Below are 115,255 nucleotides of genomic sequence, written 5' to 3' on the forward strand. Positions count from 1 at the left end.
AAGAACCTACTATGTCCCAGATACTGTACTAAGCACTGGGGTTACAAAGAAAGGCAAAAGCCAGTCCTTGCCCTCAAGGAGCTTACAATCTAATGGCTAGTCTATTCTGTTCTATGCATTTGAAAACAGAGTTCTGACAAGGGGTCCAAAGACTCTGATTGTCCAGGTGGTCCAAGACGCACAGAGAAGGGTTTAGAGCCCCCGATCAAGTCCATCTTTTTCTGGATTGTGCACCATGTCCTATAGCGTATGAATGCTCAAGAGTCAGGGGAAAACACACAGTGTGTCAGTAAGATGTCTGGCTCTGTTGTTACACCATACACAACAATGAACTCATTATTAAACGGTCTATGACCATCGAGGGGATGGCACGGCTTGAGTGTTGCAACTTCTTCATTTGACTGTATGAAAAAACAACATGAGTTATGAGTAGTTTATCTCTTTAAGGCCAAAAATACCAAGTCTATAAAAAGAATCCTGAACAAAATGAGTTGGTGCTAATCATTCTTCAGCTGTAACACAATGTTCTCCTAAATTATTTTGTGGTTTATTTGAAGAAAAAGGGCTATTTTTTCCCCCTGGGCTACAATGTTGTATTCTTGAGGGCAGAGAAGGACTTGGTTTTGCCTTAGTATTCCCAGTACTGAGCATTATGCCTGGCACACAGGAGGTGCTTACTAAAACCTTGTTGATTGATTCTATGTGCATACACAGGGCTTCTTAAACTTTTTCCACTCGTGACCCCTTCAGCGCTTCTTAAACTGTGGGTTGTAGATAATGTGAAGACCCAGGTTCGAATCCTACCCTCAGTTCTTTTCTGGTTGGGTGATCATGGGCACATCCCTCACTTTTCCATTTCAGTTTCTCCATTCACAAAATAAGACAAAGGAAAAGGGTCCATGGCCCCCTGCAGTTGTGGGGAAAGTTCATTATAAGACTTAGAGCAATGTAGAAATTCGAGTTTTTAACAATAATAATGAACACATAGACATGTTCTTCCAAGTAATTTGTCTCTTTTTTTTTTTTTGGAGAGGCAATCAGGCTTAAGTGACTTGCCCAGTCTCACAGCTAGTGAGTATCAGGTGTCTTGAGGCCGCATTTGAACTCAGGTCCTTCTGACTCCAGGGCTGGTACTTTATCCACTGGCCACCTAGCTGCCCCTTTTCCAAGGGATTTGAAATTCATCCCTTCTAAGGCTTTTTGTAGCAAGCCGCTTTCCTTAGGCCTCCCGAGAAAGCTTCTGTTCCCATTGGTTGCCTCTAGCACCCAGTCTCGAATTTCTACTGTGGGGATTTGGCAAGGTCCGTGATGGTTTCAGCCATTTAGCACATTTTTAGAAAATATATCTATTTCTATTGATCAGTTTGGCTGAACAACTTTTGTTCCCATGTTCTTTCAAAATCTTTGTCAGGAGAAAGGGCTAGAGGATATGTTCAGAAATGAAGGTGGACAGGGGACTGGACCTGGAGTCAGGAGGGCCTTAATTCAAATCCCACATGAGACGCTTAACAGCTATGTGACCTTGGGCAAGTCACTTCACCTGTCTGCCTCAGTTTCCTTATCTGTAAAATGGAAATAATAATAGCAACTTCTCTCAGTAGTTATGAAGATCAATATTTGCAAAACTCTTTGCAAACCTGAAAGTGCTAAAAGAATGTCAGTTATTATAAACAAAATAAGATAATTAAAAAGAAAAAACCCCAACATCGAGTCCAGGGAGGTGGGAAACCTGTGGCTGTGGCCTCAACTGCGGCCCTTTGACCAATCCAAACGATTTGTTCTGTGAAGTTTGGATTCGGTCAAAGGGCCACACCTGAGAACCTTAGAGGGCCACATGGGGCCTGGAGGCCACAGGTTCCCTGCCCCTGATCTAGTCCTTTAGAATGTCCAGGTGTTTGGACTCAATTTATTTATTTATTTGGTGATGCAATCAGGGTTAAGTGACTAGCCCAAGGTCACACAGCTAGTAAGTGTCGAGTGTCTGAAGCCAGATTTGAATTCAGGTCCTCCTGACTCCGAGGCTGGAGCTCTATCCACCGTGCCACTTAGCTGCCCCTTTTGGACTCAATTTAACACCAATTTGTATTGAATACCAATCATATGCCAGGCACCATGCCAGGTGCTGGGGACTCAAGGACAAAAATCACATCACTCTGGGCCCTCAAGAAGCTTACATGCTAATGGTATGCTTTGAGTAGGTGACAGCAAACTCCCAGATAATGAAATACAAGGTCGTGCAATGTCATTTCAAGAAGGACAGAGAAATGACAACGGGGGGAGATCAGGTGAGCCCTCCTGTGGGCTGTGCAAGGTACCTGACTGGTGCTTTGAAGAAAGCTGGGCTTCTAAACAGATACAATGAACACAACATTAATAATAAATAATATAATAATAATAGTAATAAATGAATGAATGAATAAATGAGTGAATGAATTAATAAATAAATAAGCAAACAAACAAATGAACAAACAAATGAACAAACAAATAAATAAATAAATGAAGAGTCCAAGGTATATTTGCTAAAAACCTCATGGCCTAAGAAAGGAAGATGAAGAGAAAAAAATGCCCTCTCAAAGCCTTAAATAGAAAAGATTCTGCCCTCAATCTTCTCCAAGTGACTCATTTTCTGGTTGGCTTTATAGCAGAGAGACAGGAAGAACTGGCATTTTGCAAGACTCCCTAATTTTATGTAATAATAGGGTGACAGGGCTTACTCTACTGTTAAGCAAGATTTGCTCTTACCATACATTTCTCATTGATCTCATGACAGATTGGAGGGCAATTTTGATAGAGTGATGGTCTTCTGACTTGCTGATGCACATACCCTGTGGGCTTATCTTTATCTTTCTTACTAGTAAAATGACTAAAGGCTGTATGTACAGAAAGGGATCACTGAATCTGAGGTTTAGGAGTGACCTCAGAGGCGGCCTCGTCCAACCCAAACATCTCTAACATTGTTAACAATTACACACTTATTCTACCTTTGCCTAAAAAGGAGGGATTCATTCATCCTGCTTCTAGATAACTCTGATTGTTTGCAACTTTATTCCTTGCATCATTGAGCCCAAGCCTGCATCCGTTGCTTCTAAGTTTCACATTCTAGGGCCAAGGAGAACATGCCTTCCACATGATGGCCCTTTACATGCTTGAAGGGGAAGAGGGAAGGGGATGAGTGACCCCATTTGGGGTTTTCTTGGCAAAGATACTGGAGTGATTTGCCATTTCCTTCTCCAACTCATTTTACATACGAGGAACTGAGGCAAATGGTGAAGTGACTTGCCCAGGGTCACACAGCTAACAAGTGCCTGAGGTCAGATTTGAACTCAGGGGGACTCATCTTCCTGATTCCAAACCCAGGGCTCCCTCCATTGCCTCACTGAGCTCCCTTTATTAAGCACCTACTATGTGCTAAACACTCTACAAAGATCATCTCCTTTGATGACAGAAGGGAACGAGCTCCTATTAAGCACTGACTGGGTGCAAAGCACTTCACAAATATTATCTCCTTTGACGGAAGCTCTCATATCCCTCCTAAGGTTTCTCTTCTCCAAGCTAAACAACTGTCACTTCTTTAACCAATTCTTGTCTGGTTGAAGATGGTGATCTCCACGATCTCAAGGCCCTTCACCAATCTGATCGCTCTCCTCTGGACCCCCTGCAGATTGCATAAATGTGAGAAAAATTACCATTATTATAGAATTATAGACTCAAGAGTCAGAAGGGTCCTCAGGAGCCACCTAGTTTTGAGCAAGAGTCCCTTCTGTAATGTTGCAGCTTAGAGTAGTGGAAAGAATGCCGGATTTGCAGTTAGAGGTCCTGGGTTCAAATCCCAGCTCAGCCACTTCTTCCCAGGGAATGTTCGAGCAGAGACTGGACGACCATTTACGAGGAATCATAGATTTGGAACAGGAAGGGACCTCGGAGTTCACTGACCCCCAGCTCTGCCATTTTACAGGTGAAAAATCAGGCCCATGAAGAGTTTTAAGTGACTTGTTCAAAGCCATGCTGGGAATAAGTGGCATGCTTCTAGGCTTCATTTACTGATCCAAAGGTCAGAGTGTCAGAGACCAAGGAAGGAGTTCTTTAATGGATTTATGCAAGGAAGAATAACAGAATCATAGGTTAACAGAGGTCAACCTTTTAAAGATAAAGGGAGGGGTCAAGAGGTGGTCCAAGGTCCCACAGGTTCCAAGTGGCAGAGCTGGGACTCTGGCTTAGGACCTTTTCCCCACCTACTGGGAGAAACTGCTCTAATGTAGCTCAAAGCTTCTAACAACCAGGAAACTATTTTTACTTTTTCCTTCTCTCTCCAGCTCTTAGGACAGTGCCCTGAACACAGTAGGCACTTAATAAATGCTTGTCAGTTGATGGGCTGATTAAATGGCAAGTCAAATCCTCAAAAAGATTTAACCGTTTCTAAGTTGGGAGGGTCTATTGCGGATGCAATTACCCTCTGCTCAAGTCTTGAGCTGAACCTGAGCAGCTTCTAGTACAAAGCAGCACTTAGCCGTGATAGTAAAATTAGCTAAAATCATGAAAATTAGACAGGGTACACTTATTTACTTTGACTGTAGGTAATCAAGTAAAGCAGGTGCTATCATTTGCTCATTAAATAAGGAAGCATTTAAAATATTCATTTCCCTCTGGAACCTGTGGGGGGATATGCTAAAAAGAAACATTATGGCTAAAGTATCCACTTTATCTTCTTATTAAGCAAATGCTGAAGATAAATTTGTATCCTAAAAGACCTCTAGTCCACAAATGGGTGGGGGCTTAGCTATCAGGAATGGATGCTGGGCAATGAAATCAAGGTTAAGTTCCTTTTCAGCTCTTGGGAATCACTTGGCCAAACCCCAGGGATTCGTTTCCATTTGTTAAATTCTAGTGCCCCCACATGAGCCTTTCCTTCCCTAGCATCTATACCCAAGAAGAGGGCTGTGTAACCTTAAGAAATTTCAGCTTCAGAACTCCTGTTTTCTTTGTTGGTTTGGGGGTGAGTTCTCATAACTAAAATGCTTTCTAATTTTCCATTAATTAATATTACAATCCACTTAATTTCAAAAACTTGATGTTATTGTCTCTACGTATTACTCCAACAGGCAAAATACTTCTCAGTAACAGGCCTAGAAGGGACCTCAGAAATTATCTAGTCCAATACCTTCATTTTACGGCTGGAGAAACTGAGACCCAGAAAGATTATGTGACTTGCCCACAGCACAGGAAGATAATGTAGAGAACCCTTGTCCTATATAAAGCTTCACTCTCCCCTACTGCACCCCACAGTTAGACTACCAGGGTTGGGGAAACTGCAGCCTCAAGGCCACATGTGGCCTGCTAGGTCCTCAAGGGCCACCCTTGAAAGTTTGGATTCAATCAAAGGGTGGCCCTTGAGGACCTAGCGCCTCAAGGCTGCAGGTTCCCCACCCCTGAACTAAATCCCTGAAGGAATGAGATGCTTTGGGGGGCTTTCAGAATAATTTTAAATTTTTATTGATCTTCTTTCACATCACCTTCATTTTCAAATACATCGTTCCCTTAATCAGTCAGCCATCCTTTGTAACAGAGAAGAAAAGGAAGAGAAGCAAAGCAATTCTGCCAAATTAACCAAGAGGCGAATGGAGTTTGACAACCACCTCTGCAAAGAAGAGAAGACCCGTATTTTCTCATTTTTCCCTCACAGGCCGAGCTTGGTCATTATGATCACACAACTGAACGAGCCCCTCAATGTGCAAGCCCAATGGGGCTAGGGAACAGGCCTTGATTTCCTCAGTGTGGGGAGCTTTGGGGAAGAGCTCTCTCTACCAGTGCAGGCTGCCACCTTCTCTGAAACTTGTCATCTCAGAGAGTTGCTCAGAACCCTAACAGGTCAGATGGCCCACCAGGGTGAACGCGTGTCTTCCTGGCTCTGATGCCGGTTCTAGATCACCTACGTCAGCGGTTCTTCACTTTTGTTGTGTCCTGGAGCCCTTGCCCACCTGAAGGCTATGGAGCCCTTCCAGAATGTTTTTAAATGTATAACATACCCAGGCTAACAAAGGAAGACAATTATACTAAGACTAGGCCATGCTGCCTCTCACAGAAGAGCAAAATGCCACCAGATAATTGTCGAGCCTGTCCCTGATTCTCCTTTATAGCCTCGTACCTGGATTACGGCCCTCACTTCCAAACTGAAGGTAGTGTCTCCCCTGGCTGCATGTCCTGCTCCCCTCTGGCTGGTTATTCTGCCCAAATACTGTTCTTGTCACATTCCCCGGCCTCCAAACGTTCCACATTGCCTGGGAGCCCATTAGGATTTCCTGGCATCCCCCTCCCACTGCTGACTCACAGTGGGCTCCCTTTCAGGTCCCAGCTTTTACACAAAGCAGGGCTGCAGTCTATGCAGGTCTCCCTCACCTCCCGCTTGTACTTCTTGCACTCTGCAAGCCACCCGTGTTTTCCAGCCCAGCCACCAAGAAGGGAGGAAAGAAGGGCAGAACCATGGACGGCTCCGAGACCACCGAGGCCAAAGGTGACACCCATTCCTTGTACCTCTCTGGGTTCCTTGGTTTCTGGGCCCTTGACTTATTTTTCTTCCTGACTGTTGGCTTCAAGTATCAACCATACTGCAGGGATCGCTGTTATTCTAAGAGTATTAGCTTTAAGAGATGCAGATTAAGAAAGTAACATCATTCATAGCTAGCATTTGGTTTTCAGGTTTACAAAGGGCTTTACACGCTATCTCATTTGACCCTCACAACCCTAAGACATAGATTCTCTAATTATCCCCATCTTACAGATAAGGAAAGGAAAGCTGAGAAAGATTAAGTGTCTAGGGTTCGCACAGCTACTAAGGCTCTGGCACAGCATTTGAACTCGGGTCCACCTGACTCCAAGTCAGGCTTGCCATCTCTATCTCCTACTTCACTTTGGGAAACTGAGTAAAGCTCCTGATAAGTAGCTTTGATTTAATTCCATTCTCCCTCCTTTTCTTTTTAGTGGCAGTAAGAGTTTCCCAGGCAGAAGTTATCAGTTATAAAGAGGTTCATTTAAAATACAGGTCAAAGCCTGCGATCCATGAAATTCTCTGCACCACAAGCGTGATCCCTCCCCTCACTTGCCTGGAGCAGTATTAAGGAAGTTAGGTTGGATTATTTTTTTACATGCTTTGCATGCACCTTTTTAAACCTGTGATTTCAGTGGCATGGGGAACTTGCAGAAAGGAAACCATCTCTATCAATGCAGAGAGGCCCTGCTCTGCTACTTTCAGCCTCCAGCATCTCTGGGGGTGGGCCCTGAGCGCTCAAGGGAAGAGAAGTATTGATCTAATGGACAACTCTAGAGGCCCAGCGGGCACTCGGAAAGGACACTCAGAGGCTAGAACACAGGTGTCTGAGGCTCTGAGGCCAGCTTGCAGGGCCATTTCTAGTCGTACCAATCTGTATCTGGCCGTTGGAGGCTGGTGACCCTGCACAACCCTGCCTCGCTTCAATCCGATGCACCTGGACGTCAAGACATCCCCTCTCTGATGTCAAGGTCCTCTTCCAGACCAAAGGCCAAACGACATTTGATCACAGCCTGCTGCCTCCTTCTCTGCACTGAATTCGGAACAAGGGGAAAAATCGGCAAAGAACGTGGGAGCAGGGGGTCATGTGATTTGGTCTTTAATGTCAAATTGAGTCAGGGATGACTTCTCAGTGGTCAGAACAAAACTAAATGACAGTCTAACAGTTTAGTCACATGACTAATCACAAATGTCTTAGGCTACAAACAGAGAAAAACAAATACGGCGTCTAAGTTTTATACTAGGGACAGTGTTATTTCTCCAATCACCTTCCACAAAACTAACATATTCAGGATAACAAAGCATGTTATGGATGCATGAACTAATTTAACACAGAGCAGCCATTCTGAGGATGGCTCCTTGCTCCCCTTTCCTTGAAACAAAAGGGAAGAGAATTCTCGTGTTGATCCGATGGCCAAGCATCTGTGATGCGCGTGTGGAGCCTCCAGCAAGTCTGTGGCCTTTGAGCCTCGGGCTGCTCAGAGGCCAGAGCGCGCTTGGACTCACCGGGACGGTCCATCTCACTTGACAAGTACCCACATTTTCTATTGCACAGTAAATGCTGAAGCGCAGCGATGACTATCAGCACTGAATGTCGAGTTCAAAGCCCCACTTGTCTGGAAGGAGGCACAAGGTTTGTGACCATTACTTTGATTCATTTAGAAACATCTGAAGGGAGACAAAGGAGACAGAGTAAATAATCAGGAGTCTGATTTCTTAATAATTTTTTTTTACAAGAAAAAAATTTTGCAACTTCAAGCATCATTTAAAAAGTGAACTGGATAGGGCAGCTAGGTGGTGCAGTGGATAGGGCTCTGGCCTTGGAGTCAGGAGGAACTGAGTTCAAATCTGGCCTCAGACACATGATACTCACTAGCTGTGTGACCCTGGGCAAGTCACTTAACTCCGATTGCCTCAAAACAAAACAAACAGCCAAAAAAACCCCAAACTGAATTGGATTACTGAAATGCACACACAAAGCAGTTCATCTGACCCTTGGGCGTTAGGCAAGACAAAGGAAAGGCTGAAACACAACCTCCAGCCGCACAAGCAATTTTTTCCTACTTCCTAATTTTATTTTCTAAGTTTCTCTATTGAATCAACTTTCCCTTTCTTGAGGAAAAGTCGTCTTGCACCATCAGTACAAGTGTGTTTGGTCTGATCTGAAATGAAGAATAAAAAAGGGACCAAAGAAATTTTAATAAAGCTTCATTTACACCACATTCTAAACAAAAACTTCAGCTTATGCTTGAGGTATACAATTGGATTTAAAGGCACTGGCACATTGGGAACTGAAGATTTTGACTCCAGAGTTCGATACCCGTGTGACTCTGGGGAAGCCCCTTATGCTCCCCGAGCCTCAGTTTCCTCACCTGTAAAATGAGGGGCTGGACCAGATGGCCTGAACTAGAGGTCCCTTCCAGCTTCAGAACCAAGATCCTACGTTCCACCCTCCTCCAACACAAACTGATGCCCGCCTCCAACAGCCAGAGAGGCAGCCGCGATCACTGCTAAGTGCCAGAGTCCATGGGCAGACGCCTCTGCCCATCACCCCCCAGTGCCTCCACGTCATCAGACTGCAATCTGTCAGAGGCATTATCATTCTTGTTGTTTACTTATCAATACGACACCTGTTGTTCTATTGAAGATGTAGTTCCATGAGCAATCAGAGCTGAAAGAGACTTAGGGACCACCTGAGCCCACAGCCAGGGAGAGGCGAAGCTAGGCGAGGAGTCGAGGCTTAATCTTCTGACTCCAGACTCACCAGGACACTCTTCCCAACAGACCACACTGCTAAAAATCTATATTTCAAAGACTCACTGAAAATATAAGCAAATTCTGAAGTACACGCAGCCAAAAAGATTGTAAACACACCCATAATCTTTTTTTTTTTTGTGAGGCAATTGGGGTTAAGTGACTTGCCCAGGATCACACAGCTAGGAAGTGTCAACTGTCTGAGGCCAAATTTGAACTCATGTCCTCCTGACTCCAAGGCTGGATCTCTATCCACTGCGCCACCTAGCTGCCCCTAACCCACAATCTTAATAAAAAAAAAACCATCCACTTTAGGACGCCAGGAATGTGTATTTTGGAAGTGAAGGGCACTTCCTATGGTTACAGATGCTCTCCTTACCTTCACAATGTCACAAGGAGCTGCGTCTGGGGGCACAGGGTTCCCACACTGTTTTAAGTATTCCGTTATTAGGGCTGAGGCTTCTTCCAAACTATGCAATAGAAAAAGTGATCTCATTAATGCTTCAGAGGTTATGTGGTTGCAATACAAATAACATGGACCTACCACCAACTATAGTCACACTGGAGAAGAGCTGTAGGAAATGGTTTGACTAGTCATGGCTAAAACTGCAAGCTGGGCCTCAGCATCCAAACAAAATCCTGGCAAATCCTACTCCGGAAAGGGACAGTGCTCCTGTGGCAGGACCCTATGGGTCACTGATGTACAATAATTGATTCAAATATCACTTCTTTCCTGGAATGAGTCTAAAACTTAAGGAATTTCAACCCCATCCAGTTGTCTCTGTCTTGTTTCTTGCTTCAGACATAGAAAGAGACATCCTAGGATGCATCCTTCTGGGCGAACATAACATAACCTACCTGTCATTGTGGACAAGATAGTTCACCAACTCCTTGACCTTCTGGGTACTTATCACTTGTGATTTCAACAGTGGAAAGTATTTTGTGTTTGCCAGCATCCCAAACTGTCTCTTGTTTATGATGTGATTCAGAATAAAATTCCTCACCTGTGAAATGATAAGACTTCCTCCATTTGAATTGCAGCACCGACCCCAAGCCATCACCCTAAGCTAAGGCATTTTTGATAACTGTACACAGGACACCACAGTAAACCCCTTTCCCGGGGGGAGGCGGAGGGCTAAATCTTTTGTAGTACATGATATGACAGTAAAGACTCAACAGTGTCTGTTACTGTTGTGTATTTCATAGGGAAAAATCTGTTTAAATAGATATAATAGCTTGAGATGCACACTGTGAATACATGACTGTGCTAAGGAATGCCCTAAACGGTGGTGATTTTGTCAGCACAGAGGAGGCCTCCTTCACTGATCTCATCAGTCTGAGGCCCAGAAAAGTGAAATAAAGAAGTCCCCCACCCACCCCAGGTCAGAAGGGTCAGCGGTGGGAGCTCAACCAGGGCTTCCTGATAAACTCGGGTTCGGCATCTTCTCCCTCTACACCGGCCCGCCCTTTGGCAATCTGGAAGTGAGAATGCCCTAGTCCCCAGTCAGGGCCAGCTGTCACCCACTAAGATAAAGTCTGCGATGTCAAAAGGAAACTCACTTGACAGGCAAACCCTGCTAGGCGCCCAGTGTTCATATGTTCATCTACTTGTTGTAAAACAGTCTCAGCATTACACCAGCCCAAGAAATTCTGTGGGGAAAAATGGAGTAGAAAAAATCAACAGTGGAGATTCGAAAGTGATGAAAAGAAAGCTGCATCCTCGTTAATAAGTTAAGTCGCGCTTGGAGCATTTCCACTTGAAAACTGCCGATAAGGAAAATCAGATGGAGAGGAGATGATGGAGCCATCACAGGATCATAGTCGAGTTGCTTTTACTGGGCAAGGCAGTGGGGATACAAAGATAAAACACGGTCCGGCAAAGGGGGAGATCAAACACATATAAACAAACACAAGATACTTTTGAAGAGGAAGGGTACGCCAATGCATGGGGGAGGAGGGAAGGCCCTCTACAGGAAGTGGCCCCTGGGTTAAGCCTTGAAGGACAGAGGGATTCTAAAGGAAGGAAGGGAAGGACAGAAGGAAAGGTGGAAGGAAGGAAGGAAGGAAGGAAGGAAGGAAGGAAGGAAGGAAGGAAGGAAGGAAGGAAGGAAGGAAGGAGGGAGGGAGGGAGGGAGGGAGGGAAGGAAGGAAGGAGGGAGGAAGGGAGGAAGGGAGGGAAGGAAGGAGGGAAGAAGGAAGGAAGACATTCCAGGCTCAGGGACAGCCTGTGCAGAAGTACAGAGGTGGCAGGGGGAGCCAGCTTGGATAGAAGTCACTACAGCTTGTGAGGGGAGGTCTATGCAACAGTCCTGGACAGATAGGCTGCAGCCAGGTGGTGGTAAGGGGCTTTAAATGTCAAGGTGAGGAACTGAAATTTTATCCTCAAAGCCAAAGGGAGCCAAGGAAGCATCGGGAGCAGGGGAGTGACTTGGTCGCACATATGGTGACCCAGGAAGGGTATTCTGGCAGCTGTTTCTGGAGCCACTGCTGAGCCCTCCAGGAGGACCATGTGCAGACCACATGCGCTCTTCTTCAACCTGGTCTGACTTGAGCATGTGCAATGCCATCCTTCTGGCCCCCGACCTTCCACTTCTCGCCTGGGAACTGTAATCAACCCAGCCACTGCTCCTGGAAAGGGCCTTTGTATCTTTGTGAGTTCCCAGACCTGGTCACCCACTTCCTGCATGTATTTTCTCAGGGACTAGTTTCCTTGTTTTTGTATCACAGGAAAGCAGCATAGAACCTGGCCCACAGAATTGGCTTTTTCATTCATTCCTATGTAGAAGATGGATGGGAGTGACAGAGAGACTTGAATCAGGGAGGCCAGTTAGGAGGCTGTTACAACCATGTAGGGGAGAGGTAACAGGGCCCCGGCCAAAGGAGCGGAGAGAAAGGGTGTACATGAGAGACGTCGGGGGGCCACTGACCACAGCGAGAGAGACAACTGAGACATGCCATCGGGGCGTCTGCAGGACAGGGGATGATCTCACATCCTGTTAACTGTTTCATGCTCAGCTGCCCTTCTCCTCTCATGCCTCCCTCACTAAACCATGAGGGTGTTTTTTCCATAAAGGTCTCCCCGGCCACATGTTCCACTTCCTGCTCTTGCACAGGTGATATTGTGAAGCCAAGTGCTAGCCCTGGTCTTGGTCACCTTCTCTCTCATCAGCTTGAGAACATGCTCCAGTCTGGTGAGCTCCTCAGCGCCAGAAACCTTCTTCCCTCTTAAAATGCTGTTTGGAAATGACCAACCTGGGTCCTGGAACAGAGATGTTTTACAAAACCCTGCCCAACTACTTCAGCTTGAGTTTATTCATTCAATGAACCTCTATTAAGTTCCCAGGATAGGCAACATTCGGTGCTGGACATGGACGTGGAGACACGAAGGAGGAATGGGAAACTCCTGTTCTCTTGGACACAAAGAGGCTAGAAATACACACCCCTTCCAGCTGTGCACAGCTGGGAGACCGTGCGTGCGCGACACTGCGCATGGTGGATGATACGTCATCATCATAACTAACATTTACACAGAGCTTACTTTGTGCCACGCACGGTGCCAAGTGTTTTCCAACCGGGACCCTGGGAGGGAGGTGAGAAGGAAACCGAGGCAGATAAGTGGTTTGGTGACTTGCCCAAGGTCACAGAGCTAGTGAGGATCTGAGGCTACACTCGAACTCAAGTCTTTGTGACCCCAGGCCCAGTGCTCTATGCACTACACCACTTCACTGTCCAAACACAACTGATAGGTTGATTGGTTTCGTTTTTTGGTGTTTTTTTATTTTTTATTTTTTTTATTTTTAGGCAATTGGGGTTAAGTGGCTTGCCCAGGGTCACACAGCTAGTAAGTGTCAAGTGTCTGGTCTGAGGCCGGATTTGAACTCAGGTCCTCCTGACTTCAGGGCCGGTGCTCTATCCACTGTGCCACCTAGCTGCCCCTGTTTTTTGGTGTTTTAAATTCTATTATAAGAAATGCTTCCTAGGTAGAGAACGGAAAAGGATATGGTCAGAAATGAAGGTGTTGTAAAAAACAAAGATATCGACAACATCCCCCCTAAAAAAAGGTATAGCCCTTATCCCCTAAGGGGATTTATAATCTAGTAAAAGAGATAAAACAGAGACACAAATAACCGTTATAAAACATGGGACCCTTTCTGGTGCCAAATTGTTTGTGTTGAAATAGTATCTTGTTCTGACCCCCTGACCACCCCACCATGAAAAGTTAGTATAGTAAGTTTATAAGTAGCTAGTAAAGGTAACAATAGTCAGATTGCAAAAGGGGAACATAGAAGTCACTTACAACTCTTCCACAAATTAAAGATGTATAATAGTTCCTTGAAAACTGTCTCATAAATTTACAGAAACATAAGAGGCACCAGCAACTATCTCATACACTCACTGAAGCCACATCCTGAGATGGTGTGCTAAATTAGGGGAAGGCAGCTAGAGCATCTCCATCTGTAAGCTACAGACAAGCCCCAGACGTGTGCAGTAAAACCAGGAACACATTATGCAACCAAACTAACCCTAAGACAGTGTTGATAACTTGGAGATGTGGATGTGTTAAGGGACGAAGCCTAAGGTGGTATGGATAAGTCAGTCACTCCCACCACCAAATATAAAATGGGGACCCCAAACGCCTGTCCCTGGAGCACACCTCTTGCTGCCCACGTGCTTCCAACTCCAATTCACTTATGTAAATGACTCTTTGTGCCCCAAGACCTCCTCGATCCCTTCCCCCACACTGCCCAGCTTCCTCCACCGCCCCCTCCCTGGTCCCCAGGCCACCAGCCTCTGTACTCTCTGGGCCTCGCCAGGGCACCTGAAGCACTAACCCCCACTCGCTGCCTTGTGGGTTTTCCCTGTAAGTCCAAACAACTGCTCTGCTTGCTGCCAAACGTCTTTAAATTCCCAATGTGCAGCACGATGCCTGGCACACAGTAGGTGTTTAATAAATGTTTACTGATTTGATGAAACACATGTGGAATGTACACATCCTAAAAGAGGCACAAAGTGCTATGAAAGGTTTGAGAACAGAAAGAACACTTCACCTAGAGAAATCAGTGAAGGCTTCAGGGAGGAGGTGGTATCTGAGCAGAGGCTTGAAGGACAGAGGACATCGGGGAGCTAAAGCTGGGAAGAGGGAGAGCAGCTCCTAGGGGAGCAGGACGGTGTGAACAAAGGCACGGGGCAGAGGCAAGTTTGGGACAAGTTCTGGGAGTGGCAAAGAATCCAATTTCCCAGAAACGCAGAGTGTGTGAAGAGAGGAAACGAGAGAGGAGCGGAAAGACAGGTTTGATAGAGACTGTCACAGATCTTCAGTGTTCAGTTATGGAGGAATCCTGCCTTCATCTGAGCTCTTCTTAACAGCTGTAATACTTGTACTGCTACGTAACATCTCTTTTGTAGTCTTGAGCTACTAATTAAATCCTGTAGGGCTTTAATTTTCACCTGTTTATATAGTTGCTCAAACTGGACTGTGAGTAATAAAGTCCACCTTTGTAAGAAAAACTGACGCGTTTCTTTGAATCTTGCTTCAGATGACATTTCTTTTCCTAGCAAAGACTACACAGCTCTTAGTTTGATTAATTTTTTTAAAAACTTTAAAGAAAGAAAAATATAGTTGTCTGAGCGGATTTTTCTGGTCCTTCAGACACCACTCCCCACAGAAGAAGATGGACAGCTGGGGTCAGTGCTTTTAAAGACAAAGCAACGCTCATCTGGGGCAGAGCTCTGAATCGTAGGCAGCCACAGACCCTTCCAACAGAGATTCTTCCTTTGGTGCATCTTGGACCCTTTGGGCACGTCTGCTGAAGCCTAGGGACCCCTGCTCAGAATCGTGTTCTTAAATGCATCCAAAAAATGTAGATTACAAAGGAAATTAATTATAATGAAATAGTTATCAAAATATTACAAAAAGAAGTTGCTGGGCAGCAGGTTAAGAGCCTCTGCTTTAAAGGAACGACCCAGATGAGGCTCATGGGCTCACAGCATTTAGATTTGGAAGAGGCCTTGAAGGTGGTCAAGTTTAGCTCCACTTTACATAAGAGCAAACTGAGGCCAAGAGAGGGTGAAGGACTTGCCCAAGGTCACACAGATTTAAGGAGCAGAGCTGGGATTTGAGTCCAGAGGCAATGAGCAAAAGTCAGTATTCTTTCCTTAATAATAACAACAGCTACTGTTTCTATAGCCCCTACTACGTGCCAGGCACTGTGCCAAGTGCTTTACGATTAGCGTCTCATTTCATCCTCAGAACAGGCCATGAGTCTAAAAGAAGGGCAGCCGGCGCGGTGCAATAGAGTGCTGGACCTAGAGTCAGGAAGACTCATCTTCCTGACTTCAAATCCGGCTTCAGGCACTTACTGGCTGTGTGACCCTAGGCAAGTCACTTCACCCTGTTGGCCTCAGTTTCCTCATCTGTAAAATGAGCTGGAGAAGCAAATGGCAAACCGCTCCAGGATCTTTGCCAAGAAAACCCCAAAAGGGTTATGGAGAATTGGACACAACTGAAACGACTGAACAGTGTAAAAGGAAGCTCTTGTATGAAACCTTCTTGGACTGAGCCCGAGGAGAACGGATTGCCTCACTCGGCCCACCTGGCCTCATCTGGAAACCTTTGTGTCTGGCCTTCCTACCCCCGGGCTCCTCCCAAACACACACTAAGCCAAGCATTCAAAAGGGTGCTCCCAGTCCAAACAAAATGTGTCAATAATAATAGAATATTAAAAGAACTGGTTTTCCATGTGAAATGGACAAATGAAATGAGCCCCTGGTATTACGATGGGTTAATTTTCTTGATCAAACAGAGCATGTTCTACGCCTGCTGAAACAAGGGCCAGCTCCGTGAAGGGCAGCTTGGGAGCATGGAGAGGTGATGATAAGTACAGGGCGCAACCGAGCGTGGGCGCTACGAAAGCGAAAATGCCGAGTGAGCTGCAGCCTCCCAGAGGCACAGACCCGGGCCCACTTTGGGCAAGAACAACTCAGAACAACTGATGCCCAGGACAGGGACAGGGTGGGAAGGGGCTGGGGAGGATGCAGCCGGGAGCCTGGGAGCTCTTTCAGTACCACTGTCTTGAAAAATCACAACTTCATGAGGGGTTTTTTCCTCATAAGTAGAAAATGAATGTGGTCTAGGGAGAGTCACTTCTGACTGCTCACAGTTTTGAGTACCGGTTTTCAGGAAGCAGGAATGACAGCTAACAGCTGAGGCCTTACAAGCATGTGGAGAAACAAGCAGAGTCCTGGGTTGGCAGATGACATGCAGGGGGGATCTGCCGGCTCCCGGGCAGGGGAACCTCCTCCGCCTCCTCAGTACCTGAAGCTGCTGGTCTCTCTTGTCCGAGTGGGGCATCAGCAAGAGGCAGGCCAAGGCAAAGGCTGGAAGCTCCAGCTGGCTGTACTGCTTGGCAATTCCAACCACATCCAGGTCCATGGAAACAGGACACCTTCAAGAGAATAGGCAATTACCTCCTAAAGAAGAGTCTGGAGCAGAAGAAGACACTAATCACCTTTAGCGATTTCCCACAACTGCTTTTTACCTCCTCAACTTTTTATTATTAAAAAAAAAAAGATTTTTCAAACAGTTAAAAAAGTATTGGCTTAAATGTTAATTAATCAGTAAACTAAAGTCATCCACTATGTTGCTCATGGACTGGCATGAAAAGGAAGGCTAAACTCACAACTAAATGTATCATGTAAGCATTTATTAAGCGCTTACTGTGCACCAGGCAGACACTGTGCCCGGAGCCTCGAGGAGGGCACTGTCACGGGCAGACAACTCTTAAGTGAAAAGGAACGTCCGAGCACATACAGAAAGGACAGAAGGCATTCGGACAGGGAAAGTAAACAAAGTTCATAGCTAGTTGCTGACTAGGGCCTAGAGCTCATTTGTCCATAGCTGTTTGCAATCTGTCTCCCCCATTAGACTGTAAACTCCTTGAGGGCAGGGACTATCTTTTGCTTTTCTCTATCTCCCCAGAATTTAGCACAGTGCCTGGCACACAGTAGGTATTTAATAAATGTTTATTAATTGACAGACTATTTCAATCAGACTTGAAAGGCTAAATCCTTACATAATATAATATATCTGTCTCTAAAGATCTAGAATTCTTAAGTCTAAAAGTATTGTTTCTCTTGTTAGACACATACTTGGTGCTCCACAAATCCAAGGGGAAAAATAATCATTTTATTTACAGAAAGCAAGCTAGGTAGCACAGTGGATGGAGCGCTAGGCCTGGAGTGACGAAGACTCAGCTTCCTGAGTTCAAATCCGGCCTCAGACACTCACTAGCTATGGGGCCCTGGGCAAGTCACTTCACCCAGTTTGTCTAAGTTTCCTCATCTGCAAAATGAGCTGGAGAAGGAAATGGCAAAACCACTCCAGTGTCTTTATCAAATGGGGTTACAAAGAGTCAGGCATGACTGAAACGACTAAATAACTAAAAACATTTCTCTACCAAGATGCTACTTACATTGCAGAAAAGATAGGATCAAAGACACCAGGTTCAGAAGGGACCTCAGAGGTCCTCTAGGGTTTGTTTTTCTAGCTCCTACATTTTATAGATGAGGCTGCGGCTTGTTGCCCAAAAGTACGTGGACAAACAGGTGGCAGAGCTGGGATTTGAACCCAGGTCCTGTGATCCCCAATTCAGCAGGCCCTCAGTACCACACACAGCAGCACAGAGGCTAAGGCATGACAGGCCATGGCAGGTTTAGCCTTGAAACAAATGAGCAGGCCTGCCTAGAGAGTTTCCTAAGATTCAGCGTTTTTCTAATGCAGTAGGCTTATCACTTTTCTTGACAATATAGAAACAACACTTTACTTACTCCAGGAGAACCACGAGACTTTCACGACAGGCTGACAACTGAGTAGGACTCAGTGGGCAAGAGGCTGAGGATAAAATTTAAAAAACCCAAATGAAAAACACGGAGATCACAACAACACTGCTCTTCTTACTGAATTATAACAGCCGGGCATTGGAAAGCCAAAGAAAGAGAAAAAGGTACCTGAAATTAGAGGGATCTGGGAGACCCGCTGCCACGCCCTGCCGAAGTAAGGGATCTGTAGGAAGCAAACGCATCTCACAGACTCAGGGCCTGCAGCAGAGCCTGGGTCACCTCCAAACCGCGGCCCTCAGGCAGGACTCCTGCACGGCGCTGCCCACTGTAACAAATTCCTGTCTTCCTATTTGGGAAAATGTCATCCCCGCCGGGTGGATCATACCAGGTGATTCCACTCACCCAAGGTCAGCAGAACCACGGATGTCCAGGTCAAACCGTGACCACTCTATTGGTCAGAGAGCACAATGCACGGACCTGACCCCCCTCCAACAAGAGGCCTTATTCTGTGACAGAACATACTGTAGCCTACTGGGGTAACCACATATATACCTCATGAGGGTGGAGATTACACTAAAATATCTACCTTAACCCAGGAAAATGCCACTGCACAAAATTTTCTTTTCAAATGTACATACCTGGGGCAGCTAGGTGGCGCAGTGGATAGAGCACCAGCCCTGAAGTCAGGAGGACCTGAGTTCAAATCCGGCCTCAGACCACACACTTGACCTGTGCTAGCTGTGTGACCTTGAGCAAGTCACTTAACCCTGATTGCCTCACTAAAAAAAAAAAAGTACATACCTGCCATAAGGAATGTATATTTGAAATTGCTGTTAAAACATTCCTTAGATAGTTAATCTGGAAAAAAAGATAAATTTCAATGAATAATTTATTATTCCACAGTTTCAAATGAGATATTTGAAGATAAAACATATATTCTATCAAGACTATACTAATAAATTATATATAAACTACCCAGAAATCTGTGCAGACATTTTGCATATTAATTTATTAATAAAAGCTAGAATTTCCACAGCTCTTTAATCTTTGCAAAGCACTTCAAACATGTTACCCTAATTTTTTTTTTTTGCTTTTTGGTGAGGCAAGCAGAGTTAAGTGACTTGCCCATGGTCACACAGCTAGTCAATGTCAAGTGTCTGAGGCTGGATTTGAACTCAGGTCCTCCTGACTCCAAGGTCAGAGCTCTATCCATTGCATCAACTAGCTGCCCCATGTTATCCCCTTTAACTTACACAAGCAACCAGGCAGGTAGGCACTATTATTGCTCCCACTTTACAGATGAGGAAACTGAGGCTGAGTAAAGGTTAAGTAACTTGCCTAGTATCACACAGCTAATGAAAGTGTGATGCAAGATTTGAACTCAGGTCTTCCTGCCTTTAAGTCCAGTTCTCACACTACCTTTCCTGGCTGCCTCCAAATGGTTGTTTCCTGTGGCCTGCTCCAAAGCCTCTTGGGGGCCCTAAGGGGGACCATGGGCTCTCAGAGGCTATGCCAATGGCACATAAACAAGGGTATGGCCAGGCTTGAAAGGCTTCAAGAGAGCGTCTTTTTGTCATGTGAGGACCAGCCAAGGTGAAGGGCAGAGGCTCGGCATCAGAGGGTTGGTTACCAAGTGGCTGCTGCTGTGTTCAACAATTCATGAAGACGGGCTATTACAGGCAGCTAGGTGGCAAAACAGATTCAGTGACAGACCTGGAATCAGGAAGACCCGGGTTCAAACCCTGATTCAAACACTCACTAGCTGTGTGACCCTGGGCAAGTCATTTGGTCTATTTCCCTCAGTTTTCTCATCTGTTAAAGGGAGATAATAACAGCACCTTCCTGCCAGGGTTGTTGCAAGGATAAAATGAGGTAATGTTTGTAAGTACTTTGCAAATCTTACAGCATTATATAAATGTTTATTATTATTGTTGTTATAGCACAGAGGGACTGCAATCTCCCCTGACCTGCACTGATGAAATCTTAGCTTGGTGAAGGACTGAAGGATAAGGTTAATAACAGCTCTTGTAAACAAGTTTGCATCAAGAGAAACACTAGACAGCACCGTACCCATTCATGGATGGTGGGCCACCTGATGGCCTTTCTGTAGAACAGAATAATTTGTCTAAGTTATCAATACCCGCGTGTCTTCTCTCCCCTACTGTATCTGAGTCTCAGGACAGAAGGGCTTGTACAGGAGCATGCAGACTATTTTTCTTTCTATCTCTCTATAGAGGTAAGCCTACCCTAGACCTTTGCCTGTAGTGGATGCTTAATAAAGGTTACTTTTAAAATGTACATATCTGCATTAGATAGTAACCACCACCACCACCACCACCACCAGTGTAAAATACTTAAGAAATTCACTGCTGGGGTAAGCTAGATGGCACAGTGGATAGAGAACTGGCCCTGGAGTCAGGAGGACCCGAGTTCAAATCCAGCTTCAGACACTTAACACTCACTAGCTGTGTGACCCTGGGTAAGTCACTTAACCATGCCATGCCCCCCCCCAAAAAATTCTCTGCTAAAGTCACACTATTTTCTCTACTGAAGAGGAACAAGTCTTACCAGGTTGAAGCCAAGAAGCTTTTGTAACAGCCCACTCCAAAGCTGAGTGTCATATACCTTGTATTCCAAACAAAGTTCAGTCACTAATCTCACAGCCTGAAGCCAAAGAAAAGGAATCCTGTTACCAGTCAGACATTCATTAAGCTCTGTGCCAAGACCCGGGGACACAAAGACAAAAAGAAAACAGTCCTTGCCCTCAGAGAGCTTATATTTTATCCTTACGTCACTTTATCAGTGATTTAGGCGGTCCCCTACCACCATGACCTCCCCAGCTGCGGCTGCTGATATACTTTCAGAATAGGATCCTTGTCCTAACTACCAAACTCTTGCCCTGACTGGTGAGGGCCTCACGTGGTGCCCACATGGAGAGAAGCCCAGCCACCTTCTCCTTTACTTGCCGCCATCTTTTCGCCAACTGCATTTGCATTTTTATATTCTAGAACCATCATCAAATCAATGCCACTGCTACTGGAAAGGGTGTATCCCCCTGCTCCCATATGGCTTCAGGAACCATCCCTGTAACTCTGCAAACTAAGATACTGCTCCCGTTGTCCCCTCACCTGCTCCCATGTGTTTTTTCTCCTATTCAAATAAAAGCTCTTTGAAAGGAAGCAACTGTATCATATATTTTTTGTTTGTATTTGTATTTGTATCCCTGATGCTTGACTGTGCCTGGCAAAAAGCAAGCACTTAATAAAAGCTTTTTTATTCATTTGTACTTTGGAAAATTAGAGAGAATTTGGAATCTTATACAAAAAGGAACTGAACCTGCATGTGTCTATGCACTAATTTTATTTTTGAACATCAGCTGCCTCCAAAACATCTTTTACCTGTAATGAAAGGGAAAATACTGTGGCTTCATTGTATTGGAGAGAAAAATCAATTCAGGGCTACAGAAGACTCTTCCCATTACTCCCTTTTAGCCCCAGAAAAAGAGTTTTCAATTTACCTGACTGACTCAAATGACATACCATAGGCTCGTGGCTATGATTTTTCCATAGGCCCTTAATCATTCCTTCTTTAGGACTGTTGTGAAATGATTCGTATGTGAGAGGGATATTCAACATTTCAAATGCAGCCAGGAAAGTGATGCATTTCAGAAAGCATCTGCAAAATAAATAAACAAACAAACAAACAAACAAATAAATAAAGGAGGTATTTGTAGGGACAGAGTTTTACTAGTTATCTACAAATGAATTCTAACCATCACACTTAAATGTCTTCAGAGAAAACATTTATAATTTCAGAAAATTGTATATTAAATAAATTATTTGTTGCGACATTTTAAAAAAATGGAATATTCCTAAAAAGTTGCTTTCATTTCTAAAAACATTTTAAACATTAAGTTATAAATGAATGTATGGTGGCAAACAAGGCTAAAACACACTCTGTTAGTGAGAGTCTTTTAAGAGATTTTTTTTTTTGCTGTTGTTCAGTTGTTTCAGTCTGACTCTTCGCGATGCCATTTGGGTTTTCTTGGCAAAGATAAGGGAGTGGTTTGCCATTTCCTTCCTGAGCTCATTTTACAGACGAGGAAACAGGCCAACAGTGTTAAGTGACTTGCCCGGGATGACAGCTAGTAAAGTGTTAGGGGCCACATTTGAACCCAGGTCTTCCTGCCTCCAGCCCTGGTTAGCTATGCACTGTGGCACTACCTAGATGTTCTAAAAAAGAGAATTTTAGTTTTTTGTTAATGTTAGTATCATACCCTCAAATGATTAATCATGTTTATTTAACTTTTATTAATTCTCGAAGGCAAAAATCCACTAAAATGAATTAGGCTCCATCGATTATTCAGGGAGTCACAACTATACATGTTTCTGCTACAAACTTCATTCCACTTACTTTACTTCCTCAAAAGGTTTCCTGAAGAGAGACTCGATTGTTTCTCTGTCGGCCAAACACAAGAGACAGTGAAGAGCTCGTCTTCTATAGGCAAACGTCAACTGACCTACGGCACGAGTCTGAAAACCAACAAGAGTTTTGGGGATCCGTTCACTCCTGCCCGACGCAGCCAATGTCACCCGCTGAGACTTAGACAACAGACACAAGACAGGAGGCCCCACCGAGCACCACAGCCCAGATTTCTTCTGCAAATCTGTTAGCTCTGCCCACGGACAGTGGTGCGTATGGACATGGACTGTGCTGGGGATGTGGGAAGAAAGTGCAACCGGAGCGAAGACGGTGACAGTCGCTCGCCCTGAGCAGCGACCTTTGATCACATGCCTTGTTCATATGGTTTACGATGGATGACTTGCTTTCTAGAAATCTAGCGGTAAACAAGGACTTCATTATGAATCACAAAGATTTCTGAAAGAAATTAAATCTAAAAAATGTGAAAAAAGCAAGCCATGAGGAATGGTTGAAAAAACTGGGACTATTTAGCCCAGAGAAGAAAACTGGGCATAAAGGCTGCCCCTGACTATCTGAACAGTCATCATGGGGAAGAGGGAGTCACCCGGCTCTGCCTGGCCCCAGCAGATAGAAGTAGGAGCAACAGCTGAAAGTGGCCGAGAGACAAACTTAGCTTGACATGGGAGAAGAATTCCCCAAAGTCTACAGGTGGATGGACTGCCTCAGGAGGCAGTGGATTCCCTCTCACTCAAGATCTTCGAGCAGAGGCGAGGGGACCCCTCGCTTGGCACATCACAGCAGGGAGTACTTTTCAACTAATGGGCCAGACTAGCCTCCTTGTAAAGCTGCTCCAACCTGAGATCTTAGGATTCAGATGTAAGAGGCAAAAGTAGGTTTCAGCTATGAGTTTATGTAAACTTACAGATACAGAAGTTGCAGCCAAAAATAACATTCTCGAACTATAATCAATAGGACGTATTTGGAGGAGATATATAACTCTGCAAATAACAAAGAGGAAAAAATCCATTTATATTTAAAATAAACAATAAAACACTATGAGATTATAGCAGTACAAATGAGACTTCAATTTCTATCAGGAAAGGTATGAGATTTCCCTTAAGTACAATTATATGTACATATGTTTTTATATAAAAAGCATACATGTATGTACACATACACACACACCCCTTAAGTATAACAATCAAAAAATGGCAAAGAACACTTGTTTAATGACATTAAAAAGGGAAAGCAAATAAGGATGCTACTGGGCCCAAATGGCTTTAGTCTTCCTTGTATAACCTTACTAATACTTGTAACAAAGCAGGAAGTTCTAGTTCTGCACTGTACCAGGTGCTAGGGACCCAAAGGCAAAAGGAAACCTGCTCCTGTCTTCAAGGGGCTTACACTCTACCAGGAGATGATTTGTACATATGACACAACACGAACAGGAAGCAGTGTAGGGAGGGTGAGCACTAGGGGCTGGGGGAAATTAGGAAAGGCTGCATGTAGAGGGTCACTGAAGTATTTTTTTTTTAAATAAAATGTGTAGAACAGAGCAGAAAGAAGGAAAGAATTACAGACAAGCAGACAGTTTTGAACATTACATACTGAATTTATTATATATTTTAGAAGAAAAGCAAGTTGTATATAACTGAGACTTGTAATTTCAATTCTTTTTTTTCTGTTAAATTTGGAATAAAACAAATTTTTTAAAGGAATGCTTGAGAGAGATGAAGAGGGAGAGGATTCCAGGCATGAGGGACAGCCAGTGGGAAAGCACACAGAAATGTGGGAAAAAGAAAACTGACCACAAAGTGTAGAACGGGAAGTAAGGCAGAATAAGGCTGGAAAAGTGGGTTGGGACCAGGTTGGGAAATGCCAGGAGTTTAATTTAGATCACAGAAGTTTACTTAGCAGAGGGGGACGATGCGCTCACACTGTGGCAGCTGTGTGGAGGATGTAATGGAGTGGGGAGGAACCAGAGGCAGGGACACCAAGGAGGAGGCTATAGCAATAGTCCAGGCTAGAGGTAAAGACAGACTGCGTTCTGGGTAGCATCTGTGTTATTAGAGAGGAGACAGTTTTGAGAGATGTTGTGGGGATGGAAATAACAAAACCCAGCATCAAATGGCCCTGGGGATGAGGGAGAGTGAGGAGCTGAGAATTAGCCTGGGTGATGGGACTCTTGACAGAAAGAGGACTGAAAGAGGGTTGGGTTTTCAGCAGAAGGGACGCGTTCTGCTCTGCTCTGGATGGATAGTCTGAGATGCCTATGGGACATCCACTTCATAGGTCCAAGAGGAGGGAATAAAGCTCAAGAGAGAGAACAGGGTGAGTTACAGGGCTATGGGCGCAGTGCACAAAGAAATGTCATTTTGCCCACGGAGAGGACTGTGGACAGAGCTGTGTGATATATCCACAGTCAAGGGGTCATGACATGGACGATGGTCAGCAAAGGGAAGGAGGAACAATTAAGACACCGGGCAAGAGGCAGTGAGATCCCCTTTCATCATCCCCCTCTAGTCAATAAACTTCGGCTCCCTGTTGCTTCTACGGTCTTCTAAGGAGAGAGGAGTTTCACAAAAATCCAGAGGAGGACAGGGATTATTCAGGAAGAAAGGGTGGTCACCAATGTTAGATGCTGCAGAGAAGTCAGGAAGGATGAGGATCAAGAAAAGGCCATGAGATGTGGCAAGTAAGAGATCACCGACAACCTGAGAGAGCAGTTTCAGGGGAGTGATGAGGTTGAGAAGCCAGGTCGGGGAGAGGAAGTGGGAACAACAAATGGAGACAGCTTCTTCTAGGAGCTGGGCTGAGAAAGACGAGAGCTGGAGGGGATGGTAGGGTCTAGTGGCAGGAAGGGAGACTGGGGTGTGTCTGAAGGCAGCTGGGAAAGAACCAGCAGATAAGTAGATGTGAGAAAGGGGATGACTGAGGGGGAAATCTGCTAGAGAAGCCAGGAGGGAATGGGCTCAGGTGCACAAATACAAGGTTGGTGCTGGCAAGAAGAGCTGGGCAGATGACATGAGCAGAGATATGAATGGCTGGAAGGGACAGCAGGGTACAGTGAGGATTTCATTTTTTTAAAGGCAGCAGAGAAGAAACCAGTGGAGAAGGGGAGACTGAAGACAAAAGAGGAAACAACTGAAGGCCAATTTAGCGGACTCTCTCTTCTCATTTTTGCCTCTTAGAACCCCTGGTTCTCTTGAGGCTTGGCTCAAACACCTCGTCTAGAGAAGGCCTGTCTGGGTCTGCCTCAGCTTCTACCTACCACATGGATCTATTTAGTAGAATGTGAGCTCCTGGAGGGCAGGTAGTTTGGTTTTGCTTTTTCTTTGGATCCCCAGCACAAAGCAGAGTGCCTAGCACATAGTACTGCTAATAAACGCTCACTGATCGATTTACTGCCAGAGAAGACAGGAAGGGATGTAAGTTCATCCACCAGGGAAGGGCTTAACACATTGTGGTACACGATGTAATGACGCTATGGAGCCACGGCAAACGACGAATATGAAGAACCACCGAATCTGGGGGCTAGAAGAGACCTCTGGCCTACCACGCAGAATTCAGAACAACATGGAAAGATTTGTATGAACTGCTGCAGAGTGAAGTAATCAGAGCCCAGAAAAGAGTCCACGCAATGGCTACAACAATATGAATGAAAAGAACAAAAAACGAAACTGAACACCATATGATTATAATAACAAAGTTCTGTCCTAAAAAGATGAGAAAACACAGACCCCCTCTCCCTTCTTTGGTGGGGGGGCGGGGGCGGGGAAGAAACGGGTATGGAACCCTGCTTGTACAATCAGACTCTGCTAACATATTGGTTAGTTTTGTTAAACTACTTTTTTTTGGGGTGGGGGCATCACAATTGGGGTTAAGTGACTTGCCCAGGGTCACACAGGTAGTAAGTGTCAAGTGTCCGAGGCCACATTTGAACTCAGGTTCTCCTGAATCTAGGGCCTGTGCAACGTCCCCTGAGCCACCTAGCTGCCCCTAAACTACTTTTTTCTCACTGTCTTTTTTTTCCAAATCTACGTAAATGGGATGATTCCCTGGATGAGTGAGGGGCAATGTATTCAGAAATGAAGACGGTATAAATACAAAAGATATTGGTAAAATATCTTAAAAGATGTCTGAGTCTTAGAGTGTACATTGATGATAAACAATTATGATCTGCTGAGTATTATCAAATAATGAATCAAGGAAATGGACCTAGGGGAAAAACGATTTCTGCATAAGCTATTTCAAGAGTCTCAATGACGAATCTAACTCACTTTGCAGTAAACCCTTCAAAATCTGGACCTGGTGACAAGATATAGTTTAGAGTACAGGGCTTCTGTGACCCCCCTACGGGGTTGTGACACACAGTTTAAGAAATGCTGGACTTTTAAACACAACTAAAACATTTATTTTTGTAACACTCTTCTATAAGTAAAGAAAATGAGTGTACCTTTGGAGGGCTTCATCTGCTTGAATATTAAAGAATTCTGAAGGTATCTTTAAAAATTAAAAAAAAATCAAATTAAAAAAATCAAATAATGACATACCCAAAAAATCCCTTAGTTTGCATAGGTATAGCTCCATTTAGGAAATTCAAATCAAATCCCATATGTGAAACATTCTTCTCTGTACAGTATGCCCCACCACAGGATTAATTTCCATACAATGCCCTCTTTATGAATTTAAAGTATAACTGACATGCCCTTTTCAGGAGTTCTCCAAGGACTGAGTCAGTGCTAGGTTTGGTTGGTGGCTAATGCTCTGATCCCCTTCAGTCTCCTTTCCTCATCGGTACCCCACCTCCCCCTAGAATAGCTTCCTGAAGGCAGCGCCTTCTTCGTTTTGTTTCTCTATCCCCAATGTCAAGCACAGTGGCTCATGCAGTGCAGGCATTTACTGAATGTTTGCTGAACCTTGAGGGAAAAGGTAGACTCTTTTTTTTTTTTTCTGGATCTGTCATTTAATTGGTGTAGGGAAATCCTGGTGAAGAAACTTCCTCTACCAAGGCAGGTGAGGCCTCTCTGCAATTTCTAATCCTAGGACAGCTGGCTGGGGGCACTGAAAGCAGAGGATTTCCCCAACACATGTAGAGGTAAGGCCTGAAACCAGGGCCCCCAGACTGAAGCTGGCCCTCTATCCATCACTCCACACTATCTCTTTTAAGGCATCATATGTACATATAACCACAGACTTCAAAGAATATGCTACTCGTTCCCAGTACAAGCAACTCTTAAAGATGCTATCCACTAAGTTCTACCCTAAAATCCTAAAGAAATAAGGAAAAAAAAAATCAGTACTGGGATAGCAAATGCTATCCTGAACTAGAAATATTTCTCAGGTCTTCTTTTATGGAAAAAAGAAGAAAAAAATCACACTTTGTAAATTCTCAATCCTAAGATGTTAGACTGCCTTAAAAAATAATACTGTAAAGAAAAAAAACTCCAAAGCACAAAAAGCATCAGGCAACAAAATTCACCCCATTCAAACCTTTTCAGTGTGAGACCTGAAGACTCAGTACAGAATCCCCCCATGGGGGGAGGGCTCTTTTCATCTTCGGCCAGAGGTCATCATGTGGCAAGAGTAAGAGAGAGGCAATGGATTGCCCACATGCTGTATTGGCATCTTTAAGACGTCAAGAAGCTGCCAGAAAGGGCCTATGCCCAGTGGGGGGAAGGGGTATGTGGCTCCCCTGTGACAGATCCGTGTGAGGACATGGATAAGAGGCCCACAAGAAGTAGGACCCAGACGAGGAGCGCGTGCACACAGCAAGGCGCTTCAGGTCCGTGCCTGGCTTGGGGCAGAGGTCATGAGATTCCGTGTTTACAACACCAGATCCCCAGAGGGGATCCTCAGTGACTCACTTCATTGGTCTGCGTTGTCGGACATAACCACTTTTCAAGAAGCATGTCCCAGATTTTTTCCAAATCCAAGTTGTTGATTTCAGCTATTTCCTTGGCGGCTGCATGAATATCTACAGGCACAAAAGTGAATTTTTAACCAGCATTTTGAATAAAAAAGGAGGGAAAGCCAAGCAGCCTCATTCTGCACCAGGCCTCACCAGGACAGTCTTGGCCCGCTGGCTCCTGGACCCTCAGCGGGACGCTGCTGTGCTCATACAGACTAGCGATGAGCTGGGCTGGCTTTCCCAGCAGCCGCAGGTGCTCCGGAGCGCTCAGGCGGTGCGCGATAAGCACAGTCTCGGTGCCTGACCGCTGGTATTGCAGCCTCAGCTGCTTTAATAAGGCCTCAGCTTTCTCACGGCTTTCATCCTTTTAAAAAGAAAAGTCAGAAACCAAAAGGCAATCCTGTATTACAAAGAAGAAGGAATGTGTGGAGGGTAGCCTCATGCTCTCTCCACACTGACTCTGCCCAGGAAGTTATGCAAATGTTACTCTCCACATTCCATAGGAAGGGCCCCAGGGCCAGACAGGTGGCCCGTCTACTGGCGGCTGCCCCAGAGTTTCTCCTCGCCAGCTTTAGACCCCTGACTGACTTACAGGCAGCCTCAGCCCCTGAAAAACCAAAGGATCTCCCATCAGTGGGGAGGTATGGATTTATTGATGTACTAATTTATTCACTGGTGGAGAGAGCTCCAAAATAGAAATTCCCTTTATGGGCACAGGCCAGTGACTGGTCTGCACAGCAGTCTACTGGAGAGTTGGCTGGGCACTGAGCGATTCAGGGGCTTCCTCTTGGACTGCAGCCGTCATGTGTCAGAAGAAGAATTTCCTGCCTCTAAGGCAGGCCACCGTGACACATTACCTCTTAGAAGGCACCTTAAGCAAGCACAGCACACACAAATGATAAGCTGAGAATGACATCCAAAGGACCAACCTGGGATGGAATCTTCTTCAGCCATTTCTCAGCCAAATAAAGGCAAAATTTCAATGTAGTTATCTTGTAGCAACCTAAAAAGGGGAGAAATTCACCTTGTCTCAAATGATCCTTTTTTAGTGAAGCTAGAAAGTAACACTTCCGGTATATTTCATTTACATATCTGATTGCTTTTTATCTTGCATAAATTGTCTACAAAATCCCCTTGAATATGAATAGTCTCTACTTCTCTCACAATATGACTAATGTGGAAATATGTTTAACATGATTGTACATGATTGCTTACTGTCTTGGGGAAGGAGGAGAGAAAGAGGGGAGGGAGAAAAATTTGGAGCTCAAAATCCCACAAAGATGAATGCTGGAAAACCATATTTACATGTAATTGAAAAAAAATAAAATACTATTAAGTAAAAAAATCATGTTAAAAAAGAATATGAACAGTCTTTCGCATTTTTCTAGCTTAACCAAGGCAATTTTTATTACTTGTAGCCACAAAGAGAGCCCTGGACCATGAGTACCCATGCAAGCAAGTCTCTTAACCCTTTCTCCACTCACAGAGAATGGCTGATCGATTTACAGTACTGAGGAGCGGCAAAGTACTGAAGACAAATGGGGGTGAGGACAGCAGGGAGATGAAGGTTCGATGCTGGGAGATTGATGATGGGTGACCATATTGTGATTAGAACACATATTGAAATCTGACTAGGCATACTTCATTGTTCTGCCTAGAGGCAGATACTTTCCCATGGGAATGCATTTCCCCAGAGTTTCTTTAGGATAGCAACACCTAGTTTATCCACAGGCTTTTGCAATAATGCCAAGATTGTTAGAGGCATAACCAAATAAGACAGAACTGGGATCTTGATCCTATACCTAGGGAGCAAATAAATCACAGACCTACATTTATTCAGCCAACGTTTCAATGCCTCAAGGAGTTGGGAGAATGGCTTTAATACTCCCCAATTCCTACCTTCTGGAATGTCCTGAGCAAAGTTGATGGCCACAGCAACGGCCCATTCAGGATTACCTATGGATAATAAATAGGACTGCAGAGTCTCATAGGTTTTCGCTATTTCCTTGTTATTCAGGGCCGAGCCCTGAGCCTGCACCTGCTTCAGCAACTTTGGCTTCAAGCTTTTCTCAAAGACTTGCTTGGCTGTCGACACATACAAAGAATCCAAAGAAACCTTTAAGGATAAAGCAGACAGACCACAAGTTAACGACAATTTATACAACGCATATGAGCGGCACGAAATTCTTGCAGTCAGAGCCTGGACCAGTGGGTTAAGAGGAGGGCTGGCAGGGGCTTTTTCCTGTTACCTTCATGAGTTTAGTGATCAACAGGAATGTTGGGAAGGACTCCTCCCTGAGCTCAGCAGCTACAAGACAAATGGAGAAAACAGCTCGTCTGAGAAATCAAGGGATACGTTTTCCACTCGACACTGAGCCAAAGAAGCCAGTGAATAACATACAAAGGATTTTCCAGAAGTTCTGCACTTTTCCAAAGAAAATCAGGTGAAAAGGCAGCCGAGCATGAGCAGCCGAGGACAGGGTCATTGCATGGTTCATGACGTACTCGTGCTCCAGATTCCCAGGCGGGGAAGCTCGTCTATAGGACTTCAAATGCTTCACAAGACTCAAGCCCTGCGTGAAAAGACCATGGTTTCCTATCAGATGAACAGGTATCTATGACCTTCGTTGAAAAATCTCTACTTTTGGGGCAGCTAGGTGGCGCGGTGGATAGAGCACTGGCCCTGGATTCTGGAGGACCTGAGTTCAAATCCAGCCTCAGGCACATAACACTTAACTAGCTCTGGGACCCTGGGCAAGTCACTTAACCCCATTGCCTAGCCAAAAAAAAAAAATCTCTCCTTTCAAATGTTAAGCCCTAAGGAAGATTACTGCTCTCGTAGAGAATATCATCCCCTGGTCCTTCTTGTACTCCAAGTGACAATTCCTGGCCTTTGCATACAAGAACATAAAACGTGTCCCACAAGAGCAGATCTCCGGGCCTTTGCACACAAGATCCTGTCCTTCGTAGTGTCACCAAGGGATGTTTCATGGAGACATGTGGTAATTAATCTGTCCAACATTCCCTCAAAGACCATGGATCTGTCTCAGACCACCCTGTTTTACTGAACACTGCCTTCCTTTTGGCTCTTACTGTAATGAGTGTCTCTGCTTATCTTAAGACAACAGGACATGGGGCCCGTCACAAGGTCAACGGCCGTGTGATGGATTTTTAATCTACAGCTATTCTCAAAGACTGTCTACTAGAATTGAGGGGAGGGTGCAAATTGTATCAATGGAGGGAGGACCCCTGACAAAATAATGGACACCTGGAATACTGAAAGATGGGGAAAACAATTTAGAAAAATGTCAGCGATGGACCCACTAACAGTAAGATGGACATTTAATAGAGAAATATGTGCTTTGTATACTTAAGAAATTCCCATGAAATTATGAAAACTTTTGGAGCAGACTCAATTTCATGCATCTTGGGCACACTCAGTACTCCTTCAACCACAGCTGATACACACATTTCTTTTGGGCAACCGCAAATCACTTCAGTCTGCTGTTATGTTTTTGCTCTCTCCACCCACTGATCTAATGCTCTCAGTTGCCAAGGTTAACAGCCCCTCTGCCGCATGTGACTATCGAGGGTACAGCCATCCTCCTGTCACCCAGGCTCACCCCCTTATTATCATTAGCAGCTCCTCACTGCATTCACTCCACAAAACTAATCCACAGCCAAATCTTGTTTAGTTTCTACCCTAGTCACATTCCTCACATCCCCCCCTTCTTTCCCCTCCAAAAGCCACTACTGTCAGTCAGGTCTTCATTGTTGTTGTTCGACCTTTATTCTCAAGAAGAACCATGACCTCAGGGAGGTGATGCCATGACATGCAAATGAATTGGATTTAAGTGAGAGAGGGCTGTGCAGAGTCACCAGCCTGGCTTTCTCCTCCAAAGCCATCAGAATCCAGTGGCCAGATACGGATCAGGATGACTAGAGACAGCCCCCAGGCCTTTATCGCCTCTTGCCTGAACAGAGCAATGGCCTTCTAAGTGGTTCCCTTATTTCAAGGTTCCTCTACTCCAGCCAATCCTATGCATAGCTACCAAGTGGTTCTGGGCTGACTATGTCACATCCCTTCTTGATAAGCTCCAGGGGCTCTCTGTTAGCTCCAGGAACAAAAAAAAAAAGTCCTCTGGGTTTGGGATTTCAGACTTTCCACACCCTGGCCCCTTCCCATCTTTCTGGTCTTCCTATACTTTACTCTCTGCAAGAAATACTTTACATTCTCTACAGTTTAGATGCACTGGTCCCCCTGCTGCTCCTTGCACACAACATTCCGTTCTCCTCTCCATGTCTTTCCATTAGCCATGTCCCCCATGCTTAGGACACTCTCTCTTCTCATTCCCTACTGCTTCTCCCTGGATTCTTTCAAGATGCAGTCCATGTCTCGGCCCTTCAGCTACTATTTGTCCTCTGAAATTACCCTTACATTTACTCAGTATGTACGTAACATGCATATAGTTATTTACATGTTTTGTCTCTTGTTAGAAAGTAAACTCCACAAAGACAACGACTGTCCTTGCTTTTCTTCGCATCCCTAGACTGTTTAGTACTTGGAACGTAGAAAGTGCTGGATAAATGTTTATTGACTGGTTAAAGGACAGACTGGTCCCCTGAGGAAGTTTCAATCCCTCAGGAGTATAAGGAAGTTAACTGACATTTGGAAAACACCAATTTAGCAACATTAAGATAAAATGCAAAACACAGTAGGGAAAATACTTCTGTAAATACTTCTAAAACTTTTCAAAGGAAAGGATGCTCAAGAGAAGTGTAAAGTCTAACTCTCATGACCTAATAGAAACATAACACAGGGACATAGTTATTATTTATGGATTCTCTGGTATACCTGATTAATATTGACATTGGTGACCTTTTCATCAGCTTTCTGCATAATTTTCAAGACAACTTCAATAATTTCGTAGTCATATGGATCCAACTGTTAAGAAATATAGACATAAAAAGTCACACAATAGGATCAGCTTTCAAAAAAGATATCAATTCAATGCACAAAAATTGCATTAGTTAAAGTTGTGGATATACATATAAAGCTCTCTCAAATGTACTCCACTGATTCACAGGACTTTTGTCAATCTTAAATTGCTATTAAAATATGCGTAATCAAAGAATTTGTTGAGTCGTTTTTTCAGTCACGTCCAGCTCTTCTTGACCCCCTTTGGAGTTTTCTTGGCAAAGATATTGGAGTGGTTTGCCATTTCCATCTTCAGTTCATTTTACAGATGAGGAAACTGAAGCAAACAGGGTTAAGTGACTTGCCCAGAGTTAATGTCTGAGGCCAGATCTGAATTCCGGAAAATGAGTCTTCCTGACTGCAGGCCTGGCACTCTTATCTACTGCGCCACCTAGCTGTCCTCAATTAAAGAATAAGTATCCAATTTTTCTCATTTCTAAAATCAGTATTACCAGAACAAAATCTGAGTATTAAACAGTAGCTTGAGGTTGAAAATGCCTTTTCAAAAAATGCTGATACCAAAACAAAACCAGGAACTATATGAACACAATTAGAAAACACTTTCCACACAAATAAAGTCAGATCTAAATAACTGGAAAAACATCAGTTGCTCATAGGTAGGCCTAGCTAATATAATAAAAATGAAAATTCTACCTAATTTATTTATTCAGCGCCATACCAGTCAAACTACCAAAAAATTATTTTATAGAAGTAGGAAAAACAACTACAAAATCCATCTGGAAGAACAAAAGGTCCAGAATTTAAAGGGAACTAATGAAAAGAAATGCAAGAGAAGGTGACCTAGCCACTCCAGCTCTTAAATTGTATTATAAAGCAGCAGTCATTAAAACTGCTTGGAACTGGCTAAGAAATAGAGTGGTAGATCAAATGGAATAGGTGAGGTCTGCAAGGCAAACAGTCAATGACAATAGTAATCTATTGTTTGACAAACCCAAAGACTCCAGCTTCTGGGATAAGAAATCACTATTTAACAAAAACTGCGGGGAAAACTGGAAAACAGTACGGCAGAAACTGGGTCTAGACCAACATCTTATGCCCTATACTAAGACAAAGTCAAAATGGGTATCGGATTTGGATATAAAGACTGCTAATATAAGCAAACTAGGAGAGCAAGGAAGAGTTTACCTTTCAGATCTATGGAGAAGGGAAGAATTTATGACCAAACAAGAGATAAAGAACTTTATGAAATGGGAAATGGAAAATTTTGATTACATTAAATTGAAAAGTTTTTGCAAAGCCAATGCATCTGATATCAGGAGGGAAGCAGAAAAGTGGGAAATAATTTTTATAACCAATATCTCTAATAAAGGCTTCATTTCTAAAATATATAGAGAACTGAGTCAAATTTACAAGAATACAAGTCATTCCCCAATTGATAAATGGTCAAAGGATATGAACAGGCAGTTTTCAGAGGAAGAAATTAAAGCCATCTATAGTCATATGAAAAAATGCTCTAAATCGTTATTGATAAAAGAAATGCAAATGAAAACAACTCTGAGGTACCACATCACACCTGTCAGATTGGCCAGCATGACAAAACAGGAAAATGACAAACACTGGGGAAGATGTGGGAAAATTGGAACACGAATGCATTGTTGGTGGAGTTGTGAACTGATCCAACCATTTTGGAGACTAATTTATTAGTCTTCTTTTTGTTGAGGTTATTAAACAGTTCTCTGGAAATGGCCTACTTCACTCTGCATCAGTTCAGACAGGTCCTCCCATGGTTCTCTAAGCTCCCATCTGTCTCTTCTTAGGATGCTAACATTATTCTATCGCATTCATTTATCACGACAAATTGGTCATTCCCTGTTCAAGGGCAACCCACTTGTTACTAGTTTTTTGCTACCACAGAAAGTGTCCATGCATGAGAAACTCTGCTTTCTGCCCTTGACCACCCTGAGGCATATGCCCATTAATCTGTGGATCAAAGGAATAGGAAGGGTTTAGTGGCATTCCTTACTTAAATTCCAAAACAACTTCCTCATTCATTGGACCAATGCCTACGGTCAGCAATAGTGGATTAGCATTCCTGTCTTCTGCAGCCTCTCCAACACTATTTCCATCTTCTGTTTTATGTTTGTTTGCTTTTTAAAAGATGGTTTCAAATAACCAAGAATCTGGGAAGGGTAACACCTGTGCTTTAAACCTAATAATTGTGTGAGATTCTTAGTTAAAGTTAAGAATATTTTATTTCTTCCATTTATTATAAGGAATTTGGAAGAAAGTGAAAAATGACCATTCCTTGGAAGTAGCAAAGCTCAAAACTTGGGACCTGCAAGCATGATTCTCACAAAGGTTCTCCTTATTCTTTTTCAGATCAGACTGAGAAGACATACGGCATAGTGACAGTTACTGAGGTCAATGTGCATCTCCAGGGGAGAACAGGGAAGCAGTGACTAAGAGCTCCATTTGCCTTCTCTCTACTGCCACCATGTGGACCCCTGAGTATGGCAGCAAATGCCCCACAAAAAGCGAAGGAAGTGACCTTCAGCATGTTCAGTGGTTTAATCCGGGAGTGTTAACTAGCAGTCTCTACCAAGGCAGTCCAGAACACCTGTGTTGAAATAAATCTCTGGCTTCTTTTCAGCCCTGCTTACCTGTGTCATCCCTGAGTCTCCATTCTCAAGCATCCTCCATATCCAATCTGTTGTCAATCTTGTTTCTACCCTCACACCTCTCATATACGCCCCCTCTTTTCTGCTCACGCTGCCATCCCTGGTACTGGCCCTCACAACCTCATATCTGGACTACTGCAATAACCTGCAGGTGGGTCTACCTGCCCCCAGTCTCTCCCCACTCCAGCCCATCCTCCAAACAGCTGTCAATGTGATTTTCCTAAAGTGGAGGTCAAATCATGTCATTTCCTGTTCAGTAAAACTCCAGTGGCTCCCCAGCCCCTCCAGGACCATGTATCAAGCCCTCTATGTGATGCTGAAGGCTCTTCACAAGCTGGCTTCTTCCTGGACCTTTCTGGTTATCCTAAACTTCACTCCCCACCATCTCTCTATGATCCAGCTATGCTGGCCCACCTGCTATCACCAGTACATGACATTCCTTTGCACAGGCTGGTCCTCCCCAAGCCATCTCTAGGGTTACCTTCCTTCAACTTTGTATGTATCTTGTATGTACCTTTTATTTACATGTTACCTCCTCCATTAGAATCTAAGCTCCTTGAGGACAGGGGTTGCTTTTGCAAAACTTTGCCTTTCTTTGTATCCCAGGGCTTAGCATAATGCCTGGCACCATGCCTGTTACCTGGAAATTAAATTTTGAACCTTTTCTAAAAACAATAATTAGACAGAAAGGTCCCAAATATACCAAAATAACCGTGAGCATTACTTTTTGCAGTAGCAAGGAAAGCGGAAACAAAGTAGGTATCAATCTGTTGGGGAAGGGATGAACAAATGAAACATAAGTATGCAAAACATATCTATATAAATGTGACAAAATATTAGTGCACCACAAGAAATAAATACAGAAAATTCACAGAAACATGAGAAGACCCATAAGAACTATTTCAATGCAAAGAAAGCAGAATCAAGAGAATAATATATAACAATGAAAACAAGAATGAAATGAAATGAAATGCTAATGAAGATAACAGTAAAAGGGAGCTCAACTCAGATTAAATGGAATGACCAATCACCCTACAAAATAAGGATTTAAAGTGCTTTCTTTGGTTGGGAGGAAGTCATTGAGTTTTGCACAAATGCTTTTCTTGGTTACAAGGACGAATTCTCTTGGAAGGGAAGCCAGAAATCATTGGTGTAAAAACCAAAAAGCATCAATAAAATTTTAAAAATTTTAGTGGCTTGAAACTTGAAAAATAGTATTTCTTTTTTTTTTTCCTTTTTGGTTAGGCAATGGGGTTAAGTGACTTGCCCAGGGTCCCACAGCTAGTAAGTGTTATATGTCTGAGGCCAGATTTGAACTCAGGTCCTCCTGACTCCAGGGCTGGTGCTCTATCCACTACACCACCTAGCTGCCCCGAAAAATAGAATTTCAAAAAATCAGTGTGATTATATAGCCCGACACTTACTGGCTACATAATTTTCCCACTAAAGTAAAAGAGGAAACATATCTCCAATTGCAAAATGTATTAAACTATCCGTTAGTCCCCTTTCAAGTGTTAATGTGAGCACTTGCTGAAGAAATAGAAGATGAAGATGGAAAGCGGCATGGCGAAATGACTACCCACCTTGTACAGGATGCCACTAAGACTGACAACCACATTCCTTGTGCTTTTCAGTAAAGGCACGATCTCAAGGGCTTGGGCCAGAATTCTGGAGTGTGGCTGTTTCACAGAATATGTGGCACTGTCTTCCTCACCACGGTCCATATGATTGTGGTGGAGAATCAGGGTTTCGATGAAAAGCTGAAGAGCCGCATCACTGTCCAATTCATACGTGCTTTAAGAAGGGAAAAATTAAGTTGAATGTACAAATCCATGTTCCCTTCGGTGAAATGCAGAAGGGTCCCCTGAGGACTCAGGCCCTGCACCTGAATTAGGCCTCCCTCCTCTCCACAGTCTGACAACATGAAGACTGCGGCTACTTCAAGGACCTATGATCTATGTTGGTGTGGCACTCCACTAACACAGAAAAGATTGCAACCCTTTTAGGATTTAGCAGAGGGTCTTACAAGAGTTGTTGTGACTGAAAAATTGACAGAGTTCAACATGATTAGGAGTTTCAATGAGCTTCTTTAGTCTGGTCCCCAAATGAGACAATACGGTCATTCTCTTCCAGCCCATGATATCTACAGACATCATAAAACAAACTGCATTTTTGAAAGGTTAATATACAGAATAATTTTTGGTACTGAATCTCTGGTAATGTTTTACCCATAAAACTGAAAAAATTAAATCTGTTCCAGAGAATGATGACTGACAGCTTTTAAATCTAAAGATTAAGAAGGCTCTGCAAGGACAGATTTTTAAATGAACTATATTCTCTCTCTTTTGGAAGGACATCCGTATTTAGTTGAATTACTTCAGGCAAAAAGGCAGTAAATATAGACAAGTCCTCACTGCAAAGTTCATAAGAATGAATGTTTGCTCCATACTCATGTGGCAGACCTTAGATGTAATCTAAGACAGATTTGACATTTCTAGGGTCAGCTAATTTTGAGAACAGTGTTCTGCATTAGCAAGACTTCCCAGACTCTCTGAACGCAGACCACTGAGGGAGGAGGAAAAGTCTACTGTGAATTGATAAGTTCAAACTGCAGACTAATGCACTCTTCACGCTTCGCAGCTGCCAAAGTGGCTGGCACGGGCAGCCACTGGAACCTCCATGCCACCACCGCAAAGTCCCAGGTTGCCTCCTTGGTCAGAACAGTAGCCTGCTGAAAACACTCTCATTGGCAGAAGAGAAACTATTCACGTGGGGAAAAGGGAGAGCTAAAGAAAGATCACTTAGAATCTACTCATTTGTTAATCTAAAAATTTAAATCCTTTGCCTGCCATATTTTCAGTGTTGAGAGCCATTAATCCCTACATCCTGGGCCTCTCCTACTCATCCAGAATGAAGAATGAAGAGGAAGCAATTAAGACAGGTTTGGATTTCTTCTGTATACCAATGGATTAATCTCAAGAATCAAGAGAACAGAGGGTACTCTCATGAGCCACACGGGTATTACTATTTTTATTCTAGCTAGATGTGCTGCTGATAGAATGTTCTAAGATCTAGCTGAACTGATTACCTGCAGTATTCCAGAATGAGAGCTGTGTCCACATCTGTATTCTTCACCAGCGTGCTCATGAGCTCTTTCTTTCTTAGTGAATGCTCCCTGAACACCGGCTGAAAAGAAATCTAGAGATAAAAAGCAAAAAGATAGCACAAAAAGAAAGAGAGAGAGAGAGAGAGAGAGAGAGAGAGAGAGAGTGAGAGAAAAATGCCTGAGAATTAACAGATACAGGTATAGGACTTGAAATAACCACATGTACAAACATATAATTTTTCTGCTCTTGCAAAAGCAAAACCTAAAGCTCCTCAAATTCTATTTCCCCACCGCTCCTCCTGAGAATCTAAATATGAATAGTGGCAGCTTGTAATATCCCCAATAGCCACATTTTGGGGGCAATCTTGTGATGCTTGGCCATATGAGCCATATGCAAGACATGGTCTCAAAACATTATGGTCATACGATGTGGGGCTCAGAGACACTGGGCAAGGCTGGTCAAAAATAGATCTGAAACATTTACCCTAGTTACAAAGTAGGCCAAAGAATCACAGCTCTAGAGCTGGAAGCAACCACAGAGGCCACATTTTAAAAGACTTGGGTCACAGGATTTTCAGCTAAAAGGGAACTTAGAGACTGTACAATCCAACTCCCTCATTTTACAGATGAAGAAACTGAGTCCTGGAGAATTAAGTGACCTGCCTGAGGTCACACAGGCAGCTAATTGGTAGCTAGGATTTTAACCTAGGACCTCTGACTCCAAATCTCCTTTCTACCATGTGCTGGATGGAGTCTTGAAAAGTTCATTATTGGGGCAGCTAGGTGGTACAGTAGATAGAGTACCGGCCCTGAAGTCAGGAGGACCTGAGTTCAAATCCGGCCTCAGACCAAACACTTGACACTTACTAGCTGTGTGACCCTGCGCAAGTCACTTAACCCCAATTGCCTAAAAAAAAAAGTTCGTTATTTATCTGCCCCACAAAATTAAACGTCTAAATAAAAATTTACTGCGTTTATACCGTGCAAATATAGTTGCACAGTAGAACGAGCACTGAATTTGGAGTCAGGGTTAGGTCCCTTCAGCCTGTTCTTATTATCCGGTAAGACCTTGGGCTCCGCACTGTTCTAGGACTCAGTGTAAAAGAAGGGCATTAGATGAAATGACCTGTGAGGTTACTTCTTCAATGCTCATTCTGTGATTCAATGAAGCCATCTACTCCAAGCAAAGGTAAGAAATAGTCTTGAACTGTCCAGTGACCCTTTCACTTAAGGCTAGGCCTGAACTTGATGGAGGGTGTTGGGACCACACACACACACACACACACACACACACACACACCACACACACACACACACACACACAAAACAACACTCTCCCCTCTATCCCTAACCTGACAAAGGAAGGCTATTTCCCAAACAAAGCATGTGAGTCAAACACTCAAACCACTTACCCCAAGCTTCCCGAGGCGAAGCCCCCACTGGGCATCCGTGATTAATTCCTGGAACTTCTGCCTTATTTCTGGTTCCTTATAGAGATAAGCCAGTTGAGCTCCCACCTGGGACACAGCCTAAATGCAAAAATAGGACAAGATTCAGTTGGAAGGTGAAGACTCTCCCATCTTCCTAAATAAAAACCTCCCAACAGTAATGTAACTTCTTGTTGCGGAGACTTAGCGTCCAGCCTGGAGAGGGGTGGGGCTATCTTTGGCCTGGCTTCTTCCTCCAATTGGAGGCTCTGGGTGGCACTGGCCAATCAGAAGTTGAGGCCTGGGGGGTGGGGGTCCGGGGTACTTCCAGCATGAAAAGTAGCCCAGAGGCAGAGAGGAGAGGTTTCCTGTACAGATACTGACTGATACGGCTCTCAGTTCTCAGCCCTTTCCACATCCACAGGAGCTCTGCTTTTCCACAAAATTACTTTCTGATTGCGGGAATTTGACTTTGTATCTTGTTTGTTTTGTTTCTGAAATCAGGAGAACTACAATTGGCCTTGTCCACAGCTCCCTCACCGGTCTCCAGCTTTCCCCAGCCTACCATCCACACAACTGCCAAAGTGACTTTGTGGAAGCGTAGGTCCAACCATCTATCTCTCCCCTACTTACAATCCTGGAGCGGCTTGCCTCCATGGGTTTAGCTTTTAGAGAACTTTGCCCCTCAGCCTTGACCTATCTGTCCCACCTCCCAGCAGGCGACAGTCCAACCAAACTGGCCTTCTGGATGTTCCTCATGCACGGCACCATCTCTTGCCTTTCTCCGTGCCTGGAATGACACCTGAATCAACTCTGCTTTGCTAAATCCCCCTTCTGTGTCTTCAAGGCATAGCTCCAAGACAACTTCCCGCGTGAATCCTTCCTGATGCCCCCAGTTCTGAGAGCCCTCTCTCCCTAATTACTTATTCACCTGATTCACCTCTCATTGTACCAGGTAAAGAGTAGAAGCTTCAAATGCTTATGGAATGACATGTGAATGAAACAAAGGAATTCTTTTCTTAGCCATACCAAAATCTTGTTGTAATTTTGCCATGTGGTATCGATGATTTTCCAAATAATTTCAAAGACATCTTTCTTAGGTAAAAGAGTGCAGTAACCCAGGGCCAGGTCAAGATCCACCAGACGACAATTAAATACCTAGCGGAATAAAGCATCAACATCAGTAAAATCTTCCCCTTAAAACAAGTAAATTCCTAAGAGTCCTTTAGCTACTAATCTAGTGATGGGTTGTCAGTGAGACCGAACACAAAGAAGGGGAGTTACTCATCCTCATTTGCAGTTATGGCTTCCATTTGCTCATTCTGATATTCTCAGTCACTCACTGGAAGTTAAGAAAAGCTATACAACTCAACCTGAAGTTTATACAACTCCCTGAAGGAAGGGACCCCATCTCACCTGAACTCTGGCTCTCTGGTGCCCAGTATGCTGCTCCATACAGAGCAAACCTTTAATAAGTGTTTGGCAAGATGAAATGAAAAGTGCCTATGATAAATTCTATATGGCAAAAATAGACAAAAGCACAATAAAGTATGAGAGCCTTAGGGGAAGGGGTCAATGCAGAATGGATTCAATAACTACAATGGCAGAACTGGGTTTCAGGGCCCAACAAGACACTGCATCCCTACTCTTCAAGACATTAAAAAGATCATGGCCAGTGAAAGCAGAAGCCTCATTTAGGGAGCTCGTAATACGGCAGTGGAGGATCCCCCAGCAGGGGAGGAAAAAACAATTCTGTTGTCCAATCTTTTCCCCCAAACTCGACTTGAACAAAACCAGAATGTGGCCTCTAAGTTGGCATATTTTTGAGCTTTTACCTGTATATATTTTTTTCCTTTAAAAGAAATCCCATTCTATGGGAGCATTCTACATTTGGACTAATGTGGGCAGATAATTCAAATCACCTGATAATTTCATAGCACCCATGAACCAGGACTGAGGATTCCCAGCTCATCAACGGGTATAGTCAGGCACCTATAGGGTGCCTGTGCTAAGGCTGACTGTTCACTGGAGCCTTCCTGCCTCTGGCTGCGGGTCCATTCCTGTTTCTCTTAGTGCTGAGAGGAATACTCCATTAGCTTTCTTTAGATTTCCTCACCAAGAGAGGAGTGTGGGAAAGCCGTGCAGGCATTTCCACCCAGCTTCATGGGGCTGGTTGGCTTCTCTCTAAACCTGGTTATGACAAATGCCACCTGTTCCTCTGTCCAAGGAGCACCATCTGTCCTCAGGTAACTCAGGTAACTCTCTCCCCATGGCATGCCCTGCCTCATTCACTCCCCTGGACAACACAATGTAAATGTGTAAAGGGCAGGGACTCTTCTTGATCTTTAGAGCTCAGACTTGGTGCTCAATAAACACTGGGTATATTTACAGACTGAACACTAAAATGCCACCACGTGCTAAACTGCTTCTTCATCCAAAGGGTCCAGCAAATGTCTATTAGGAGAATTCTCCCATTAGAATGTGGCTCTGCTTTTGTAAAGGAAGCCAATGGATTCCCTTCACTGAAATTTGCTTTATACTTGACTTTGCTAGAATGGAACTATACCTCAGAAGGGGACCTCAGAGAGGAGTTAGCCCAACCCATCCATTTTATAGATGAGGAAATGAAGTACCAACAAGTTAAGTGACTTGCTTGATGTTAACAAGGCCAAAATTTGAACTCAGGTCCTCACTGCAAAGAAGGCAGGTAGGTGGCTCAGAGGATGGAATGCCAAGCCTGGGGTCAGAAAGACCCGAGTCCAAATCTGGCTAGGTAACCCTGGGCAAGTCACTTAACCCCTGTTTGCCTTCATCCACTGGAGGAGGAAATAGTAAATCACTCCAGTACCTTTGCCAAGAAAACCCCATGGACAGTATGGACATGAAGAATTGGACATGACTGAATGGACTAAAAAATGGCTATGAATCTCACTATAATATAAGGCTTTCTTCCACTGAACCACACTTAGGAGTACCTGTTCAGGCCAATGAGAAAGTTCTATTCGCTAGAGTAAAAAAAATAAAATGACTGTAACAGAAGAACTGGACAGGGAGCAAAGCTGTTGGTGTCACTGATACTGCAGGGTGAGGAAACACCCTCTGCCAGTGCAACCTGACCTCTTGTCCATAACCTACAGTCTTACAAGAGTTGTCTAGGGAACTGAGTGGTCCAAGGTCACAGAGCCAGCATGTATAGAGATGAGACTTGAAACTGAACAAAGTCCAGACGACACAGAGCTACGTGGAGAGGTATAACCAAGAGAAGCTTCACAGCATTGATTCCCACCCAGAATACTCACTTTGTGTAACAGGGCCGCGGCATTTTTTCTGATTAAGGCTGTGGATTTTTCTTTCAAGCCAACAACAATACTTTTTGTATTGATTAACAGTCTCTCTTCATACAGCTTTAAGAAAAGATCCAGAGTTACCAGTGCAGTGAGAAGAAATCAATCTTAAATGTTAAGTTCATATGACTGACTGTGTTCTCAGAACTTCCTCTAACTTCCTCTTAGATTCCAGCACCATAGGGAATTCAATCAGAGTAAGAATGAAACCCGTGCATTGAATCAGCATCAGCATTTATTAAGCCCCTGTTGTTTCCAAGGGGTCCTCTTCGATGCTGTGAATTAATATCCCTTACAAACAGCAGGCACTTAAAAAAATGCCTGCTGACTGATTACTCAAAGAGAAGTAGAAGACAAAGCACTTGGCAAAGGGCCATGAAAAGAAAATTATTATTATTATTACCTAGAAACAATTGTTCCCACCCCTCAAGACAACAGCTCCCACCTCGAAGACCTCACTCCAGGTGATGCCCAATGTGGTCACTTGATTCACTGAGCACTGTATCTATCTCCTTTACCTCATCTGATCCTTGCAATGACCCCATAGGGTAGGTCCTGTCAATATCCCCATTTAACAAATAAGGAAACTGGAGCTCACAGAGATTAAATGACTTGTCCAGGGTCACACAGCTAGTATCAGAGGTAAAATTGGAACCCAGGTCTTTCATTGTTCTATCTACCATTCCAGAAGGAATGAATCCTGAATCTCCTGGAGGACAAGGGTCATTTTTAGCTTTAAATTAATCCTTCACGCCTAAAGGAGTTCAGCACACAGCATGCACTTAATAAATGCTTATCTAAAGGAATAGGCTATTGACAGGTAATGCCATCTGATAAAGGAAATCCCCAGCCAAGACAATTTGTCCTTCAGAATTGTTAGGTCTCTGAACATTTAAATTAAGCCATCAACTAGGGAAGCTATAATAAGAATTTGGGTCATTTTACCAGTTAAATGATAGAAAAAACTTTGAATTTTCTCATTATGGAGCCCAGACTAATTAAACAATGTGTCCAAATTCCTCCTTTCAATAGATCTTATTTTTATACTTTTGGGAGGACCAGGCCTATGATTTCAAGAATGTAGGGAGCTCCCAGTGAGGAAATTCCCCTACTAATACATATAAGAATTGGCACCTTTTCTGCCACTGACAGTCTCAGAGAGTCTCAGGGTCACTGAGAATTTAAGTGACTTGCCCAAGGTCATCTAGCCAGGATGTGGCAGAAGCTGGATTTGAACCCAGGTCTTCTTGACCCCAAGGCCAGCTCTCTGCTCACGACCCTTATCCACACTTACCCATATCCAAGGCCCATTACCTTCTCACTCAAGGAGATATTCATGCAGTTTGACATTCCGTGCTGAAGGCAGATACCAAAGGAACCTACTACAAATTTCAGAGCCAGCTCCCACTGGCTGGATTCCTGCAAGCTCTGAAGCAGCGCAGAGATAGGGTTGATGAGAGGTAAAAGAAGATTCTCTCCTGGGAAATGACAAATAGTTTGGTGGGTCAAAAATGTTCCCCTCCCTTCACCCCCAAAAAAAATCAATGATAGGGAAATGCAGGTCAGGTCATCAGCAGCAGTTTTAAAAGGTATTTATTACCTATTTCATTATTTCAACACCTCAAGACTCTCTGTCTACCAGAAAAAGGGCACAACCCTCCAGAATTCATTACACAGTCTTGGCGCATTGCACTGGTCAAAAAATTTATCAGCCTGAGATCTTAAGAGTGACAAGCCTGTACCAACTTAAGTAAGCCAACTCTTAGTGGGGACTGAGCAAGAGTTGTCATTGAACCTCAGCTGGCAAAGTGTTCATGGACTCCTTGTCCCTCCATACCCCCATGAGGCATCAGAGCCAGACTTTGGTGACGAGCTCCTTCACTGTGACAGGGCTGGAGCTAAGATTTCATTGGTGTGTGAAAGTCCTGATGAGGAGACTCCCTGACCAACGCAGATGGCACCCACTCTGCAAGTCAAAGAGCTTTAGAAAATCACTTTGGAGTTCACACTAACCTTGCTTTGGGAGAAAACAGTAACATCTACATTCAAGATCCCTGATATCAAGACACAAACAATCCTGATAATATAAGGAAAATCTGAACTACAACATCATGAAATGTGGCATAATGAAGGACTTTCATGGTACTTTATTTATTAAGGAATTGCTCAATGACAATTATTTCAGTTGACCATCTGTCACTAGCCAGAGATCTCTTTCCTTTAAAACGAAACTAAAATTTATAACTTGACTGATAAAATTTTTTATGCAGTTGAATAACATAAGGCCCCTGTAATAATATACAGAACCAATCAAAGATGACAATGAAGAAAGTGAACCTCCCACTTAGAATTTAAGAGTTCATTTAAATTTTTAAAAATTGAAATAATAACCAAAGTTATAAATTTTTGATTTTCAGATACCTTTATTAAATGGGCAATATGGCAAACTGGCAGAGTCCAAAGGATATCTTTTGCCTCCTACAAAAAGAGAACATTAATTTGAGTGACCATCAGAGATAAAACTACAAAAATATTTCATGCGGCTTCCTTAGATGCTATGTTACATAGCAACACTTCATAGGTTTTTTTATATGGAATTAAGGTAAGTATAGAAAATAATGATATAAGTGAAAGTTACCAGATGCATGTATAAGAGATGAAATCAATTCATAGATAACTGGCAGCACCAGCTGTGTTTCAAGAACAATTCCATCCTCACTGAAGAAGTCACTGTAAATCCACTCTTCATAGGGATCTCTATCAGCTCCAAAGGAAGTCTAAACACCAAATGATTGGGGGGGAGAAAAACAAAAACACAAATAAAGTAGGCCACACACAGTCTCCAACTACCCTCAGAGGAACCAGTATTGGTCATAGCAACACAAAGAACTTGGTTTCTCTGGGAGGACAAGCAGACATCATTAAGTCTTGATGTGAAAGGTCTTTAATGCCAAAAGTGATGACCTAACAATCTGTGATATGATGTAAACTCTTATTCTAGACTTAGGGAAGAGGTTGTGGACCTAGTGAAGCCCAAGAGTTAAAATGAAAGCCTGTGCAAATAAACTGGGCAAAAGCGAAGAGAAGGGTAGCTGTTCTCTAAATTATTACTTGAAAGAGGAGGAGAAGGCCCAGAAGGGAGGGAGGCAGAGACCACATAACAATAAAACCAGCACGAGATCAACATGGGGTACGTACGTGAGTACATCGTTATTATTAAGCCCTTGGATTCAAATTCTGCCAAATTTCCGGCCTTCCTGTCTGTGTGACCTTGGGTTAATCAATCAAGTGCCCTGGGCCTCAGTTTCCTCATGTGTAAAATGTAGAGACTGCACAGTCTAGATCTAGACTGTAATGAAGTTAAATGTATCACTAACATCACTGGGAAATGTGACACCATCCTCTCACATTAGAATACATTAAGACAAAAGATACACTCTGGTCCCCCTTGCCTGTCAGCAGGAGGGTTCACTGCCCAAGGACAAGGAAATTCACATGTGTTGGGGTCACAAACAAGGGAGAAGAATAAGCAGTGAATTTTTCAAATACACTTCTTCAGTACAAGTTGCTTTATGAGCTGGGCGGCCTCAGTTCATCACGCTTACTGGATGTCACACTTGGAGGTAGCCAGGTGGTAAGGCTGAAGTCAAGAAGACTGGAGCTCAAACCTGGCCTCACACGCTCACTAGCCGTGTCACTTACCTTCCATCTGCCTCAGTTTCCTCAACTGTAAAATAGAGCTAATAATGGCAACTACCTCCCAGAGTTGTGGCGAGGACCAAACGAGATATTTGTAAAGTGCCTGGCTGGTACATAGTAGGTAATTAATAAACGCTTGTTTCCTTTCTACACGCTAACCGGGGCATGGAAGAAAGTCAGGATAAATAATCATTGTAGACAATTTGACCAAAAGACCCAGATCCCGGCTGGATTCCAAGAAAGGAGGAGCCTTTGAAGTGATGGGGACACACAGCTGCTGCTTATTTCCCTGCTTTGTCATCCCTTATTTCTATAATAACAGAATTATTATTCTATTTGAGAACTTCAGGAAATAGCTTCAGGGTGCCTATCAGTCATGTTGGAGAGGATGGAAACTGGCCTGGCTGCGGCAGAAGATCAGCACAGGGGAGGAGAGCTCTCCGTGGAGTACCCGGGCACTCAGGAAGAGTAGGGAGAGAAGGACTGAGTGGACAACAGCACGTGTCACATGGTAAGAAAGAAGAAGTGAGTGCTGGGGCCATGGCAGGCCTAGCCAGCCCCAGCTGGGCACAGACCCCCTGGCCTAGGGGAGTCTGGGCAGCTGTGCCAGGCACCCCGCTATGCACGGCAGAGGGACCAAAATGGACTGGGTGTGGCCTAGTAGATGGTTGTGACCAGCTTTGTTCTCATACCTCTTATCTACATCAGGCAGTTTGTGAGGTCTTTCTAGCACACTTTGGGGAAGAGAGCATATGAAGGGGGCATAGGGTGGAGTAGCACACGGGAAACAGCCTTCCAGAAGCTGGAAGGGACTTCGGAACACATCTAATCCCCCTTGATGGGATGAAGAAGAGGCAGCAAGTGGTCCCCTGGACACACCAGCCACACCCCCTGGCAGCTGCCAAGAAGTTTTACTTTACATCAAAGCCAAACCTGTCTCTCGGCAACTCCCACCCCCTGCTCCTAGTTCGCTTTCTGTGGTCAAGCAGGCTGAGCTTCATTTTCGCCATGAAAGCCCTCCAAATACTTAAAGAAAGCAGCATGTCCACTTTGGGTCTTTCCTTTTTCAGGCTGACCAAACGTCCTCAGTTCCTTCCACTGATCTTCATGGCATGATCTCCAAGCCCCTGCCCATTCCAGTTGGCCTCTAGCTTATCAATGGCCTTCCTAAACTTTGGCCCCATGAACTGGACACAAAGCTGCAGCAGTGCTCTCACCTCCCGAGTGTTACACCCTCTACCTCTCTTAATGGCTGCCCCAGCTTTCTGGGTTCCCACATCACCGTCCACTCGCAGAAGGCTCATGGTCCACTAAGATCCCTAGATGAACCACTGACTAGCCATTCCTCCATTATCTTGTGGCTGTTCGTTTATAGAGCTCAAAGTACAAGAAATTACATTTATTACTACAGATTTTCATCTAATTAGAGCTGCCCAAATATTCTAATCTGTCAAGATATTTCTGAACGTGGCTCTGTGATCCATCTGAGCTCTTCCTCTCAGTGTAGCTTCACCTGCAAATATGATAACTATGCCCTTTGTTCCTTTATCCAAGTCACTGGTAAAAATATTAAACCACAAAGAGCCAAGCCCAAATCCCTGAGATACTCCATGGGAGACCTCCTAACGACACAACTTCACAGAACAAATCCCCTTCATAAAAGGATTTGTTCTGTAAAACTAGGACTCAGTCAAAAGGCTGCACCCGAGGACCTAGAGGGCCACATGTGGCCTGAAGGCTGCAGGTCCCCCACCCCGGACCTAGGTGAACTACACCAACTGCATTCCCTTAATCTACTAGTTCAGCAATCACATTATTAAAGAAGACAAAGTTAGCCTGGCATGACTTGTTGGTGATGAAGCTGGTTCTCTGATATAACTCATTCTTTATCTAGATCATAGGTTGTTATGCAGAGGTCCAGTAAAAGAAAAAAAAGAATGATATCTTTGTTTTCATAAGCCTCTAACTGAAATCCAATTCTTTAAAAACAAGCATGGGTCTCAGGTATCACTAGATGGGGGGGGCAAGCCACACAAAGGGTTAATCCTGCTGTGGCTGCACAGAAACCACCCATTTAGTAACACCTTCTAGAACCTCGCTAGAAGTAAAGTTAAACTCACTGACTTACAGTCTGCTGTAACAACAATACCAACAACAACAACAACAAAAACCAGGACCTTTTCTGTATTGTCAGCACACAGAGTATCAGGCTTGTATCAGTCTGATCAGACCTACTCTGATGACTTTGGAAAAACCTAGATTCTCTAGGAACAGAAGTGGAATGGGAGTATGAGGAGGTGGGGAAGGCAGTCCACTCTCAAGGAAAGCTGCTTAGACCTACTGCCCCTCGCTTCTCCTCCCTCTGGGGTCTGCCTTCCTCCTTCCACTCCTCCTCTAGGGCACCCTGCCCTACCAGCCCACTGGAATTGGCATCAACGATTCTGCAGGTCATTTAAAAATGGCACCCGGTAGGTTAGTAGGTAGATTTTAAACAAGAAGAAATTCAAATAGACAATACCTTTGCTAGTGTTCCACACTCCTCCAGCTGGCACTGTCTGTAAATCTCCACGGCAGTTAAAGTATATTTACACATTTCCAGAGCATCTAATAAAAAATCTGGGAGAATTTAAAAGATGTGTCATCAGTCTAAATAGAAGAATCTTTTTACCTAAAATAGGCATTCAGCCATTTCCACTTAAAATTTTCAAGGTGAAAAATGGAATGGAGAAGGTTATTTCCTTTTGCCTTCCTATGAAACACGGCCCCGTGATTTTTGTTACTTTGGTTTGAAGATGAGATGTTGCCTCTCCCTTTCTTCTCTGCAGTGGTGGGGGGCTATGGGTGTGGAACACCACATATATTGTCAGACCTAGTTGTTTTTTGGGTAATTTTGCAAAACTATCTGTTCTTTCTTTTCTCTTCCTTTTTTAATTTGTGTTAAGAGAGATGGCTCTCCAGTGAGGTGAAGATAAAAGGACATGATTGGAAATAAAGATGAAGTAAAAACAAAGGACATAAAAACTTTTTTTTAAAACAGATTGGTTAGAAGGTTAAAAAATTAATAAAGAAAATCAGGAGCTGGGGCAAAAACTTTCTCAATCCTACAAAGCTGAACTTGGATAGATAGATAGCTATGGAGATAGATAGATAGATAGATAGATAGATAGATAGATAGATAGATAGATAGATAGATAGATAGATAGATAGATAGATGGATGGATGGATGGATGGATGGATGGATGGATGGATGGATGGATGGATGGATGGATGGATGGATGGATGGATGGATGGATAGACAGACAGACAGACAGACAGACAGACAGACAGACAGACAGACAGATAGATAGATGGATAGATAGATGGATAGATGGATAGATAGACAGACAGATGGATAGATAGACAGATAGAACAAGTGAGCATTTACAAAGAGATCACTACTATGTACCAGATGTGGTGCTAAGCACTGAAGATACAAATACAGGAAAAAAGAAGATCCCTGCTCTCAGGGAATTCCCATTCTACTCTAATAGGAGAAAATAACAGCTGGAAAGGTGGGACAGCAGGGTCCCGAGCAAAGGAGGCAGACAAAAATAAGGAGGAGCGGGGCAGGTAGGTGGTGCAGTGGATAGAGCACCGGCCTTGGATTCAGGAGGACCTGAGTTCAAATCCGGGCCCAGACACATAACACTTACTAGCTGCGTGACTTAACCCCACTGCCTAGCCAAAAAAACAAAAAAAACCAAAACCCCCCCCACAAAAGTAAGAAGTACAGGGAGAGAGTTGAGGCATGAGATGATTCACTGCTGGGATCTTGCTCAAAACAGCGGGTCCAGAGAGGGAGTCACCAATCGGCAAGAGCAGAGTCTCCTAACCTCTACAGTCAAAAAGAAAAGGATCTACAACCCCCCAGTGTAAAACAGGGCCAGCGCATATTTGGTTTAATTTCTTCTAAGACAGCAGTGAGAAGGAGAGCCCTCAAAGCTTCCTTGGCAAACAGTGCGACACACAACTCACCACGCTGTTAACGATGCTACAGTCTCACCTGGGCTACAGATGGTGGCTGCCTGGCACGCCAGCTGATGGATCTCCAGAGGAAGATTCACACCCTCCAGCAGAGTCACTGGAGCATCAGCGCCCAACATCTGACAAAGCTTCTCACATGCCAGAACCAGCACTCTTCCCATGCCGGGATTGCAGTGATTTTGACACAAATCCCTTTGGGAAAAAAAAAGTGGGGGAGGGACCACAGTTAGAACACTGGTCTTGGGAACTGCTGTCATTGTCTTTGCTTCTACTAAAGGAATACTATCGATATTAACAATTAAGAAATGCTGGTAAAAGTTGTTTTTTTTTTTTAACTTGGAATATATTATAAATGGCATCATTCCCTTTTCATCTCTTGCTTTGGTAGCAAACGAAGTGACAAACTGCTGAGTGAGTCAAGGCTTGTGTTACACATGCATATTATATAATGAAGTTCAGTTCCTGATTTCTGGAGGGGCAGATACATCCTGGATGTAGAGGACAGAAGCCAGGATTTGAAGTTAGGAGGACCCAAGTTAATTACTGCCTCAAATACTTTCTAGCTGCATGATCCTGGTCAAGTCATTTTTAACTCTCTGAGCCTCAGTATCCACATCTGACCCCAAGCCCAGAGTTCTATCCACTAAGCCACCTAGCATCCTAGGCAAACAGAGTTAAGTGACCTGCCCAAGGTCACATAGCTACTAAGTGTCTGAGATGAGATTTGAACTCAGGTCTTCCTGACTCCAAGCCCGACACTCTATCCACGAATCCCCTAGCCGCTCCAAGCTATTACTATCAGTCCAACTAATATACTGGCTTAAATTTGTGGAAAAGCCCTCATAACAACAACCTACTGTAAATCACTAAGATGCTTTTACAGAAAAGTCCATCCCTGTTATGAGAACAATGGAGGAAACTGATGTCATTTTCAGACCACTGAGCAGAGCTGGGATGGGCAGCATCCCTGCAGTCACCTGCAGAATTGGAGGGCTTCCTCAATTCTCCCTGAATTTAAGATCTCCAACACCACTTTGGCCTCCAGGTCTTGCTCCGACACCAGCAGACACAGAGTCTCTCTATACAAACTCGATCGAAGGGACGCATTCTTTGGGTTTGTGGGGGTCTCCTCTGGGGTCCTCCTAGATTTTTGCCAGGCCTGGGTAGTTTCCTGAGTGTTAATGGGTTCTTCATGAAGTCCAGCTACCAGTGAATGATTCCTGTAGCTTTCAAATGGAAGGAAGAGCTCAAAATCCTCCTGTGATAAAATAAAGCAAGACAGGATCCCCAAGTATTAGCATCCCTCCCTTATTCATTCACTTTTCATGACCCTTCTAATGTGAATCCCACTTCTCACTGGGATGGGAGCTCCATCTAAATCGGACAGGTCCATCTTTGTCGTACCCCCAATTCATCAGGTACCAAGTGTGTATGAAGCTCCTACTATGTGCCAGTTACTGAGCTAAGCCTTGGGAATACAAAGGCTAAGAACAAAATGATCCCTATTCACAAGGATTTACATTGCAATGAGGCAGGCCCCAAAGACATTTATAAGTAAAAACAGTAAGCACACACCAATAAAAAGGAGGCAAAGCCTAGGTCTTTTGAGAGTGGGTGCTGAAAGCCAAGGGGATCTGAGAGGGCTTCACTGAGAAGGTGGTGTTTGCACTGCGTCCTTCAGAAGCCCAGGGATTCAGGGAGTGGAGGCAGTGTGCCCCATGCATGGAGGACAGAGGTGGAGGACAGAGTGCATGAGGAACCAAGACAAAGTCTGGCTGTCCCCATAGAGAGGGGGAGGGCAAGCAGTGGAAAAGGAAGCTCCAAGGAGTGCAGGGTTTTAAAAACTCAACAGGGAACAGCTAGGTGGCCCAGTGGATAGAGCACTTGCCTGAAATCAGAAGAACCTGAGTTCAGATCTGACCTCAGACACTTACTAGCTGTGTGACCCTGGGCAAATCACTTAATACTGACTGCCTCAAAAAGCAAACAAACAAAAAACAAAAAACCAAACATTACATTCTAGAGGCAATAGGTAAGCCAGTAGAACTTATAAGTGGGAAAGTGACAAGGTCACCAGGCCTAGGACAGAACAGGTGTTTCTGCTTATCGTTCAGTCATTTCAGTCCTGTCTGATTCTTTGTGACCCCATGTGGGGTTCTCTTGGCAGAGATGCTGCAGTGGTTTGCCATTTCCTTCTCCAGCTCATTTGACAGATGAGGAAAAGGAGGCAAACTGGATTAAGTGACTTGCCCAGGGTCACACAGCTAGTATATATCTGATGCCAGATTTTTTTTTTGAAACAGTGCTGGACAGCCTGCAGTAGACTATTAGAAAACTTAGAACAAAGAGCAAGATCTTTCTGACAAGTAACAAGAGACCCAAAGCTTTATTTTTTATACATTAATAAAGGGAATCTGTCTTTAAACTAGTTTTATACCCATAAGATTGGGTCTATCTCCCCACAGCTTACATTTAAAGGTCTGCCAGTCAATCCTCTTTCACATAAAGGCTAGGGCAGGCACAGAGACCTCACTGTGACCCACTGAGAGCTGGTTTATAAGGCAGAGAGGCAGCCAAGGGGAGCAAGCAAAGGCTCCCCCTGGAATCAGGAAGAGCTGGACACTCATTAGCTGTGTGACCCACGAGCAAGCCTCAGACAACATGGAAGCCTAGGCATCCCCAATTGGATCTGCCTCCATGGAACCAGCTCCTGCACCTAAAACATCAAGGGCCCTTGAGCTGGTGACAAATACAGAGGGCTTGTTGCCACACACAACACATGTAGGTTCAGCACTTTTAGCACCAGTATACTACGTTTTGTGTAGCTTTGATTATTTTTACCATAATCAGTAAATTTCCCATTTAAATTTCTTAAACTTATAAATATAATTTCAGCTTAGTGTTAAAAAAAATCTTTTCTACATAAATGCCTCTGAAAGTTAGGGTTAGGCCTCCGTTTGATACCATAGTTAATGGAAAAATATGATACAATTAACTAAAACTTATTTGACAATTATCTTTTTAGGAATGCTTGCTTTCTAATAGTAATCTCCTTGGATTGGTTTCTCTGTCTCTTTCTCTCTCTCTCTTCCTCCCTCTTTCTCTCTCTCTTTCTTTCTCCACTCCCCACTGTCTCTCCTTCTTCCCACACCCAACTCAAGAAAGAACATAATGGTACCTGTCCAGGCCTTTGTGCCTAAATCTGAAAACCAGAAACTCGCGAGACCTAACAAATCTGTTCCCTGAGTGCTTGTCAGCCAAGCCCCCCAAGCCCTCCTACTTGCAAAGCAGTTCCACATTAATATAAATCAAAGTCTTCCAAGTCAGATTTTAGGACACTGACTCTATTCAAGGTCAACAAATTTTTAAAATTAAATTTCAAAGTAAAAAGAGATTGGCTAGAAATCAACAAAGCCAACATCCTTGAAGATATCAAACGGTATATGATGGCAATAAATGGTTGCTTGGAACCTCTCTTTACTCTCCTTCCCCTCTTTATAGCAAAGGAGCTGAATGAATCAATGAAAAAGCACTTACTAAGGATTTACTTACCACAGGCCAATCAAGGGGGAGGGAAACTGAGGAGAGTCAGTACCAGTTCTCAAGGAGTTCCCACTTTAATTGGAGCAGATAATATACAGAGGAGCATTCGCCAGGACTCCTTACAGGAAGATCCAGCACCTAATCCTAAGAGCAGCAGTCTGCCTCAAGACCCGCAACTCAGATTCCTCACCTGTAAGCTCCTAATGGTTTTAAATATTTTTAAGTTTTCTTCGCATTCATCCATCTTCAGAGGGTTTTCTGTAATTAAAATTTTTAAAATAGCAGCAACAAATTATTACAAGAGCCTTAAGATGAGCAAACTGACAGATTCCAAAGAGATCAGAAAGGATGGCTAAAAATGTAATTGACTTTGTTTCTCCTTTCTATCATCTTTTAACAGATTTTCACCGGGGCTGAGTAGATGAAGTAGAATATAAACCACTTGATTATCCAGTATGATTAGAGACAAAAGAAAGTACAGAGAATTAGAAGCGAGGGGACAGAAAACCCCAAACTCACCAAATTAAATTTTGAAATGAACTTCTGCTCTGAGAGCAAGGTTACTTCCCTAATGACTTTGCCTGGGTTAACAATACAATGAGCTTGCATTTTCCTGACCACACACAAATGAAGGAGAAGGCAGGTAGTTCTGGAGTAGGCTAGATGGCAAGGAAAGACAGCCTAGGAGTAAAAGTTAGCTGCCTTTTATATGGCTCAGCAGTCTTGCTGCCACTGTGCTAAGAAAAACTGCCCTGGACTCTTTCTTGAGCTTTCTGATACCGGATGCTTCAAGCAAACAGGTCGTACACGATGCTAAAGTATGCAAAACCAAGCTTGGGACATAAACTTCAAGCTGCAGTTTTGGCCAGCTAATTCGCTGACCTTCCTGATGAGAATCTTTTTCTCCTCCTTTCTGACATATATACCCTTATCTCCTCCTCCTGCTTTCGGTAAAATTCCATTGTACCCAACCTGCTTGGGTATTTACATTCTATGTAGGATTGCTGATGATGTTATTCTGGGCTCTCTGACTTTTTTCCATACAGATGAGCCCAAGCTCTGAGCATAAATAAACTGGCAAATCTCTGGGTTGTTTATCAATGGACTCCTTGGATAATTCCTATCACAATATGAGGCACATACACAGGAAGGACCTGGGAACTCTTGCCATGAACACAGATCAAACCCATCTATGACATAATAGATAATGCCTAAGAAGCTGCCTGAGTTGAGTCAAGATACCTTTATGAAGCATCTGCTACATGCCAGGCACTGTGCTGAGCCTGGGGACAGCTCCCAGGGAGCTCACAGTCTAACAGGGGAGAGAAGATGTAAATAACTATGTACAAAGAAGATACAAACAAAATAAACTGGAGAAAATCAACAGAGGGAAGGCATTCGTATTAAAGAGGACCAGGAAAGGCTTTTCTGCAGAAAGTGAGACTTTAGCTGAGACTCAAGAAGCCAGGAGGAGGGGCAGCTAGGTGATACAGTGGATAGAGCACCAACTCTGAAGTCAGGAGGACCTGAGTTCAAATCCAGCCACTTGACACTAGCTGTGTGACTCTGGGCAAGTCACTTAACCCCAACTGCCTAAAAAAAAAAAGCTAGAAGGAAATGAGGAAGGAGAGAATTGTAGGCACAGAGATGGAATGTCTTGTGTAAGGAACAGCCAGGAGGTCAATGTCACTAGATTATTGAATATATGGAAGTTAAAAAAAAGGTATAAGAAGACTGGAAAAGTAAGACGTGGCCAGGCTACGAAGGGCTTTACAAGCCAAACAAAGCATTTCATATTTCAGCTGGGAGGTAACAGGGTGACTGAAGTTGACTGAATGGAAGCTGGAACATGGTTGGGGTGTGACATTTTAGAAAGATCAATCGTTGTGCTTTGGCCTTCGTTCTCGAGGAGGACCATGACATCAGGGAGATGATGACATGACTTGCAATTGACTGATTTTAGTGAGGCAGGGCTGTGCAGGGTCACCAGCCTCACTTTCTCTTCCAGAGCCATCTGGGTCCGGTGACCAGATAGTGATCAGGATGATTGGAGATGGCGCCGATGCAGTGGGGGACCTTGGGCTTTTTTTAAGCTAAGGTCTTTCTGAATTCTCACTTTGAGTGAGGCAATGCCCCTTCAGCAAAAAGGCCTCTTAGAATTTTGGAAAGATCAATCAGTTTGACAGCTGGGAGAAGGATGGACTGGAATGGGGAGAGACTTGAGGCAGGCAGTTATCTAGATGTCGGGTAATACAGGCCTGTACCAGGGTGCTGGCAGCACATTCTCAGAGGAGAAGAGGGCTTACACAAGAGATGTATCGCCAGGACTGGGACAACAAGTAACTTGCCCAAGCTCCACCACACAGCTAGTAATGGCCAGAGGCAAGATTTGAACCCAGGTTCTCCTGATATAAGTAACGTTCATGTAAGCATCATCACAAAAGCTGACTGCAGGTATACACATTGCTAGTCTGCCAGAAGAACAGTGAGGAAGGATAGCTGTCACATGGAGAAATAGGGACAGCATCGGGGAAAAAGAGCTGGAACAAGTTAGAAAACTTGGAATACGATATCAGTTCTGAGCTAATTTGATTAGCTACCTTGGGTACATAACTGTTCCTATCTGGGCCTTAGTTTCTTCACCTGTAAGTGAGAAGGCTGACTAGGGCAGCTCCTGAGCCTGTCATAGCTAAGGCACTTCACGATTCCAGCAAACCAGCTGGAACCAGCATGGAACCATGAAACTGGCAAACCTTAAACCAGCAAAGTTGAAAACTGGCTGATGATGAAACCTTAGCCAGCATTAAGATTTACCTTGAACCTCCTTTAAAGGCTCAAACTGTGGAACCAACTTCAATATAACATACATTTATTAAAGATGGAGGCGGTGAGGCACAGGGCTAGGCACAAAGGCAGGAAGGCACAGAGCTTGATCTCAGGAAGCTTCTAGTCCATGAAAGGGAGGCGTGAGCAGGCAGTGAAATAGTGGAGTCAAGGGTAGATGAGTCTTTGTACAAGTTCAGTTCTCTTTGTACAAGAGAAGGGAGACAGAGGATCTTGATCAAGGATGAGCTTGACAAGACAGAAGAATTAATGGAGAGTTATTAACCGAGGTGTTCAAGTGACATCTCAGGATGCAGAAGAAAAGGAAAGGCGTGGAGAGGAAGATGGCAGTCAGGAGTGTAGGATGATACCCAGAAAGGTGGTAGACGACAGCTCTAAGAATTACAGGAAGAGATTCCAGAAACTTCAACAGAGATCATGGAGCAATGACAGCTAAAGCAAGGGCCTAGAAGGGGCAGATGGGGCGACGCCAGGCTAAGGATGCTGTGAGATACAGCGAGTCAGCATTAAAAGGGTCCAGTCAGAGATGTGGAATGTTCCAGGTCCAGGTTAATGCTGGGAAGTAGAAAAAGCATGAGCTCAAGGACGACAAGCAATGTGGAGTAATGGAAGAGGAAAGCCGAGGGGCACAGCAGAAGCAAGGGGGAAGGGGACCTTGTGGGGGAGAGCAAACTAAAGGCAGCTGGAATGCACAGGGGAGGGAACAGAAAGGGGAGATTTGTAGGTAGGCGGGTGTATCTGTATGATGGGTAAATAGGAAGGCTAGAGGTAAGAAGGGGATGGGGAAAACTGAGGAGGCACAGATGGCAAATGCAGAAGCTGGTAGCAATTAAAGAGCCCCAAGCTTCCATTAAAGAATTAAGTCACTCTGCTACACCAAGAAGAAAGAATCACCATGAAAAACTTGCCTTTCTGAATGTCACGTAGAGCTTTTATAATGTTGACAGTTGTCTTGGCTATAGATATCCTCTGTATCTTGTCCTGAAATGAAAGTTGCCCAGTGAGATTTTTTTCCACCTTGGATTGATTTTAATAAAAAGCAAAATGCATACAGAAATCTACAACAATTATAAAGATGAAAAAAAAAGGTCCTGTTAATGTGGTCCTAACTATAAACTCAGCAATCTATGACAGACAGGAGCTTCAACAAGCCATTCATAAATACCTCAGGTTAAGTACAGCTATGTTGAAAGAACTCTTCAGTAATCTCCAAAACAAAAAAAATCTCCCTGTTAATGCCCCAATGGTGCTTGCTATAACTTAATACGTCTGGTAAGTGCTTGCAGTGAATTGTTACTTGTCATCCAAACACAGGAGTTACTCCTTCCCGGTTACTGTGATGGATGTCAGCTGGCTGCCTTCTTCCTCTCCTCCTCCTCCTGACTTGTTCCTCCCAGCTCTTTGTGGAGTTTTCTGCCATTAACTATCACTGCAGGACAGATCCCACTCTTACGACATGACATGGAAGAGAATGAGGTTAAGCCAAGGATACATAGCAAGTTACTAGCAGAGGCTGGATTCAAACACAGCTCCTCCGACCCCAAATCTGGCAATCTTCCCACTGCTCCAGCATGTATGTAAAGTGCTTCATAAACAATTCTGGTTTTGTTGTTCAGTCGACTAGTCATATCTGACTCTTCCTGACCCCATTTGGGGTTTTCTTGGCAGTGGCTGGCCATTTCTTTCTGCAGCTCATTTTAAAGATGAGGAAACGGAGGCAAACTGGGTGAAGTGACTTGCCGGGGGTCGCAGTTAGTATGTGTCTAAGGCTAGATTTGAACCCAGGTCTTCCTGACTATAGGCCTAGTGCTCTATCCACTGAGCCATCTATCTGTTCTTATCTCAAGTTAGCATCTGGTAAAACCTCCTAGGCCTCAGCTACTTGCTTGGATCTCTGCTTTGCATATTTATTTTTACGATTCTTATCTGAGTACAATTTAAGTGCATACACCTTTTCCATTCCTTCAGGTGGGAAATGATGACTCTGCCCCCTAGGATTTCATAGGAATCCACAATGTTTCAGTGACCTGTTGGAACAAGTGTGCGTTCTTGGGAGTTTTCAAGGTGATAAAGCCATCCACCTGGATGGCTTGGAGATTCCTTTCCCTGCTCAGGTCTTGGAAGGCTCCTCCCAGTCCTACCCTCTGTGATCCTGGAGGGCCACAACACAATACCATGGTCATCAAGTGCTGTTCCCATATCAATAATAAAAGTACTAGCTGACATCCACAAACCTGAAGCTTACACAACCTTTATAGACGGTGTCTCTTGTATTTAATCCGGGGGGAAGGGATGCCCCCAGCAGTGGAGGGTATGGGGAAGATCTGCTTGTGGGGGGTTGGGAGATGGTTCCTGAGCTAAGCTTTTGGGGGAGGTGGCCACTCTAAAAGTCAGAGGTCGGGAGGAAGTGCATTCAAGGCCTGGGGAGCAGCCTATGAAAGGCAAAGAAAGGAGACTTGACAACAGGAAGAAAGCCAGCAGGGTTTGGAGTATCCAGCGTGTGACAAGGAGTAACACCATTAAGAAGCCTGCAAAGGTGAGTGGGCCCAGTTCTGAAGGGCATTTCATGTCAAACAGAGGAGCTGGTGCTTTATCTTAGAGCTTCCTCCACAAGGGCGTAATGACCTGGTCATACCTCGGCTCTCAGGAATTCACTTTAGGGAGGTAATCAGATCATCGAGCCAGAGTGGGAAGAACCTCAGAGGCCCTCTGGTGCTGCCCCTGTTACAGTGGAGGAAACTGAGGCCCAAAGAGGGTCAGTGACTGTCAAGGTCACAAAGGAAAGTAATCAGAGGCAGAATTTGAACCCAGGTCCTCTGACTTCAAAGCTCTTCAAGAGACAGGTATTGAGGGCCTGAACTAGAGCAGTAAACATTGTGCAGATGTCATTTTCCCAAAGAGAATGTCAGCTTCTAAAGGGCAGGACCTGTTTTGTCTTCCTTTGTACCCCTGGGGCCTATGCTGACTGGTCGATTTCAGAGACCAGAAAGCTGAGGCTAAAAGTAACCATCCTCTGGTCACAGCAAGAAACTGTGGAGGCAGGATTCAAACCCAAGGCCTCTCATCTACAAGTCCAGAGCTCATCATTATAATTACAAGACATTATCAGACACTCCCCAGGTAGTACACGATTCCCACTTCAATTTATTTAGCAGAACACAGTGGGAAGGAGGGTCCAAAGCCCTCTCTTTAGGTTTTCTTATCCCTGGGATTATGCTCAACCCCAAATGACATGGAAATGAGCAGTTTTCCTATAACCGAGAAATCTGCTGAGAAATTTGGTCATTAATCTATTTCTGAAATTAAAAAGGTGGTTCTTAGCGAGTCACTAAATCTATGTGACACAGCCCCAAATATTCATAAGCATGGCTCAATTCCTATTTACAAATCACGTCACCAAATGTAAATACCTCTTCGGAGTTCTCCAGCTCTTCCTGGAGTGCTAAGCGTGCCCATATAATCACTCTTTCTGCAGTTTTCTCAGCTTCGGCAGGAGGCAGGGATTTCAAGAGGGATAGGCATTCTTCACCCTAGAAATATTACAGGAAAAGGGCAAAAATGGACATCACTTACAATGGAAATAATTTGTCCTCCACCTCCCTGCTCCTTGTCTTCTGTTTTTCATTTGCTTAAAGATGAAAAAGTATCTTTTTAGAGAAAACAGATTAACAGGCCAAATTTGCACAGAGAGAAGAATCACTAAACCGCTTTGCAGGCAACTAGCGCTATCCATCCCCACATGCTGAAATGAAACTTAATTTCTGCTGTCTTTGTTTTAAGAATCACCAAAAATAGAGACCCGGGAACACGCAGACTACAGAGCAAGACCTGCCCTATCATTGGATCTGTGGGTACAAAGAAAAGACATCAGAAATGACGATCTGGTGCTTCGGGCCCACGACAAGTAAAGGGTTTGATGCTGCTACTTGTGAAGGCCGTGGCCTCTCCTTCACCCCCAAATCACGGCTCACTCATCTGTCAGTGTAACTCCCTGGGCCGACGTACCTGTTCTCTGCTCATCAGGTCAATGATCCGTAAGCTGTAGATTTCTTCCTTAGGCAAAAGATATGCTTGGGCTACCTTTAAAGCATCCTTGAGAGAGGTTGGGCTGTTTTGCTTAAGGATGTATCTTATCACCCTCTGAAACAAAGCATAAAATAATCTTACTTTTTTTGGAGAAACAGTGCTGTGAGGGTGAAGAAATCAGACTAAGAGAACCCAGAACACCTCAGGAGGCTGTAGTTTCCTAAAAAGGGTCCCATAGGAACAACAATTGACCTTTTAGGTTAGAAAGCACCTATTTTCTTACTGGATTCTCAGAACAACTCTGGAGACACTTTAGAGAGGAAAAGTGACTTGATCTGGGTGACAGCTCTTGAGTGTCGGAAAAGAGATTACGTGCCAGGGTTTCCAGACTCCAAGTATGCCGCATCATAGAAATGTAAATGAAAACTGTGAAGGGGCAACAGGTACTATGTGAAGATAAGTACAAGTGATAGAATTTTCTACTGAAAAGTCTATGTTCCTTTCATTTTGGGCCCTTTCAGCCTCTTCCATTATGGTTCTAATATCAGTAAAGAGTTGGGAATTTTTTACCTAAAAAAAAGTATAAGATAGTTTTGATTCTATTTAAAAAAACAGGAATCACAGAGCACAAACTACTGGAGGAATTTTAAAAGGAACCTTAGAGACCATTTAATTTAATTTTCTTTTTTTGTTTATTTATTTCAGTCATGTCCAACTCATTGTGACCTCAGTTGGGATTTTCTTGGCAAAGATACTGAAGTGGCTTGCCATTTCCTTCTCCAGCTCATTTTACAGATGAGGAAACTGAGGCAAATGGGGTTAAGTGACTTGCCCAGGATCACACAGCTGGTAAGTGTCTGAGGCCAGACTGCAACTCAGGTCTTCCTGACTCCAGGCCTAGGACTCAATTCACCACCTAACTTCATTTTACAGATAAGGACACCAAGACCCACAGGTGTCCAAGATTACTGCAGAGGTCAAGACAGAGCATGGAGCAGGATTCCCAAAGCCTTACCTTGAAACTAGCGCATCACCTAATGACTCCTTTAGAGGAGGAAAAATCTCATTACATTTCCCCTTATGTTGCTAAGAACAGAAGAAGCTGAAAGGGGTGAAGGGAAAGCGAGCCCTTTAGCTTCCTTACCATTATCTCCTTGTTTAAAAGATTGGCATCTCTTATTCCATAACCTCGCAGCAGCTTCTTCATCTCCATTAATTTGTAACTTTCCTGCAACAATTTGACTCTAAAAAGCAAACGCCGTAGTAGGGTGAATAGTTTATCTTCTTGTGTGATGCAATAATAGTAATTATCACAGTAGCTAGCATTTACACGGCACCTGCTACGTGCCAGGTGTACCGTGTGTGACCTCACGGGATCACATTTGGCTCACAGACAGATCTGTGATCTCATTCCGTCTATCAGCAAGTGTTTTCTGTGCCAGGCTCTGCAGAGCAATGAAGGAATGCCCCCCAACCACAAAGCTCACATACCCAATTCTTGCCCTCCCTATGGGACTGTTGCCCACATTCTCCCAAGGATCTGGCACGGGGCTCCCCCTATTTGCTGGGGCTTTCCTCAGTTTCTCCCAACATTGGTGTTAATGTTGTTGTTTAGTCATTTTTCAGTCACATCCAATCCTGTGTGACCCCATCTGGGGTTTTCTTGGCAAAAACACTGGAGTGGTTTGCCATTTCCTTCTCCAACTCATTTTAAACATGAGGAAACTGAGGCAAATAGGGCTAAGTGACTTGCCCAGGGTCACACAGGTAGTAAGTGTCTGAGGCCGGATTTGAACTCAGGTCTTCCTGACTCCAGGCCTGGCGCTCTATCCACTATGCCCCCAAGCTGCCCATTAGTGTTAATATTGTCCATTTAATTTAAATGACCTACATTTTCTCTAACAAGTAAATGTTTGACAAAATCGATTCTTACTTGGGATGGTCCATTTCCAAGTGCTTTTTCACCAGCTGTTCTACGGCTGTGCTCCAGGGCACCACAGCCCCGTACATGATCTGCAGCACGGCATCAAAGATGAGCTACGAGAACAGGCAGGCTGCCGTCACGACGGATCCCCAGACTGCAGCGCGGGGCCTTCCCTTCTCAACTTCATCCCACCATTCATTCACGATTGCCTGTCTTATTCAAGTTTTCTAAACAAGGCCATTCACATCGTTTCAAGTCACCACGCAGGCACACAGTCACCTTGGATTTATTTTGCTATATTTGTCTTGAACAAATATCCTGGTTTCATTTTTTAAAAATTGCTATTTTCAAGATACATGTTTTCCAGGCACACTCATTTGCACCCTTAAAAGCTCTGCAAATTCAGGGTCTTCTATAACTTGCCCCTAATCTACCGCTCCAGAAATTATCTTCTACTTTTTTTTTTAATTTCCCCTACAAACCTGGTACTTCAGGCATGCTGGTTTGTTTGCAATAGCCCAAACCCATCTCAGGTCTTCCTCTATCAGTGCCTCGGCTCATTGCTGATATCTGGGTGCCCTCTCCATTGACTCTGGCTATCAAAATCTGCCCCATGCAGCAAGGTCCAGTTTGAATGCTGCTTTCTCCCTAAAACTTTCCCATACCCAGGCAGAAGCAAGCTCCTCCTCAGAAACGCTCTAACGGCTATTATTCATAAGGCATCTATCTCATATTGCCTCCTATTGGAATTACGTATGGACATGCCTCGTCTCTTACACTAGACTGTAAGACTGCTGAAGGTAGGGACCACATTCTGTCTATCCTTGTACTTCCACAGCATCTTGCACATAACAGGTGCTCAGTAGGTACCTGTAGCATGGATAACCAAACCATCTTAGAAAACACAAGATAAAGTAATCTCAGCTCCTCCGTAGTGGTTACTTACATTTGTATCAGACAAACAGCCTATAATTGCCATGGCTTTGGACTCCCAGGAAGTTTCAAAGAGTGATGCAGATTTGCAACTATATCTCTCCAACATATCCTGAAAATGAGAAATAAATTAGGGGAGAAGGCTGCTGAATAGGAAAGCCCCATAATCCCTGAGAGAAGAATAACAACTCAGTCCACTCTTAGCACCAGCAGTGTGCCGGCAGCACAGTGGGAAAACAGTGCATGCCTGCAGAAGGCCCAGGGCTGATGCTGAGGAACTCCCTCAGGAGCCCAACCCCTGGTCCTCTCCCAGACATTCCAGAAAGAGTCACAGCATGAACACGAGTGTGCCCGTGCTGAAGCTCACCTCTATGTACAGCAGAAGAAGTGGTTCCTCCTTCAGGTTATGCTCCTTCATGTACAATTTTACATATTTCTCTAAGACGGAAGGAATAAGTTCTGGGGCGAAAACTTTATCAAGCATCCGAAACACAATGGTGGCAGTGTCCTCCTAAAAGCCAGAAGACACGAGGCCCAGATGTAATGAGTTCTGAGCAAGGTGGAAGGCTGTGAGGGGAGCCACCCACGGGATCAAGCATTCTACCTTCTCAAATTCCGAGAGGGCCAATTTGCAGTTGTATTTCCTGTACAGTTTGATCAGTTCTTGCAAGCTGTTCACCAGCTTCTTCAAATGGCAGACTTCTTCGGCGTTCTGATAATCCTTCTGAAATAAAGCATCGTCAGCACAAAAGGATCTTAAAAAGTACAGGATTACACATAGCTCTCACATATCAGCCAGTGGCCATCTCAAGGCCATCCAGTTCTTCCCATCTGCCTGCTGCAGACCTCCTTTACAGGTGGCATACTGTTCCCCCCAATTAATGTGGGAAGAGAGCAGGGAATACCACCTTCTCCTATCTGTATCCTTAGTACAAGTACAACATTATAAGAAGTGTCTCATAAATGCTTTTCTATTCATTCCTTCATTTATTCATACTGGTAGTATTTTAAAAATGGCTTTCATTGTCTACACATGCCAAAGGTTATTTGAAAAGTAGTTTACATTCTTAGAAGATTCAGGCTAACTCTAGACTAAAATTATGCAAATATTCTAAGGATTCATGATTTTGTCACAATGCGGAAAAGACTGCTCATGTTTCTGACTCGGTAGATGAATCCCAGTGAGTTGCTTACGGCACACAGAGGACAACATCACACATAAATGTCACAGAACTAAGTAAATGTCAGAGGCGGCATCTGAACCCAAGCCCTCTTAGCTTCAAGCCCAGCACTCTATGCACCAAGGGACCCTTCCTCCAGGGCAAGTATCATCATTATTATTTATTATTAACAATGAAGACAGCTCATACTTATACACTGCTTCAAGGTTTTAGAGCACTCTATGTATATTATTTCACTTGATCCTGCAATTGAACACAGAACAAGATTCAGAGTCTAGGAACAAAAAAGCTGAAAATCAGCAACATGAGACTTCTATTTTTGTCAAAATATTTTAAACTAGACTAACTAGAGGTGCTCCCACTTATTATGACAGCTTTCAAATTTGACAATTTCAAGGGTTTTTAAAATCTTACACACTAACTCAAACCACTTAATTGTTACACCATATTATACAGCATACTGGAAAAAATGCTGGCCTCGAAGACAAGAGACCTGCATTCAAATCCTGCCCCTGATCCTAACTATATATAATCATGGGCAAGTCATTTAACCTGAGACTTAGTTTTCTCATCTATAAAACAGGATTATTATTATCTGTACCATCCTACCTCAAAGGGATACTGTGAAGATCAAATAAGATATTTGTAAAATGCACTTAGCACACTACCTGGCACACAGTAGGTGCTATATAAATGCTTATTCCTTTCCTTTCTCCCCTTTTCAAGAGAAGATTAAAGAGATTCTCCCCAAGAATACCATCTTATGAGGTGTTAAGAACGTAATGTTTAAGAGACAGGAAATTCTCAGAGTTTTTCTGTTACATAACCAAACATAACTTTATCATACAAATATCATACCAACAGGCCGCAATGGCAGGAAGATGTCAGCCCCAAGGAATCTGGATTTTCAGACGTAAAAAACACTTGGGCCACCTCAAGTCCATTCTCTGGCCAGTTTGCCTGTAAGTGATATCAGACACCAGCAGAGATCTTTAAAACCACCAGAGCAATTACAGAGAAACTAAGCCTTTTTCAGTATCAATTACATTCTTATTACCTTATCAGTTAATTCAAGATTCCTCGCTGCTTGCTCCAACCATTTTGCAAGGATTCTCTGAAAGAGAGATTGTTCTCAAACTAAATGCCAGCTTGTCATTCTGTGCACACAGTAGGTAATACAGAGTGCAAACCTCCAAAGAAGCCTGTTTCCAAACACACTAAGAACAAACTGCTACAAAAATGAATTGACTCTTCAAGAAGAAAGCCAAGGCAGGAAAGAAAGGAGCAACTCCACTAGAATGAGCACAGGGCAGCGGGACCACTTACCTGCCCATCTGGTAAGATTCTTTTCACAAATGGAATCACGTCACTCTGAAGCCACAGACAAAGCTCTCGCATGGGGATACCTGTGCTAATTGAGTTCAGCAAATCGTCCAGCGCGTCCACATCAAATCTGCTCTCAAAATCTGCCTAAAAACACAGCCGATTATTGGGATTTATCCTATAGATTTACCCAAACTGACCGAGAGCTTCCAAAAACGAAAGGCTGTATCAGCAGAGCAGCGGGAGAAAAGCAAGTCATCAGTAAAGGGCCTCGAACCACCAGTACTGGCTAATCAAGTTGGACAACGTCCAGGGACCGCCAACTCCCCACGGACCGGTCCCCTGCGATGGTCTGTATGGTGTACAGAGTGTAGCCATCACGCCCACTAAGAAGGACAAAGATTGAGCGGGGCTTTTTAGAGTTTGAGACTAACAGATGATAAAACCTTACAGTGATGGACATAACGTAAGTGTGCTTGACATAACAAGTGCTTTTTGTTACTGACTTGATAATGAACTCTACCATTCTATTGTTAATAGACATAATGAAACATGGAAACAAATAAGAGCAAAATCTGTCATGCCTGCTCTGGTTCTGATTCTTATTGGCTCTATGACTAGAGGCAAGTCAAGTCACATTATCTTTCTGTTTCCTTATTTGTTTAAATTTGTTTAAAAAAAAAGGTGGGGGGAACTAAAAAGGGCTGCAGCTTATTATCAAAGATGCCTTGTGGCCACATGCATATTGTAAACATCATCTTTTACGATCAGAAAAAAGACGCATGGGTTGGCTGTGTGCCAAAAGCCAGGACAACAGCAGGACCCCCACAGGAAGGCCTCTGCCATGGTGAGTGGAAGTCCCAAGGAGAATCTTTTGGAAGACTGAATGAAGCAAGTTGGCACTTTGAACCAAGAGAGGGAGTACCCTCATTGGTGGCACTGAAGTATTGAATATTGATGATGCCTACTGTGATAAAACGATGTTGTAAACCAGGAACATTGATAGGTGAGTTATTACATTTGTTTTCAAGGGTAACAATAACACACACATGAGTTCTAAACACATAATAGAATCATAAGGTAGAGAATGGGTTGAGTTTCCTATCTTACTGATATAAAACTTCATGGTTTTGAATCCATGACTTCAGAGGGCAACCACTCATCCTATGCAAGAGATGCAATGGAGAACCCTCAACTCCAAAGTAGTGTCAGATGTGGGGCCTTCTCATAACAGAAGTACATAGGTTTTAACATGTTACATTAAATGTTAAATGTTCTCATACTGTCTGTTTTAGGAAAGTTATGACCTATATACCTAAATGTACTTAAAAATAATCATGATTCCAGGCTTATCTTATTTTGCCAAATTTCTAAAGAGCTGGATGTTACTGCAAAGGGGCCCGGGTGGGCTACAGATTGCTGTCAAGAAAGACTATGGGAAAGCATTTTCCCACAGGAACCTTGGCTGCCTCTAAGCAGCTCGATGGAAAGTACCTACTCAACTTGCTATAATGAATTTCTCTGCATATTGGAATACTGGGATGGATCCCGGACCCCAGGCACCCACTGAGTCTCACTGACTCTACTTTGGATACTTTGTTAGTCTCCTAACTTACACCATCTTCATTTGAGTCATTTTTGTCTTCTCAAAACATCATGAAAAATTCCGCTCTGCTCTCACTGGGGCAGGTGCTGCATCATAGACTGAAGACTCCAAAATCTACATTTGAACAATCAAGAACACTTGGGCCAAATGAGAAAAATTCAGAGTAATGAATCAATTATTCAATAATTATAATGGAGCCATAGTGTACCTTCAAAGTTATTTCATGACCAGAGAGCAATTTCACATCTTTTAAGGGGCCAGCATAGAACACTGCTTGTTCACTGCCCCCCCACCCCACCCCACCCCCGGCCCAAAAAAGAACACTGCTTACTCCAAGTGATCAGAAATTTAAATTCAACCTGTCATTCTGGCAAGGTTAGTCTACAATATTCATTTAATGATATTTCCACAAGCTATGGAGTCATTCACATAATAATATAAAATCTCTTACCCGATGGCGAAGCCAAAGAAACTGCGCACAAAAAAGGTTTCCCTCCTTTAGCTGAAGATAGATATCCTTCAGGATATCTTCATTTTTCAGAAATTCAATCCAAGCAATTCCACTGGGATATAAAAAAAAAAAAAGATTTGTCAGGAAAGGCTTAAGTATATGCCTAAAAGGGCTAACATCATTACTGCATAACACAAATTACACATGGGATACATGTGGGGTAGCCAGGTGGTACAATGAATGGATAGTGCACTGGCCAGGAGTCAGGAAGATCTCAGTTCAAATGTGACCTCAGACACTAGGTGTGTGACCCAGGGTAAGTCACTTAACCCCTAGTTACCTCACAACTAGGACACAATGGAGGACACAGCAAACCACTCCAATGTCATTGCCAAGAAAACCCCAGGGATTTGGGGTAATGAAGAGTGAGACACTCTTCTAACTAACTAATGACTGAACAATAACATTTGATAAGAGCAGATAAACAATTACAGGAGAAGGACTAAAGGAAACTTAGCAGAGAGAGAGAGATAAAAACATGGGGAAATGTGGGGGAAAAAAGAGGATTCACACCAGGGATATCAAAAGGAATCTTTTTATTAATTTCTTCATAAGGCATTCAGCTGACCATTTAGCAGGAAATAAAATCCTCTATATGCCCCTGAGTCATCAGAAAACAAATTCTGCTTCCCTTTCCTAGTTTAGTTAATAAAAATGATTCACCTATGATAACATCCCATATATTCAATGCATAACTTAAAACCTAAAAATTGGTAAAAATACAAACCTGAATTTGTCTGGTCCAAACGCTCCATAAAAAGTAGCCAACTTAGCACGGGCTTTTAATACCTATAATGGAAGTGAGATAATGCACACTGTTTCCATATAATATTAAAAATTTAAACATAACTATCAAAAAGATATAGAGTATTTCAGAAGCCTTGGATCAAAAGCAAACACACTAACAGACAGACAGACAGACAGACACACACACACGCACACACTTAGAGGAAACCTACACTGGAGTCTAACTTTGACACATCTTTATGGTACAGTAGTGAGTCTAAGTTCTTAAAACTATGTTGGTGAAACAAAATTTGGCAAGTTTCTGCCAAACTGGAAAGACTTTGGAAGTGGATCCAGTGAAGGACCAAATATATATTGTATCAGGATCATCCCGGCTAAACTCAGGGAGACTCACCACCAGAGTGGGCATCAGGGTGATGACTCTTTTAATCTTCTGGCCAAAGCAATTCTTAAAAACCAGCTAATACTAAGTCTGAGAGTGGGCTGATTTCTTAGTTTATGGAATGAGTAATCACTGTGATGAAATCACAGATCACTAAAGGATATGTAAAACGCACATATGAATGTATAGGTACTCATATATACACACGTATGTTTACATATTTTTGACTCTACACACTGGTAAAATCACATGACAATAATTAATACTCCTTAGAAAATGTTGTTTAATAAAACTATTTCTAAGAACACTAAGAATAATGTTATTTTAATCCAATGCAACATGTCTAACATTTCCTTGAAATGTAATCAATGACACATGAAGTATAAAATAATTGCATGACCCCTTCAAAATCAATTACTTCAGAGTCTCCACATTGATTTATATAAAAGTCCTTAGGAAAAATGTTTTTTTAAAAAAGTCCTTAGGGCAACAACTGAGCTAGGCTGGGCCAGCTGTTTTGTTGAAAATAATAAATATAAGTAGTGGGGAGATTTGTCATGCAAATATTGTTATTATTATTATCATCATCATCATCATCATCATCATCATCACCATTATTATTACTGTGAGACAAAATATTATTGATCCTTCTGGTTAATAATGAACCACAATAGGGGAAAATCAGTGTTCGTAAGCACTAGTTTTTCTCAGCTGGAAACAAACATTAGATTAACTTATCAAGTTATGTCAGATGTTCGAAAATAAATACTCTTAGGGACAGCTAGATGGCACAGTGAATAAAGCTTTGGCCTTGGAGTCAGGAGGACCTCAGATCAAATTCAGCCTCAGACACTTAACACTTACTAGCTGTGTGACCCTGGGCAAGTCACTTAACCTCGATCGCCTCACCAAAAAAGCAAAAAAAAAAAAAGGAAAACAAATACTCTTTATTTGATATAAGAGGAAATTTTAAAAGTATGTTAGAACATATGGCAAATCATATTTCATAAAAAATATTAATTTAGACAAATCCAATACTGTTTCCATTCATTACTTACCTCTGTTAAGCTATCTGAATAGGTACTAGTCATTTTATCTTCTTTCTTCAAAAGCTAAGACAATTGAAAAGGAAATATACAAAGTTAGAGGAGCATGTGTCCAAATGAGAGCTATATGATATTCTCCATTCATGAGAATATTTTGGGGGTTTTTTAAGTATTAAAAGAAAACTTTTCCTTAATTAACATAATTGTTCTTAGTTTTGTGCTAAAAGAACTGAAGTTAGTAACCTAATGCTGTTTAGAGAGACACACATTATCTTTGTCCTTAGTTTTCTAAGAGGACCAACGACATCACCGGGTGACAATCTTGACCTGTAAATGAACTGGACTGAAGTGAGGCAGAGTCAACAGCCTCCCTCTCTCTTCTAGGGTCATCAAAGTCCAACGGCAAGACAAAAGTCAAGACCATTGGCAATGCCGGGATTCAGTGGGGGACCCTGGTTTTTCTGACGTCTGACCAAGCTCTGAGCCTTCATGGTTATTGGAATAAATTGTTCTCATCCACTTGGGAAGTCTTTCACGTGGTTGGGGCAGACATCCCCCAAACTCATCGATGGGTTTGAGGCCTGTCAGTTACCCTCAACCTGGCTTAGCCCATCTGCTGAGACAGTTTACCAGGGTGTGATTGCTGCACATGCCACAGCTTCTTGGAGCCACAGGGGACAGTTGGGTGAAAGGTAGACACCAAAGGTGGATGAGCAGCCTTGAAAAGGCCGTGGCCACCCTCACACCAGAGGTGCATCCTCCTGGAACACCCTGTACACCCCAGAAGGACACATATAACAAAGGAGGAAAAGAAGGTGTAGGAAAGCTTACTCTGACTTTGGCATAATTCAGCATTTCCTGAGTTGTCTCAAAGGTTGGCCACTGAGCTTTCAAGCAGTAATCCACTACAAACTGGTCATCCTGTTTTATAAAGGATACGCTGTCAGACTTTGAGACTCTTTAAATGCAGGTCACTGGGTTAAAATACACTAAATACATAGTGAGAACAACATACCTTGATTTTACATAAACTTTCTTTAGCTTCGTCTACAACTGGCGGCCAAACTGTTGGCCCATGCGTGCCTACTGAACACAAAGCCATTCTTTCCAATAGGTCATTTGATTTTACCTTATAAACAAGCTGTTAAATGTATAAAACAATTTTAGCTTATGCAATGACATTAACACCAAGCATATCTTAAACACTCAGGGACCTCACTCCTAGCATTTCTTAGTGTCCTTAAAACAGAGGAGACAAACTCACAACCCCTAGCCAATGCTGACAGCAAAAAAAAAAAATTATTGGGAAATCTTTAACAAAATAAATAAAAATACCATACCAACACAGATAATGTTAACTTGTGGCTTTCTAAGTCCATGTGCTACTGGCTTTGAGTTTGACACCACTAAAGAATCCAAGGGTTTTGTACCTTCCTCACAAACAAACAAAATCTCCCTCCCTGAGTGAGGCTCAGAGACATGGAGAAAAGATGGTAGGCACGTGTAACTTTTGAATAGGAATGAGGGAGAAAGAACCCCAATAGTTGAGGATCTGCAAGAAGACTGATACCATTAAGGATGGCTACACTGCCACGTTTTCTTGGTTAATAAGTGCTAACGTTTTAAAAGCTGACACTGCTAATATTCAGGGTATGTCAACATTTCTGCGCTAGCTAAAGGCAGCAGGAATTCCTGGGTCTTCTTTCTGTGGCCAACGTTCCGCCTGACAGGCCAAACTTGTGCTCTTCAGTTCCGAAGGCCAGAAAGACTGTGGGAGCACACAGAAGCCACCGAGGCCACGTCTGCCTTGCCCAACCATGACCCTCCTCTTTCATTCAGCTTTTCCATGAGGTTCTCCTGTGAGAGAGAACCCACAGCCCTCCCAAGCCAGCTCGTTGAGCCTGGCCAGCTCTAATCACTACAAGGGCTTCCCTAACATCCAAACTCAATCTGTCTCTACAACTTCCACCCATTACTGTGCGCTCTGCCGCTGAGGCCCAGTACCTCGACATCCAGTGCAAAACTGATGGCAAAGTTTTCAGCTTCCGCAAACTTGTGCTTATGAAGTAATCTACTCAATCTGGGAAGTGGGAAATGAAACGCAGTAAAATATGCAATATTTATTAGTTAAATATTGGTAACCAGTTAATTAAAGACTATCTCATCAATCAATATGAAAAAGAAGTTACCTGTTTTCTGGTAAGGCTTCTGTTAGACACCTAAGTACTACAACGGATACTGAGCCTTCAGGAGAGCTGAAAACAACAACAGGAATCATTAGAAATCCTCCTCTAGTTCCCTGCTCAGAAGAAAGGCAAGTTCAGACTGCCTGAAGAAACAGAAAACATTACCTACTTGTGGTCATTTTCGTAAATTCCTTCCAGAAGGTAAATTGTATCCTGCAAAAATCAATCAATCACTAAGTACTGGTTAAGCACTTACTATGCTTCGGGCACTGTGCAAGGCACTTCAGAAACGAAAATAAAAACCGAGAGTGGCCCTGCCCTCAAGGAGCTTAGACTCTGCTTGCCAGAGACACAGATACACTATGTATATATGGGTGGGGGTAGGAGGGCAGAGAAGCAGGAAAAACTAAAAGTCATTATGAAAAATTTAAACAGAAAAGAGAAATGAAAAAAATCTCACTTCAATCTCTGATTTCTATAAATAAGTAAGAAACTTAAATAAATATGCTGGCATTCCAGGAAACAGTTTTACTTTGCTTTTCATTCTGAAGAGCTGATATTGTTCTTGGATATATATTTGGGAAGATTATGGCAATCAATGGAGATTTTTATTAATCTGAAACTGAGCCAAGAATTTGATTATATTCCACTTGGAGCACAGACTAGCAATATTTTTCAAAGCAAGAGTTCCTAAGTTTGTATTCATGAACTTTGGTTTTAAAAAAAATTTATTTTGATAATTGCATTTCAGTCTAATTTATTTCCTTTCTAATCCTGTGCAACTGATCTCAGGCATGTAAAGACCTGATTCTGAGCAGGGGTTCATAGGTTTTCCTAAACTTTAAAGGGGTCCACAACACAAAAAGACTGGGAAGAGATTTAAAGATTTAAAAGGGTTTTTTGTTCAAGGAGTGTGTGTGTGTGTGTGTGTGTGTGTGTGTGTGTGTGTGTGTGCGCGTGTGCGTGTGTGCACGCGCACGTACGTACATACGTATACTAACTTACTGAGCTGATTCCCATCCTGACAAGTGTAGAAACAGCAGAAACTTCCAAAGAGTAGAGCAAGGTCATTGTAGGTAGTGAATAAACCATGAGGTTTCTCATCTTAACAAAGAGTAAAAATCAAAAACAAGAGAAGAGAAAAGGGAAAATGATTCACTTCATTACCATCTGATCCAGAAGATAAAGCACAGATCTGCTAAAAATTTAATTGGACAGGAATTCTTATGGGATGTTTCTTTAAATCTATAGATCTCGTAAAAAGCACTGACTCCTTAGGTACAAGTTCTAGTACTCAGCACCTATTGTAACAGCAAAAATTTTATACTGGAGCTCCATGACAGTTCATTGTTATTAAGCTGGATATACATTAATCAAATTGAATCCCTTTCAAACACAGCCACTAATAGAAAAAACTTACTGTGATAGCTGATAAGGGGGAATTTACTGGTCTTAGGGAAGAAAGACACGAATTATGAGATCATGAGAATTACAAGGTTCTGTTTAAAACACTCAGAAGTATCGCCTATTTCCTGACATATATTTTAAGATACAGAAAAATCATAATTATAATCTAAGCTTCAGAAGGAAAAAAAATATTGTATAAGTTGGGGTTTGCTCTTGCTATACATGTTTAAAAATCCGACAGCTGGGCTGATACGTTAAGCACTAATTAACATCAATTTTTAACTTCTGCTAATGATATTTTTTCAAGATTGACCCATAACAGGAACTAGGTCATCAAAAATATCTTTACCTGATTACTGGAAGTAGTCAGAGCTATTAACTTCAGATTGATAATGCCTTGCCTAAAAAGGAAAAAAAGGCACTTTCATTAAGTCAAGTAATTAATCTTTGTCAACTGTTGGGTATATTAGAAAAAGTGTTATTTCCAGTCTGAAAACATATAAGAGGGCTCAGATCAGTTTTTAGATTACCATGCTACTACTATGTTTCCTCATCGCATTCGAAGTTCATTTCAATTCAATCACTCAGCACATCACATTACTCATCTATTTACCCCATCCCAACTTCGAAAAAAAGATGACTAACAAAGATGAAAATGGCCACATTACTAGAAGGCATCAAGATCCCCCTCAGTCTAATTTATGATTCAATTTGCCACTCTGTCACAGAATAGTGAAAAACTAAATCTTACTCAACCTTCAAGTCCCAAACTGAGCCCCACATCCTGCCCTTCAAATTCTCCCAGGCACCACAGCCCACACTGGAGTCTGAGCTTTCCATCTGAGAAACTTAATCGCGTACTTGTCATCTGTATCATTAATGCAGAAACTCAGAAACATAATTCCAGAGCTAGGAAGGACCTAAGAGATTACACAGTCCAACCCACATGTTTTACCACTTTATTTAAATACGGGCTCTATTTCACCCAACAGACAATGTGAATGACACACAGCCAAATACTTAAGATAACCCAGGGAAGTTATGTAGCCCTCTGGCCTTACAAGACCACCCCATCCCCCTTCTCAGAAGGGAAAGAACTTAGGGTTGCTAAAGAGGTCAGCAACCTTTCCTCTGGTAAATGCCATTAGGCCGGAATAATAAAATAATCCTTCAGATTAAGTCACTTTAACCCTACTTGCCTCAGTTTCCTCATCTGTAAAATGAGCTAGAGAAGGAAATGGCAAATCGCTCCAGTACCTTTGCCCAGAAAACTCCCAATGTGGTCACAAAGAGTCGGACAGGACTGACAAACAACTGAATAACAACAAACCGCGCCCCCTCCCACCTCCAATTTAGGTAACTCCCTCATTTTAAAGGTGAGCAGACAAGGGGTCCAGCAAGCAGCAGTCTATCCAAGTCACATACAATTAGTAAGTAGCAGAGATAGAATCTACAACTCTGACCCTACATCTGGTGTTCTTTCCAGATACTACAGATCCCAAATTGATGCGTCCCCTCTCAGTTTCCAGTTCTTCTCCACCGCAAAAAAGGCTGCTATAAATTTTTTATACATGGATCCTTTCTTCTTTCTTTGATCTCTTTGGAGAATGGACCTAGGAGTGGTATCACGGGATTAATGTGCCTGCTTTCCCACAGCCCTTCCAGCATTTGTCATTTTTCCTTTAGCCTCAGTCATAGATGAGCATTTGGTAAGCACGCCATAGTTCACTGAATTGTCAAAGAGAAGGAAAGGAGGAAGGGCTAGGTAGAAGAGAAGGAATCTATGACATGCTTCCATTTACCAAGTGACTGATGAAGAAGAATCAGCTTCCGTGGTGAGAATAAAGTCTTCAAAACAGGTAGAAGGCCAGTTCCACACAGGAATTAGAGTATAAATGTCCCATAAGCTCAATATATTCTATTAAAAAAGAGAGAGAAATTTTACAATTTATAACTTATTTTGGTATATTGTAACAAAAACAATGAACATCTCTAAACTGAGAAAACAGATACATATGTACAGCATATATAGCTTGGGGATAGAAATGTACTTGTCTTTTAATAATAATAGACTCATTTCTATTTAGTGTATAGGTTATTGGGAATCACAAATTTAACAACAGCATTTTAAGAAGAGGTATATAATCAGAGACATACAGCAGTATCCAAAATGAAAAGCAGATTGTCTATAAGTTGAACCTTCTTCACACCTACAAAAGAAAATATGTGGGAGAGTTTCAGTTGGGTATTCTATATGATAACAATCCAAAAAGCTTTTTCATAAATTTATTGAATATCAGAATTACATAGGAAAATATACCTGCCATGAAAGGGAAGGTCAAGCTTTGTCACTTAATTAGATCAAACACTAATGAGACAGTTTCACTCTGAACCAGAACATAAGCTAACCCTTTCATAACAGTCACTCCAAAAAAAGATATTCCAATGGTCATTTGTCCTTTGCCCTAGTTTTCAAGGCAACCCCCAAAAGTGAAAACTGAGGAGTAGTGATGAGGAAAGAGAGAATGCTAAAACCCAGCTCATTACAATTAAGTTACTGGAAATGTGTAACAAATAATTTCAGTTCAAAAACTTGTCCTTGTTCAGTACATCTACTCAGAAGTTATGAATTTGTAACATCATTGTGTTTACCCTCTACTAATGCAGATCTCAATGGGGCTAAATCATGGTGGACTGTCTACTTATGTGGCTACTGCCAACCTGGTATGAAACTCGCGTGGTCTTCAGGTGACAGGAAGCCCGTCCATCACCAGGTCTGTATGAGAAGCTGCTCTAGGCTGAAAGGACGTGCCTGCATCTGAACTCTGCTGATTCAGGCTCCAAAAACACAGGATCCTCTCTCCAGCTACCTCGGTGTCATCTTCAGCTCCTTATTCTCCATATCCCATCAGTTTCCATGTCCTGTTAATTCTACCTTCACGAGATTGCTTGCTTGTACACTGCCCTGTCTCTCCTCTAACACCGCCCCTCCCTTGGTGCAAGCCTTCCACACCTCACGCCCGGACTACTGCAACAGCTGCTGATGTGTCTGCCTGCCTCAGGTCTCCCCACTCCCACTCATCTTCTGCTTGGCAGCCAAAACTCTCTTCCTAGTAATGTGTGGGTCTAACCAAGCCATCCCACTACTCGGGAAGCTTCAGTGGTTCCTCATTACCTCCAGATCAAATATAAAATCCTTTGTTTGGCATTCATAATTTGCACCCCCCCAGACTTCTCACACCTTACTCCCACTCACATACTCTTCAACCCAGCAATACGCACCTCCTGGCTGTTCCTTGAACAACGCATTCCAGCTCCTGACTCTGGGCACTTTCCTCGACTGTCCCTCATGTCTGAAATGCTCTCCCTCCTGGCCTCCCTGGCTAACACTCAATGCCGGTGCCTGCCATGGGACCTGACTCTGACTTACCCTGTGTCTCTTGCACAGACACAGCTGTTTGCATGTTGCCTCCCCCGGCGGGCTGTGAGCCCCTTGAGGACAGGGACTGCACTTTCTGCCTTTCTTTGTACCCTGGGTGCTTAGCGCAGTGCCTGGCACATAGTAGGTGCTTAACAAATGCTTACTGGCTTGAGTGGCCCTGAAGGAGGACAATCACAAATACAAACAGTAGCTTCACTAGGTTCCTGCTTTACCTTCAATCATGTCTGAATCAATAAAATTCTTCATAGCTGCCACTTTGTTCTCAGGATCCAGCTCCCATTGAGAGAGTGCAAAATGGCCAGCTCCCTAAGAGAAGAAGAGGAAAAACTACAGGATCATTTGCAAATTTGCTTCCTGGAACTGAAAACAACTAGAAAAAAGTATGATAATATAATACGGTTATCAGAGTCCAGTCAGAATTTTGTAGAAAATAAAAATCATATCCTATTGCTTTATTATTTTAGTTTGCTTTCAAGTACATTAAAAGGGAATAAAATCCCAAAGATGAATTATTTATATGTGTTACATACGTCTATCTATGGAAAGAGAGCAACAGAAAGAGACTGATTCAAACACAGAGACACAGAGAGGCCACTATGACAGGGCCTTGGAGACCTATAGGCAGCTTTTTCCCTCGAGATGCTTTGGTTCCGCCTCCGTATGACAAACAGGAGGAGGAAGTACACACTTTCTGGAGGTTCCTCCTGATCTTTTTTAATGATCTCACTGTGATCTTCAGACTTTTTTTTTGTTTGTTTTGTTTTGGTTTTTGGTGAGGCAATTGGGGTTAAATGACCTGCCCAGGGTCACACAGCTAGTGTCAAGTGTCTGAGGCCGAATTTGAACTCAGGTCCTCCTGACTCTAAGGCCAGAGCTCTATCTACTGCGCTACCTAGCTGCCCCTGATCTCAGGCATTATTAAAGCAGTCATCAATTATCCTATTCTGCAGTCAAGGGGATATTACATCAGAGTTTAGCAAAATGAATTGTTCTAAAATGATGGTGAACAGCAGGTTGAAAAGATGCTTATGGTACTGTCTACAAGCTGAGATCTAGCAATATGAACTATCACTGCAGAATATACAAGGTTCCTTGGCAGAAGCAACTATAGAATTAATTTTAACAATTCAAATATAATTAAGATAAGCAATGCATAACACAGAAAGATAGAGTCTTTCTAAAGGGGGTCATTAGAGCCAAGGAGATTGTTCTACAAAGAGTTAATTGGAAGAGAGATTCCCCTACAAGGAAAAGGTTCTCCAGATGTTCCTGTTTACAGATGGCATTATTCTGCTTGCATCAAACCTCAGAATGCTTCAAGGGCCTTCTGGATGCCACCAAAGGACCCTCAACATTGATCAGTCTATCAGTCCACTCCGGAAGAATGAAGCATACGAAGAATGTCGATTGCTCAGACTATAACATTGAGATACTCCATTTTCCCAAGATGGGCACTAATGAGATGGCACCAGAACCGAACAGGAAGAGTAGAGGGAATTACTGGCAGCACTTCCAATGATCCTAAGTTCTTCCTTGACAAAAGCCCAGCTTTACAACATTAAAATTCTCCTGGTAATGTGCCAAGGCTCAGCTTTAGGTATGTCCACAAGAAATACTATAAAAGGATTGCATCTCAAGGATGTGATCACCAGAAAAAGAGACAGGCCAGTGAAGTAAGAAAAGTGAGAGACGGCAGACACTAGTCTATATCCATGAGATGCTAAAAGACCCAGAGAAAGGACTACACTGTGTTGGGTAGAGCTGCTATGGAACATTTAAAGAAAAACATGGACAAAAATAGCCCAGGACAAGAGGGCAAAGATGTGCTATGATTTACGTTTCCTTTCATTAAAAGGAATACCTGCACCAATAAGATCAAAAATCCATCAAAACGATGGTGAAGGGATATTAAAAAATGCTTTCATTAGCAAATATTGCCAAAAGCATATACATGTATGATCAAAATGGCAAATAAAAATGTTGACATTCTATTTATAAGATTCGTTTTGACCCTCCCCATAAAAACAATCTATTAGTTTTTAAAAGAAAAGTTTTAAATGCACAGTTTTTAAAAGAAAATTTAGGACCTACACTATCAGAAACTAAATCTAAAATGCTGTGGGTCACTCTCTCTATTAAAGAGTTTTTGCCATGCTCAGATTATGTTTTTGAATCATTTCTTTCTGATTATTGTGTAAGAATTAAGCTTATTTTGCCTAATTTCCCCATTTTTTTTTTAAACCAATGACAGGTTTGTGAGCAAGAAGGGTAACTTGAGCCCATGAAAAAAGGCAAAGAAAATCCCAGGCAGGGATTAAATCAGTGACCTTGGCCTCATTAGCACCACTCTCTAATCAAATGAATTAGACAATGAAGAAAGTAAACTGAATCAAAAATCCAAAGCTAGTTTTGCTTATCAAGTTAGTTTCAAAGCCATAAAATCTTCTGATTTTCCAATTTACATTTAATTATCACTTCTATACTAAACTAAATACTTCATTCCATCTAATATTACAAAATGAGATGTAGGAAAAAAAGAATTACCCCAATCATCACATGGTTTTCACTTGTTAAATCACCAATCACAAAGCTTAAACAACCAAGATTATGATAATTTTCAGTAGCTACAAAATTGGTCTTGGTTTGTCCTTGTAACTGCAAAAAGGAAAAAAATAAGTTAAATTATTATCTCCAATTTTTAAGAGAGCATAGGTGGGGGTGGTGTAATTATTTTTATAAAATTTTCTAATTCAAAAACTTCAATGACATTTGGAAAATTTGGCTAACTTAAAGTTTAATATAAGTAAAAACACTTTGAAAGCTATTATACCAAGCGAAGCTGCTAAAAATGCCCATGACAGTTTAATCATTTCTAAAAAATAAAGAACAAAGGAGTAGAGTATGTTATACAAAACAAAGAAGTGGAATCATTTTGTTACAAGGTCAACAAGGTTTTATTCTTTATTAGTCTTACCTCCTTTGCTGCTCTGAAGTCCTTCTTCTCAATGGCTACATTAAGAAAACATTTTAGTATTAGTGAACACTATTCAAGCAAGGCCCAGCCTTCAGATACTATTCACATATTTAAATTAATAGCTCCATAAATCACAGAAATCATTGAGAAAACATACGGTCTAGTCAAGTGGTTCCTAATCACTGAGACACAGACACCTGGGGGGCCATGGAACCAATGCAAGAGATCCTTGGTTTTACATACACAGCAAGCATAATTTCTCATGAGCAGCTAGGTGGCACAATGGGTAGAGTTGAGTCTTCCTGAGTTCAAGTCTGGCCTCAGACACTAGCTGTGTGACCCTTAGCCCTGTTTACCTCAGTTTCCTCATCTGTAAAATGAGAAGACCCAGCAACAGCACTTCTAGGGCTGTATCCCAAAGAGATCATAAAAATGGGAAAAGGATCCATATATACAAAAATACTTATAGCAGCTCTTTTTTGTGGTGGCCAAGAAGTGGAAATTGCGGGGAAGCCCATCCGTTGGAGAATGGCTGAACAAGTTGCAACGTATGAATGTAATGGAATACTATTGTGCTGTAAGAAATGATGAGTAGGCTGACTTCAGAAAAACCTGGAAAGACTTGTATGTTCTGATGCTGGGAGAACTGGGCAGAACCAGGAGAATGTTGTACACAAAAACAGCCACTTTGTGCGATGACTAATATTGATAAACTTAAGCCTTCCCAGCAATACAAGGATCTAAGACATCTCCAAAGGCCTCATGATGGAAAACGTTCTCCACATCCAGAGAAAGAACTATGGAGTCTGAATGCAGATGGAAGCAGACTATTTTCTCTCCTTTTCTTTTGTTGTTTTGTTTTGTCTCTTCTTTTTCATGGTTCCTCCCATTAGTTCTAATCCTTCTTTGTAACATAACTAATGTGAAACATGCTTAATATGAATGTGGAGCCCATATCAAATTGCACATGTCTTGGGGAGGGGGAGAAAATTTAAAACTCAAAATCTTATGGAAGTGAATGCTGAAAACTAAAAATAAATAAATTATTAAAACATAAAAATAAAATGAGAAGGAAATGGCAAATCAGTCCAGTATCTTTGCCAAGAAAACCCCAAATAGGATCATAAAGAGTTGGACACAACTGAACAACAACATTTCTCAAACAATACATATTAAAAATACAGCTACCTTGGGGCAGCTAGGTGGTACAGTGGATAGAGCACTGACCCTGAAGTCAGGAGGATCTGAGTTCAAATTTGGCCTCAGATGCTTAACACTCACTAGCTGTGTGACTCTGGGCAAGTCACTTAACCCCAACTGCCTCACCAAAAAAAAAAAAAAAAGAATATAACTACCACTATGTGTCCATCTATTAGAAATTTTTCCTTTACCTTAGAAAAGTCAAGATACTCAACAAGGTTGGGCACTGCTGATCTAGTGCATACAAGCGGACCAGGAATCCAGAAGATTAAGATCTATTTCTAGTCCTACCACTGATCAAGCATGTTACCTTGGATAAATACTGTTTGGGCCTCTAGCTCAGAGGCAGCCTGAATTCAAACCTAGTCTCCGACACTTACTAGCTGGGTGACCTAGTAAGTCACTTAACCTCTGTTTGCTTCAGTTTCCTCATCTGTAAAATGAGGAGAATAATAGCACCAGGGTTGTTGTGAGGATCAAATGAGACAGTAATGATAAAGGGCTTTGTACAGTGCCTGGCACATAGCAGGCACTTAATAAACACGTTTTTGCCTTCCTTCTAGGCAGATTTGTTTACTCTCTGCCTCCGAGAATATGCTAGGCACCCCCTAGCCTCTGCCTGCTCAGGACATTCTACTGTCTAAACCTGACCAGTGCTTGCCTCAGATCTCTGCTTCTCAGTTGAATCTTCTATTCCTTAGGCCACTCATTTAAATATCTCTGTCTGCTGACTAGCAGGTCATTTAATTTCTCTTGTCAGTATACTTTGTCTTCCTAACTAAACCGAAGATCTAGGAAAGCAGAGATAGTTTACACAAGGTATATGTCTGTGTATTCTCCAATAATAATCCAATAATTATTTTTAATGAAAGGATGACTAAACTTAAATAAGTAAATCTATAGTATGTCATCAAAAAGAGTATTCCAAAACTCATCAGCAGAATGCTATAAATATAGGTATGAATCAGAAATAGGTCATTTTTACATGCATGAGCCTTTGTCTTACCTTCCTGAATTTTCATAAGTTGTAGATCCATAATGCAAAATAATCCATTGTGTGTAAGAAGGAACACATGATATGTGCCTATTAATGTGGAAGAGAAAATAATTATGTCAACTTAAATGTTTTCACAATGTTTTCAGAAACAAAACTGTAGGTTTTGCAGGCATCAGCCAATTACAGAAAGTATGACTGCCAACATATTTATACACAGTAATGATGATAACCAATAATAGGTAAATAAGGGCTATAAAAATTAAAATTCACTTTATCTGTTCAAAGGTAAATTCAAAATATCATTGTTTTACTTAAATACAATTCAACAACATCAAATGCCTACTACACACAAAGATTTTGAGGAAACAATTTTATCTGATGAAAATGAAAAATAATCCCTAGCCTCAAAGGCTAACATTCTAAAAAAAAAAGCATAAATATATAACAAGTCAAAAATATGGTTTTTTGAAATAAACAAATTGGTCCATTTAACAAATCATTAAACAAAAAAAAAACAGAGGTTATGCTCATGAACTTTAATGTACTCAAAACCAGGAAAAATAGAACTTATGATAAAAGAAAGGCAAGTTATTTGCCAAAGTGATAGTAATAAATGCTAGTTGATTCTCTGAAGCTTCTCCTAAAATATTACACTTTCCTAAAGCAGAAATAGTTGAGGTGCTCAAAATGTACTTTGAACAGTCAGCTTATGTTTGCCAAAATAACAAGTATTATGAATTAGTAAAATCCACATATTTTTCTTTTACAGGAAGTAAATGTTCCCATCGGTATTCATTTTACTGAATTCTCAAAATAGTAAGCAGTGTGCCACTATACCAATTAGCTCAGAGGGGTTCTATATTTAGAAAAATAATTATAGAAACAATTAATTAGTTCATACAACATCTCTCGTATTAAGAAACCTATTATGTCACTAAAAAACATTTGTTCCTATTCAGAATGTTATAAAACCTCTTGGAAAAGGAACCAAGAGTTTTGGAAAACAAGCATTTATCATATTATTGGTTATTTCTACAAAAAGTTTAACCCAGGAGAACTAGCACATGAGGAAGGAAATTTGTGTAGCCAAATGCCTGCTATCCACAATAGCACTAGCTGAGGAACAACAAAAGCAGAATCGGGAGAATGAACTGTGTGTGAATTGCAACCATCAAAGAGGAAATGTGAAAGAGAAAAAAACAAACTAAGAGTCTTGATGAGGACTTGATGAAAAACTGTTACGATACTAGCTTAAGATGAATTCATGTCCATGTCACTAATGACTGAGCAATTTCTAATGGCTGCATTGATAGTCATTGTTAAGTTTCAAGTGACTATTTAAAAATAAAAATAACCATGTTCACTGATCTGGGCCCGGTCTCAGAGTGATTGTATAGTTCAAAAATCATAGCAGGAAAACTCACCTTCCTTGGAGTCATCTTGCTCTATGATAAGATCCTGATAAGTACACTGATTTTCATCTGGCGCTTGCTGAACAAATGCCTAATTACAAATTAATTTTTTAAACGATAGTTCAGTTCTAAAAAACAAGAAAGCTTACAAATGGAAGATGACACATTTCAAACCCAGAAGCATCATTAGCAATCATTCTTCCCCAAAACACAAAATTTTAATCAAATGACGAAAAATATTTTGGGCACACTCACTAGGAACATCTTCCTCTCCTTAAAATACCACTTCATTGTTCATTTCTTCACACACAACTTGTCTCCTGGCTATGATAGCTAACATTACTGAACATGAACAGTCTGTCTCTTAACTTAAAAGGAAAAGTCATTTTTACAAAATAAAATTTAAGTCAGGGCTCAAGCTGGCAATAGTTAGCTAGGAAATGATTCGGAATCTAATTCATGAAAAGGAAACAATAAAAGAAATCATACATTAGTAAGCAGAGTCTGGTCTGATGTCACATGAATAAGGTGTAAGTTGCCACTTCTCTCACCAACCAAAAGAAATTGTCCTCCTTGACACAAGCCAACTACTTCCACTTTAGTATCTGAAAATTTCAAATCAAAGTACAAGTTTCTTTAGACCTTTGACTTTATTTACAAAGACTACAACTCTTTGAAAGCCCTTTTTCAGAGAATTTGGGAGTTGGAAGGGACCCCAGTGACATAAAGGAATCCCTCCTACAACATGCCTGACAAGCGGTCAGCCGGCAGCTGATTCCACTTTTGGACAGCTCCCTTTGTTAGGAAGTGTGCCCTCCCATCAAGCCTCAGTTGGCTTCATTGCATCTTCCACCCACTTTCCTAATTCTGCCTGCTGGAACGAAGCAGTATAAGGTGGATGCCTCCTACATACCACACCCTCCAAATACCTGAATGAAACTCTCCTCCATCACCCTCAGAGTCTTTCCTCTTTCAGAGTGTAACCTATCTCTCCCAACAGACTGGAATGGTGGCCAAATTTAATAAGAGGAAATGTTATAAGGATAAATGAAAAGCCCCACAAATAAATTTTAAAAAATCAAATGCACAAACAGAGACAGGAAGAAACTGGATAGAAACACAGTTCGTGTGAAGAGGTCCTAGTTATCTTAGTGGACCTCAAGTTCAAAGTAAGTCAAGAGGATGATGTAGTGGTCTAAGAAGCTGTAATCTTAGGCTGCCTTAATAAAAAGGATCATGTCCAAAAAGGAGGCGATGATCACATTGTGCTCTGCTCTGTTCAGAACACACATAGAACATTATATTTAGCTCTAGATACCAAGTATTAGAAGAAAAAAAGAACTAATAAATTGGAGTGTTTTCCAGAAGACAAAAGCCAAGATTGTAAAGGGCTCCCAAATTTAGTACCATACAAACATAAATACCATTCGAAATTTAGCTGAAGGAAAGGGGGATTCTTAGCAAGTTCATGATCACAATTTTCATATGGCTAATAGGTATTTATTTTTTACTCTCAGGTTTTATTGGTGTCTTTCAAAAAAAAAATCACAGTGAAAGGCTAACACATAAAGAGACAAATTCACTTGTTTTGTTTAGCCCCATTTGGCAGAATTAGGGCCACTCAGTGGAAGACACAGAAAGACATATTTTGGTTCTCTACAAGAAAACATTTCCCAACAATCAGAGCTGCCCTAAAGTGGGAAGAGCAGTCTCTCCTTCCCTGGGGGTCCTCAAGAAAAGAGTGCATATCAGAGATAAAACAGAAGAGACATTCATGCTTAGCAAAGGCTGAGGTCTCTTCCAACTCCAAATTTAATAAAAAGCACCCTTTAACATGTACTTTAGCAACTCTTTATAGTATTCTGAATGCATAATATTGTGTAAGATTTCGAATGTATGTCACATAGTGATCTGTCACTCAATAGAAACAGTGTGCAAAAAATTCTGTGCACAAATTTTAAGCATTCCAAATTCACTGAGAATAATTCTGCCTAAGCTGATTGTCTGCAGTTCTTAATGTTTTCAATTGCCTAAGACATAATAGGCTAAAATAGCAAAAAAACAAGATTAGGTAGAAGTGGAGAATTAATCTCCGTGCCTAGCTGACTTCCAATTTGTTTCATCTCTCTTCATTAAACTTACCAAACTGAAGGTGCAGTTGGAGAGACCGGCAAATATTGTCAAAAAGTGTCACTGACTGATCAACCACGATGATAAACCCATCACTTGAGCTGGAGGCGTGCAACTTTGGAGAAAATGAAGCCTAGAAGAGCAAAAAGCACATCTCTGAAATGCATATAGCATTTTGGGTTCAGCAAATACATGACTTAGGTAAAATAATGTTGTTAGTCAATCAGTTCTACAGGAATTATGTTATAAATGGATGATTAACTAAAAGATATCATATCATGACGGAATGTAGCTAAGATGTAATGAGGAAGCTATGTATAGAACACTACCTATCCCACAGGCAATGTTACATATCCAAGACCTGCAAAGATTTCCATCAATGGGACCACTCCTACCCTAGTTAACCAAGCTTAAAACTTCTCTTTTCGTCCACATAGCCATTAAGTTAAAAGTTCCATGATGTCTCTTGTTTTCATTTATCCTTTCCGTTTTATTTTAACACTAGTCCCCCTCATGTCCTTGACAGACCTTTCATGCAATTTTTGTGGAAAAGGTAAAAAGCTATGAGCTACAAAATAATACAATTAATCACATTCAGAATTGCTTGACTTTGTTGTTCAGGCATTTTTCAGTTGTGTTCAACTCTCCATGACCCCATTTGGGATTTTCTTAACAAATATAGTAGAGTGATTTGCCATTTCCTTCTCCAGCTCATTTTGCTGAAAGAAACTGAGGTAACCAGGGTGAAGTGACTTGCCCAGGTCACCCAGCTTATAAGTGCCTGGGCCAGACCTGAACTCATGAAGATGAGCCTTCCTGACTTCAGGCACTGCATTCTATCCACTGCCCCCTTAGCTGTCCAGTTGGTTGACTGGCAGGACCCGAAGAAGTCCTTAATGATTCAATATCATATTGTGGTTGTCCATATGCTGTATAAAATGTTTATCAATGACTAAAATAAAGGTAGAGATGATGCAGTCATCAAATAAGCAGATGACACAGCTAGGCAGGATAGCCAACACTTTAAATGACAAGGTCGGGATCTAAAAAGGTCTTGACAGGCTATAACATTGAGCTGGAACTAACGAGGGAAAACTGAACAGTGATAAAGTAGTCATTGGGGAAGTGTGTTTACATAGCAATTCATCTGAAAACAACAGTAGTCAACAGTGTGGTAGGCAGCCCAAAAAGCTAATGTGGCTACAATTAAGAGAGGCAAAGTGTTCAAGCCACAGAGTTAATAATGAGGTTATACTCTGCCCTTATAAGATGACATCTAAAGTACCAGGTTCAGTTTTGGGCACCACAGTTTAGGAGGGAAATTAATAAGCTGAGGGGCAGCTAGATGGCCCAGTGGATAGAGTACCAGTCCTGGATTCAGGAGGACCTGAGTTCAAATCCGGCCTCAGACACATAACACTTATCAGCCATGTGACCCTGGGCAAGTCATTTAACCCCACTGCCTAGCAAAAAAAAAAAAAAAAAGAAAGAAAGAAATTAATAAGCTGAAGATTGTCCAAAGAAGAGTATAGTCTGCAAGGCTTTGATTGAATCAACTTGAATTTGGGCTGCAGGTGAGGTTACAGAGGAATCTGAATTTGGGATAAGCGGGTAGTGGATGAGGCAGCTAGATGGCTCAGTGGATAAAGCGCCAGCCCTGGAATTAGGAAGACCTGAATTGAAATTCGGCCTCAGACACTTACTAGCTGTGCAAGTCACTTCGCCCTGTTTGCCTCGGTTTCCTCATCTATAAAATGAGCTGAAGAAGGAAATGGCAAATCACTCCAGTATCTCTGCCAAGAAAACCCCAAATGGGGTCACAAAGAGTTGGACATGAGGTTACAAAGATAGACAACAGAAGGGTGGAGGTAGAATTGACAACAGAATTGAGTCCTGAGTGGAGGTAACTACCAGACAAAAGCTTGGCTTGGGACAGTAGATGGAGTTACAGGGGTAAAGAGTTATTAACCTACGTCAGTTTGACTTAAAAACAGAATTAAAATCAATTTCCGATTTTACACCAGGATGGTGACGGACTTTGGGGCAGTACTTCACAAGGATCAGCTAAAGTAGCAATGAGTGACCAACCCACAGAAGAGAAGACGGACGTGGGACATGAGAGCTGTCTTCAAGGGTCTTCACGTGGAAGAGGGATCAGACTTATTATTCCGGAGGGTCCGTGAGGGCAGGATTAGGGTGGGAGATAGAAAGAGGAAGGTTCTGGCTAGATGCAGGTAAAGACTTTCCAGTGTTTTAGGCTGCCCTAGAGAGCAGAGGGACATCTCAGGAGGGAGCGTATGGCAAGAAAGGCTTAGGTGACAATGTGGAGGAGGAATTATTATGTCCCCCTGGCTTGGACTAGTGGACCTCTGAATTCCCTTCTCATTCCACAACATCCGTCATCACCTCATACGTGGACCTCTTCGATGGCATCCCAACTGGTCTTCTTAATGCCACTCTTTCCACTAGCATTCCCCCTGCACGTCACCACCAGATCCATGGTCCGAAGCACGGCTTTCACCACTAACAGCCTCCGGCCTGTCATACCACAGGTGTCACACCTCGGATGCCCTGCCTCTCAAACATGCCCAGCTCCAGCCCTTTGCTCCAGCCCTGTGTTCTCAAGAAGGTCTCTCCCCTTCTCTACCCACTGAATTCCTGGAGAGCTGGCATGCTCTAGCAGCACACAGACCTGTGTTTGAATCTTATCTCTGCCTCTTACTAGCTGTGTCCATGAGTAACCCACTTACCTTTCTCAGCTTTTCTTTTCTCACCTGCAGAATGGGGATAACTATATAACCATATATTATATTATATATATATATATATATATATATATATATATATACACACACACACACATATAGATATATATATCACACAAAGTTGTTGTGGGGCTTTGATGGGAGAATCTACATAAACCACTTTAAGGAAGAGATGTCAGATCTAAGCCCAGCTTCCCTTTACAGGCTAACTCTCTCAGGAGGTTTTCCCTAATTCCTCCAATACTGGATGACAACAACGAAACACAAAGAAGCATTCATTAAGCAACCACTAACTGACAGGCAAGGGGGGACGTGGCAAACATTCCCTGTACTTGAGAGTTTACATTCTATCAGAGAAATAACAATACAGACAAATGAATACAAAATACACTACGAGGTAAATACAAAGCAGGGAAGGCACCACCCCACAGAGGACGAGGCACACGGGGAAAGTGCCAGGATGACAGCGCTACAAAGCACGGAGGTAATGATAACAGCCTGAATTAGACTGGTGCCAGGGTGTTCAGGAAGGAAGCAATCAACATGAAATAGACATTGTGAAAGAAGAAAACGGAAACAGACGAATTACGGCACCATGAACAGCAGCACAAAAGCTGGAAAGGGCCAGGGATTTTATGGGAAAGATAGGCTCAGTTTAAGACATGATGAACTTGAGGTGATGGCTCACATTCACATCCTACATGTCCAACAAATGGCATCAAACTCTTTGGGCTGAAGGAGCTCGCACAGAAGGAATTATTTTACATATGGGGCGGACTGCTTGGGAGATCAGGAACCTTACCTCCTCAGAGGATATCTTGACTAACGTATCCACTTGATATAAAGTTGTTCCATGTTCTTCTCCTGAACCAATATTTAGGCAACCACTTCCTGTGTCATCGCTTGTTAGAAGTTCAATATCGTCCCACATATTTATCAAATTGTCTCCCTGTGAGAACATGGTAAGACACTGCTGAATGAATTTTGAAGTTATAACACAATATAGAGTCTGGGTCTCTAAACATTCAAACAGAGCAACCTATCACTGAGACACATCACAGTACGGTAAAAAGGGTGCTAGATTTGGAATCACAGGTCCTGAGTGCAAATCCCTATTCTGCCTGGCTGGGTGACTTTAACCTTCCTGAACTGGTTTTCTCTTCTAGAGACTAGATGAACTCCAAGGTCCTTTCCAATTCTAAACTTGTGATCCAGCACAGTATACTCAAAAGAGTAATGTGACTTGAAATCAGGAAAAACTTGGATTCAAATCCCACCTATACATGTCATTCAATCTCCTCTCAGATCGTACCCGCAGTTCCTCCCTCACTTGTTGGAAGATCAAAAGAATAATGTATGTTAAAGCGCTTTGCCAAGTTTTAATTGCCATCAACTATGAGCTCTGAGAATCGCAGACTGAGTGTAAGAATACACTCCAGAGGTTGCTTAGTCCAACCAACAGCCTCTTATTACCTACCCCTAAGGTTCCACTGAGTGTAACTGATTATATGTGAGTACCCTGCTAACAAGCTTTGATCACAAGACTTGGAAGGAGCCTCGGAAATACCGTCTAGCCCAACCCCTTCATTTTATAGCAGAAGAAAATGAGGAGAGATGAAGTCGCAGGCCCAGGGCCACGACGCTAGCAAGTTACAGAGCCGGGATTTAAACTTAAGTCTACCAAGTCCTGATCCTGTGCTCCCCCCATTACACAACTATTATCAATGCTGAATGTAACCGATTATTGTTCAGTCAGTTTAGTTGTGTTCGACTCTCCCTCACGCCGCATGGAGTTTTCTTGGCGAAGGTACTGCAGTGGTTCGCTATTTCTTTCTCAGGGTTAAGGGACTTGCCCAGGGTTATACAACCAGGTGCCTGAGGTAGAATCTGAACTCTGGTCTTCCTGACTTCCTGAATCCAAGCCTGGTGCTCTATCCTCTGTACTGCGTGGCTGCTCCCACAGACACTCGAGCCAAAGGATTCATTATGATCTTTTCAGACTTCAGACTTCTCAAACATTCCCCTCTCTGGGCCCATTTCCTAATCTGTAAAATTAAGGGTTTGGAACCAGAGGGTCCCTTCTAGCTCAGAGTTTATAAATCTAGATTGTAAATGGGCAGCTGGCCCAGCTTAGGAAACATCATTGAGCAGAAGGTTTGGGGGTGGGGAAATGGGAACACTGTAATCCAGTGACCTAGGGTCACAGACGCTCAAAATTGGAAGTGACGGGTTACCTAGTCCAGCTGACACCGAAAATAAGAATTTTTGTTATTGTCATTCAGTTGTTTCAGTCCTGTCTGACCCTTCACGACCCCATTTGGGGTATTCTTGGCAATGATACTGGAGTGGTTTGTTATTTCTTTCTCCTGCTTATTTTACAGATGAGGAAACTGAGGCAAACAGGGTGAAGTGTCTTGCGCTGGCTCACACAGCTAGTAAGTGAATGAGGTGGGATTTGAATTCAGGTCTTCCTGCCTTCCAGAATCCATGCCTGATGCTCTGTTCACTTTGCCCCCAAAATAAGAATTCCCCTCCCCCAATATCGTTCACAATGACAACACAGACAAGACTTTGCTTGGATACCTCTAGTGAGGGAAAACGCTTTTGGACATCTCTAATCATATCTAGCGAGCAACTAGGTGGTGCAGTGGATTAGAGCAGCAGCCCTGGGGTCAGCAGGACCTGAGTTCAAATCTGACCTCACTTAACTTACTGTGTGACCCTGGGCAAGTCACTTCACCCCAATTTGCCTCAGTTCCTCATCTGTAAGATGGGGACACACTAGAGAAGGAAGTGGCAAACCACTCCGGTGTCTTTCCCAAGAAAACCTCAGACACGACCGAACAATAAACATCCCACCGGAAATCTGCCTCTGCAGCCGGCCCCCCCTTGCACCTGGTTCTGCCCTTGGGGGCCTAGTCAAATCCTTCCACAAGGCAAGCCCCCAAGTCACTAAAGATGGCAGACAAGTCCCCTACCGTGCCCCCCACCCCAGGCCTCTCCTTTCCTGGCTCAACACCTCCCAATCAGCATATATTAAGCGCCTACGGTGTACCCGGCACTGTGCTAAGCACTGGGGATGCAAAAAAAGGCAAAAGACAGTCCCTGCCCTCAAGGAGCTCCCAGTCCTAACCTCCTCTCCAGAAACGGCTCGCCGGCCTCACTAATGACCGCGTGGACGGAGTAGGAGGCTCTCAGAAACCAGGTCCCCTCCTCTCAACCGCCATGAATCGCTACCGCCACCCCCGGTTTTAAATTGGCGGGAGAAGTCCCAACCCAGCCCTTGGCTACGGCGGCCAGAGCAGGTCAAAGCTCCTCCAAAAGCGAAGGTGGCCCCGCCTGGCCTCCTCCCCAGTGCGTTCGCGCCCCGCCCCTTGTTTCTCATTCAGTCTCCCAGCCCCCTTCGAAAGAACTACCAATCGCCGCCGCGAGCCGCGTTGCCGTAGTAACTCTTGTCCCCACCCCTTCATTCGTCCCACCCCCAGGATGCTTTGCGGCGCCCCAGGCCCCAGCCCCTTTGTGCCATCCGGGTCTCTGGCGCGAGCGGCTTAGTCAGTCAGGGGCGAAGCCTTGGCGGCGGCGGCGGGTACTGCTGAGAGCGGCGGGTGGAGGCGCGGCCCCCAGCGGCCGGGACTCTGCGGAACATGGCGGTAAGTGGTGAATCCTCGAGCCGGAGCCGAGCCGGGGGAAGGAGAGGGAAAGGCCCCCTCCGCGAGGAGAGAGGTTTGACTGCCGGGGAGGGAGTGTGCGTAAGTGTGTGGACAAAATGGCGCTGCGGCCTCCTCCAGGCCCCGCCATCATGGCTGCCCGCCGGAGGGTGGGGGAGGCGAGGCGGTGCCGGCTGAGCAGGAAGGGGGGGGCCCGCTGGGAGCGCCTGCTTCCAGAACTTTTCTCGCGCCACCCCGGCGGCCTTCCTGCGGCCCCCGGGCCGGCCGCCGGAGGCAGGAGAGGTTTGACTTCCTGCTTCTTCGTTCTCGGGATGGGGGTGGGGAGAATGGGATGGTGCAGCCGGAGGAGGAGGAGGAAGGCAGGAAACGGGAGCGCGGAGGCTCCTTCTGCCTTTTGGGGGGGGCAAGGGGGCGTTGAGGGGGGCGGTGTCTACGTAGGAAGTGGGGGAGGAAAGGAGGAAGCTGGGTTTAACCGGCCCCCTGGCTGCCGCTGCTGCCTGCGCATGAAAGCGCCCCGGGAATCCATCCCGACCAGCGTTTCCTGTGTGCGTATGTGTTTGGGTCTGAGCCAGGTGAACTTGGCTGAAGGGACTTGGGGAAAATGTTCCGAGGCTCAGGGATCCCTCATAGGACCCATTGATCTGACCTGGGGGAGACCCTCCAAGACCCCTCCCTCATATTCCTAGGATTTACATACAGCTGGAAGAGACTTTTTCTTTTTTAAATAGGTCATCCACTCCAAATCCTTCATTCTCCTGGGATTACAGATTTACACCTTGAAGGGACTTTTTTAAAACCCTTTCCACTCCCAAGCCTTTTTCGTAAAATGTTGGATTTACCCCCTTGAAGGGGCTTTTAAAAGATCATCTATTTGAAGCCCTTCGTTTTCGTAGGATCGTAGATTAGAGCTGGAAGGGACTTTAGAGGTCCTTCGGTTCCCTCATTTTCATAGCATCGTAGATTTACATCTGACACACCTTAGAGACCATCGAGTCCGATCCTTTTATCTTCGTGTGTGTGTGTGTGTGTGTGTGTGTGTGTATATGTATATTAGTAGCTGGAAGGAACTGTAGAGATCGTCCAGTGCCCTCATTTTTATAGAGTCGTGGATTTTACATCTGGTAGGGACTTTAGAGGCCGTCTAGTCCAGCCCCCTTTTCCTAAAATTGGAGATTTATAGCTAGAAGAGATCGTTGAGGCCTTCCAGCCCAACTCCCTCTCGTTTTACATATGAAGAAAATGAGGCCTTAAGACAGTTTCTGAGACTTGCTTAAAGACCATGTGAGTAGTAAGCAGCTGATCATGGATTCTAACTCTGGTAGTCTGAATCCAGGGCTCTTAACATTACACTCTCTGCCTTTTCTGAGATCTGAATTCTGCAAGGTAGTTGAATTATTGTGCTTTTTTCTCACACACTGTCTGCCCCATGTGGCTAGATTTTAATCTGTAAGTCTGAAAGACTTATCTCTTCAATGTTGTATTGTACTATGTGTATTAAAGCTCCCATCTTAATCCCCAAATTAAATTGATCACGTCCTTATTTTAAGTACTGTAGTAAAAATACTTGTAGCACTCTAGTTATCTCCTTTGAGCAACATTGTATTGTTCTTAGCTATTTACCGATGGGTGGCATTACTGTGTGATTACATAATTTCTGTTTGTCTTATGACAATAAAAATATATGAGCTTTTTGTGTTCCTTTCTACTGACAGGTATAGGGGGAAATCTGTCTTGTAAAAATATTTTTTGGATTAATTAGGGTGTTGTAGCTTTTCGAAGACTTTTCCCCTTTGTAATCTAGAGTACATTAGCAGGATGCCTAGCACATAGTATGTATTTAAAATGTTTTTCAGATTAAAGCATTTATGCTATTAAGATTTATTGCCTTGATTCCCTCTGGCTGGAGTCAGGTTGTTTGTTCCCCCTTTCCTCAGGTTCTCCCCCAACCCCTTCCAGCCATCTGGCTGTATTATTACAGTAGTTTTTAAGGAAGTTAGGAGTTCCAAGTATTGGTTACATTGACTATATGTGATCAGGAAGTTGGAATTACGTTTTCAAATGACTCCTTGCTTGATTTTTCTGGAAAATAAACACATACATGAGTATGTAAAAATAGCTAGCTGAAACATCTCATGGACCTAGATTTTGTTTCAATGTTCTAACTTTTTTTCAGTCTTAGAACTGTAGAAAGAAATATGTTAATCTGTCAGCTATCTTAGTCCTCTTATTAAGTAAACATTTTCTTCGTTTATACCTTATAAGAAAGCTGCTGTCAATGCAGATTACCAGTAAATGAGACCATGAGTCTGACTATACCTGTATTGCTAAAATGACATCAAGCAGCAATAGTCTGTTTTGATTGTGAGTTTTGTATAAAATATTCCCCAAAACAATTCCAAATAGAAAATTGTTGACCCTTTTAAATGAGTAGCCTTTTCACAGTAGCTTTCAAGCTAAGGAAATTTTTCTTACTACATTAACAAGTTTGATAGAGGCTTGAGTACTGGGGATGGGAGGAATTTGGGGTTTGGGTGAACGTTTTCTAATTAAGTGCGTAAGCATTTATTAAATGACTAACTTCTTTGTCTTGCAGGATATCACATTCTTAAGATAGTTGTGAAGATGGGGGGAAATGACTTCCTATGCTAATGTCTCTTAAGATGAAATTCAAATTCCTCAACTTGGTACCTGGTTCCAGTCTGTTTCCAGATTTCATGTTCTTTACCTTCTGCCAAACTGTCTCTCCTCATCCACCCCCCCACCCCCCAACTGATTGTATGCTCTTTGAATGGGGGACTTTTTTTTCCTTTTGTCTTCCAGCCTAGTGCCTAGGCCTCTTGACACTCCCCATTCCTGGATGGCTTTATAGTTTAACTGGGAGATAAAAAACCTAGCTAGATAATAATAGATATTCTAAAGTAATAAACTGTCGATTGAAGTTGAATGAGGAGGAACTAGAGAGGATAATAAAAGAAACTATCTTATTCCAGGTATATCAAAATCAGGCAGCTAAAATCATTTTAGAATTATAAAGAATTCTGAATAGAACCTGCTACTCAGCAAGTTCCTGACTTTCAAGCCATATATCAGTGGTTCAAATTGAAATAGAAATGAAGGCCACTAAACCATAAGGATCCATGGGAGTTTCGTGTTGACTTCAAAACCACATGATAAATATCTGTGTTCTGTTTTTTATTTTAACTATTTCCCAATACCATTTTAATCTGCTTTGGACACCATGTGTTTGACCTCTCTGCCCTACGTAATCTAGCCCACCTTGGCTATCCAACTCCTTTTCCCCCTATTATCTCTGAAATTGGTGCCATTTGTTACCTGCCAGGTCTTCTCAGTGTGTATGTGTACTTATATATATACTTACACGCACACACAAACACCCCATAATCATTCCTTGCCATTTTTATCTCTCCTTATGGACCAAGGTACAGCTCAGATCCTACCTCTTTCCAGCATCGTTCTGTACCTTGGACAGAAGAACCCATTTTTTAAAATGGAAATGGCTTATTCAAGAATGTTAGCTGCATTTATTCTGTGCTATTTTTATCTAATTTTGTTTTATGGTAACTAGCAATAATAAAAAAACATACTAGTGATATGTAGCATTCTTAATTTAGAGCTGGGGGGGTATTATACAGTACTGCTAGATACTGTTTCCATTAAAAAATGGTTAAGAAGTTTAAGTTCACTGTCAGATACTGATTATCCATAATAGCAAATTTTTTTTTTAATTTATATTGGTAGACATTGTCTTCTGTTTCATCTGTGCTAAAAATTACTCTTAATTTGTTTTTCACTCCTTATGCTCATAGCATAACTTTGTAAAATACATTTTGGATAAATTGGCTAAATGAGTATTTAAAAGCTTGTAGGATGATCTACCTAGTGATCATACAAAGAACGGAAATGAGGATTGGATTGTATATTGATGTTGAATTATTAATAACTCTTTGGATCTAGCCATTCAACCAGTTACAGATCCAACTTTTTCTTAAGTACAACATGAAATAATCATCAAATAAGGGTAGAGACTGGATTTGTGACTCTTTTTGGTATAGGAAAGTTCCCCCTACCAAGGTTGGTGGGGACAGTGTCTTGACAACTCAAGAGTTGCCTCAAAGGCTTAGTTCAGAATCTGTGTAAATTATATCAGCACCATTTTCCTGACATTAGTCTTTGTCCCTCTCTTCCTGAAGGGAAATCTTTTGTCATTTCCCTTCATTTCAGTGGCTACCTATTCCAATATCCTATTCTAGGATAGTGAATGGAAAGCATTTACTAAGTTCTTATTGTGTGCCAAGCACTATGTCCAGTGCTGAGGACACAATTATGAAAGCAAAGCATAGACCTTGCCCTCAGAAAGCTTCTAATTAAGGGAAAATAATACATAATGAAGTGGTGACCAACAGAGTGTGTTGTTTTCCAACATAGACGTAATCTGTTCTTAGGAGAGGGCAAGTGAATTAGTAATAGGGGTTTTGAACCCCATCTTCCTGACTCACAAGTTCTGTTCATCTTCTGCTTTCATAATTATGCATATAACTACGTTGATCTAGAGTTTATGAACACATAACAGGATTAGAACCTAAATAGATCACTGGTAGCTTCTTATTAACTCAAAGCTTAACAGTCAATCCTGTTTTAAAAATAAGTTTGATTCAATGCACATTGTGTCTATAGTTCATCTGTATCCCACCCAATTCTACTCCCTCAAATAAAAGCCCAGACACTTCCCTCAAGGAGCTTTTATTGCAAGATAACCTTTTCTGATCTACTACTTAGAATTTTTTTTTTGATCCCTTGAATATGTATATTTTTCTGCATTTTTTTAAGAAGCCAGGGTGGTTTTATATATGTGTATTTCTCAAATGACATGAAAAGCTTTAAATTAATCATTGTTCCTTGAACGTTTAGGCTAGTGACACAGAACGAGATGGAATAGCCACAGAAAAGTCATCTCCAGATAGAGATAAAAAAAAGGAGCAGTCAGATGCCTCCATTTCTCCTAGACCATCAAAACATCATTATTCAAGATCACGATCAAGGTCAAGAGAACGAAAACGGAAGTCAGGTATGAATATTCTGAAAAGCTGCTTCACAGTATTTACTGTATTCTGTATAAACTACATATAAATTATTTGGGTTATAGTTGATTATTATATTGATACATTTATCAGCTTGATCAAAAGTTTTAAATGAAAGCATATTTATTTCATGTACCTTACTTTAAGGCAAGAAGTATATAGTTGATAATGTTGCTATTTGTTCCTTCCAAAGTTTTCTGCCTCCCTGAATGTTTTCTGTTTTGAAAGTGCAAATTGATCGTTGGTTGTGCCATACGATATTTATTACTTATAATCCTGTAAAGTAATACCTTCACAAGGGAGAGGGGTGAAACATGGAGAAATAGTCCATTTACAAATGAAGGCAGAAATACTTGAATCCATAAGCTTATTGGGGGGGTGATATTTGACTTATGTGTTTAGTTTTTGCAGTATCATGGAGAATGAGATCTGCCTATATAAATGAATGATAACAACCGAAGTTTACCCTTTAAGTACAAAACTTCTTTGTTAAAATGTTGCCTTTTCAGGAAATTTTTGCCCAAAAGCTTACGTATACTTTACTGTGTGCTTAATCTTTTCTTAATGACTTGAACTGGTTAAGAACTTTAGTTATTTTATAGCCATATCCTCGACAGCTGCTCAGATGTGTTACCATTATACAAAGTAGCTTCAGGCTGCTATGATTTTTGAGTAATTCTACCTGCTTTTTATATTTTTACAGCCCTTCCTTCATGAAGTTTTTTGTTTCTACTTATTTCAAGCAGCCCACTTTTAAATTTTCAGTGAGCTGCACCTAGTCTTATAAGAACTGCCTTAACAACAGAATGGAGGGGAGGGGGAAGAGGCTGGCTTTTCTCAGTAAAAGTTGTTGAGGCTCAAGCATTTGTAACTTTTTTCTTTTTCTTTTTTTTAACTGATGAGGGCCTATTTTAAAAAATGTTCTGATTTTGAGGTTTGGATAATTGATATTGTCAGATAAACAAGTTTCTCTAACAAGACCTGTATAGATAACTGTAAATGGGTAAACAAAACTTAAAACCTCAATCTTTAGGGAGTCATCCATAAACAGGATATCTGTAGAATTTGTCTTAATAAAATAAAATATTTTAAGATTGTGTCTTACTGAACATTTGCTTATGCTAGTAATAATCTTTTTCCCCCACAGATAATGAAGGAAGAAAACACAGAAGTCGGAGCAGAAGCAAAGAGGTAATTAACACTTTGTAGAGTATAGGTAATTTTAAATACTTTTAAAGTTTCTGGTAGAAATGTATATGTGAAATATATGACTATGATATGGTAAGTACCCAAAACTTTGAAAATTTGGAAGGTTAATTGGGTTATGGAGTATCATAGAGAAGCATGATTTGGATTCATCATTTTAACAAGAAGATAGTTGTTTATGGGAAAAGTACATTCAGAAACTTAATTTAATTTGTTGTGAAATTTTTCACAATGAAAATTTCATATGAAGAAATATAATTGGTTCTTTAGGGCTGTCACACAGAGCTTCCATTAACCTGAGGTCCCGAGTCTTCTGATGCCTTAACACTGCTCAGGACTTTTAAGTAACAGTCATCTGCCTAGGGATACATTCATTTTATTTTATTTTTTGGAAAGATAACCAAGTCCTCTTTTCTAAATTAGCTCAGTTTTTCTAATATTAGTATTGGACGTGGAAAGACTGCTACAGGGTCACAAGAGTCAGTGAGGGGCAGCTGGAAATGTGGCAGTAACAGCAAAGCTTGAGGAAAAAGGCAAGGGGAGTGAGAAGAGGCAGCACCTGTGGTGCAGAGGAGATAACTGGCTCAGCCACCAGAGAAGACGTGGAGAGAGCCCACAAGGAACAGCAGAAATAGCAGCCAGAAAGGGAGGAGGAGTCCTTTTGGGGGCTGGGTGAGGGACTCCTAAAGCTAAATGTGGGGCAGGGACTTCACCTCCTCCCCTAATGGAAGCTCTGTTAAAATTTTAATTTAGGAGAGTTTTTGTGAAAATGACTATTTTGTTTAGCTCACATGATAACATTTCTATAATAAATCATACTCAGCGTGCTAATGCGCGAAGAGACTGAACTGAAGACGCTGCAGACTCAGATAGCAAAATTATAAGCCTACTTCATGATAAGGTAACTATTAGTCATTCAAACTCCTATTTCCCTTAAATATATCTTAAATCAGTTAAGGGTTTTGATGGGTTTTTTTTTATTAGTAATAAAGTATTATGTATGGAAAACTGAAATAAAGTTTGAAAATTGACCCACATTTTGAAAAGCCTTTCTAATTTGCCATCATACTGCAGAGTCTAAGAAAAATTTATCTGAAGTGTTATTTTAGAGGGGAATTGGCAGTAAAAGTAAAATCTACATGTCACAAATTTCTGTTGTAAAATTAACTATTATTATATAATCATTTTCATAAATTACAACATGCATGTTTAGATAAATGGTGGCGCTCTTCAAAGTATTTTAGAAAAAAATGCGAAGTGCAAAGAAATACATTATTGCATGTATTTTACTGCATGGGGTAACACTGTAATGTCATGGGAAGCACATTGAGTTAGGAGACCTGGGTTCTAGCCCCAGCCCTGCTGAAATTAACTGTATGAACTTGGACAAGTCACAGTATTTTGGACATGTTTCCCTCATCTGCTAAATTAAGAGGGTTGGACTAGAGTATCTTTAAAATGTATTCCAACTCAAATTTTTTTTTTAAGTCTAGGATCTTGAACTTGAATAACAGCTGGAACAGAAAGGCAAATCTAGATGCCTGTCTCAGGGGCAAGAGAGAATAATAATATGTAACATTTCCTTCTTGAAAAGTATGGGTGCTGATAAATGTAGTTTTAGCTGCATCTTTGAAGGCATTGATGGTATATAGTGTGGTTTGGTTTTATTTTTTTGTACTGGCAAAAATAACATGATGGCTTTGGGATCAATTGCGCTATTCCTATCTCGAATTCAGTACAATTTTTAAAGTAAAAGTACTTGCCATTTTTTACCGTAGGTACCTGTATCAAAATAAAAATCCCAAACCTGTCTGCGTATGTCAAGAAGAAAAATGACTGCTTCACAATTTAGTCTCCAGTGAAAACATTGGAGACAGTCAGAACTGAACTTACAGAATACTTTTAACACTATAGCTGTAAAAGGAAGAATGTGTGTCTGCTTAAAATAATTCGAGGGTGCAAAAAAATGTTTAGTAAGCTAAGTCTTATTTAGAATAGTCATCCATTTAAAACTGCATTTTCTAATGCATTTCCTAGTTTTCTAAGTGTCTGTAATCAACTATTCATTTCTAACATCACAATTCAATGGTACTGTGTACTTGAATAGTTAAAAGATCTATGCATTTTTAAGTGATGTGTCTATCTGGTGTGTATCTAAATAGTTGGTTGTATATATTTGAGTAAATATGTACCTCTATATTTTATTAGACTATGGGGTGAAATTGAAATTGTTTTTACCTTGCTATTGAAAAAATAATTTTATGGGACATTACTACTACATTTGGGGGTGGTGGGAGGGGAATCATAAAGAAGAAAAACAAAAGTAGTAATATTCACTTGCAACATTGGGTGATGTAAACATAGATAATTATTGACTGAGCCACACTCCTAAGGTTACTAATGTTGCATCACAACATATTTTTATCTTCTGATACCCATACTAACTCTCTTTGTTGCACTATTTTCCTGAAAGAACCAACTTCTTCTTACAACAGGCAAGAAGACATGAATCCAAAGACAAGTCCTCCAAGAAACATAAATCTGAGGAGCATAATGACAAAGAACATTCTTCTGATAAGGGAAGAGAGAGACTAAATTCATCTGAAAATGGTGAGGACAGACACAAGCGCAAAGAAAGGAAGTCATCCAGAGGCAGAAGTCATTCAAGATCTAGATCTCGTGAAAGGTGAGCTATTTATATTAATACTTAATATAAATGCTGGTCGAATAGTTTCTTCCAAAGAGTTCTGCATTTTTAAATACATGTTAATCACATGAGCCCCAAACTGTTTCCTGCCCTTATCCAGATCTACTAAGTTTTAAAAAATAATTGAAGGTATAGTTAATAATTGCAGGAAATGGCATCTTACGGCCCTAAGGATTCAGGAATGGTCAAGAAAACTAGAGAGCCTATATAGGAGAGGAAGGACCCCTTAATGGCATGTGGTAATAACTCAGCCATTAAGTAACATATCTTTTGACTGGATGCAATTTAGTTATTAACAGTGAAAAGCGAGTGCCTACTTTGTGTGAGACATTTTAAATAAAATTTCTTTCAGTAGATCTCATTGACCTCATTTGTAGAATTTTTTTAAGCTAAAATAATATTGCCTCCTATAGAAGGCATTTGAAGCGATACTCAAGGTTTTCTTTTTCTCTGTGGTTTAGAAGAATCTAGAAGCTCAGATAACCAGTTGGTTTTTCTTAGAGCACAAGAATTTTAGCATTGCACATATAGAAAATGCTCAGAAGTTTGCTTTTTTTGGTATGTTTATGACTTGCAGCATCAACTTTAGTAGTTACTTTCTTAGAATTTTGTAGAGTGTTGCCATTTGAGGCAACAGAACACATAGACTGAGTGGCATCCCAAAAATTTATAAGTGGCTTTGAGGGAACAATAAATTTGAAGTATATTTCTTCTGTTTTTCTCGCTACAGTAAAAGTATATAAATGTTTCTAAAACCACTTGTAATTTAAAGATCAGTGAGTAAAAATTTTTTTTTTATGTTTATTTCAGGCGTCATCGTAGTAGAAGTAGAGAACGGAAGAAGTCAAGGTCCAGGAGCAGAGAGAGGAAGAAGTCAAGGTCCAGAAGCAGGGAGAGGAAGCGTCGGGTTAGGTCTCGATCAAGGTCAAGATCAAGACATAGGCATAGAACCAGGAGTAGAAGTAGAACCAGGAGCAGAAGCCGGTATATGTTTATATATTATTTTTAAAAGAATTTGTTGACAACTAAAATATCTGTTTTTAGTTTTGAGTCGTCTTGAATTGTCTAGGGGTGGGGAACCTGCGGCCTCAGGTGTGGCCTTTTGACTTGAGTCCAGGTTTTAAGTTTGGATTCAGTCAGAGGGCCGCACTGGAGAGGACTGCACGTGGCCTCCAGGCCGCAGGTTCCTCACCCGATTCTAGAAATAAGACTTTATGCTCAGACCAAACACTTGACACACTTACTAGCTGTGTGACCCTGGGCAAGTCACTTAACCCCAATTGCCTTAAAGGAAAAAAAAGAAATAAGACTTTCTGGTTTTGCTTTTTGGGATTTTGGTTTTGTTTGGGGGGGGGGTTGGTCATGAGTGGGTTGTATTTAGATGATATTTAAAGTCATTTTCTGGTCTGAATCCTGTATTGTCTAGAAATGAGCAGGTCTTTTGGGGGTTTAAGACCATAGAAGGCATTATGGATGTGTGTAGATATGCATATCACAAAAAAGTGATTTTTATTTTTTTAATTGATGAGTTGAACTTCTTTTCAGAAGTAGACTTTGTTATCAGATACATAAGCAGTATCTATGTAGCTACCATGCAGTTTGTAGTTAAGAGAACTTCTGTTTGGCCTTGGGCAAGTCACTTCAGTACTTTGAGCCCTAGTATCCTCATCTCTAAAGTTAGGGGATTGATTGCTTCCAGTTTTGAGGCTAGAATCTAGATTTTATAATAGCCAGTTTTCTTTTTGTTTAATGCAACTACTTAGTTGAGTCTGATCATCAGTTTTTAGATGAAAAAGTTGTCTAATAAAGTTTTTCTGTGAACTCCAAGAATCTGTATTGCTTCAAATAATATGTTCTGCCCCCAAAATGAAATTATATATAAAATTAATATTGCTTATTATAACATGTTTGGCATTTTAAAAATGTATTCTCAAAATAAAATAACCAATTTCATAGATTGCACCAAATTTTTATAAGAGGGAAATGGAGAACAAAGTCCCATTTATATTTTACGTTGTTATAAAACTTACTATGAATCAAACAGTTGTTGAATGATAAAATTTCTATTTTAAAAGAAATTTTACACAAAAATCTTAGTTCCTTTTTTTGGTGCTTTAATGTTATGTCATATCAATATATTAATAAATTAGCACCTCATAAGACTCCTGAAATTAATTACAGGGAAAGAAAGAAGAGAATTGAAAAACCACGAAGATTTAGCCGAAGCTTAAGTCGAACTCCCAGTCCACCTCCTTTTAGAGGGCGAAACACAGCAATGGATGCACAAGAAGCATTAGCTCGAAGGTATGTTTATTGCCTTTCATCATTTATCTTAAGTTGGCTTTGATGAGCTTGACATCTAAAAAAGATGAGGGGTTGATTCTGTCACTGAATCATGGGAATCAAAAAAATACTATAGATTACATTTGTAATCATATTTTAAATAGTGTGGCCTTTTGCAATACAGAAATATGTAGTTTCATTAACTTTTACCTCATGGCATAATTTCATTTATTTGCAAAGCTATGAAGATTGAGGTGGTTGAAACAAACAGCTCCTTCCCCCTTTTTTCCTCTTCTTAATTATCTAGAGTATTTTTGTGTTGTTGTTGTTGTTTGTTTCAGGGTTTTTTGTGCCCGGTGTTTGGGGGGGGGGGGGGTTTGTTCTGTTTTGAGTTTTTCACTGAAGGATCAAGAAGTCCCAAGATTTGGGATTGAGAGATTGGGAATGGGCCTAAAATTCTTGAAACTGTTTTCACTTATGAGACAAGGAAATTTATTCTTTTGATTATAAAAGACACTTTACGTTTCTGATTCTTAAGAACATTAAATAACTAGACCAATGTTTGACCTTTGGTTAGAATTATATGAACTATGTTATGTATTTTGAAGGAGGGAATAATTGATGTGGTTACATGCTGTGTCAATAAATAGAAACCATTTTGTGCATTTGCCCTTAAAAAATCTTAAATAAAACCCTGTTGTTAAGACAGGGAAATGTACACGTTTTCTTAGATTTTATTGCCTAATTATGTGTGGTTCCTGAGACAACACACAAGGGAGATGGAGCTATCTCATTCAAATCTACCAAGGTTAATTTTTCACCAAAACTTAATCATTTGCAAAGGCAGGAGAAAAATCACAGCACTTCATATTTGCTATTTTTCCCATATTCTGCGAATTCTACACTAGCTTTTGTTGTTTTTCTTTTTAAAATTAAGTTTCTATTTTTTTCCCATTGCAAAAATACAGTTATCACAATGTAACCTGATGTACTGCTGCCCTGTGAACCCAGCCTGGCAGAAACTGTCTCCAGCTGAACAGCAGCAGCAGCAGCAAAGGTGTGAGCTCACCCCTTCCTCATTCCATTCACCTTAGTGAATGGTGTTGATTTCAAAACTTGCAATGGCCATTTTAATGCAAGTAGTATCGTTTATTAAGCAGTTACTCCTCCTTTATATTTGATTTTTTTCTTATTGAAATTCAAAGCAACAGAACAAGTATTTGTTATCAAATCCATAAATGAATGTGCGTTAGATGGCAAAAGGTGATGCTCTCAAAATGTGAGAATTTTCTTAGCTTTTCTGTGTTTAAATTTATAGTGAATGTTACATAAATGCAGATGGGGAATTTTTTTCAAAACCCGCCAGTTTACAATTTATTCTTACACTATACTTACATTTTTCACTTCCAGATTTTAGTAGGATTTCAGACTAACGGTGGTAGTTTACAGTTCATTGCCCGTTTATGTGACTTAACTACCAATTCTTCACCATAGGATCAGCTAAGCTGTTGCTGGGTTCTTGAAATTTGAAAGGACGACTTAGTTGCTGAGAATTTAGCTACAGTATAGGAAACCCTGAAAAATAAGGATAAAATGTATCTTTGTAGGTAAAAGTATTTAAATAGCTTTGCTAATAGTTTCAGGTACAGCTGTTAAACTATAACATTTTCTTTGCCCAATCTCTAGAGCTCATAGAAGTGATGGTTGTTAACCTTGTATTTGCTCAGAAAGGTTGAAATCATACTGATTTGATGTAAACCTTTCAAAAACTATTACAGAAGGGGCAGCTAGGTGTCTCAGTGGATGGAGCACCGGCCCTGAAGTCAGGAGAACCTGAATTCAAATCCGGCCTCAGATGAAACACTTGACACTTATTAGCTGTGTGACCCTGGGCAAGTCATTTAACCCCAATTGCCTAAAAAAAACCCATAACTATTACGGAGCAAATACAAGCTATCTATTCAGCTGAATCAGACAGTAATTTTTGCCAGCCTACTTCCTTAGCATATTACAGGTAGGTGGGCCTATTGATTTATAGCACTGATCTCTTTAATTGTTGCTTTTTAAAAAATTCCATTTCAAATGCTGAAAGTAAAGTGCCAAGTACCAGATTCTGCCTACTCAATAACCTATAGTTCTCTTATTCAACTTTGGCTGCCAAAATGGAATTCTTTTGTTGCAAAACTGCATTCTCTAGAAGTACAACCAAAAAAAAAATCTTTTTTTTTTCCTTGCCTTTCATGCAATTTTACTGGTAGGAATGTCATGGAATTTGAATTTTGGAAAGTGATTTTGGCTTCTCTTAGAAAATACATTATCAGTAAACAATGATTTAGATTTTATGTGATATACAATAAATACTTAAAATAGGGAGCAGAAGACTTCTGAGTTTGTGTTTTAACTTTTGTCCCAGAACTGTAATTTCACAGCTTTAGAGAATTCACTCCATTGATGCTTATAAGCAACTAGTTTGGGACTAAAAGTATCCTCTTTCAGTAACACATAATTGAATCAAGAATAGCATAGTTTTTTTAAAATATATTTCTGTGGAATTTTCAGATGCTTTGCCTTCTGAATTTTTTAGACTTAATAATAAAATTAATAAACTTAATTTTCAGTCCAGCCTTGGATTAAGTGAACCATGCATTTAGTCGTATGTATTTGACTAAAGAGTCTTGCAGTGTTGTCTAGTCCCCTGGTTTTTGTAGGAAATTTAGACTCAGAAAGTTGAAATGACTAATCTCACAATAAATTAGTGGCAGAGGGCTCAAACCCAGGTCTCCTCAATTCCTAGGTGCGGTGGTCTTCACACCACCACAAAAATTAAAAGCAACCAAATGAAATGACTGAAACATGTTCACTTTTTAAAAAATCTGCACGAGAGTAACAGAGCCGCTTGCATTAAGATGAATTTGGGAATTGTAACATTCATTATTTCATTGTATTAATTTGCAAGGCTGTGATAAATGCTTTAAAGGAGTCTATTGAAACACATAATAGTCAAGAGTTAAATTTTTACTTGTTCCTCAAAACTGTCTCTGCTTCCCCTGAAAAACATTCAGAAAATTCTGAAATCAACATTGTTTTTCTATTCACCACACCTTAAATGTTTCTGAATGTGGACAAGTGAGTGTTTTATTTATAAGGTTGATTTCTTAGTAAAACACTGCCAGTGTGTGAAAAAGTTTACAACCATCATATATACATTCCCAGTAAAAAACAGATCTTAAAATAGGTTTGTCTCTAACATGGACATTAGGACAGACTCTGTTGCCAGAGAGATTGTCTTTAGGGTAGGAAAGATAGTTGTTAAATATTATAAGACCTACTGAAAGAAATTTTAAAAGGAAGTTAAAGAATGGGCATATTAAAATCCCTTATTTCTTTTTTGTCCTAAAAAAAATTTTAAATTATTAATGTGTAATTTCATATCTTTTTAAGAGGTTCTTTTACCTTATATACTTTGAAATTTTTTCTGTTGTCAATAGGTTGGAAAGAGCAAAGAAGTTGCAAGAACAGAGAGAAAAAGAAATGGTTGAAAAACAAAAACAGCAAGAAATAGTAGCAGGTAACTTTTTTCATAAATTGATTTAGCCAGAATTTTTTTAAGTAGCCATTCTGATTGTTTAAGTTTGACTGAAATTCTAAAGAACCTTAGTTTTTTATTCGAAAACAGATATAATAGAACATGTATAATTGACGCACCATGTTATTAAAATGTCTGAAAAGCTGGTGAACAAAGAGAGCTAAATGTGAAATTCCGTATTGACAGATTTGTCTAGATGCAGTAGACAGAACACTGGATTCCAATTTAAAATCCTTGTATTTAAATCTTAGTTCTGCCTATGTGACCCTACCTGTCACTCACCCTACCTGGCTTCAGGTTCCTCAAGTAAAAATGAGCTAGGGCTGATTATATAGTCTCTAATGTTCCTTCCAGCTCTAATTCCATCATACTAAAACTGACTCTACTTGTATGACCATAATTTAGCATTTCTTTCCATTTATTTGTTATGTTATATCTAAGTTGCTTGTGTATGTGCTCTTTGTAGTTAACATACCTTCCCTAGGTCAGGGAAAATTACATAATAATTAACCTTCACCTGAACTATTGCAGTAGCCTCCTAACTGGTTTCATTTCCAGTCTCTGGAGTGAGACTGCCACTGCCACAAGATTCCGCGTGATTTGAGTCATTTCACTCCCCACTCAAAGAATCTTCAGTAGCTTCTCGTCCATCTCCAATCCATGTGAGATAATCACACTACACTTCATTTCATGTACCCGCATTCCAATTAAATTCGCCTTGTCTGGAACCCTACAGTTTGATGCCTCTTTGCTCATGTTGGTGCATGTGTTTGGAATGCAGTCCTCCCTAACAACTATTCATTTTTAAAGGCCTTCCTCAAATGCTGTTTGTTCCATGAAGCTTTCCCTAATCCTTCACTAAACTAGAAATATTATCTCCTTCTAACTTTATATCATACTGTATTTTTGTATCTTTCGCATACCTAGCTATTTTATATTGTCTCCAATTGCCACACTTTTCACCTTTGGACGTCACAACTCTCCTGGTTGAAACTGAAGCTGACGTTGACTTAAATCATTAATAATCCATCCTTTAATAGCCAGTTATCACCATCTGTAGTGTTTATTTTTGGAGTTTTGAATTTATTAAGTACCTACTATGTGCCGGGTACTGTGCTAAACACTGGAGATAGAAAGAAGGGCAGAAGACGGTCCCTGCCCTTAAGGAGCTCACGATCTCATGGGGGAAGATAATACATAAAAAGAAGCTGAAAGGGAAGGAGGAGTACCCAGCTTGGGCCCATAATGCAGACCTACAGCAGAATGGAAAATGATGATCTGGGAAGAGCTCTTCAAAGTCTACCCTTTGCAGTCAGGTGGAGAAGGATTTTCAGGGCTAGGGGGTGCCAAGTAGTTGGGAGTTTCAGAGTTGTTGCAATCTTGCTGGAAGATGAGTTACTGCAGACAGTAAAGTCTAGGAGATCAGAAGATGGGAGATGATGAGATGGCTGCACCATTATAAATTAATTCAGATTTTTAAAAATTTAACTGCTGTTATCTTTCAAGTTTTGAACTATTACTGTGCCTTTAGCCTTGCATCTTAATATTTGCTTATGTTTCTTCTTCAGCAGCTGCAGCTACTGGAGGGTCTGTCCTCAATGTTGCTGCCCTTCTAGCATCTGGAACACAAGTAACTCCTCAGATAGCTATGGCAGCTCAGATGGCTGCACTACAAGCCAAAGCATTGGCAGAGACGGGAATAGCTGTACCTAGCTATTATAATCCAGCAGCTGTGAATCCTATGAAATTTGCTGAGCAGGAAAAGAAAAGGAAAATGCTTTGGCAAGGCAAAAAAGAAGGGGTAAGCTTCCGTTATTTAATGGGTCAGTGTCTCTCTTCTGACTTTTGCTGTTTCAAACACATCAAAAATGGCCAGGGGCCCGGGTGGGGAACAGTGTGGCATGGTGATTTTATCTTGAAAAATCATGTTGGGCCCAGCTTGTTTTAAGTATTTACTGGATAACAGTTATTAGCCATTTTATAAAGTATCCATTAACTGAGTCTGGATTCTGGGGCATTCACTTCCACCTCATATCCCCAGAGCAGATCAGAGCCTTAGAATGGGATTTCACACAGTGATAGAGTTGGTTATTTCCATGTTTTAAGCTGTATCATAGACTGTTTTAGACATTATGACTAATTGAAAATGTACATGTTTTAATATCTCCTACAGGATAAGTCACAGTCTGCTGAAATTTGGGAAAAATTGAATTTTGGGAACAAGGACCAAAATGTCAAATTCAGAAAATTAATGGGTATTAAGGTAAGGAGATGTGTGTATGTGTGTGTTTGCTTATATAGTTATGAGTGACCTAGTTAAACATCTTACACCTTTATATTCAGGGTAGTGGTTTTCATATTACCAAGTACATGGTTTCATTAGTAATGCTTATCTAAAACTCATTATTCCTGTAGAAATAGACTCATTGTAAATCTGCTAATGACTTCCAAAATCCTAATGCTCTTTGAAACCTGTGCCGATTAGTATATCTTTGATTATAGTTGAGTTTATACTTAAATTACCCATGCTAATTAAGACATTCTGCATAATAATAGTTATACCTGCTAACTTTAAAGTGGTAACATCTCTAATCTGGGTGGGAGTTCATCTAAAATAACAATTAGCATTCTCCATTAGCTATTCTCATTGCTAGGAACCATTCCTATTCCTCTAAAATATTTAATATGTTTTCATTTTTAATTTTACTAATTGTTTTCTGTAGTGAATTTATTTTTTATATTTAAAGTTGGAAGGAGGTTCTTTTAATTGAAATAAAATGTGTGCTCATAGACCATTAGCATTAACAGCAGATGAACCTCAAAAGACCCAAAGAAAGCATGTCTCCGGTAACTGTAATATATTACCACATGTTTTTATAAAAATTTAGTGTGAGAATTACATGTACAATTTGTATAAAGTATTTCCAAAGCAGAGAAATTGTGAAGTGTTCCTAAAGTAGGTCAACTTTATATTGTCTGTCAAGTTTTGAAAGCTTAAGTCTGCCTAAATCTGTTTGTTTACATGTTTGATTTCCAGAGTGAGGATGAAGCTGGTTGTAGTTCAGTTGATGAAGAAAGTTATAAAACTCTGAAGCAACAGGAGGAAGTATTTAGAAATCTGGATGCTCAGTATGAGATGGCAAGATCACAAACCCACACACAAAGAGGAGTGGGATTGGGCTTCACATCTTCGATGCGGGGAATGGATGCAGTTTGAAAAAACATGATTTTAAAGTTTGGGACTTTGTGAATTCTTGTTCTGATGTCAGGTCCTTGTTCACCAAACAGCTAGCATTCTAGCTTGCATGGGTGTTGCATTGACTTTAATTTATTGAAAAATACAATTTTTTTTGTAAATATCAGATCAGTGATACTGGTGTTAGTGTTGTAATCAGGTTAAACCCACTTCCATTAAACTTGACAGAACTATAGAAGGACAATATTTTTTAGTTAACAAGTTCTACTTTTCAAACAGATGTAAAGCTGCAGGTGGGGAAAAATCTCATACATGGATATTTCGTGTCCACTGTCTTGTGTACTTTTGTACTTAACCTTGTACAGTTATTTTCATCTCTTAAAACATGAAAGAAATGTTGTGTAGATGTTCTTTAGAAGATCTGGCCATTGGGCACATAGTCCAGCACAGAAAGCTGGATGGTGATGATAATAAAAGATGTTTTTTCTCAAAACTGGTGTTACTTTAAGTTCCCTGAAATCCTTGTTTGAATTGGTTTCTTTTATGGTTGCTACAGCATTTTGGTATAGTTTATGATAAAGACCAATTAGGAACTCTTAGAATAGTCAGAACTGTGCTGTAGGGAGCACCATAGTGAGGGGAAATGGAGAAGATTTTTCAGGGCAGGGGACATAGAAGCTGAATTGAAAACTTTCACTGCAACAGTACTGTTCTTTGCTGCTGGGGGTGGGGGGTTGGGAGGGTGTACAGCATTTGCTAAAAACTGTATGTTATTCAGGTAATAGATTAATGCATTAAGGGTGTAAGCACTTTTATTACAATAAAGTGCCTTATAACAACAAGTGTGATGTATGCACTTTGTGTGATCAGCCCGAGTTTGGATCTTTGCATCTCTTTGAGGTGTCCAACTTTGCACATTAGTTGCATTAAAGACATACAGCTCTTGAAAACCACTTTGTCACTAAATGCAATCAGGCGTCACTCTATAGAGTTTGTGATTTAGTATTTGTTTGTTAGACTGGCAGAGCATCGCTGTAAAAGGGATCCAATGTGGCCGTGGCTTTTGTGTGTGGTTGGTTTTTTTACTTCTATTAAATCCAGTACCTTACACTTTTTCTCTCCTTGTTACTGCCTGAAAGAAATCAATTAGGTGCACCTTTACAACACAGATTCCAAAAATGTTGCCTATAATGCAAGTTTGTGTATGTGTTTGAAACCCATTTTCCCGTTGGCTTTCATGAAATCATTAGAGATGGCTTCCTTTGGAAAAGATGTTAGCCACAGAATGGTAATAAAATCACACAATGCAGCAAAAAGAAAAAGAAATTGTGTTTTTCTGGTATTAGCGGAACCCCTGGTTATAAGGTGACAGATTTGATAACATACTTAAGTGGAGCAATTTCAATAAGCAGAATACAGTTTACTTTAAAGGATATTTATTAAATTTCCATTGTTTCAAAACAAGATCATATGATTTCTAGCTAGTTTGACAACTATTGATATTGTGCTGGAGTTAGTGACTTTTTCAAATAAACTGGCCTGAGGAAAAAGCTATAGAAACAATTTGAAAAGAATAGTGGGCGCACATTTGTTGACGTATTTTCTGTGGTCTGAAAATTGTTCTGATTCCTTGAAAAATTTTTAATAGTAGTTGATATTTACAGTGATTTAAGGGTTCAAAAATGAACTTGCCCATCAATAAGTGGTAGAGAAAAGATTTAACCCCAAGTCTTCTGATTGGAAATGAGGTGCCTTTTCCCCTTACAATCAGGAGACACGTTTGGATGCCATTATGCTTGGGAGAAGAGCAAAACAATGCATGTGATTTCTTTCCCAGTTTCAATTTTACAAGTAAGTTTCACATTCCCAAGCCACACTGTCATGTATGGGAAAATAGGAGGAGCCAGAGGAAGTTGTATTTTTTAATAGGAACTTAATGTATGGCTCATTTAGATAATCAAAAATGTATCATCTTCACTTTGGAACTTTCCCTGTACTTTCTGGGCTAGTTAAATTTGAACTCTATGGTTGGAAAGAATCTCCAGTTTGGGGTTCATGGATGATTTTTTACTGTGTCTATAACTACTTGATTGGGAAAAGTGGCATAGGTGGAAAAAGCCCATAACATGCAATTTGGCAGCCTATTGAGGCTTTTATTACTAGCATCTTGAAGATATTTTTAGTCAGTAAGCTGGGACCAGAATTAAATACATCGGACTACAAAATTAGCATTAGCATAGCTGTTTCCTGCTGTAAAACCCCATCTTTTTACCACTAGTATTACTACTGGTTGTGTCAGTCGACAAATATTCATTAATGCAGCACATTATGCTAAGTTCTAGGGCAAAAATACATGGTTTCTACTCTCAAGGACCATGCATTCTAATAAGAACGTGCAGACAACTGTACGTGGGAAGTACATGCAATGTAAATGGGAGATAATTTTAGAAAGAAGGCATCTGGTGGGGGAGGCTAGAGAAACGCTTGTGCACAAGGTAGGATTTAGCTAAATCGGAGAAAGTAGAAGGCAAAGATGTGAGGAAGTAGTCCAATAGGAAGACAACCAATAAAAATGAAGGCCGAGAGTTTAAAGGTCATGCAAAGGATTTTACATTGGATCTTGGAAGCCTCTGAGAATTATGGCACACTACAGTCTCAGAAGTCCAAAATAAAAGATTTCCCAAATGGCAAAGGAAAACAATGCTTGCTTGATTATGGCATCCTATCAATGAGAACGCCTGAACAAAAAGTGGCAATAAAGGACATTTCCAAGGACAACCAGAAAAGTCCACGAATTCCTCACCAAAAGTGAGGAATTTGGAATGCAATTTGGAACTAAAGCCCCAAAAGTTAACCAAATTGGGTGTATTCTTTGACCTAGCTATGCCATTACTAGGCCTTTGCACCAAGGAAGAAAAGGATATACAGTATATATACAAAAATATTCATAGCAGCTCTTTTTGTAGTCACCAGAAATTAAAAACTAAAGGGGTATCCTATTGGGGAATGACAACAAATTGTGATGCGTGTGTTAATGTGATGGAGTATTATTGTTCCAAAAGAAACAATGAACCGGACATATCAGGAAACATGGAAGACCTCTATGAAATGATTCACAGCGAAGTGTGTGGGATGAGGAAAACAATTTATGCAATGATAACATTCTATAGGGAGAAGGGGCGAGCCACTCCAATATCTTTGCCAGGAAAACCCCACACAGAGTCAGGAAGAGCTGGACACAACTAAGCA

General features: G+C 41.7%; 2 protein-coding genes across 5 annotated transcripts; one reads left to right on the forward strand and one right to left on the reverse strand.

Annotated features, from left to right (window-relative positions):
• Nucleotides 1-7,624: 7,624 nt before the first annotated feature.
• KNTC1 (kinetochore associated 1) lies at nt 7,625-93,580 on the reverse strand. Of its 2 annotated transcripts, XM_020970200.1 has the most exons (64): nt 93,395-93,576; nt 91,064-91,210; nt 87,509-87,629; nt 85,856-85,971; nt 85,379-85,457; nt 83,964-84,041; nt 81,758-81,792; nt 81,328-81,438; nt 78,996-79,089; nt 77,499-77,551; nt 77,144-77,259; nt 75,691-75,742; nt 74,940-75,038; nt 74,104-74,147; nt 73,938-74,003; nt 73,753-73,828; nt 72,764-72,889; nt 72,580-72,669; nt 71,761-71,814; nt 70,301-70,362; nt 69,514-69,625; nt 67,460-67,603; nt 67,191-67,247; nt 66,992-67,093; nt 65,557-65,676; nt 65,320-65,463; nt 64,966-65,064; nt 64,029-64,132; nt 63,240-63,339; nt 62,075-62,209; nt 61,480-61,599; nt 58,978-59,050; nt 55,416-55,483; nt 52,660-52,940; nt 51,702-51,874; nt 50,178-50,275; nt 46,599-46,737; nt 46,382-46,438; nt 45,275-45,438; nt 43,916-44,020; nt 41,646-41,774; nt 40,602-40,718; nt 39,172-39,281; nt 37,667-37,877; nt 33,322-33,411; nt 30,868-31,039; nt 30,716-30,774; nt 30,366-30,582; nt 29,396-29,469; nt 28,620-28,830; nt 28,423-28,532; nt 27,012-27,058; nt 23,478-23,553; nt 22,547-22,665; nt 21,673-21,808; nt 20,702-20,797; nt 18,935-18,991; nt 18,302-18,356; nt 18,122-18,185; nt 16,611-16,740; nt 10,856-10,945; nt 10,154-10,299; nt 9,675-9,765; nt 7,625-8,209 (listed from the first exon to the last, which is right to left on the reverse strand). In XM_020970200.1, the coding sequence occupies exons 2-64, from the start codon at nt 91,190-91,192 to the stop codon at nt 8,186-8,188; spliced, it is 6,627 nt and encodes a 2,208-aa protein (XP_020825859.1). In that variant the 5' UTR covers nt 91,193-91,210; nt 93,395-93,576; the 3' UTR covers nt 7,625-8,185. The 2 variants fall into 2 exon arrangements, with proteins under 2 accessions (XP_020825859.1, XP_020825863.1); XM_020970204.1 differs by lacking the exons at nt 7,625-8,209; nt 9,675-9,765; nt 10,154-10,299; ... (7 more) ...; nt 22,547-22,665; nt 23,478-23,553 and adding an exon at nt 25,949-26,199 and having other exon boundaries at nt 93,395-93,580.
• Nucleotides 93,581-93,769: 189 nt separating this feature from the next.
• On the forward strand, nt 93,770-112,499 carry RSRC2 (arginine and serine rich coiled-coil 2). Of its 3 annotated transcripts, none has more exons than XM_078154268.1 (10): nt 93,770-93,911; nt 98,859-99,015; nt 100,176-100,219; nt 102,708-102,920; nt 103,752-103,925; nt 105,123-105,245; nt 108,713-108,792; nt 110,379-110,611; nt 110,984-111,073; nt 111,848-112,499. In XM_078154268.1, the coding sequence occupies exons 2-10, from the start codon at nt 98,935-98,937 to the stop codon at nt 112,025-112,027; spliced, it is 1,218 nt and encodes a 405-aa protein (XP_078010394.1). In that variant the 5' UTR covers nt 93,770-93,911; nt 98,859-98,934; the 3' UTR covers nt 112,028-112,499. The 3 variants fall into 3 exon arrangements, with proteins under 3 accessions (XP_078010394.1, XP_020825867.1, XP_020825868.1); XM_020970208.2 differs by having other exon boundaries at nt 102,730-102,920; XM_020970209.2 differs by lacking the exon at nt 93,770-93,911 and adding an exon at nt 101,058-101,135 and having other exon boundaries at nt 98,968-99,015.
• Nucleotides 112,500-115,255: the final 2,756 nt, after the last annotated feature.

Source organism: Phascolarctos cinereus, unplaced genomic scaffold, assembly GCF_003287225.1.
Source record: "Phascolarctos cinereus isolate Bilbo 61053 unplaced genomic scaffold, phaCin_HiC Scaffold_4;HRSCAF=312, whole genome shotgun sequence".
NCBI classification, from domain to species: Eukaryota; Metazoa; Chordata; class Mammalia; order Diprotodontia; family Phascolarctidae; genus Phascolarctos; species Phascolarctos cinereus.

Excerpts from the sequence above, each read along its gene's own strand:
- KNTC1 (XM_020970200.1), bottom strand. The coding sequence starts at position 91,192 with ATGTGGGACGATATTGAACTTCTAACAAGCGATGACACAGGAAGTGGT. Across the intron at positions 75,743-77,143 it reads TCTTCTTCATCAGTCACTTG|GCAAGGCATTATCAATCTGA; the intron begins GTAAATGGAAGC and ends TTTCCTTTTTAG. Across the intron at positions 33,412-37,666 it reads TTAGTGGCATCCTGTACAAG|TTGGATCCATATGACTACGA; the intron begins GTGGGTAGTCAT and ends ATTTCTTAACAG.
- RSRC2 (XM_020970208.2), top strand. Across the intron at positions 99,016-100,175 it reads AGAACGAAAACGGAAGTCAG|ATAATGAAGGAAGAAAACAC; the intron begins GTATGAATATTC and ends TTTCCCCCACAG. Across the intron at positions 111,074-111,847 it reads GAAAATTAATGGGTATTAAG|AGTGAGGATGAAGCTGGTTG; the intron begins GTAAGGAGATGT and ends TTTGATTTCCAG.